Source organism: Talpa occidentalis, unplaced genomic scaffold (assembly GCF_014898055.3).
Source record: "Talpa occidentalis isolate TD23 unplaced genomic scaffold, MPIMG_talOcc4v2.1 talOcc4.9, whole genome shotgun sequence".
NCBI classification, from domain to species: Eukaryota; Metazoa; Chordata; class Mammalia; order Eulipotyphla; family Talpidae; genus Talpa; species Talpa occidentalis.
The window spans coordinates 33,514,643-33,657,622 of record NW_023605305.1 but is presented as its reverse complement, the minus strand read 5'-3'; the positions used below and the strand labels follow the sequence as shown (position 1 = coordinate 33,657,622).

Genomic DNA, 142,980 nt, shown 5'->3' with positions numbered 1-142,980 from the left:
TTCTAGATTAGGGGGGATGTGGTTCTAGCACATCTAGCCCTGAGCTGGTTATTGTGGGGTATAGGAAGGAGAGAGGAAACAGGCTAATGTGGGGGGTTTGGGGGAGAAGAACAGGTAAGAAACCTGCTCTCAGAGATGTGAAATGCACAACCTTAAAGGCTGAGTTGTTTTGGGGGTGATAGAGCCCTATATTATCAATCTAGCTCTCCAGTATGCGCAGCTAGAGACCTATGACACCTCATTCTCAGAAAGCAGGGTACCCAAGCTATTTTTATAATATGGTATTGAGCCTGGTATCAGGACTGAGTCTGGCATCCAGGTGCCTATGTGGGTCTGGGACAAGAATTTTGACATCCGAATGTGTTTCTTCTAGCAATTTCAGCTTCAGAGCTCATCAGCTTGTTGACTTAGTGTATACAAACATCTTCATCCTACAAAACCTTCTATCCTATAAAAATATCCTCTGCTATTAAGACAGGTTTCCAGCTTCCCATCCTTCTGCAAATTATTGTTTACAAAATTCTTCACTGAGCACTGTAGCAATAATGCAGAATTAAGAATGGGGTATGGGGCCTTCCCTGGTGGCGCAGCAGTTGAGCGCTGGGCTGCGAAGCTGCCCGCAGCCTCTGCAGCGCCAGTTCGATCCCCGGCCACCGGCGAGGGTCCCACATGGCACGACAAACCTCTCCTGACGCGCCCGCTGCTCCCCTCAGCAGTGCGTTCTGTTCCTGTTCTGTTCCCCGCTCTGGCTCTGGTGAATTCTCTTACCCTCCCGTGCTTCTGACTGTACCCAGTGCTTGTATAGATAGATAGATAGATAGATAGATAGATAGATAGATAGATAGATAGATAGATAGATAAATCTTTAAAAAAATTAAAAAATTAAAAAAAAAATAGTGTGTGTACTTCCACAAATCCATCCCCACAAGAAATCACGTCTCCCCTCCTCCTTGATCTTTCCACCTCTGTCCACACGCATTGTGTAAAAATAACTTCAACCATGGCATAGGTGATACTTCTACATTTTACTTTATAATGTCTCTTCATGAGCTACACCCTCTCAAAATAATGACCACGTAGGTGTGATTACCTGGACACGCCCTAATATCTGCAATTGTTCCTCTGCGGTTGGACCTTCACCTATTGAGTGGTCACACTCTCGTAAATAATAATTTGATGAACACCTCCATTTAACCAGGAACCATTCATCTTCTGCAGGCCTGGTGATGTGCTGTGTGCCAGCCTGTCGGGTCCACAGGACTGGGGTATATCTGGCTTTTTCTCCACGGTACCTCCTGCATCTAGCATGCAGCCTGGTACAGAGTAGATGCTCAGTAAATAGTTGTGAAATGAATGACTGGGAAGTTCTTGACCTAGTCTCTGTGCAGGTTTGGGAAGAATCAGGTCATCATTGAGTCTTATCTGGTAGAAGAAAATCTTCCCTCTCTCCCGTCCCCTCCACTCCCATCTTTCTTTTCTCCCTTTCTCCCATGTATTCCTTGCTAGGACCCCTGCTGGGTTCCTGCCCTGTATGCACAGGGGAGCTCTTGGGAGGGAGCAGGAGGTGGATCTGTTCGCACCCACCCCATTCCCCTGGATGCTCCCTCATAACCCCTGTCACCCTTCATTGTTCCTATGCTCACCCAAGCTCATCCAGGACAGGGGAGGACCTGCGCATGGGGCCAGGTACAGAAGATGTTTTCAAGCACCCTAGGTGAGCCAGTGAGAGGAGGCCCAGGGACATGGCTACCAAAGCCCTGAGCAAGGAGGGGCTGGTTGTTTTAGCTAACAGTTGTCTGGGACAGTGTCATGCCTCCCCTGACTTACTGGGTGACCTGGTACAGGTCACTGGTTCTCTGGTCTGTGCCACAGTTACCTCATTACAATGTGGGGCTCCTTGAGGGCTGTGAGGAGGGTCAAAGGACACAGTGGTTGTGGAAGCAGCACAGAAAATGTGGTGTGTTCCCTAGAGTGAGGAACCGGTTGTGAGGGGACTCAGATCTGATCCTGTCATCATATGTACGTATGTATGCATGTGTGTATCTGTGTGTGTGTGTGTGTATACACACACCATGCAGAGAGAGGGAGGCAGAGACTGACTTCATTATGCCTGCCTGTAACTTCTCAAACTGGCCCCAGACTAGTAGAGTGGGGGGTAGGGCTTGGTAAAGTGGTAAAGAAAGAGTGCCTGGGGGTACACACGATTATCTCTCCATCCAGGGGCTTGCCAGGCTCTGTGCCTCTCTGCGATGCTAGGCCAGGGTCTGGATTTTCAGGGCCACTGCACTGGGGTGGAGGAGGGGCAGGAGATGAGTTGGAGGGGAGGCAGTGGGATTTAGGGGCCCTAGGTCAGGGCATTTGGCCTGGCCCCTGCCTGGGTAGAGTGTCTGGCCCATGGGACCTGACCCCATCCTGGAAACTGTCAGTTGGGGTACAGGCACTGGAGTCACCGAGACCTGGGTCTGGACGCTGCTGACCTGTTGCTGACTTGAGCCCGTTTCCTCATCTCTGGGAGGTCGGGAAGCAACAGCCCACCTTAGCAGGTGTTGAGTGGTGTTTGTGAAGAGCTGGCCCAGGTTCAAAGCCTGGTCCACCACCTGCTGGGTGTACAGCCTGGGATGCCCTGGTTTGTCCTTTCTGTGTCTCTTTTGTTTTGTAGTTTTTAACTTGTGACTATGAGAAAAGTCATACTGACCTCCTAGGATTGTTGTGGGTATGAAGTGAATGAATCCCCTCCTTCTCTCTTCCTGCTTTCTGAAATCTACTCACTCAGACTCTCACTCCATCCGGAGGGACACCACAGTCAAGGTCTCAGTGCCCTCCACGTTGCCCCTCAGCAATATCTGAGGCCACTGCCCCCTCCCTCCACCATGGAGCACTTTCTTCATTTCACTCCAGGACACATTTTAGTCTTTTCCCGCCTCCTCTGTGCTCCCTCTCACTCATCTTTGCTGGTTCCTTCCCCTCCTCATATCTATATTCTTGTAGGTGTTAATTGACAGCAAACCAATGAGTGGGTCAAATAGTTCCTCGGGTGGTGATACCCAGGTCCTCCCTGCTGTCTCCATTCATTCTCTTTGATCATCATCTCCAAGTTCGTGGCTTTAATTATCATATTGTGGATTTCAAATTTATATTTCCAGCTTGGATCTCGCCTCTGAACTCCCTACTGCCCCATTTTTCAAATGGATTTCTAATAGCTTAAACTTAGCACATCCAGAGCTGAAACCTGGTAATAGCCCCCTCCCTGATCTCCTCTGTTTTCCTGCTTGTTCAGGCCAACAGCCTTGGAGTTCCCTCGTCTCTTCTCTCCCCCACACCCTACATGGAATCCATCCCCAAACTTGTAGGTTCTACCTTCACGCACAGGCAGAATGTGACCTCTTTTTATCATTTCTCTGCTGTCATCATTCTCATGTGGACTATTGTAGTAGCTTCCTCTCTGGCCTCCCTGCAGCCAGGGGCCTGTCCATACACAAGCTCCGTGGAATCACTTCTCTGCCCAGAACCCTCCAGTGGTGCCCATCTTACTAGGATAAGAAACCAAGTCCTTATAATCATCTGACAGCTTTTTGCACAGTCTGCCCCCAGTAGTCCCTGATTTCATTTTGTATTACCATCTCCTCCTGCTGTTTCTGACACACAGGACTCCTTGCTTGTCTTCAAACACACTGACCTCAGAGCCTTTGCACATGCCATTTGTGCCCTCTACCTGGAATGCTCTTCTCCAGATCACTTTCTGTATTGCTCCCTCTCTCTTTTGGTGTTTGCTCATGTGTCAGCTGACTGGGGTTGTCCCCGACTAGCTTGTTTAAATAGCACCCCCAGTGCGCCCTGTCTCCCTTTGTTTTTCTCAGTAGCACATCACCAACTGATGAACCACTTTACCCATTTACTGGCTTGCTGTCTGTATCACCTACTAGAATATCAGGTACATGATGGCAGAGATCTTGTCTGCTCTGCTTACTGCCCTATCTCCAGCACTCAAGATAGTGCTTAGCATATAATCGACACTAAGTCACTACTGCTTAGAACTTGGCCTCCCCAGAGAAAATACCAAATACATTGCAATTGTTTTTATTGTTATATGACATTGGAAACATGTTCTTTTCAAACTTTCCAAATTCAGAGAATCTGCTTGTTCATTTGATAATTAATGAACATGCCATGTACCAGGTGCTGGACAATCATCAGCAGCATGCCCCACTCTAATCTTGCCCCTGGTGTAGAAAGCATCAGGGAAGGCTTCCTGGAGGGGGTGGGGCTGGGAGGCAGGTTGCTCTAAGCTGGGGGCCTGTGCATAGAAGCAGTGTAGCTTTACGCCCACCAGAGTAGAGGGTGTGACTAGGTCCCTGGTGCAGGGAGGGTGGGGGTGCCATGGGGCTTGCATACCAGAATCTCTGCACGCTGGGCTCTCCCCCGGGAATGGACACTGTGTGGCCCCCATCAGGGTTTATTTCAGACGTGGGAGGGTGGTGGGGCTTGTTCCAGGTTATTCCTCTTTTTCTGAACCAGGTTCCCTATGCCCTTCCCAATAACTGGACAGGAAAAGGCAAAGGGAAGTGAGAAGGGAGGGCCACCCTGGGATGCCCCTCACTCCCACCCCTCAGTGTCATGCTGCACTCTGACTCCTTTAAGAGGTGTCTGGAGCCACATCAGAGGAGACCTTTCCCACAACGTGAGCCCATAAATCAGGATTCCTTATAAAGGCCAGTGCTTAAGGCCGCCAGGCTGCTGGCCCAGAGGGAGTCACAGCTCAGCCTCAGAATGGTTTGTTCCCGACCCCTGGCCCCAGCGCCTTCCCCTGAGAGGGACCTCCGTGGAGTGTGGACAGCCAGCGTTTCCCCAGCTCCACGTCTGTGTCCGCCAGGGCGGAGTCAGCAACTGATGCTCACTCTTCTGGCCCCAACTGGATATACCCCTCCCCCAGCACAGGTGGGGAAGCTGAGGCATGGACCAGTGAAGTGGGGGCACAGGACCGGAGGGGCCTTGTGTGGGAGAATGCATGGGAAGCGTGCAGACCTGGCACCAGGTGCCATCTATTTGCTGTCTGTGGCTCCCTGTGCAGTGGCCCAGCCCCAGCCTCGAGTGGGTTTGGTTTGGTTGGCTGTGCTCAGTGCTCACGGATGCCTGCCTGCTATATATAGGCCTAGCCCTGGGCCAGAGTTTAGATGCCTAGAAAAGAACAACACAGGACCAAGTGCAAGTGCTGGGGTGAAAGGTGCTGGTGGCATGGACAAGGGTGGTGGCAGTGGTCACAGAGCAGAGTGGGGAGATGTGAGAGACATGTAGGAGGTGGAAGAGGCAGCGGGTTGTCCAGATTCTAACACTGGCTCCAGTATTTACCAGCTGTGTGACACTGAACAGGTCACTTACCCTTCCTGTACCTCAGCTTCCTCATCTATAACATGGGGCTGTTCGCAGCGTTCTCTTTGTGGGCTAGGTGTGATAGCCTTGAGAAGCACAGAGTAGTTTTGAGGTGTGTATGACTATTAACTGCCATTATTGGTGACTGGGTGCATGGGGGATGGCAGAGGGAGGCATCTAGAATGGTGTCTTGGGTGTCTGGAAGTGGGGCAGGAGGAGCAGGTTTGGGGTGAGGTGGGAGAGACAGTAGCTGAATCCAGGGTACCTGGAAGTGTGGAGGACTTTCTGGGGTTGCCATGGCCTGTTGGAAACTACTTCCCAGTCACCTCCAGTCCAGGAAGCTGATGGCCCTGTGGGGGCAGGTCTGTTTACAGGATCTGCGGGTTGATTATATTTGGCCACCGGAGTCCCCAAGCAGGAGACAGGAGAACAGCAGTCGTCATCATCACCATCATGGTGATAATGGCAATGATAACAACTACCATTTGTGTGGGGATTTACAGTTTACGAAGTGCTTTCTCGTCCGTTACCTCACTGGGAACACATGGTTCCAATAGAAGGCAAAGGATGCGTTTATCTTGGGTTCTGTGGGGCCCACTCCCCTGAAGTCTGTTTCAAATGATGATAATGCCACACGTTTTTACAGTGCTTTGTAATTTGTCAGGTGCCCACACGTCTGTACTTGCATTTGGAGCTCACTTTGGCTCCTCACATCCTCCGGGAATGAACATTTTGTTAGACAAATTAAAATCTGAGTCCTGAGAATTCCAGTGACTGCTTGAGGTGGCTCATTCATGAGTGGTAGAATGGGGGCTTAGAGGGTCTTCATTTTAAATGTCACCTGCCACAATGGAGCAGGCATCCCTCTATAGTAGCAGCTGAGCCACTTGATTGCATACCTCCAGGGCTGGGAAGCTCACTACCTGAATTGAGCAGATGTCTGACCCCCAATCTGTGGCTATCTGTCCTTCCCACTGGCCCTGCTGTGTGGTCTGGTGAGGCACAACCTGAGCCCCCTCCCCCACCCCATGTACACCCCTGAGCTGGATGACCTTTCACGGGACCTCAGACAACTAGCTGGTGTTCAGCCCCTGCCGCCCCCATCCTGCAGAGTTCGCATCTTTGTGATATGCGTCTGTCCTACTGTCCCTGCTCCCTTCCCCCATTGGAGTCTAGTCTGCGGCTTCCTCGGTGAGGGGGCAGAATAGGTCTAGGGGAGGTAAAGGAACAGACATTTGGAGGATTTTCAGCCTTAGGGATTGTTTCTGATGAAAGCAAATTAGCCTTTTTTGAGAATTTTGTTCCAAGTGCATAGTTGAGCAATGGACCATCCAGGTGGGCCTGGCGTGCTTCTTAAACCCTTCTGTTCCCCCTCTCCCCTGCGGGCACTGCCCTTAGCCTCTTCACGCCCCACCCTTCTGCCCAGGTTAAATACTCCTTTCCCTGTCCTGGCTAGGGAAGGGTTCTTTTCTGGGCTCCTACAGTCCTCAGGCAGCTCTGTCACCACCATTTGCTTTCTGTTTCCCAATGGTCAGGGACTGCCCCTGATTCCCAAGAAGTGCTGGCATTGCTCACTTTGCACCTTCTCCTGATGGTGTTTGATGCGCCAGGCAGGGCTGAAATATACACACATACATATGTATCTCTGTGCCCCATCCTACCGAGTGGTGTAGGCATTGCCCAGGGCAGCTCAGTGCTTGTACAGCCACAATTCAAACACGGGTCTGCCAGTGCATATTCTACCCTCCCCAGCTGCCTCCTCAGTGAACCCCACTGTGACTGCCGAAGACCGTGGTCCACCCTGTCCAGCTGGGAGAGCAGGGCTTTGCTGGTGGACGGCGCTTTGAGTTGCAGTGACCCACTGCTTTCTTTGTAGTCTCTCCTCCTTTCTAGCCCTGGGGGGACACATTCCTGTAACCCTGAGCAGGCAGGGAGCCCCCACCACTCCCTTACAGCCAGATGAGAAGATGAGAGGGAGGAATGTCTAGCTGGGCTCTGCTCAGGGGTCTGAATCTACACGCAGCCTCTGGGCTGCTTTTTCCCTTCCCTTCCCACCCAAAGCTGGCCTAGTTGCTGTTCTTTTCCCCATCCCAGTGCAGCGGCGAGGTTCAGGGAGACCATGCTCCAAGATCTCTCCATTTCCCATTTATACTCAGCCCAGGGCCCCTGTGAAGGCCTGAGGGTGGAGGGGGGCGCTATCCTCTCTTTTCTTTTTAAAAAATTAATTATTTTTTATTTTTAAACAGCTTTTGTTTTGTCTTTTTTTGTTGTTAACAATGTATGAGGGCCTCCCTGGTGGCGCAGCGGTTGAGCGCTGGGTTGCGAAGCTGCCTGCAGCCTCTGCAGCGCTGATTCGATCCCCGGCTGCTCCCCGGCCACCAGAGGAGGGTCCCGCATGGCGCGCAGACCTCTCCTGCCGCCCGCTGCTCCCCTCAGCAGTGTACTTCGGTCCTTCTGCTTGTTCTGCTCCCCGCTCTGGCTCTGGTGAATTCTCTAGCCCTCCCGCGCTTCTGATTGTACCTAGTGCTTGTATAAATAAATAAATAAATAAATAAATGTTAAAAAAAAAAACAATGTATGAAAGCATTATTTTGCTTACATTATCACTAGTCATTAAGCATTTATTTCTTATCAGTATGATAGACTAAAAAGATATGTTTTGTTATTTATTTTTTTTACCATTAACATATTCTTTATTCTTTGTTTTTTTAATTTTTAATACATTTTATTTTATGTAATTCTTACATCATTTTTCATCTTTGCACAATGTATGCATTTTCATTTTGGTTATATTCCCCATACAGTTCCGCCCCCCTTATTTTGACCCTAATCCCTTCTCTCTTCCCCCCCACCCCATAGTGTGTCTTTAGTTTATAGTTGCTGGTTGATTTTGATTTACTCTCCTGCACTTCTGGGGGAAGTGCAAAATGGTCCAGCCACTATGGAAAGCTGTATGGAGTTTCCTCAACCTGCTAAAGATGGAGCTTCCATATGATTCAGCAATTCCACTCCTAGGTATTTACCCAAAGGACACAGAAACATGCACCCCTATGTTTATAGCAGCACTATTTACCCTCTTTTTTCTGCCACCAAGGGCGAATCACTTGCCTTCTCTGAGCTGGCTTCCTTGGTACAAGTGAGGTATATTCTGTTGCTGTGACTACTAGGTGAAAGCACATAGGGGAAGGGCCTGGTGCCCTGTCTGGTGCATAGTAGATGCTGAATAAATGTTAGCCACTCTTACTCCGTTCATGAAAAACCAGTCCCTTCCTTGCTGAAAAAGATTGCTGGGGCTGAGTGAGGGGTGAAATGAGCTATGAAAGGCCTCCCTAGAGGTCTGGAAGGTGGAAATAAGGCAGTGGATCCCTGGGATCCTCTAAGGAAGGCCCCAATGTTTTTAGCTGTTTCGCCACTGGAGGTCTCTGGAAAAGGGGTGAGGCTTCTTGTATACTAATAAGATGTCTCCCTAACTGGAGAATGTCTGGGAAACCCTAAAGTAATAGATGTGAGGAAATTTTGAGCTGACAAGGCCCTTTGTGGTCACTTACCCACATTGCTCGCTTTAGGAGGGGCAAAAGGACCAGAGAGGGAAAAAAGCCATCCCCAAGCCCTCCCAGCCAGAAGGGAGCGGAGCTGGGGTCTTGCTGCTCCACGGTTCTCAAATGGTTAAAAAAAAGTCAATGACTGACATTTACTAAGCTCTTTCAAAAAAATGGGTCTGCTTTTAATATTTTATTCTGTTAATCCTCACATAAACATTTTGAGATGGTACCTATTATTATTTCCATTTTACAGAAGAACCAACCGAGGCTCAAAGTAGCTGAACAACATTCCCAGGCTGACACAAGGGTTCAGCCTCACTGGGAGGGACTTTGGATACCTTGGACTAGAGTTCTCCATAGGCCCCCTCATAATCACCACTGGCTCTGGGTCAGCTGAGGACTTGCATGGAGTGGTGTCTTGCCTGGAAGTAGGGAGACAAGTGCAGCAATTTCTCTGCTATCAACTCAGCATGTAACCTTGAGCAAGTCCTTTCATTTCTCTGGGCCTCAGTTTCCCCATGTGTACAATGAGGAAGGTTGAAGCCACCAACCCCACCCTCAGACCTGACATTGTCTAGTCCAAGTTTGTGATGGTCAACTCACTACCTGTCTGGTGAGCACACCCCAGCGCTGGACAGCTCTCCTCCCAGGGAGCCAAACCAGCTGAGCGGTCAAGGTTTTTTCTGCCACCTGTTCCCCTGGCTCCCTCCTCCAGGGTTCTCTTCCTGAGCATGGCAGTCAAACCCAGGGCTGCTTTGGAAAGTTTCCTTCCCTTTCCTGGTCCACCCACTTCCAGAGACCTTCTCCAGGCTTGGCGTTCCAACAGGCCTACAGGGCCTGTGATCATCTCCCAGCACCCCCAGTATGTCCAGACTCTTGTTGAGATCAGTCTAGATTATCTGTGCCCCGCACTTACCACACTGTCCTGTCTCCATCCCTGCTCACAGGAGAGCTGTGGGGCGACTCGGCCAGGACAGCAGTGCTGCCAGTATACCAAAGTCCCTTGGTGCATTATTTGGGCCCCTCTGACCTTTCTCCTGCCGACAGGACCTCTCTAACCTCCCCCTCATTCATGTTGACAACCAGACACTTTGTGCCTGCTCAGGTTTGGACCCTGCATTGGTCCCTTTCTCTCAGCAGGAGGAGAGATAGCTAACCTGGTTATGCCGCCATGGTAGAGGTCAGCTTGTCCCTGGCTGGGCACTGTAGTGTCAGCAGTGGTAGGGGAAAGGAGCATATGAGCAGCGTTCGGTCAGGTGAGTGCAGACAGTAGGAACACAAAGGGAAGCCTCTGTACAGAGGATTTTCTAGGGCAGATATGGTCCTCCTCTTCCAGAAAGTCTTCCCTGACTACCCAGACCTTCCCTGGCTTTTCCCTTCTCTGATTGAAACCCATGATCACTGATGTGCTTATAGGAATTCTTTGTTAGAATTCAAGTTTTCAGGTTTTCCTTTCCTATGGGCAGCTTGGGGCTAGGACCAGCACTGAACTTCCTGTGTCATGTATTTGCTATTTTTTTAATGTATTCAATAAAACTCTATTCACTCTATGCCAGGTATCATGTTAGCACTGGGTAGACAAAGTCCCAAGAGCTTCTTCCTCTCCTCAAACTGCTTTTATAATAAGGGTCATTTCACAGAATGGTGAAAACTAAAAAAGTCCAAAAGAAGGAGCCAACAGGTGCTGTGGATTTGAGTTGGGCCCCGAAGGATCAGTAGGAGTTTGCTAAGCACGCAGCAGGGATCAGGGCTTTAGGCAGAGGGAATAGCATGTACAGCAGCACGGGGGCCTTTCAAGAGTGCTTTCCTTTTGGGGAGTGGTAAGCATGGGGCTGAGATAGGGGGTTCTGGGGGAGGTGCTCAAAACCCCACAAGGTTTTGAGGATTCGTGAGGTTTGGTATGACCAGGGCTTCAGCTTAGCAAGATCACTGGAGGCCAGGGGCAGTGTGGCTGGTAGGGGACCAGATGGGAAGCTGGGAATGAAGGCCAGGCTGAAGTGATGGGGCTGAAAGGGAGGGCACAGTGAGGCTGGGAAGGAAGGGGGCAAGAATGGAGGACTTACAGAAAACTACCCCAAAACCTGGTGACTTCAATCACCAAAACTTTCACTATGTCTCACAATTATGTTGGCCAGAAATTTGGGGCAAGGCTCTTCTGGGTGATTCTTCTGTTCTGTGTGACATCAACTGGGGTCACTTTAATGGCATTCATTTGGCAACTGGTATGATTGGAGGGTCCAGGAGAGATTGACTGTACGCTAGCACTTGAATGAGGGTGACTTGGAGGCGGGCTCAGCTGGGCTCTGCTCCCTCTTCATGTAGTCTCCATGGGGTATTTGTAGCGGGGTAGTCAGACTTCTTACGTGGAAGCTCAGGGCTACAGGAGAACAAGAGGGAGCTCCCGCCAGTGCTTAGAAGGGCCAACTCATGAACAAGTACAGCAGCACTGTATGTGCACCAATGGCTACTGTCAAGGTGGTCACAGACAGGCCCAGATTCAGGAAGAGGGCATGCAGACCCACCTCTTAAAGGGAGGAATGTCAACGAATTTGTGGCTATCTTGAATCCACATGCCTCCTCTCCCCCAACCCCATCTCCCTTGGAGAGATCTGATCCTCTTCGAAGTCCGGGAGCTGTAATCTTATAGATGCTGGGTGTCATCCACTTGGTAAAGAAACAACTCTCTAGCATAGATTTGAATCTGATCTGTTAGCACACACCTTAACTGCTGACCTGTTCTGTACACTCTTACTAGCTTGCATCAAGATCATCAGGAGTTTCATGCATGCCCATTTCCTTCAACATCCAAGCATACTGCTGGTGCTCCAGCTACCAACACACACCATGAGGCCCAGAGCTGGCAAACAGGTGCCCCCCCTCCTAGCCTAGCTTTGACCACTTGCTTAGTGCGGACTGGAGAATTGTGTTGAGGAATTTGAGCTTAGCAGGAAACAGATGGTGTGATCGATTAGTGATGTCTGCTGTGTCCAAGGCAGGGGACGAGGCAATGTCACCATCCCTCACCTCAGTAATTGTGGTGTCCTCTTTCCCTTTAGCATCTCCTGAGTCACTGACCTTACTAGGAAGGATCTCTCACAGCTCTCATCTAGTCACGTATACCCTGCAGAGGACCTGCAGATTTGCATATGCCTGTCCCTTCAGAAGCCTGTGAGCATGCCTCTGCCCCCAACCCATTGCCATAAACCGGACCTCCAATCCAGTGGTGTGTGCCTGGGTTTCACTGCATTAGTGCAGCCGGACTGTCTCCTATTAGCCAGTACCTGAGCCAGGCAGGCACCCAGCTCTGTGAATGGCTACATCAGCCTTTATCAGCCTCACATCACATTCCTTAACTTCACCATCTCCTTCTAGCCCCTCCGACCCCTTTCTCAACCACGGAAGGTTTAATTGTTGCAAATGGAATCCGTGTTCTACAGAAGTCCAATAAATCTGTAGTCTGTCTTCCTGGTAATCAATCACAGATTGCAAATCGCACGAGGAGCAGTCTATAAGATATGTTCTCCATGTCTAGTATGTTGGGTTATTTTCATGTCTTGTGGTTTGAATTTGGCCACTGTCATTTTAGAGGAATTTCCTGCCATCTGCGTTCAATTGAATTTTCTCACAGATTTGTGCTTGCTTGTAAATACTAGGGGCTGGCAGAAAGGGGAGCTTTGTTCTTGGTGACATTTCAGAAATCCATTAATGCAGCCTCGCAGGCCGATCTGCAGCTTGGCCAGGAGGGAGGTGTGAGGTGAAGGGAAGGTGTGGACTCTCAAATGGCAGTGATGCCACTCTGCCCAGGCAGGCTCTGCTCTGGGCTTGGAGTGAAGTGTGCTGGGATGCCAAGTGAGGGTCTCTGCCCTGTGGCCTTTCCTGCCTACACCCTGTTCTGTTTTCCTCTGCGCTTCTGGTAATTATGAGGTGTAGGTGTATTTGTCCAGCTAATCCTCCCTTCCTCTTCTGCCTGAGAGGTGGGAGGGGTAATCCAAGAACCACCTCCCACCCCCTTGAAGCGGCCACACCCTAACAATCTATCCTGGCTGCACCCCTGCTGGTGAGGAGGGGGCCACTAGCACAGGACTAGGCACCCAGTGTCCCCAGGGTATGCCACCTACTCTATGACCTTAGACAAATCACTTTACTCCTCTGCACCTCCATCTCTCCCTTGGTAAAATTGAGCATCAGTCCCACCTCAGTGGATCCTGCAAGGATTCAGTGATGTATGGCTCAAGAAATGGGGGTTCTCATTCCAGTGAAAGTTAATCGCCTGCTTGCCATGTGCCGGGGCCTCTGCTAGTTGTGAAATATAAGGATGGATAAGAAAGACATGGATTGTGATTTAAAACGCATCTGCTAGTGGGGTCTGCTCTGTGTGGACAGGGCTGCTATGGTGGGGGGTTATCTATGGTGGGGTGGGGAGAATATTAGGATGTGGTTAATGTTTATGTCACATCATTTTTGGTGAAGAACGATCAAAAGGATGATCCCACGTGTCGGGCGCTGTTCCAAGCTGCACATGGCTCAGCTCGTGTGGTCCTCACAATGACCCTATGAGGTGGGTGCTCTTTTATCTCCCATTTTATAGATGGGGAAACTGAGGCTCAGAGAGATTACTTGGGCAACTCCCTTTGATAATATATGAAAGAATATAGTAGTATATGTCTATGGTTAGTATATGAACACATTTTCTCCTGTTAGAGATCCAAAAGTTTGGAGACAGCAAATCTAGAGCAGTGGTTATCTGTGCATAAGGAACATTTAAAAAGCGGCTAACCACGCCTTGTGGGGTTAGCAAGCTTTAAGCAGGGGGGTAGGTGAGGAAGGGAAGGCAGGGAGGCTGTTGTAGAGGTCCAGGTTGGTCTCGGTATCCTCATCTGGGCTGAAGCCCACCAGCCTCTGGGGGGCAGACATGAGGGCCATGCACTTGAAGCCCCTCACCTGCACCAGGAGCCTAGTGTCTCCCTGTTCCTGGGCCTCAGTTTTTCTTCTCTGCTGAGTCATTCCTGTCCCGTGTAAGCAAATTGTTATTTCTACCATATTACAAAATAAAACAAACTTCTTGACCACTTCCTCTTCGATACCGCCTCACTTCTTTGCTTTCCTTTAGAGCAAAGGCCCTGGAAAGAGTCAACCGCGCTTTTGGCCCAGTTTCTCTCCTGGACCCACGCTGGGTGTTCATGTCCACAACCTCACGCCGCTGCCCTGTAGAGGTGCCAGCGCTGCCCAGGACACCGGCGTCCCGTGGTGCCTCTGCCCTTGAGCAGTTGCCCCTCCTGACTGACCCACAATCTTGGAGTGGGTGACCACTCTGCTTCCCCCCTTTCCTGGTCCCTCTCCTCTCACTGACCTTTCTCACACTCTGTGATTCATCCAGGCTGTGGCTTTGAAGACCCGCCATCTGTTGATGACTCCCAAATCTACATGCCCAGCCCAGCCGTTCCCCTGCAGCTCAGACGTGGCCAGGGAGCTGCCCTCCCTGACTTTCCACTGGATGTCTAGGCAGCACCCATAGTATCAGCAGCTCTGTCACACCCATCCTCCGAAGTCCCATGACGAATGTTGCTCATTGCCTGTCTCCTGCACTGGAATGTCAACTCCACATGGGCAGGGGCTTTTTTGTTTATCTTGTTCCTGGTCAGTCCCAGGACCAAGAGCTGTGCCTGGCACAGCGGAGTTTTTGCTCAGTCAGTACTGGCTGGATGGATAGAGGGGGGTCAGGACCTTGGAATTGGTACAGTGTGGGCCCACGTGTGCAGGTGACCTGCATCGCTCTTGTGTTGAGGTGTCCTGTGTCTCTTGGCCTCAGCCCCAAGCCAGGGGCAGTTTGGTGCTGCCCTTCACAGAGAGATCCTCCTGCGTCTGCTCCCTGGCAGGGTGGCAACATTTTGGTGGGGAACCCGTTAGTGCAGATTAAACCCTGTGGTCCCTTGACACCCGTTCATGAGGGTCTGGTCCAGGTGGGGACTCCCTTGGGTGCTCTCCTTTCTCATCACCCATGCTGGGCGCCAGGATGCTTGGTCAAGGGAGAGCCAGGATAGTGCGGAGGTGATAGAGGTGAGAGGGTGGGCATGGCAGGGACACAGGTCTCCCCCTGTCTGTGACCTGGGTCACATCTGGGCTTTGGGTCACTCCCCCTTTCAACAGGGATATCTGTCTCACCCTGTCCTCTCTCACTGCTTGCAAGCACTGTCTCCCTGGACAGAACACCTGCAGGCACACCTGTGCCGGCGGGGAGCGAGGCTCTCTCAGGGGAATTGGAAAGATAGATGGGTGAGGGGGTAAAGTAGAGAAGAAAGGGCAGGGGGGAAGGAAAAGAGGCCAAAAATAGAGGCAGAGACACCAAGAGAGATGGAGAATGATAGCCATCTGTTGAGAAACACAGTGATACACAGTAAGTGAGATATGCAGAGAAAGATGAAAAGAGAACAGAGGGACACCTGGGAAGAGACATAGAGACATCTGGGAGAACAGAGACTTGGACAGTCTGGTCTGGTGCATGCTGCTTCAGGCACTTTTATGGGGGTCTTGGGGAGAGTATGGGTCTTGAGGGGGGGTGGTTGTTTTGGGGACACTGTATAGCAAACTGCCTCCATTGGAGGAGGAACCAAAAACTAGAGGCTTGAGTTTTGCCCAGTTCTTCATTCGTTCATTGGTCTCCATCCCTGAGACTACCATCCAACTGTCTGTCAATCCATTTACAAAGCTCCCACCTAACCAGGCAAGTGTGGCCACAGCTGCCTTTTCTTTCCACTCTGACACTTTCACCCTTGGTGATGCTCAGAACTCCCATACTCACCTCCAGTCTGACCTCTAGCCTGGGCTCCTCCCCATGGACCCTGGGGCTTTGCACACAGTAGGTATGCAATCCAAAGCTGCTGAGAGATAGAGACAGAGACAGGAGAGATGGCACTTCTCAATCCCTTCCCTCCTGTCATCTCATTCTCTCGGCCACTCTAGGAGGCAGGTTGGTTTCATTGCTGTACTCAGAGGTCAAGAAGTAGAACCTCCGGCAGGCCGTGTGGCCAGGAGGTGGGCCAGGTTGTCACACTGCTCCTCCCTTCTGTGGCCTCAGCCTGTCCTCTTGCATCCTAGGACTGGCCCCAGAGTCTGGGTCCCTCCATGACTCAGTGTTAAGAGGGGTGATCTGGGAGGCTTGTACGACACAGGGATCCAGGCTTCCACCCAGGATGACCTCCCCCCACCGAACCACAGGAAACATGTGGAAGAGATCATTGAGGGCTCGTTTGTTTATCAGTACCCTTCACTGAGTTTTGGTCTGTTCCCTGCCTGGCTGGGCACTGGGAGTTAGAGATGAGTCAGACACTGCCCCTGCTTTCAGGGGGTTCATGGTCACCAGGCCTTGGGACGTGGACATAGAAATCATGCATCCCAGCATGGTCTGGGGCACCCAAAGAGACTTTGGCCATATTATCCCGGCCTGACCTCCTCAACTGGCCACCCCCATTGCTGGTTGGCTCTGGTCTGAGTGGCCAACGGCAGGGTTGGCACATGGGAGCTCGCCCCTGGGCCTCAGATATCGGCTTCCTTGTCCCCAGGCCCCCACAGCACGCCATGTCTCCTGCCAAATGAGCTGATTTCCATGGGGAGCAGCGGCTGGCTCTTGTCCACAGCACCAAGCTGGCACAGAGGGGGAGGCAAGGGGCAGGGATCAGAAGACCAGTCCAGCAAGTGCTGGATTCTTTACACACAACAGCACATCGAATGCATAGAACAGCCTCACTTTACAAGTGAAACACTGAGGCCACCGAGCTAGGAAGTGGCAGATTTGAGATTTAAGCCCATGTCTGTCTGACTTGGAATAAGTCCTGCAGTCTGACCAGCCCACAGGGGATGCACTGTCTAGCATGGTCCTCAGGGAGGCCACAGGAACTGGCATTTGTCCCACTGGCCCTGAGTCCCTCCCACTTCCCAGTCTTCAGGTGGAGCCCAGGCCTAGAGCACCTCAGCTGATAATTGGACTGAGGTACACAATAGCTCTTGGCACCCAGTGCCAGCCACCCCACTGTTGCCCACCGGAAGAGAGTGCCATGGGGATTTTGTCTCTGCTGAATTGACACGCTCGTGCTTAACGCTGGGAACATGTTCTTGGAAAGTATGTGGTTAATTTTGTGTTTTTGTTTGGGGAGGGCTGGGAGTGGGAGCCCTTATTAGTATCAGTTTGGAAAAAATACTGAGGCATTCACGGCCAACTGCTTAATAGTTTTCATTGAATTAATTTTAAAATGAGAACCTTGTTTCCCTTATTTAATAGTAGAAAACGACTTCCACATTCTGCCCGGGAACAGCCCCGGTTACGGGCTCTCCACAGACAATGTGCACTTTAAAGTCAGCGCTCGCCCATATGTGGGAGGAATAATTTTGTGCAAACTATTTATTATAAGCACACGATGCACTTAAACTTTTTTTTTAATTTTTATTTTTTACTGTCGTGGTGACAGATCCAACCCAGAACTGGACTGTTAAAAAAGACTCTGGCTCTTTCAGGCTGTGAAAAAATGGACTAACATTTGAGAAACGCCATAGGGCTGAAAGGAAATTGTTAACTCATTTGGCCCAACGTGCAGGCTCTCTGGGCCAGTGTGTGATGCCGGAGAGGATGGTGAGGGGTTTAATGGGGGCTGCACTAATTAGGCCAGTGCCAGGCAAAAGGAAACATGAGCCTGGGGGGACCCTGCTGGAGGATGGGAGGGTGTGACCAGCCTTAGGGGCACGTCTGGCTTCACCTATTTGTCCATCCACCTCTTCCCTCCCCCTCTCCCTCCCCCCAGTTTTATTGACATGTAATTGACATATATAATTATCATATAACATTGTATTGGTTTAAGGTGAACAGCGTACATACATTTGATATGTGCGTGTGTGTGTGTGTGTATATATATATATATATATATATCACAAAATGATTGCCACATAAGTTTTGTTAACATCCATCACATACTTTTGATTTTTTTCTTGTGAAAAGAACTTTTAAGATCTACTCTCTTAGCAACTTTCAAATACATAATACACTATTGTTAACTATAATCACCATGCTGTGCATTAGATCCCCGGGACTTATTTATCTTACAGCTGGAACACCCACCTCTTCATTTAGTATTTATTGTAAATCTGCTGTGTTCCAGACACTGAAAAAAATCAAGAAGTTATTCCAGTTTTGACTAAGCTCCGTACCACGTGTTTGTCTCATGCCTGTGTGGTGGATGGTGGAGGTCTGATTCCAGTGACTTTTTTCCCTGAAATGTGGCCCTTTTTATGTATAGTCAACCCTTCACCTCCCTGCATTTCTGCATCTTTGGATCTGCAACTGTGGATCGACAATGTGTATTTTGTAGCTACGTCTACGATGGCTGTGGGTGGAGTGAATGTGTAGACTTTTGTCTTTGTTATTATTCCCTAAACAATACAGTATAACAACGATTTGCATAATGTTAACCTTGTCTTAAGTATTATGATCTAGAAATGATTTGTATATGGGAGGCTGTGCTAGATCTTATGGAAATAATATGCCATTTTTTTTAAAATCAGGGACTTGAGCAGTCTCGGGTTTTGATAGGACGGTGTCCCAGAACTAGCCACTGCAATTAAATGTTTAATCTTAAATGCACAGGACTTGGATTAAGCACCACCATTAGTTTGTGTCACTGTCTTCTTTGATCCATTAATGTGCCCATGTCTCTCTCTCTCTCTCTCTCTCTCTGTGACTCTCTCTTTCTCTCTCTTCCTCCCTCTCCCTCTCTCTTTCTTTTGCCTTCTTCTCTCCCTCCCCATTTCTTTGACCGTTAATAAGAAAATACATTTACCTGTGTGTTCTATCCTACCTTGTCTCACCGCCTCCAGTCTGGACGTGATCACTTTGCAGAATTTCCCCCACACCATTCTATTTTAGTTATACTTGTTATTGAAGTAAATCTTACATACAAAAAAAAGTGCATGACCCATAAGTGTACAATTGATTGAAGAGCACAGTGAACCTAAATGTGAGATCAATAGATCAAGAAATGGAATATTACAATTCCTCCAAAAAGCCCTGCTCACACTTCTTCTCTAGTGCCCCTCCCCAAGGTAACCCCAGTCCTGTCTTCCTGCGCCATAGATTGGTTTTGGTTATTTTCAGGAACTTATTTTGTTAGGATCATTTCATACACACTGTCTGGTGTTTAGCTTCTTTGACTCAGCATCACATCTCTGAACTCCATTCATGCTGTGTAGCTATGGTTTATTCATCTTCATTGATGTCTATAGTATTGTTTGTTGATCTTCCCCACTGCTGGTGCACATCTGAATGGTCGCCAGGTTTTGACCTGTGAATAGCGTTATGTGAGTGCATCTGTCCATGTGGTAGGGTGCACATGTACTGTGCATCATTACTTTATGTCACTGTCTTCTTTGGTCCATTAATGTGCCCACTTCTACATGGGTGAGTATGTAGAATGGAAGTCCGAGCTACAGGGGCTGGGTAGGTTCATTTTTCGTGTGTAATGCCACGTTTCCCCAGGGGCTGCACCATTTTGGCACTCCCACCAGCAGAGTAGCACTGTTCCCCTTGCTCATCATCCTTGCCAACACTTGGTGTTGCTGGTCTTTGAAATTTTAAACATTCTGGTGCTGTCATTCTATTGTCATTTTTAATTGGCATTTTCAGATGACTAAATACACGGAACATCGTTTCATTAGTTTCTTAACCCAGTGAATGTGCTCTTTTATGAAGAGTCTATTCAGTCCTTTTAAAAATACTTTTTGAATTATTTCCTTTTTATGTATTGAATATCTTTTTTCTAGCTCTAAGCCTTCTGTTAGTCAGGTGTACTACAAGTAATATTTTTCCCACTCTCTGTGTAGTTCCCTTTGACAAGGAGAAGCTCTTAGTTTTAAAACAGTCTCATTTATTAATCTTGATTTTTGTGGTTAGTACTTCTGTGTCCCATTTAAGAAATGGTTGTCTACTTCGAATTGTGAAAATCATCTCCTGTTTTCTTCTTGAAGCTCGGCTATTTTACACTTCATATTTAGATCCATAATCCATCTGGATTTGGTTTGTGTGTATGGTGTGTGATAGGGGTCACATTTCTTTCTTTCTTTTTTTAATACAGAAATCCAAATGAGCCAGCAGCTTGTATTGAACACATTGTCCTTTCTTCACTCTCCTTTGTCATAAATCAGCTAAGTGAGTTTCTGAGTTCTCTATTATGTTCCACTGGTTGATTTGTTTGTCTTTGTGCCAAGTTTACCATCTTAATTACTGTCATTTTACAAGAAGGTTGATATCTGGTAGTGGAAGTTCTTTTACTTTGTTCTTCAATATTGTCCTGGTTGTTCTTGGCTCTGTGAATTTCAATATAAATTTTAGAATTATCTTGATAATTTCCACATGTGAAAAGAACCTGCTGGGATTTGAATTAGGTTTGCATTGAATTTTTAGACAATTTGGAAAGATACATTTGGAATTTTCAAATTCACATTTGGAATCTTTTGACCCATAAGTATGGTATATTACTTGATTCATTTAGGTCTTCTTTGATTTTTCTCAGTAATGTTTGTAATTTTCTGTGTGGCGGTCTTGCACATCATATATAGATCTACTCTTAGGTGTTTGATGTTTTTGATATTGTCATAAATGATATCCAAAAACTTCCTTTTTTGTTTCTTGCAGATTAATGTGCAGCTGAGTTTTGTGTATTCCCTCTATGTATACTGATCATGTCAATTTCACTCATTAATTTATTCATGTTTTTGGATTTTTGATTTTTGATTTCTGATTGTCATTTGTATATAATAACAATTTCTTTTTTTATTCTTATCTATTTCTTTCATCCTTGCCTATCTGTTAGAGGCAATTTTATGTTTGTCATTAAGCTTCTTTAATAGTTTTTATTTAAAAAAGTTCGATCATATATCTGTATGCTTAAACCATGTATGTTTTAGTTGATTTTGAACTTTTTTTCTGTATTCTGAGATCACTTACTAATTCAGCATCATGTTGCCAGTCATTGCTGGTACCTCTAGCTAGCACTCATTTTTCACCATTAACATTCCATTATAGGAATACAGTCACAAGCCACTTAATCACCTTTTGGTCACAGACAGACCGCATGATGATGGTGGTCACAGTAGGCCATGCCACCTAGCCTAGGTGTGTAATAGGCATTGCCACTTCATAATGTTTACATGATGATAAAATTGCTTAACAAAGCATTTCTCAAAACATATCCCCCTCCTTAAGCTACAGGGAACTGCAAACACAGTGACTGTCATCTGCTCCAGTTGGTGGGCAGATGGATTGTTTCCAGGTTTTTTCCTTTTACTGTTACAATGGTGCTGCTCTGCAAACTCTTGTACATATTTCCTGGTACACAGATGCCAGGCTTCTCTAGTGCAGCAGTTCTCAAACATTTTGATCTGAGAACCCCTTTATGCTCTGAAAGATTATTGAGGACTCCCAAAGACCTTTTGCTGATGTGGGGGATAGCCAGCAGTGTGCTAGTAAATGTTCACTGGTGGACTCTCCAGGGGAAAAGGCTTAGTTGCTAGTTTGCTGATTTCAGAGGTCTATGGACCTGGCTTTGGTAACCTCTGCTCCTAGGCATCCCTCAGATGTGGAGACCCTGGGCTGAAGGGCACATGACTTCTTTACAAGATTAAAGCCCAGCTAGTTTCCAGCTTGAAGGATAAAGGACGGAGCAGAGCAGAGCAGTGCATAGAAGATTCTGTTACTCACAGCCTCCTCTCCTACACTTGGGTCAGACAAATTTTTGCCTGTCATATGGGAATAAAATGGCACCTTGCTCTGGTCCTGTCAACTACTGTGTCTCAGAAGATAAGCCATGAACTGCCTCCAACCTCTTGCTTGAGCCGTTTCTTACAGGCCTCCATCCCGACCCAACCTCTCCCCTTCCAGCCTTTGCTCTTCCCTCTACAAAATACTTCTCCCCACTGCCTTGGCCTTCAGGCCTCTGTGCACTGCCACATTCCTCAGGCTCAACCACAGGGTCAGGCATGGCATGGCAGGCTGATGAACCTTTGATTGGATAAGAACTGGAAATCAAATATCTCAAGTTCAAATTCCAGCTCTGCTGCCTCCTGTATTCTATGACCTTGGGGACGCTGCTTAGTTTTTCTGAGCTTCAGTTGTTCCCCCAGTGAAATGATAACATGTTTGTGTGGTTACCATGAGATACGATTCCATGAAACAACTTACCAAGGATGATAGGGCCCTTCCTTCTGCTCTGGCTTCTGCCTCCAGAGCTGTGGTTTGCAAGGGTTCTGTGTTGGGCAGGAAATTCTCACCCATTGTCTGTTGTCCTGGCCTGCCATCCTGCTCACCAAGTTTGGACAAAAGAGCAGGCAGAAGGAGTCACTCACTAGTTTATTGGGTTCCTGCTATGTGTTAGCAACTTCCCTAGACCCTGGGGATTAATCAGGGAGTTTTCTAGTAGATGGATAGGAAGGAAAGCACAGAGTAGGTAATTTTGGAACAAGTGCAACAGAGAAAAAAAAAAAAAGCCAGGAAGAGAGATAGGAAATTTGGAGAGGGGTATTTATTTACCCTCTTAATTAATTAATTTATTTTCTTATATCGTTGTTCATTTTTGTAAAATATTTGATTTATCCTCTCAGGTGTAATCCCCATAAATCTCCCATTACCACCTCACCCATGAACCATCACCACAGTCCCTTGTGTTCTTCCCTACCCTGTTTTGACCTCCTCCCTCTCCCTCTTCTGTAGTATGACTCAGATCTATAATTTTCCTGCCAGTTTTGTCTTTTTTTCTCCTCTGACCCTTTGTTTTGTTTTCCTTTAGTCCTCCTATAAATGAAGCCATTCAATATTTATCTTTTTCCTTCTGACTTATTTCACTTAGCATGATCCCTTCCAGCTCCATCTGCAGATGGAGCTCATGCTGCAGATGGCACAGTTTATTTTTTTTCATTGCAGAGTAGTATTCCATTATGTATAACCACAACTTTTTGATCCATTTGTCTGTTTCTGGGCATTTGGGTTGTTTCCATATCTTGGCTATTGTAAATTGTGCTGCAGTAAACATAGAAGTGCAGATTTCCTTTTGAATTAGTGTTTTTGTGTTCTTTGGGCAGGTTCCCAGAAGTGGAATCATTGGATCATATGGTAGATCCATTTTTAGTGTTTTGAGGAACCTCCACACAGCTTTCCATAGTGGTTGCATCAGTTTACTTTCCCACCAGCAGTGTGAGAGGGTTCCTTCTTTGGAGAGGGGCATTTAACAGTTAAATAAGCTGTCTGGGAAAAACCTCAGTGTTCATGTGACATCTGAGTAAAGATCCAAAGTGTGGGAATAAATCATGAAGATATGTGGGGAAGAGCATTTTGGGCTAAGTACATATTAAGTACAAAGAACCTAAGGCCAGAGTGTGCTGTCAACTACTGTGTGAGGCATGTGTGAGGATTTGCTAGAAGGCCAGTGTGTCTGAAGTGCATTTGTTTGTTCAGTCAGTCAGTCATTTCACAAACATTTCCTGAGCACACACTGTGCCACTCTGTGCCAAGCCCTGTTCTAGGCACTGAACAGATAACAATCAACGCAGATCAAGTGTTATCCTCATGGATCTCATATTTTTATGGAGGAGACAAACAGTAAAGCAACCAGCTCTCCAGACAGTCTGTTCTCAACACAGCAGCCTGAGTGATCCCACCTACCACTTTTCTGCTATTAATACTTGCTATTGTAAAATGATACCCCATTTAATGCAGTGGGGGAGCCTAAGTCTTCATAGTGGCCCCCAGTGTGATCCTGGGCCTCAGGACCCCTCTGAGTCATTGTTTATTTCTCTCCTCCTTACTTTCTCCCCTCCGGCCAAACATGCTCCCTCCTCAGACGCTTGCACTGTCTGTTCCCTGTGCCTCGAATGCCCTTCCCTCTGATATCTGCTGGACTAACATCTTTCCCTTCTCTGTAGTACCCATTTTATTCACAAGTGCTGCCTTCTGTCCTGTCCTGGCACACTGGATCCATTACCCTGTTCAATCTTTTTGGAAAGAACTTTTCACTCTAACATACTATAGACTTTACTGTTCTTGTCATGTTTATTATTTATGATTTGTTTCTCCTTCTGGTATGTAAGCTACAAGAGAGCAGGGATTTTTGTCTTCTTTATTCACTGTCATTTCCTAAACATCTGCAACAGATTCTGGTACATAATAGGTGCTCAATGAATATTTATTTAATGGGAGAAAAATTAAATATTGTGTCTAGTGGTATGATGTATGCTATATGAGAGGCTATAGACTGATGGCCTGGAGTGGTTTTTTAGCTGGAGGGGCTCTCTGGTGGCATCTAAGCAGAAGAGTAAGTGGAGTGAGGAAGGAGCCCAGTGTTCGGGGGTGGGGATAGGCATCCAGGCAGCCTGACTACAATGGGCGTTAATGATTGGCATTGGGGTGGGACAGAGAGAAACCAAGGCAAATCTAAATGGGGTCTTTTAAACACATCTTCCAATATACTCAAGTTAACCATAAGATGGACTCCCACCATCCCTTACCACTTTGCCCCTTCTTTTCAAAACAGGTTGGCCTAGAACATTCTGTCAGGGAAAGAGTGCTGGGCTCCCACCTCTCTTGATTACAGGCCTCATTTCCCTCATCTCTAAGGTGGACATAACCTTATGTACCTCCTGTCTTGTCTGAGGGGTAAAGATGGACAATGGATTTGGAAGGGACCTGTTTCCACTTGTCAGTACCTGACAACTGAGGGCAGTGGAAAGAGACCCAGGTGAGCAGAGTGGAGAGGCTGCCCTGTGTGCTGGGTGATGGTTTACACACTCTCCATATTAACCCCTTAGAGCTCATAGTGGTCCTGGGACCTGTGCCTCCCGATATGTCTCCCCAGTTCAAGATGGGTAGAGTAAGGCAGCGAACCTTTCATTAAGTTGCCCAAGTCACATAATCTGTACGGCTGGAACCCACAGCCCCTGCATTGTGCTGCATCCCTGAATGAGCACTAGGTCTGTCTAAAGGGCATCCTTCTCCAGTGTCAGTGTTTGGGGAGACTGAGACCCAGATTGGGCCCAGGGAGTAGCTTGTCAGGGTCACACTCATGTCTGTGAACCAGATCCCAACTCTGTCTCTGGCTTCTTCCTTTGCAGCTTGTGCAGGTGACTCTACCTACAGGGTTACCTGGAGGACAGGGGCATCCCGGAGTCCCTCCCCATCCCCCAGTCATATAGATTTCCCTCTCCCTTCCCTAGTCATAATTGGCTCTGAAGGTTTGTTCCCAAGGCTTGCTGGGGCAAAGGTAAGACTTTACAGAACTTCTGGAAAGAAGAAACCTGAGCATAAATCAGGTTTATGGCCTGCGTAATAAAGTGTCTGCTCCAACTGATACTTTATTCCTCAGTCCTCTTGATTCCTTCCATATGAAATCCTTTGCGTTTGGGTCAGAGAAGTTCTGAGTGGTTTCATTAATTTGCTTGCTAGGAGTCAGGTCTTCTTGTCAGTTTGAGAAGACAGAATACCAGGACTCAGATCACAGTCTGGGCCTTGGCTTGCCCTGGCCCCTAGGCTGTTTGATAGCACGTTTCTTCAGGACGTGTTCTCCAAATGTGCACTGCATGCCAAGCTGGACTGGACACCCAGGACAGAGATCTTCTAGGTTAGGATAGGCCACAAAGGTGTAAGCTTGTGATTACAGTGCAAAGGACAGGCACAGGGAGCTAGGAGGGTGGCAGCCCTCATGGCAGCCTGGCAGCAGATCAGTGGGGCTTCCTGGAGGAGGTGACATCTCATCTGAGTCAATAAAGGTGACTTGGAGTTATAGTTGCAAAGGGAAGGCAGAGGGACTGGCATGTGCAAAAACATAAGGAAAAGGTGGAGCCTAGTTCTTGTGAAACTGGAGAGACAACCTTATAGCAGGGGTACAGAGGACCCTGGTTCCTCTGCCTATGATTTCCAGAACAATCTAAATTATGCTGTTCTGCCGCTCATCCCCCATCAAAGCAAGGCAGCTCTCCTGATCCCACATTGTCGAGTTGCTGATGTTTATAATTACAGCATCCCACCAAATCTTTGTTCATCAGACTTTGTAAGCCTGATTTATTTGACGGGGACTGGTCCTCGCTCGTAATGGGGAACAGAAGCAGGGCAGCATGCTGCCTGGGGATTCGTCAGGGTGGGTGGGGCTTGCTACAGGGGCCTGTGGGTCCCTGTTGTGTCCTGACTCTGGCTTGCTGGCCACAGGAGCAGCCATGCTGCCAGTACTGGGGTGGGTAGGTGAGGTAGACACTGTCAAGGACACTTTTAGTCTTAGGCTAGGGTGGGAGGTGTGGAAAAGCACGGCTCTGGGGTGGGACTGCCTGTAGCATGAAACCTGGGTGGAGCACCGCACGCCTTGGCATTCATGTCTCCCTTGCAGAAAAGAGGTGATGAGCACCCACCCCTAGTCCTTGGGGCTGGGGGATTGACCCAGGTCCTTACTGTTCCCAGTACAGATGGTCAGGCTGATTGTTCCTTCCTGAGGAGCTCAGGGACAGCTGGACACGTGTCTGGAGGATGTGTTGGGAGTATCACCTTCACTCCACCACCGAGGTTGCCCATTGCTAGCGCCCACCATCATCACTACTCCCCCCCCACCGTCGTTATTTATTTAAAGCTCCATGATTTGCAAGGTGCCTTCAGACCCTCAATCTCATCAATCTATGTGACAACCCCACAGAGCAGAGTTTGTCACCCGTATTTTTTCAGGTCAGAACCCAAGTCCCAAAGAGGGGACTTGAGTTCCCCAAGGGAACCCAGTGGCAAGTGATGGAGTGAGGGCGCACACCAGGGCTCTTCCCAGAGTGCAGGGGTGCCCAGCCTCTCCCCTCCTTCCGTAAACACTCGCTGCAACTCCGGAGGGCGGTCGCTGGGAGAGGGCGCTGGGACTTGTGAGGTTGTGAGGGGAGAGCTGCCCTTCCCCCTGGGAGGAACGCTCGGGCAGGGCGGGGAGCGTGTTCTGGAGGAGGTGAACTCTGGGCGCATTGCCTAGGAAGAGTGGGTGTTCTCCAAGGGGAAGGCTGTCCTGGAAGAGGAACCAGCATGTGCAGAAGCAGGGAGTCCAGACTTCACTGAGGGATGGGCCTTTTCTGTGATGAAGGGTCTGATGTTTCCTAGGACTGGTTCGCTGTCCATAGGTTCCTTTTGGGCAGTGGCTCGGGGAGGGCAATAAAGGCGCTTTGTCCAGATGATGGGCTGGCCCAGGGAGAGGGGACAGGGCTCCCAGTCTGCTGAGAGTTTAGACCCTACTAATGCCTGCGCTGACCATGTGTCCCTGGGCAAGTCCCTCTGCTCTCCCGGCCCCTGATTGAGACACAAGGTAGGAAGCCTCGTCTTGACAGGGGTGAGTAATCTACACTGCGATGTGGCGAGGCCCCTGGGTTTTCTCAGGGCTGTGTTTGTGTTGCTGGCGCTCTTGGACCTTTGGGTTAGGGTTTCTCCAAGTGCAAAGTGGGGGTCGGGGTATTTGTTTCTGAGCTGCTCCGCAGAGATGGCCAAATGCTCTGAGGTCAGGGGCGGAAGAGGCAGATGGGTTGATAGGGGTTGAGTTCGGAGGCTTTTTGGGTAGACCAACAGGAGGCATGAGCAGTTTCACTGGTTGAGTGGGAGGGACAGTGGTGGTGATGCAGCGGGCGCCTAACCCTGAAAGGATTTTCATTCTCAGAGCCCAGCCCCAAGGATGTTGGATCAGTTTGCTTCTCCTCTCAGAACTAGCCTCTTGGAGTCTTGTTCTTGAACCTGCTCTGGCTCCCTACTGCCCCAGCTAAACCACAAGCCCCTTGAGAGGCAGGTGGCAAGTGACAGATGACAGCACTATGGTCAGGCAGATCTGGGTTTGAATCCCAGGCTGGTTCCTTTCCATGGAAAGTACTTCACACTGGGTCCACCTCCAGGAGTTCATTTTGAGGATTCAGTGTCCCCATGTCTGTCCATCTGTCCATCTGTTCATCTGTCCAGAGCTCACACAACTAGGGCGACCCTCTGGAGCCAGGAGGCCAGGATACTGCTGGTTGTGGAGTCCCAGCTGGGCTGAAGATTGTTCAGAAGAGCTGGGGGTTCTTTCAAAGGAAACTGCAGTCAATTAGTGCAGAGTGGAATTTGAAAGGCCCAAATCCCTTTTTTCCCCCAAACTTCAAATCTGGTTTTCGTCAGTGGCTTTGAAAACAAATACCGAAAGAACCCTTTTTATTATTTTTTTTCCTTCTCCCCTTTTCCCTTCCCTCCCTTGTGTGCTCTTGTTTTCTTTTATCTCTTTACAGAGTCAGCTCTGACAGCCTGGCCCGGCCACACCACAGTGGCTGAGCAGGTGGCTGGCAGGTTGTCACAGGCCATATCCTTCCAGCGCTGGGGGTAGGTGGAGACCTAACTGTACACTTGTGCCTGAGATTTACCCAAGATTTGTCCTCCTGAGCCCCTTATGGTCCACCCCCTTGCTCCCTGGCTCAGAGAAGATGTTGGTACAGGTGCCCTGAAGGAGGCACATGAGGACATGGAAGGTGCAGGGAGGGCTTCACCCCGGGGAGGCACAGAGCCGGTCTTCAGTGAGGTTGTTCTGGCCATCCACGCCTGCCTCATCTATCTGTTGAATTACTGACTCATTCAGGCCACAAATGTTCACTGAACACCTGCTTTGGGCTGAGCCATGTGCTGGGACCCCAGGTGAACAGATGCAGTGTCAGCCCTGCAAGAGTTTGGTGGGGAAGAGTGTGCAGCTGCTGTGTCAACCCAGGTGTGCAGGGTGGGTCAGTGAGAGGCCAGGAAAGGGGAGAACCCAGAGACACTGCTGTAGCCTCTGGTAGTAAAAAAAAAAAAAAAAAAAAAAAAAAATTCCTGGAGGAGGGGCTATTGAATTGAGTCTTCGAGGATGAGTAGGAGTTTGCTGAGGAAAGGGGTGAGGAAGGACATTCCAGGCAGATGGGGTTCAGAGAGCAGAGACCCAGAAGCAACGAAGAGCCCAGACTACTTGTAGAAGGTTGAGTATGGCTGTACCCCAAGAGGAGATGATGGCGGGAGGTGGACAGAGGCTAGGAGGGGAGGCCCTCGAGGGCCTGACTGAGATCTGTGCTGTCTGTCTTATTCCCCGCACTTGGCTGCCCATTCACTCCTGTGGGCAGGTTCACCTCTGAGACTTGTGCCATCTGGTGTAGCTGAATCTCTGGGACAGCTCTACGAGGTAGCTGTAATTGCCACCATTTTACGGAGAGAGTGTTACGGTCCTGCCGTGAATCTCAGCTAAGTAAGCATGGACTCTGGGAGTTGCCCAGCAGAGGCGTGAGTGTAAGTGTGAGTGTGAGTCTGGAGAACAAGGAAGGGTTAGGGCAGCAGAGTGGCCTGGGGTCTAGACTGCCGGGTTTCCAATCCGGCCTTGACCTCTGATGACTTTGACCAGCCCCTCAGTACTTCTGTGCCGTCATTTCCTCCTGGAGAGTGGGCCAGCGATGTACCCTCTCCCTGGTGGGCTGTGGTGAAGGGCGAGTGCTGATCCCAGCAAGTGCTCAGCCTAGCGCCGCACACAGCACCCACTCACGACACGGCTGCACCCCTGGGTCTCACAGGCAACTTCAGATCAGGCTGAGCGCTACAGACCTCAAATCCTGGCAGCAGATGCAAAACGGAGACCAGGGAGCTGCAGGTCAGAGGGTGTGGAGTAATGGACCAGACTTCCAGCCTTTTATACTCCTCCTGCTTGATTAAACAAAAAGTACTCTCCAGTCACTTTTCTGGGTGCAGCCTCCCTCCAATATTTTTCTTGTTTTGGGGGGAATTGCTCATAAAGAAAGGGTTTGTGGGATCTTGCAAAAGTAAGTTGGTGTTTGTCCTGCCTGAAGCCTGGCTGCCTGGGGTGGTGCCAGGCACAGCTCCTCAACCCTGCCTTCTGAGGAACAGGGCCCAGCACACAGGCCCTCTCACCGGGGCGTATTTTCCTTTCCCATTGGTGACTGGTCACCAGGTGCCCCCATGTTGGGCGAGGCTGGTCAGTCCAGCGGGCTGCAGAGAAGGCTGAGAGCCACATGGACCCGAGCTTGCTGGCTCCGCTTCCCAGCTGGCTATGACCTTGGGCTACCTGTGGCCCTTCTCTCAGCACTCACGGAATCACTCATGTGAAGTGACAATTTATCAAATAACTTACACTGGGCCCCATGTAAGCAATTCAAGTGTTATTTTTAATTTACATCTTACCTCATTATGTTTTGAGTGTCCTATCTCTGTTTACAAAGCAAAAGTATAAACTGAGGCCCAATGAGGTGTGCGATCTGGGTTTGAACTCAGAGCCATCGGCAGCAAAGCCACAGCTATTTGACCACACCACACTCCAGTGGTTTCTCAGGCAGAGCCTCAGGAGCAGCTGCGAGGAAAATGGAGTCCTGTGGGAGAAGGCACTCGCTGGGAAGCCCCACCGCCGCGGTGGCTGCCCTTGTTACCAGCTTCCCCAACCCAGGGGTCTATAAATATGCACTGAGTAAACCAGGATAGAGGGCTGGAAAAACGCCCCACCCTGTCTCCAAGGTAAGTCAGGAAAGAAAATATTATTGTCACCCTCCGGTGGATCCAGGCCCAGGCCGTCAAACTGTGAATCACCTGAGAGAGTCTGGTTTCATGGCAACCACAGAAAAGGGCCCAGCTTCCAACCCAAACAACTTGTGCGCATCTGCTTGGAATTCATTGATTGATTTATAGGGCGCCTCCTGCCAACCCTGAGGAGATGGACAGGCCTTTCTCAGAGCTGCCATCCTGCGGGCGAAGGGGGAGGGGAAGAGGGCAACCCCTCGTGAGGGGGTGGGGGAAGCCAACTGCTGCCCAAGAGGTTGCTCTAGTAGGCTGGCGTGAAGGCACAGACTTGGTGCAGCTGGGAGGGCAGCTGAGGCCTGGTGGTACCCACTGGCACCCCCTCCTCCAGCTTCCCCAGGGCTCACTCAGTATCATGCTGGCCATTGGGTGGTTTCTCTGTGCCACTCTCTATAGTATAGTTTAACCTCCAGAACAATCCCATGAAGGCTGTGTTATTAACCCCATTTTGTAGATGAGCAGACTGAGGCTCAGATCAACAATAAGGACTTACTCAAAGTCACACACTTCCCACTGGCAGATCCTGGTTTCAGACCTTTGATGTTGAGGCTTGTGGTATCAGTGCAAAGCAGAAAGGCCTTGGGGCATCTCTTTTAACTCCTTCTCTCTACCCACCCCCCCCTTATTCCTTGTAGATAAGGAAGTCTAGCCCGAGGAGAGGTGGCTTGCCTGAGGACTTGTGTGAGTTGATGCACACCCGAGACCCCCACAGCCTTCTTCCCCCTGGTCTTGCTGCTATGTTCTAGCCTCCTGGGCATGCTCCACCTCTTCCACTGGCACACTGACTAGACCCCTATTCGGTCACGCCCTGTTTTATGTCTGTTGGCTCCTCCTGCCCCTTCTTTGGCTTCTGGGCGTGTGAAATTTCAGGGAGAATGGCTGATGGCCCAAGGTGGCTGTAAGGTAGCTGGCTGGGAACTCAGCAGGGACATAGATGCAGGACTCCTGCTCCCAAATCCCGGGGCTGAGCCATTGCTACTTGCTGCCTCAGTGGCCCTGAGGAGTGGACACCTCTGGGCTGGGGAAAGAGGGAGGAAAGACCAAGTTCAGGACTGGGATCGCTTCTTCTACACTCTGCAATGGCGCCTAGTGTGGGTCTTAAGCTTGTGTGGGTCTTGGTGTCATCTGTCCGCTGAGGGTGGGACCTGGGCTCCTTCCTGATCAGCTGAGTCCTTCTGTCCTTTTGGGCCAGTATCTGTTCTGCTCAGTCTTTCATTCCTGCAGCCAGTGTGTATTGCTGTTGCTGTGATGGTAATGACCTGGAGGAGACCCTTACCTTTGGGTCAAAATAGAAACAAAACATGGAAACCCCCCTCCCCAGATAGGCGCTGCCTGGTGGCCCTCCCATGTCCATTGCTTCTCTCAGGTCAGCCCCCCTGGGACCACTTTGGTTCTGTCTTCATGCCCACCCAGAGAGATCTCCAACCAGATTGGACCCTGGCTCTCTTCCAAGCTCTGGGGCCTGTGTCCTGGCATTGGATCTTCCAGTCAGGCCTGGAAAACCCAGGTCCTTTCACAGCCCTGTCCTCTGTGCCCAGGACCTCACAGGTGGGATGTGGCCTGCGGAGGGCTCTGTGTATGCAAGAATCAGAGAAACCTGCGTGGGGATGGGAACTCTATTCATACATCCTGTACTCTTTTCATTTCTTTTTCTTGCCAGTCCATGCTGGTTATGACCTCCAGTATAATGTTGTTGTTGTTTTTTTTTTTTAAAGATTTATTTATTTATGCATGCAAGAACTGGGGTACAGGCCAGAGGTGCCATGGGTGAGAGAGTTAACCAGAGACAGAGTGGGGAACAGAACAGGCGGATCTACTGAAACACACAGCTGAGGGGAGCAGCGGGTGAGTCAGGAGAGGTCTGCTGTGCCATGTGGGTAGCTCCCTGCCTGGGGATTGAACTTGTGCTGCAGTGGCTGCGAATAGCTCATAGTGCTGTGTCTTAACCTCTTGGACCACCAGGGAGGCCCCCTTCCAGTATAATGTTGAAGAGGAGTTGGGGGTGGAGGATGAAAGACAAGGATGGTGGGGACCCGTGTTTGTATCCAGTATCAAAGGGAAACTTTCAACATTCACCCCTAACTGAAATTTACAGTTACCCCTTTGTAGATACTCTATCATTTAAGGAAGCTCTTTCTTTTATGGGTTAACTAACAGTTTTCTTTTTGAATGATGAGTGAATATTGAATTTTTTCATGTTTTTTCCTGCAATTACGGAGATGCTCATATTATTTTCTTTTTAATTTACTAATGTGGTAAATAACATTAAATGATTTTCTAATGTTAAGCCAGCTTTGAATTCAGTATATCCAATTTGGTCATGATGTATTTTTCTCATTTACATACTGCTGGTTTCAATTTCATACTTTATTTAGAATTTTTGTATCTATATTAATGAATGAAATTAACTTATAAATTTTCCTGCTCATGCTGTCCTTTTTGAGATTTAATACCAACGTTTTCCTAGACTTACTACAATGAATTGGGAAATACCCCTTTTTCTTCTAGTCTCTAGAAAAGTGAATGTAAGATTAGAATTATTTCTTCCTTGTATGTTGGGTAGAAATCACTGAAAAGCCATCTGGGGCAGGAATTTTCTTTGTGGGTAGATTTTAGATCATTTGTTAAATTACTTTAATGCCTGTAAGACTGTTCAAGTTTTCTATTTCTCCTTTAATCAGTTTTGTAAATTTTATTTCCCTAGAAATTTGTCTATTTTGACTACATTTCAAAATTATTGGCATAAAGATGTTCATAATGTTCTCTAAACATCTTTTTATTGCCTGTGGCATCAAATGTCTTATTTTTCTTTCCTGTTATTAGTTAGTTATTAGTTATTATTTGTTATTAGTTATTATCCTGTTATTAGTTATTATTTGTTCCTTTTTCTTCTTGTGATCTGTCTTGTTAGTTGTTTGTCAATCTTACTCATTTTTTGAAGAACCAGCTTTAGAACAACTTATTGATCTTCTCTACTGTATGTGTGTACATGTTCTTTCGTGTCGTGACCCAGTGTATGGTCAGCTTTGTAAATGTGACAGTGGACGCCACTGCTCTGCCTCTTCTCCCCTCCCTTTCCTGCGTCAGTGTTTGTCTCTCCTCTGGATCATCAGCAAAAAGCCTGCTATTATTCTCAACATCTTACAAAAACAAACCAAAACGTCTCTTGACTCCCCATCTACCTGCAACCTCCTTCTTATTTCTCTCCTTCCCATTTGTCTTAGCTTGGCTTCCCCTGAAGGCAGAGAGTTTGTGGAACAGGTAGCTCCCCTGGGAGGTGATCCCAGGAAGCAGAAATGTGAGATTGGGGAATGAAACAGGGCAAGGGGGAGAGCCTATCAACAGTGCATTATTGAGCAGCTGCCCCTTCTAAGCAGCCTTTGAAATGCACCTTAGAGCATTGTCAAAGGGGAAAGTGCTGGGCACCCATTCCTGCTGGTCAGGGGTGCTCTGGAGGCACTAACTCCTACCCACCTCAGGGTTGGGTGTGCAAGGTTGTAGCACATGTGGTTGTTTTGTAGGTGACACTATCCCCTGTCTGTAGTCCGGGAAGCCCGCCTGCAACTGGCTGCTGTGGCTGTGACTACAGTAAGAGGTGGGTTGAGAGGAGGTCAAAGGAATGCAAGAGAAAATGAGAACCTATTACAGCAAAATAAAAGAACTATCTAAGCTCAGTGTTTCAAATTTCTTTCCTCCCACTTCCTCGTGACTTCCTGTCTGACCTTCACTCTACCCTCACCTCCAAATGGCTCCCATCAAAGTTTCTAGCAATTTCCATGTTGCCCAATCCAAGGACAACTCTTGAGTCTTCATTTTTGTTGTCCTGCCAGTAGCCTTGGATACGGTTGGTCATTTTCTACTCCTTGACTTAATCCCTCCTCACAGCTTCAGGATGCTTTCGTGCCTGGTTTTCCTTCTATTCCTCTGGCCACTGCTGGTCAGCTCCCTGACCTCTAACCTCTGGCACACCCAGGGCTTAGTCCTTGGATGGCTTTCTTTTCTGCTACATTCCCTCCCTTGGTATTCTCATCCTGCATCACTGCGTTCAACACCATCTATTCGCTATTGATCCAGTTATGTCTCTGGCCCTGGTCTGGCCCATAAACTCCAGACCTGTAAGTCCAGATACTATTCAGCATCTCCATTTGCATATCTAAATCCTGTCCCAAACTTATGTCTCCAGAATTGAGCTTATGTTGGTCTCCCCCAAATCCGTTCCTTCTCCTGTCTTCCCTACCTCAATAAATAGCAACTACATCTTTATAGAGCTTCAGGATAAAGACCTTGGTATCATCCTGACTCTTCTCTTTCTCTCAGTCCTTGCTGCTGATTGTTAATAAGTCCTGAGTTCTCTACACTCACAGTGGATCTAGGATCTAGCTACTTGTCACCACCCTGGCTGAAGCCACCATTAGTTCTCACTGATTGATTGCAGTAGCCTTTTAGCTGAAGTCTCTATCTCTGCCTTTGTGCCCATCAACACGGCAGCCAGAATGAACCCGGGAAAGCAGTGATTCTCAACTGGGGACACTTGGCAATGTCTGAATTCATTTTAATTGTCACAATTGTGTGTGTGTTGCATGTGTGTGTGCAGGAGTTCCTGGGGACACTGCTAAACATTCTACACTGCACAAGACAGCCTTCTAGAACAAAGAATTATCCAGCTCCAAATGGCAGTAGTGCTGGTTGGTTTGGCAAACCTTGTGATAAAACATCAGTAGTTTTGTTGTTCTACTTAAAATTCACCAAAACTCCTTGTCTCATGCAAATGTAGAGAAAAAGCTAGGTCTATAGGGAAGTCCTGCCTGATATAAGTCAGTCTCTCTCTCTGTCTCTTTTACACACACACACACACACACACACACACACCACCTCCCTGCCTGGCCTCAGACTTACTCCTCTAGTCATGCTGACTTCTTACTGATTCTGGAACATGTTAGGTCTCCTGCTGCCTCAGGGCCTTGGCACTGGTCATTTCCTCTCCTGGAATATCTCCCAGCTACACAGAGACATTCAGGTCGCTCATCACCTGTTTCAGATCTTTACCTAACTGGCACTTTTAAGTGAGGTCTTCCCTGAACATCTTATCTTGCATCCTTCCTCAAATATTTCCTATCCCTTTCCTGTTTTATTTTTCTCCATACCACTAACACTCTATGTAACTTACTTGTTTTGCTTATCTTCCACACCCCACTAGAAGGTGTACTCATGAGAGCAGAGATTATGATCTATATTATTCACTGCTATATTCCTCGCTCTTAGAATAGTCCCTAGTGCATCGCAGGAGCTCCACAAAAATGTGATGAATGAATGATGAATGAACAGTGTTTTGTAAAGTGTAAGTACATACATGTGATTTCTGTGATGATGATTACACTGGGAAGCTACTAAGGAGATGCTGGAAACCCTGCCATGAGGGGCTTGAAAAAAATAACACAGATGGGGACAATTGGGTAACTATTTGGGGGGAAAAATAAAGTTAAATCCTCACCTACATTATCCTGCAAAATACATTCCAGATGGATTAAGGAGTTAAGTGCGAGAAATGAAACCACACAAAAAAACAGAAGATATTATAGGGAAATATTTATCTTATGTCTGGTTGGAAAAGAATTAGCTTTATATGAAAGCCATAGAAGTGATCTCAACTAAAGGCTGTTGTATATGACTACTAGAAAATTTAGAACATTTTCACGTGTAAAAATTTAACAAAAGGCAATAAATAAATTGAGAGAAGTATTTGCTATAGACAGCAAGCCTGATATCCTTAATACCTCAAAGCCCTCCCACTCCCCCAAAAGGAGAAAAGATAAGAGGCAGTTGACAGAGGAACAGATAGCTAAAAAGTATTTTCAATAGCTACCCCCACTAGTTATAAAATCCAAATAAAAGTGAAGTATCTTTTCAGACTTTTACGTTAGCAAAGATAAAGGAAATCCTGTGCTCCTTGTTGCAGTGTGCAGTGAGGTTGGACCTCTCACCAGTCATTGGTGGGAGTGTCAATTGGGAGTCTTCCTGGAGGGCAATTTGTCAGTATGTTCCATAAGCCTGGAAAATATTCAATGCCCTTGACCCAGGAATTCCTCTTCTTGGAAGTTTCCTGAGGAAGCATGTGGAGATGCAGACAGTGATTTATGTTCCCGAGTGCTCATCACAGCATCATTTATAATAGTAAGAAACTGGAAACAACATAAATATCTAGCAATAAGGAATAACTAAATAAATTATGGTACAGTCTGATGATGGAATAGTATGCAGCCATTCAAAAGGTTTTTTTTAAAAAAGAATCCTTAGTGACTAGAAAAAAATGCTTATGATTTGATATTTAGTGTAGAAAATCATAAATAAGTATCAATATGATAGGATGCTAAATATTTGTATATGTGTATATACATTTGCACACACAGACACAACTACACACATAGATATAGTGGAAAAATGAACATATCAAAATCTGAGCAACCTGAGAGATAGGATTATGTAATTTGAAACAATTTTTGAAGACATTTCTCCCCAAATTGATCACAAATGAATGTGTATAGCCATCCATATATATATATATAAATATATACATATATATATATATACACACACACACAGAGCCATATATATACACACATATATATTATATATATATAATTGATTTATATCTGATATATAGATCAGAAAGGAAAGCCCAAGATTTACGGATTGAATGATCTAGGATGGTCTCCTCAAGGCCTGTGTGTGTGTCAGGAATGATTGAGAAGGTTCTCCAGGCTTTCCAGAGTCCATTTGATTTAGCAACTATTTATTGAGTCTAGAGAGACTTCCTGCCCTCATGGAGGTTATGGAGTTTGTGTTCAAGTGGAACAATGAGCAGGTAGAATAATATGTAGATAATGATATTGCTAAGAAGCAAAGTGAAGCAGATGATGCAATCTGTGGGGTCTGGGGGCAGTCAGGGAACGCCTGTATACAGCATGTGAGGGCTGAATGACAAGCCCATCCTTGAGCCACCTGGGCCAGAGCAAACAGGTGAGCATGCACACACACCGAGTCATAGTAACACAATCCAGACCTCTCAACTACTTACCCTGAATACACAAACCTCCCCACATTATCCCATGCTTTACACTGTTCTCTCTCCTAAAATGCCCTTCTACCCACTTCGACCTGGTCAGCTCAGCCTGACTTAGCCTTCAAGGCTCATGGTCCTAACCCTGGTGCTGGCACAGAGTGTGTGTTGAATCATTGAATTTCCTGGAAGCATTTGCTACCTCCCCTGTCTGCCCTCCTGCCTTTGGTGTGTGTGAGCATACTGGAGTGTCAAGGAGCTCAATTTAAACAGCACTAGGCATTTGCTGTGTGGCAATGAGAGGACATAGGGATGGATAAGGTCACATTTATTTGAGGCACACCCTCTGGGAATAAATAAATAAGACAAAGCCAGAATGTCATAATTCAGGGCATGCTCTTTAGGCCAGAGAGCCACGCCCGGTCCTGGCATGAGCATGAGCTGGGATGACCTCCAAAGGCACCCCAGGTAGCAGGGGCTGCAAGGCTAAACGACCAGCAGTGGGACAGTGCATAGGTCACTTGGGGGACTGGTCCCTCAGGCTGCTGGTGCTCATGTCCTCACTGTCTGTCTGTCTTTCTGTCTGTCTCAGGTCTTCTGTATTTTCACGTTGGGGGAGTGAGGGAGATCAGGCTATATATGACCCGGAACAAGTTATCATAGTCCATCTTAGAGTCTTCATCCATAAAATGGGGGCAATATCATCTTCTCCACATGGCTGCCACTGTGTTGTAAAACAAGTCATGCCAAGCCCAGTGCCCATCATGCAGCAGGTACATAATGGATGCTAGTTCGTCTGTTCCCTCCTCCCTTCCTGCCCACTTCCCTTGTTGAAAATCAGCTTGAGGGTTTCCAAGAGGATTTTCCAGCCAGGCAGTTTGCCCTTGCATTCTGTTATCTCTTCGAGATAATAAATACGAACAAAACCGAAATCCATTATTAGCTTCTTCTAGACTGTCTGCATGATTTATGGCTTCAAAGTGTCTCTAGTTAATCTGTCGAAAGGGATTTTAAATTTCATCCATCTTCCCTGCTGGCAGCCTCCTCTACCTTGAATTCAGCTATTTGACATGTCTGGTACCAGGGTCCCATTTTAAAAACATTTACAGTGGGCCGGCAGGGGAAAAAAATCAGAGGTGGAGCAGCAAGCGGGAGGCTCAATTTGGCACATCTGCTTTTAATTCTACACATCTCCAAAAGTGCAAATAACTTGAAAGTTCGCCCAGGGAAGAGGGCCGCTGTGCTCACGAGGGCTGCCTTAGGTGACTTTAAAAGAGAGAGGGATAATTACTGAAAATGAATTGTCACTGAAATAGAAACCTCCAGATCTGTGGGCTGACCATCTGCTGCTCACATGTGCAGGCAGCTCTCCACACTTCCCCCTTCCAGGATGGCCAGTGCTCAGCTCCGTGGTTTTCTTAACCTCTGCCTCCAGGCCGCTAAGGTAATGAGTTGTTCAAGACTCAGGCCAACTGTGGAAGGGACGGCCTATGGTTTCAATGCGTGGTTGTGGTTGTGGTGTGGGAACTGGAATGAGGACACAGGCAGATGCTGCCCACAATTTAGTTCAGCAGATGAGTGGTGTGACCCAGTGACTGTCAGGAGAGAGAGAGAGAGATACATGCCTGAACATACATGTGCATGAGCCTACAGCAGCATGCTACAATGTACAAAGCCTTGCCACATTTATCACAGGTGGGGAAGCTGAATCTCATTCATTTATTTAGTTGAATTGTGTCCAACCCCTGTGCTAGGTGCTGGTTTTGGAGTAAATCAGCTGTGGCTGTGCCGTCCTGCACTCCGGCGGGCGGGGGGGGGGGGGGGGAAATAAGGGAGGGGAGAGTGGGGTTTCTGCCACTGAAGGGGCTGCAGGGATGTTCAGGAAGGCCTCATGAGGAGGCGCCATTTCAGCTGGGCCTTGCAGGATTTATATTCATGTGACAGGTATTTGCTGAATTTTTATTATATACCAGATTACATTCTCTTACCTGGGGGGGTGAGCAAAACAGACAAAGTCCATGCCCTCAGGGAACAGAAAATAAAGATGTGAACAAAGAAACAAGATGCTTTTAAGTAATGAGTGCTTTACAGATGGTCCCACAGGATGGCATGCGGTGCGAGTCCCCGTCAGGGAAGGCTCTCGGTGAGGTGGCATCTGTGCTGAGACTTGAATGGCGACAAGGAGCCACACTGACCTGGGACAAGCGAGGACAGAGGGAATTAAAATATGCAAAGCTCCCCAGATGTGTTTGAGGACAAGGCAGATGTAGGTGCTGGTTTAGGCTTCTACAACAAAAAATACAACAAACATTTATTTCTCACAGTCCTGGAGGCTGGGAAGCCTGAGATTGAGCTGTACCAGGTCTGGTGAGGGCCAGCTTCCTGCTTCTTAGATACCCACCTTCTCATTCAGCTTTGCAGGAGAGAGCGCAGCGAAGCATGCTCTCATCCTGACTCTGCAAAGGGCCTCATCACCTTCACGGGGGCTCCACGGAGATCTCATTTCCCCCTAGTCACCTCCCAATGCCACCGCCATTGGGGGTAGTTTAACATGTGAACTGGGGGGACATAAGCATTCTGTTCTTAATAGTGAATGTGACTGGGACAGAGTAATGAGGGGACTGATAAGAAGACTTAGCTTATCCAGGACCATCAGTCCTCGGGGATGGGGTTCCCTGAGGAGGGGTGGATATGGGGGTTCCTAGGGCGAGATGGCAGTGTGTAAAGCTGTGACTGCTGAGCTCTTGAGGACAGATCCCAAAGAGTGGTGTGGGGAAGCTGCCTTGCTGGTGTGGGGAGGTGTGTATGTGTCTGTTTATTTGACTTGCCTCTAACTGGCTCAGTGACCCCACCAACTGCCGTGGTGGGAACTTCAGTATTTGGCCAGGGTCTGGTCAGGCTGAAGAGATGTAGACTTAGAACTGAGGAGGCTGGAACTTGCCCCTTGTCCTGCCCCATTTGCCATTTCTAAGAGCAGCCTGGGCCTGGTGGCTCCATGAGGAGGCAAAGGGACAGAGCAGCCACTGGGCTTAGTGGCTGGAAAAGGGAGTCAATGAGGTCAAGACAGTGACCCCCTACAGCTGCAAGGTCACTATAAGGGGTGGGGGCTCCACTTCTGATGGAGGAGGCAGTTGTGGTACAGGTGTTCCCATCCAAGGAAAGCATTTGCCTTTTTGCCATCAACCGTGATGTTAGTTATAGTTTATCATTGATGTATTTTATTATATTGAGAAAATTATTTTGTTTCTAGTATGCTAAGAATTTTTATCATGGCTAGGTATGCTCAACTGTGTCTGTTGAGCTGATCATATAACTTTTTTATCCTTCTGATTTAGTGAATTATATTGATTGAACTAGCACCTTGCATTCTGAAAATTTGGTCATGATGAATTATCCTTTTTATACATGGGTGTATTTGATTTGTTAATTTTTTAAAAGAGTAGCCATCAAGTTTGATACACTTTAATCATAAATATAAAATTGTAAAGACTAAAAAAACAACTTAATTGAAATCCATAACAAGTTCTAAAAGATAGGTAAAGTAACATACTAGGAATTAATGTACACAGCCATATCATGGTTTTATGTTAATAGGAAACTAAAGTTTCTTGAGAAATTAGCAAAAATTTTCTGAAAAAAGGGCAAGAGTTGGCAAAACATGAAATGGCTCAAAATAATGATCTTTAAAATGTATATATTTTTATTACACTGGAGGCCCTTATAATGAATTACCATAAACCTGGTGGCTTACAGACATCAGGAGTGTCTGATCTGGAGGTTCTGAAAGAGTCTGGCATCAGGTGCTGACTCTGGAAATTCTGGGGAGTCAGTTCTTTCCCTCTTGCAGCTCTGGTGGCCCTTGGTAATCCTTGACTCTTGGTCTGGTGGCTCCAGTGCCTTCCTCCGTGCTAATGTTATCTCCTCCCCTTGTGTCTTTCCTCTGTGTATCTCACAGGCAGGCTTCCCACTGGGTTTAGTGCCCTGGGTAATCCAGAAAGAGCACCTCATCTTAAGATCCTTAATCTCAGTACATCTGTAAAGACCCTTTTTCTACATAAAATCACACTCACAGTTTCCAGAGAGTTGACATGGACATACCTTTTCAGGGGCCACCATTCAACCTATTACCCAGTGTAATGTCAAGATTTCCTGTATGAAACATTGACACTTGATTACTGATGATGAACTACACCAAGTAATACTATTAAATAAGAAGACTAATCCAACTCATGATTCTTGATTTTGACCACTTTAATATTTTTTAATATATTGCTCTGAAGACAAAATGAAAACTTATTAACTCCAACTAAATCACCTCCTCCAAAACAAATTGTCATCTTTATAAATGGTTAAACTAAACAAGTTTGGGGTGACTGTTTGGGTAATTTGGGAATGCAGCCATTTGGCAAAGTAATTTGTGGCTAATTGGCTTTTGATGAATTGGTCATTTGACACATTGCTTTTTGGCCGACTGGCTCTCAGAGAATTGATGTTTGTCCTGTTGGACTGCCTCCCCTACAGGCCTGGGGCTTGATGTTGGGGCCAGGCTGGGAGGCCACATGGGCGCCTGGCAGGCTGAGCTCTTGGTCTGGGATCCAAAGACCATCTTAGACCAGGAGGGGAGATTCCCAGGAGACCTGGCCATCCTCAGTCTTGGCTACCCGCTTCATCCTGACAGCCTGCTCTCGGTGAGGCTGTGTGAGATTTGAGGATACAGTAATAACAGCATGACAGTGACCTTTTATTTACTGTGCATGGAGCCCTGAGCTGTGGCCTTCCTGGTGTGATTCTCCTTTGACCCCGTGGCAAACTGTGCAACAAGTATGGCCATCTTCATTTTACAGACAAGGGAAGGGAGACTTGCAGAGCTAAGACCACATCAGCCAGTGAATGGCAAAGTTCAGACTCCAGACCAGGTGGGTTTTATGTCCCCAAAGCCCATGCTATTAACTGCTGGGCCAACATGGAGCAGATGTAGTCTTTGCCTCAAGCAACGGCTTGCTGGTGCATCAGCTCATTCGTAAAGAATTTTTCTTTTTTTTTTTTCCTTTTTTTTGTTGCATAGAAGAACTGGGGTGTAGACCAGAGATGCAGGGGTTAGAGGATTCACCAGAGACAGAGTGGGGAGCAGAATAGGCAGATCTACTGAAATTTGCTGCTAAGGGGAGCAGCAGGTGAGATAGGAGAGGTCTGCTACTCCTCATTCATAAAGAATTTCTGAGGGCCTCCTTGCAGCCCAGAAGTGGAGCCCTTTCCTGCCTCTTCAGTGAGCAAACTGAGGTCTGGAGGAGGTGAGATTGTTGAAGATGATATGCACATGGACCTGGAACCAGGCTGGGCTGCATTCCTCCCACCTCAACTGCCTCCACCTCCAGCCTGCCTACTGGATTTCTGCTTCTTTGTGTTCTTGTCTCCTGAGTGGGACAAACCCCAGCACCCTCCCTGTCTTCCATCCCCCAGCCCTCCTTGTTTATGTCCATGTTAATGGGCCTTTGCAGGCTGGCCCAGCTGCCGAGCGTGAGCCAGCGAGCCACCTGGAGTTGCGTCTGCCACAGAATGTTTACGGTGTGCGGAGCCGAAACGAAACAACATCCATCTTGTTGACTGCTCCCAAACACTGCACTCATTCATGGGCAGCCTGGGGTTCCCTGCCTGGCAATGAACTGCCACAGCTTACCCGGCAAAACCTGGCATCAGGAAGGGTGAGAAGAGAGCAGGCGGACTTCGGGGAGTCACGCCCTGAGCCGGGGCGGCCCTTCAGTCCATTTTCTTTTCACCCTGTTCTCTAACCACATGCCTCTGAAAGATGGCACACTGTGATGTCAGAATTTCTCTGAAGAAAGATGCTGCGACACTGGACTGGTGGCAAAGGCCCCGGTCAGTGCTGGCCACAGACCTCGGTGGCCAGCCAGGAGGTCATCTGTGTAATGTGAAGTGTATGTCTTGGAGGATGGCAGCTGGTGTCCTGGAGATGGCCCGAATTTTACCCCAGACTCATCTGGCTTGAATCCTGGCATGGCCCTCATCACCCCCAGGCTCAGTTTCCTCATCACTCCAGCGGAACTTGTGATGACCTTGCAGAGCTGCTGGGAGAAACTTTGAGAAGCATGCATGGCTGCTGGCTGCATGACCTTGGATGAGCCCCTTGCTTTCAATGGGCCTCGGTTTCCCTTTTCTGGATAGCAGGAGCCTGAGATTAGATTATCTTGCAGGGTTATTGTAGCCCTGACACCTTATACCTCCTCAGGGTGTGGGTAGTTTTTCTATGAATGGCATCCTGGGGCTTGTGGGGAGCCTTGTGGGCAGGGTGTGGGATGCACCCTGTGGCCCTTGCTGAGAACTGTAGTCTGGAATCACAGGTCCTGGGGTTGAATCCTAGGTCTACTTCGTTCTAGGTGTTACTCAGAAGTCATTTTATCTCCGTGGGCCTTGATTTCCTCATCTACAAAATGGGTTAATTGGTCTGTTTAGCAAGACTATTGAGATGCTTAGATGTAACATTTAGCACATGCTCTGCCTTCCCAGGTACTTGTCTTCCCAGGTATGGACACAACACTTACATCACATGGTAAGGGCTGCAAGTGAGGGGGTCCCGGCGTGTTTGGGAGCAGTCAGCCACATGGGGAAAGGGTCACGGGATCAGGGAAGGTTTCATGGAGGTAGTAACCACACTGGAAGAAGAATGACGGAAAGCAGGTTTGCTCCCTCATCCTGGGGGTAATTTCAGTCCTGGCACTGATGCTTCCTGGTGTCCTTTTCACTCCAGGTGTGGCCTCCCAGGGGCAGCTCTGATGTCTGGCTCATCTCTGTGTCCCAGAGCCCAGGCCCAGCACACAGTAGGATCTGGGGGCGGGGAGCAGGGGTGCATAGGTAGGTGCTGTCACTGACCCATTGCAGAGGAAACCTCTTTTTGTGGAAAGTGGCTACCTAGGCCAGGCCAGGCAGGCCTGTTGGGCAGTAAGGAGTCCCAACAATAGGGCCTGTGGGAGGGAAGCTGAGGTCTGTCCCAGACCAGCCCCTCCTCCAGACCTGATGACTTTTGACAGAGGATCATGGTGGCTCCCTGGGGACTAGAAGAAAACACAAACATTCAGAGGCATGTCCAGTCCACTTCCTTTGTTTGATAGCAAGGAAACTGAGGCCCAGGGATGGGGATGCCCAGGACATGGAGTGAGTCTGCAGGGAATGCTGGACTCCACTTCCCAGCCAGAGAGAGGCCTTGCCCTAGACCCATGGCTGGAAGGGGTCAGGACTGAAGGCAGGGGCTGTTGGACCAAAACAGAGGAGATTTGATTCAATTATTTTGGGTGGGAAGCCAGATCTCTTCCCATGGAGACTAAACGTGACCTCCTGGGCAGGCTCTCTCCTCTGCTGCGCTTTCCCCTCATGAGCTGCAATCCCCAGAAGCCCTCCTTGCAGCCTCACAAGTCAGGGCAGTGCGGTCCGCTGGGCTGGTCCCGAGCAGAGACCGGGCTGGGCAGGGCCTGAACCTGCAGTCTCCCTCACAGAGGCCTGCTCCTCTGGAACGAAAATACAGATAAGTGCCACTTCGTGTTTAATACAGTTTTAGAAATGTGCATTATGTTTCTATCCCTCATCTCTCCAGGGAAATCAGTGTGGATTTGAGCCATAAAAGCTTTAATGGAGTGAGGTCTACCCCACTGGCCAACCCACCCCAGGGGCCTGCATGTCAGAGGAAAGGCTGCTTGTCTCTTGTCTTTCTGAGTCTGTCTTTCCTGGCAGCAGTGCATTGAGTGTCTTTTCAGCCTTGCTCAAAACTCACCTGATGCATTCATTTGTTCTTCCAACAGGTCTCTGGTGCATAAGCCATAGCACACAGTACAGGGAAGTTCTGGGGGGCACATGGGTTTGGGGTAGCAAAGAGTAAATAAAGAGGGCTTGCTTAGTGGGGAACAGCAAGGACAAGGGAGAATAAACAGGCCTGGGGGGCTCTTAGGGGTTGGGCACAGTTGCAGGGTGGGGAGCGTGCTGGGGCTGGAAGGAGGGCACTGGACAGAGGGAACAACAGAAGGTTCAGGTTGAAGCATTCAGAGGGTACTCGTGGGTAGTGGGAGCCATGGAGGGTTAGGAGCAGGGGCGACTGACCAGTCAGATTTTGTGGTTTGGAAAGATCAGCTGGCTGTGATGGGGTGGATGGAGGGCTTCATGGAGGAGAAGAAAAGGTGAGTGGTGTGTGAACAGAGCAGAGTGAGCACGGGGAGGCAGGCATGCACTGGGAGCTGTTAGGGGGACAGGGAAGGAAAGGAGAGAGTTGAGTCAGGGAACATAACAGGGGAAAGGGAAAATTTGGGGTGGGGGAGGAAGGCAGGGGGTAGGGGAGTTCCTTCTTGGATCTCAAGCCCCAGCAGCTGCTGATCTGGGTCTCCGCTGTGGGCCCACACCTGCCAGCCCCGTCTCTGCCAGCCCCTCTCCCACCCGGTGCATGCCCCCTGCATGGGCTGGGGCTGCCAGCTTCCCTTCCCTGGGGAGCCACACTGGGCGCATGCACCTGCCCTCTTGGGTGTCCTTCTGGGCTCAGGGCTTTCTGTGTGTCTCTGATCTGGAGCCAGACCCTGGGTGTTTCCCACATCACGATACGGGCCTGCCCTCGAGTCTCAGCGCCAGCGAGTCAGACACATGTGAGCAAATCCTGGCTCTCCCATACGCCCCTCGCCATGTGACTTTGGAGAAGAACCCACTTTCCCCATCTGAAAACCCAGGAGTTGGCCTGGGTCAGTGGTTCTCCATGCACTTCCTTTTCCTAACAGGGACCGTTTGTATGGCCTCCTTCCTCTCCTGAAGTGAAACTCATAGATAACGTAGCCAGCCTGCACCATAATTAAAAAATTCCATATAATGTTTCAATTGTATTATGAAGAAAAATGAAAGGGAAGTAGCTCATAAGCAACATGCGTTTCCCACCTACGTGCTTGGGCGTGCCAGTACCAGAGAGGGGTGGGGGGCAGGGCGTCAGTGGCTGCACCTGCCTGCCGCATCCCGAAGCTGAAGGCTGCTAGGGCACAAATCACAGGCAGTGACGGAGGGTGACGTGTTTTCTGAAATGGTGAACAACTCCTGGCTACATTCCAAACAAAACAGAGTACAGTCTTTCCTCAATTTACATGGTGGTTCCATTCCTGGAAAATTCAGTGTATGTTAAAATCATGAAAAAAGAACTTTGTGTTTATGTGTAAAATGGGGCTATGTTCTAGGTTTAGATGACCAGGTTGCTTGTTTATAGTTAGCTTGAATATCTGGCAAGATGTTCAAAAGTTAGTGGAGCAGTGCTCACCCACCCTTCAGCAGTGAGTCAGCCATCCTCCCCGCTAAAAGACAGTGGTTCCTGGTCATCATGACCACCAGAACCCCCAGTGATTTTCAGTGTCTCCTGGGGTGGGGGGGACTCCCATTCTGGAAAATCTCTGCTGTCATCATGCCCCTTGTGCCCTGGTGGGTGAGGGTGCAGACTGGAGCACTGGGTGTAAATCCTGGAAGAGGGGTGTGCAGTGGAGGAGAGCAGAATGCCCTGTGGGAGGGCTTCCTGGAGGAAGGGCCCTGAGCACTGGATGGTTGCAGATCTGGGGCCTGAGGCAAGGTGATTTTTCAGAAGTCAATACAACTTCTGCAACTTCCCTAATTGGCTTTGCCAGACTTTCCAGCCACACTGTGAACAAATTATCTTTCCCAGAGTCTAGAAACTCTGAACTTCTCTGAGGGATGAGGAGCTGCCCCCGCTGTCTGCTCTGTGCTCCGTCTCTGTATGTGTCCTCCCTGGAGGTGCAGGCATCTTCCTGCAGGATGGCAGCATTTTTCTCAGAACTACTGATCCTTCCCGGGGAGCCCTAGATGGACCGGGAGAGGATTTCAAGATGCTGGTGTTTCGTGTGCCTTCCCCACCAGCTGCCTGAAGCTGATTACCTCTCCCCTCCCCTCCCTTATGTCTTCTTTCTAGCTTTATATATTTTTTAGCAGTTTGGGGGAACATTTCATCAGTTAGAGGGAGAAAAACAACATGGGCATAGGCGTTAACTAATTAGCTTGATTTAGGGGAGGGAGTAAAAAAAAAGGCCATTCATGAAATAATAAATATATGCCTGACATAAACATTTATGGCCTTGTATTTACTGAAAAAACACAGATGGAATATGTTTGTCTTTGAGAAGTTTTTATGGATTTCAACAGCCATTTCCTCTGGACTTCTTGTCATCCCATTACTCTCCTGACTCTTTCAGGCTTAGACAAAAACAAAGGGGTTTTTAGTAATCGCCATTATCACTCTCTGATGATTTGAGCTGGGCGTGGGCTCACGTGGGGCTCAGGGTACTCTTGGAAGTGGCAGGGCTTCTCATCAGAGGTGCGTGGGATTTTACGATGTTTGGATCAGAGAATCTCCTTGTGTTTGATCCATGACATCACAGAGACTTAGAACCATAGTAATTTCAATGCTTTGCTTTATAAAATTACATCATCTCAGAATGAGAGAATCATAGAATTTTAGAAGCCCAGTGCATGGGAGTTTCTAATCTTACATGTTGGGTCATGATGGCTCAGTATGGCAATCTGAGCTTTTTAAGGGGTTTGGGAGTTAATTTACTGGGACCCCTCCCCTGCCTAGGAGATACTTCAGTGTGCACAGTGCTTTCTTCTGTCTGCCCGAGGGCCCTGCTTTGTGCTGCTCCCTTCCCATTCAACCTAGCGTCTCTGTCTCCTCACCCCACACCCCTACCCCAACTAGCCCTGAGATTTTTCAGGGAAGGAACTGGGAGGAGGGGGGAGATTACGGGGATAAAGGTGGGGGAGGGCAAAGGGGAAGGAGGAGAAGCTTGGCAGTTGTGAGTCTGCACTAGGAGGGAAAGAGATCAGAGCCCCAGACCCATCTTGAGGAGAGGAAGCTCTGGGTCCCATCAGCCACCTTATCTCATGTGAGCTCACCTGTCTCCTTAGGGCTGTCCAATGGGTTCCCTGGACCTTTTCTAGGATTGTCCACTCTTCTGCCCTGGAATTGCTGGTGGTGACCTGGGAAGGAGGGACTTGGTCACAGGCCAGCACCCTGGAATGTGGTCAGTGCGAGTGAGGGCAGAAGTCTAGCCCACCTTTGCTTTTGGTTGATTCTCAAGGATGGATTCTGGAACAGTTTTTTATTATTAAGATATCATTTTGAAATATGTAACCAGAGATTTAAAATTATTTAAAAATTTACATCCAGGAAAGTTCCCTTGGTGTGTGTGTATGAGCCCTTCTGTGAGTTTCGCTATATGAATGGTCATGATACTATCATTTCCCCCAGAAACCAGCCCACTCACCCAGAAAGAACAGAGATTTTAGAAAACACTCCTTTGGTCAACCACACTTTACTTCATTTACTCGTGCCCTTCTAAAGTCTTTTTTTCAGCACAAAACTCAAGACATCATTCTATACCATAATCGGATCTGGTGCTCTTTTGCTCACCTTTCAATGGCACATTGAGTATAAAACCTAGTCCTCAGCAGGACCCACAAGGCCAGGGACCGGTTCCGCTTCTTCTTAGGACCCATCACTGGCCTCCTTCACCCTGGCACATTAGGCTCCAGCCACACGGGCCTTCAGTGGTTCCACCCGGAAGCACATTCCTACCCAAGGCCTTTGCACGTGCTGCTCCCCTGTGTGGAATCCCCTCCCTTGGGTGTCCACACAGCTCCCTTCTTCCTGTCACTCAGGCCTCCGCACAGATGTCACCCTTGGAAAGCCCTCCTCCAGCTGTCCTCGTGTTTCTTTACTTTCTAATTTCTTCCCTTTGTTTTAATTCATATCATTTATCTCTACCTGATATTACAGTGTGTGTTTTTGTGTTCACTTTTTTTTTTTTAAGATTTATTTATTTATTTATCTATCTATCTATTTATTTATTTATTTATTTATTTATACAAGCACTGGGTACAGTCAGAAGTGCGGGAGGGTGAGAGAATTTGCCAGAGCCAGAGCGGGGAGCAGAGCAGGCAGACTGATGAAGTACACTGCTGAGGGGAGCAGCGGGTGGCAGGAGCCATGTGGGACCCTCGCCAGGCAGCCGGGGATCGAACCAGCACTGCAAAGGCTGCGACAGCTTCACAACCCAGCGCTCAACCACTGCGCCACCAAGGAGGCCCTGTGTTCACTTTTGATATCACCTCCTCTCTGATCAAAATGTCAACACCATGACTATAGAAACTTCCCTTCATTTTCCTCACTGCATTCCTGGTGCCTGATCCTAGCACGTAGTAGGCATCCAACATACACGTGAATGAATGAACAAATGATTTTCTTTAATATCTTGATTTTCCACTTTTTGATTATTTAGGTTATTTTCATGTATATGAAGTTTTAAATCCTGTTCTTCTCATGTAATATAATTCTTACTAATATCAGCCCTCGTAACTCAAATCTTTAGTAAATCCAGTCAAACATAGGATAAGGCAAATGCATACAAAACGGGATTGGCTATTAATAGTCACTCCTGACCTCCCTCTAGCCACTTCACAGATGGGGCAGTAAAATGTCATCTTTTCCTTGGGGACTAGAGGAAGGGGGTGATAGGTTTAGGATATGATGGCCCCATAACCATTCAACACGTTCTTGGTTCACTGTGTGGTGTGTACTTTGTGAGAGGGGCTATTCCCAGCATAACTAATAAATGAAAGCATCCCCACTACTACACCAACTAGAAAGGACACCAAAAATATCATTTTCAAGCTAACTGTGTAATAACACAACTCTGCATTTTTAAGTAATTGAAGTTTGGGGACTGTATTTACTGCATGATAGTGGAGCTTTGCTGCATCAGGTTTAATGACTACATAAAATTCTCCTGAGTAATTTTACTGTAGTTTACTTAATCATTCCATTATTGGATATACAGGCTGTCTCCTATTCTTTTTTTCTAAAGATTTCCTTTTTATTTATGCATGCAAGAACTGGGATGCAGACCAGAGGTGCAGGGGGTAAGAGGATTCACTAAAGACAGAGTGGGGAGCAGAACAGGCAGATTCACTGAAATACACTGCTGAAGAGAGCTGCTGGCGAGACAGCATCCTGTTTTTTTTAATTATAAATGATCCTGAACTGGTAAATTAATAATTTCTTTTTAACAAGAATACCAAGGAGAGACTTGCAGTGAGCCTGCAAAGATGCTGGTGCTTTCCTATACTGCTAGTGGTATAAATTGACATATTCCTTTTGGAGAGTAGTTTGAATGCCAGGTAACAAAATTCTAAATTTTGCATGTCCTTTAACTCAGCAGTCTCACATCTGGGAATTTATTCTAAGGCTATAAATATGTTTGGCTATAAAGATAGATTTACAAAGAAATTCATTACATGATTGTTTCTGGTTTTAAACTTTCCTAAACAATCATAGTCCCAACTATGGAGGGTAGATTAAAATATGTGTAACAATGTGTTGGAATATTATGCAGACATTAAAAAAATCATCTTGCAGAAGGAAAATGAAAGCAAGAGGAAGGGAAAAATATTTAAATAAATATTGATGATATAAAATGTTGATAATATCTGATGATGCTTAGACATATAGAGGGCTAATATTAAAATACCCAACAGTAATAACTAAGAGAGAGAGAGAGAGAGAATATAAAATTACAGTGAGGTTCTTTCATTTTTTAGGCAGTAGTAAGTTAACTAATCTATATTAGACTGCAATAAATCAAGGATGAATGCTGTACTTGCTAGGATAACCACTAATAATAAAGTGTATTAAACAAACTAATAGAGGGAGACAATGGAATAATAAAAAAATAAGCTAGGTGAATCTGAAAGACAAAAAAGGAGAGGAAAAAGAATATAGAATAAATGGGACAAATAAAAAACATAATAAAATTGTAGGTCTAATCCTAAATATGCATTAGTTACATTAATGGTATAAATGGACACACAAAAACAAAGATTGTCAGTGGATAAAATTATTTTATAGAAGAATATTATATTAATAAGGATGTTTTTGGCTCTAAGTAATAGAAAGCTCATCTGAGACAGGCTTCAAACATTATAGGAACTTTGTTCACACAGGTGGTTCTTCCTGGTTCCACCAGTGCCATGACTTAGTTTCTTTACTGTTTTTCTAGTTGAATACCTCAGTTTACTGAGGCATCTTTGTCCTCCAGCCACTTCCCTTGGGATTATAGGTGATTTCTGCTCACTCCTCGGACCACATGCATCCTCACTCCTAACGTGGGCAAGTGGGGGCTGCTCTTTCCTGGTCACCAAACAAAAGTCCCAGGCCTTTCATTAAACCAACACGCATTACATGCCTCCTATGAGCCAGTCACCTTGGGAATGTACTGGGGAGATGGGGCCATGCTGATCAATTAGCTTCTGGAACTCACCTTGGAGTGGGGCTAATAGGAACAACAATGAGAGCACACAGTGCCTGCTGTGTGTGGGGGCACTGTTCTAGGAACTTTATATATGGTACATGAACCCATTTCAACTTCATAAACTATGGTACAGAGGAGCTAAGTTGCTTGACTTCAAGAGGGCCACAGCTAGTAAATGGCAAAACCAGAAATCAAACATAGTCAGATGTGCCCCCAAATTGGCACTCTTGTTTGCTGTCTCATATTGTCCCTCCTTCTCAAGCCCCATAGAGATCATAAATATGGGAGTCTATTAGGAAGGGGGAAGGAGAGGATTGATATAAGTGGTGTGGACTGAATTTTTTTGTATCCCTTCCTCAATTCATACGTTGAAGCCCTAACCCTCAATGTGGCTGCTGTGTTTGGAGATGCGGCCTCTGCAGATGTAATTAACTTTAAATGAAGTTGTAACAGTGGTATCTGAGCTGAAGGATTAGTGTCCTTAGATGGAACAGAGAACTAGTTCTCTCTCTCTCCCCACCCCACCACCATTCCATACCTCCCCATATGCCCTAAGGAAAGGCCGTATGAGGAACACAGCAAGAAGGCGATCATCTGGAAGCTGAGAAGATAGTCTTAGCCAGAAACTAAATCATCAGAAACCTTAATCTTGATCTTAAACTTCTAGCCTCCAAAACTATGGGGAAATAAATCTCTGTCTTTGGTATTTTGTTATGGCAGCCTGAGCAGAATAAGACACCGAGAAAGTAATCAACTGTATCGACCCTAAATCCCTTAATGATAGGGGATAATCAAACAACTGTTGGAAGGCCAGCACTGCCTTCCAAGTCTGAGAGAGGAGGCCTTGACCCCACCATTTATTAACTGCATGACCTTGGGCAAGTCAGTTTTCTGCTGGAGAGCCATATGACCCTGGAAAGAGTCTAGTACCGTATCTGGCATATAATGGGTATTCTATAAACTTTAGTATTCCAAATAGTTACTAATGAAAATAGCAGAGTATGAGAAAATATGTATATTATCCTGGTTTTTTGGTAAAAAAAAATGTATATAGATATACAGGAAAACACTACAGAGGTTCTATGTGTCATGTCTGCTGTGGATCACTGTGGTTGGTGGTTTTATAGATGATATATATTTTCTAATTGTTGCCTAGGTACATTTTCTAATTTTCCAACAACATACATGCACTAACCTGGAGGGAAAACTTGGCTCATATGTGTTTCTATACATGTGTACCTGCACCTTCATGTGTTACCTGCCCTGAGCAGCTCACTTCCTGGCTCTGGACTGGGACAGAGCTGTGCACTCCCTCTGGTTTCTTTGCGGCGCCATCCCGAGGTGAGCCTGCTCAGGTTTTACTGGCCCAAGTCTCATAAATCTAGCTTAGTTTTAAAGGGGAATTTATGGAGTTTTTGTGATCTGGGATAAGAGCCGGCAGGCAGTCATAAGCCCGGCGTGAGGCCTCAAGCATCAGGCTCTGAAGTTTCAGAGGCCCTGCTGAGGTTATGGGCCTCCTGATGGCCATGAGCGCCCTAAGGCAGCCCCAGGGCCAGTGGGCCTCAGTTAGCTCATCCTGCAGACTGGAGACTGGAGAAGCCCTGCCGACTGTTTGCTTCTCTTTCAGAAGCCCCCACTTCTTGCTGGTCACCAAGCAAACCTGTGGGCTTGATGAGGAGGGAAAAGAGAAGAGAGACAGCCTGGTGAGGCAGAAGGGTTGGGGAGTATGAATGCAGCGTGGCCTTGACCTCTGCAGAGTTGCTCACCCTCCCTGGGCCTGAGAAGCAGGACCACATGTCTCCTGTTCTCCGGGGTCTGGAACCCCACTGGGCAGAAGGGAAAGCAAAGGCTCAGAGAGGGGGCCTCCACCCTGCTCTATACTGAGCCTGCAGGCACTGGGCTTAGACTCAAGGCCCCATTAACCTGAGCTGCCCTCTGGGGCCACTGCGACCCACTGCTTGGGAAAGTGGACTTCCTGGAGACAGGTCTCCCCAGTGCAGCTGTTGACTATCTCCTCTGCCTGGCAAGAAAGTAAACAGAGGGACCTTTACTAAAGTGGTGACATGCCCCTACATGTAGTATCTATTCACTTTTGACAGCCATGCTCTGTAGCTGAGATTGAACCTCCATTTTACTGATGGCTCAGAAACTGAGGCTCAGAAGAGTGAGGCAGCTCATCTATATCAGTCACAAAATTCATGGTAGCAAGTTTGCAACCCAGGTGTGTGTGACAAAACTTCTGCTTCCCTAAGTCCCAGTGTCTGCACATAGCAGGCATGAGAGTGAACTTGGGATGGTCCTTCCAGCCACCCACTTTTCAGGATTTCCTTGCACTCTGTGGTCCCAACTGTCTAGAGAATCTGCCTGCCGTGCCAGTAAGGCAAGTCTCTCCCTCATCTGGATCCCTGTTTTCTCTTCTTTGTGTGTCGCAAATTGGACAGAATCATGTCTTGACATGCACTGACTTCAGCACCTCTGGGACTCCAAGATCCTGTCCTGAAGGATTTAAAGACTTGTTGGGGAGGCAGGACTTTAATCACACTTAAAATCTCAGTGTGATAGTACAGAGGATTAGAATCTGACTCTGGTGATATGGTGGAGATTTAGGGATCAGAATCTGTTGAGTAGTTGGCATATGCGGGGTTAGCAGAAGCTGCTCACAGCAGCTATTTTCAGGGGCTGCTGTGAGCTGAGGTGGGAAGTTCAGGGAGGGTGGGAGAGATCAGAGAATATTCTGGAAGGAGATATACTTCCATCAGAGGACACAGAGGGTTTGGGAGGTGTCAGGCTGCCCATAACAGCAAAACACTGTGGGGGTGCAAGGTAACAACCAGGTAAATGGGTGAACCCATGTTCAACTCTGTTCAGGAGTTGACAGTGATTTTCCACATCATCAGCACTACCTTGTAACATTCTCCCCATTCTACAGATGCAGAATATATGATAGTTTCAGATTTTTAATCCCTGTCATTCTAGCTACAAAGTTCTTTTGAGCCACTGCACTAGATTAGGATTTGGCAAATTCTAGCCTAAGCACCAGTGAGCTGTTTTTCTAAATAAAGTTTTATTGAAACCGATCTATTTACCTATTTATGTATCATCTATGGCTGCATTTCACGGTACAATAATACAGAGTTGTGTAGTTGTGGCAAGGACTGCATCACCTGCAAAGCCTAAGATATTTACCGCCTTACCCATAACAGAAAAAGTTTGCTGACTAAATGTCTGAGCTATATACTTGCTGTGTGAGCTTGGGCAAATTGCTTGCCCCCTCTGAGCCTGTGCTGCCAGCTCCTGAGGGTTGCAGTAAAGCTCCAGAGCTGATGGTTGTAAAATATTTTGTAGGCTGTAAAGTGTGATTCCCTGTTGCCTGCCTGGTACCTGGTGGGCATGAAAGTCTGCTTTTCGGTGAATGAGGAGTAGTCATCAGGTAAGCCTTCCTACACCCTGGCTGCTGGCTGCTCCTGGGACTGCAAGGAGGCGGCATCTGGGCTCTGGATGCTGAATGCATCATTGTCCCTCATGCAGACTTGGCAGGTTTTAGCGTAAATTAAAATTCTTGTGGGGAGTCACCTTATATGTGGCACTGCTTTATAGGCAAGTCATTACGGTAATTTGCAAAGTTCTCTCGTGTGTAACTGGAGCCATTTGCTTCAGATTTGCTAGCTGTGACCTCATTCAGGCTTCCCAGTCCTGCATCATTTGGAGCATGTCCTTCTGAGTCTGGCCTCGCGGTCATCTAGACCTGACCTTTGTGGAGAGAGAATGTTTTTCATACAGGGCCTGCCTCCTGGCCCCAGCCTGAACTTGAGGAGAAGAAATCATTCGTCATTACTTCTCGAGTGCTTACTGTGAGCTAGGCATGTGCCAAATGCGTTATGTTCATAATCTCACTTCATTGTCACCACACTCCTGTGAGGTGGGTTTCAGCACCATTTTACAGATGAGAAAGCTGAGACTTGAAGGGGAAGCGTGAACCAGATTCTTACCTAGCCCCAGGTGCCTGCCAGGTTCTGCTGTGCATTTGTTGTGCAACCAAGGCAGGTGCTTTCCCTTGCTGACCCTCAGTTGCTTCACCTATTAATGAAATAGATGATCAGTCTGGCCCGGCCATGATACTTCAGGATTTCTCATCAATCTCTAAAAATGAACACAGCACTCCTCACCATCCAGAGCTCCAAAGGTGGTTCATTTATGTGGGGAAATCCAGGTCTGGGGACTGTTCTCAGCCCCCTGTAATAGAGGGGAACATGGCTGCTGGATGTCAGCTCCTACTGAGGACACCCCCAGTCTCAGGGCAGCACCTGATATGCCCCTCTGGCTCCCATATCTCCCCAGAGCATCTCCATGCTTGCTCCCTGGAGATGGAGAGCAAGTAGGGGCATGTCCTGTGATGCCCTTGGGGACAGAGTCAAGCTGCCAATAGGTAGCAGAGCAGTGGAGGGTCTTCTGCCCCACATGGCCCTGTGGAGGGCACCGTGGCGATACCCACACATTTACGGTGGTGGCAGCATCTCTGGGACACAAGAGACAGCTTCTGGTTGAGTTTCCATCCTTTGAGACCTGGGACAGGGTCTGGCTTGGGCTCTGGGGGACCTGTGTTTGGCCCTCAACTCTGCCAGCAGTAGCCATGTGACCTTGGACAACCACTTGCCAGCTTATGTCCCTGAGCGATGGGGAGGCCGATGCTTTTATCCAGAATGCTTGAGGACCACTCAGGACAGGGGCTAGAATAAGCTTGGACCCCCATCAGTGCCACACTGTGACCCTAGGGCCTCCTTCCTCCCACCCCCTCCCAAAGCCACTTGCTTATTTGTCGAGGAAAACCTCTAACTGTATCCATCAGAGAAGAAACCAACAGGCCCCTGTTGTTTGTCAAGTAATGACTGTTTCTTCCCACAGAGGTCGTGGGTTGTCCTCTCAGCTCAGCCTCTTACTCCCCGTGTGACCTTGGCTTAACCACTGAACTCCAAGGCTCTGTGTGCTCCACTATCATTGGAGTGGCTTTTCCCACCTGGCAGAGTGTCACAAAGATTGAGGGGTAGGACTCACTGTGATGGTGTATTAGGACTTCCCGAAGCCTCCCTAGCACAGACTTCAGTGGAGTTACGAGATGGGATGCCTGTTTGGCGGGATGGGGGTTTCCACTTACTCATCGGTTGGTTGAGAGGCAGCAGAGTTTGGGCGTTGAGGTCTGAGACCCTTGGGTTTGAATGGTGGTCCCTGGCCCATGAGCCCTAGTCAGAGGCACCTAACCTCCCAAACCTCAGCTTTTCTCATCTGGAAAGTGCTATATCATAGGCCTGCCTCGCAGGGATCAATGTGCCTGCGTGTATGGGAGGGTTGATAAATGCTGGGCTCCTTGGTGCCTTTCTGGGGATCCGCCATCCATCGCTCCATACATCCACCTAAGTGAAGAAGCCAGTAAGTAACCCAGAGGCTTGAGGCTCCCACCAAGCCTGGTGGGTCCTTGAAGGAAGCTTAAAACTGCCTCCCCAACCCAAGGATTCTGGGAGAAAGACCCTGGCAGAGCGTGTGATGATTAAGTGCTCTCTGCTCCAAATGCTATTAATGGTCATAAAATTATCCACAGTTTTCTGAGGCCTAGTCCCGGGATTTGCCTCAATGGGACAATAAAATCGCATGCAGAAACGATTTGGAAAAGCAAAGACCGCCAAGCAGAGACGGAGTTAAACGAGCGGCAGCCTGCTCTCATTAACTCAGGCCGTTCACATTTGTTACCAGGGATTTCTTTTTAATTAAAAAACAACCAAGTTATTAAAAAATAAGCGTGTGAGGGGCTGGTCCTGCAGCAGCCAAAGCCAGCAGGAGTGAGTGTTCTTCACAGCAGGATTCAGGCTGGCTTGGTCTGGGAAGGGGGCGCTGAAGGCCGAGTCTGAGCAAATCCTCACTGGAGCCTTGGCCAGCAGGCTGGCCTGCTCCTGGGAACCTGAGACTCTTCTGAACCCCTCACCTTCCCTGGCACCTCGAGAGTGTTGCATTCTCGTCTGCACACTGTAAAGTGTGCAGAGTCTGTGGTAGTTGGGCTTCCTGCATAGAGCCCTCAGACACGGCAGCTTAGCCTGAGTGGCTCTGGCATTGGATTGGGATAACCGGATAACCGTATGCTGAAGGTGCCGCCTGGGGGTGGGCTGGAATTGGGCCTGGGTGGCACCTCAAGAGTGGTTTGATTATGAAGAGGTCACTTTTGATTGCATTGTGACTTGGGGGCTTGGGTCTGACAGAACACAGACACTGCCCAGCTGTGTGATCTTGGGTGACTGGTTTAACCTTTCTGAGCCTCTGTTTTCTCCTCTGTACGGTGGGGATAATAATACTTGACTTACCCAGAGGGAAGTGGAGAGGCTCCCTTGAGATGGGGTGCAAAGCTCCAGCCTTCCCAGGGCCTGCTCTTGTTCTTGTCCTCACAGTAAGGGGCTGGTTGCTCTGGTACCACCTCTTTTCTCATCTTCATGGTTTGCCTTGCTCGGTGTGGACAGTACCTGGATAACACTTGAGCCGCTTATTAATGCTTTTTTGCATCTAGATGGCACCTTACCCTTTCCCAGTGAATGTTATTTTGCAATAAGAATAATTTCCACTTCTGGTGCACCTGCCGTGCTACGGGCTGCACGGTGGCACTCAACACCTCCCAACATCGCTGGGAAACTGGCGTGGCTATCTCCATTTTAGCAGGGGGCAGAGGGTCACCTCAGGGAAGGACACGTCCGAGTCATGGACTTGATTGGGGGCCATCGGGGCTCATACAGAGGCCCCAAGCCTGCGTCCTTTCCTCCTTAGCATAACTGTGCCAACTGACAGGGTGTAAGTTAATCTTCAATTAATCTTCAGAAAAACCCAGTCTCTGGACAGGACAGAGCCTGTGGTAGTCAGGCAGCATGGAGGATACAGAGTGTGAATGGCTGTTTCTGTGGTGTAACAGGACTTGGGAACTAGTGTAGATTGAGTTGGCAGTAACTGGGACTGATGCTGTTGAGTGAGCACCGACTTCTTGACACACACATGTCAGTGACGCCCCCCCTCGCCTGCCGGGCAGCTCAGCTCTAGCCCACCCACCTGAGCACATGCCTAGCATGTGTCAAAGGAGCACCAGGTGATTGACGTGGGGCTGATGGCCGGTGAGCTCCCAGAGACAGGAGCCCCTCTGTCTAGCTAGCAGAACCATGGGGGTGTCTGGTCCTCTGAGTGCTCAGCAAGTGCGTGATGGTCATTTGACCACTGAGCTCAGCGCCCACATCTCAGAATCGGGGTTATTACTGGGTCCGTGATGCTTAGGGGATTTAATGAGATATCTCCGGTACCTCAAATGCCACAGGGGTTTAGTTAGTGCTGGCTTGGGTGACTCTGTCCCACACTGGACCCAGACTGCCCTCTCCCTACACCCCTCTGCAGGCTGTTCCCACTCACTGTGTCTTCTGTGTTTCTCTGCCTAGTGAATGGGAGCTACGGCCATTGCACCTCCGGCTCAGAGAAGAGCCTGCTGGACCTGGACCTTGCTGAAGGCCCTGGTCCCACCTGCCGCCAAGGCCTGTTTCTCTCGTCAGGAACCCCACCGCCCCGGGGCCACCCCCCAGCCTGTGAGAGGCTGCTGCATTTCCCCCACCCTAGCAGGTATGTGCTTCATTCTCTCCCATGGGTGTCATCTGTGGACACTTCCTCCAGGCCAAAGCCTCGGGACCTCACCTCATGTGCTGGCTCATGGGACACACAGGAAGGCCCAGAGACTGCCAGAGCTCAGTAGTGCACCTTCTGCATGATGCTGCCTCATGGAAGACAAAGATGGTTTTATTGAGGTGCCTTTCCCCATTGCAGAAGTGGAGAATCAGTAAGTTCATGGAGAACAAGTGATTTCAGAAGAAGAGGATTCAGGGGTAGGATGGAGAAGGAAAACCCAGCTTAGAGTCCATAAGGTGTCAAACCCTGGACTCCTCATAGAGTGGCTTCCTCCACCCTGGGCCATCTCCTGCCCCAGGAAGCCAGCACCCCCACAACCCTGCCAGGTAGCCATTGTTCAGTGCTTGCACATTTCCAGTGATGACCACCTGAACAGAGGTCCAGTCAGATCTGCCTCCTGTTGCTTCTCCTGCAGTCCCAGCTGCGCCTTTGTGTCCTCTGGTTCTCCAACCACAAACAGTCCTCTGCGCCCACCCACTCTGCCCAGGTCTCTCAGCCCACTGCCTGGGATTGCTGACCTGAGGCCTATTCACAAGATCCTAAACACTGGCCCAGTTGCCTCTTGCAGTTCATTTTGTTACCAGCCATTAATCAAGTGCCTGCTGTGTGCCAAGCTCTGTGATTGGTGCTGGGTGCCTTTGTGAAGGTAGCAGAGATTTCTTGATGGAGTTTACGTTCCAATGGGAGCTCCGTGGTGGGAAATATTAGTGAAAAAAAAGGATGTGCATTCTTCCATGTGGAATCAGTTTTCTTGAGAATTTAGATACCTTGTGACCTTCTTTGATGTTAGCGAGACTTCTGATTTTTAGGAGTGTATTAGTCTTCTAGGGTTGCTATCACAAAATACCACTGGGTGGCTTAAACAAAAACATTTATTTTTTCACAGCTCTGGAGGCTGGAAGTCCAAGATCAAGGTGTCAGCAGAGTTGATTTCTACTGAGGCCTCTCTTCTTGGCTGGCAGACACGGCCTTCTTGCTGTGGGCTCACATGGTCTTCCCTCTGGGCACTGACCCTGATGTCTTTTCCTCTTCTGATAAGGATACTAGTCCTACTTGGTTAGGGCCTCACCTTTATGATCTCATTTAATTTTAATTACTTCCCTTGCTTCCCTAAGACCATCTCTCCAGATAAGGTCAATTGGAGCACAGGGCTTCACACGTGAGTTTTGTTTACACAGTTTTCACACTGTGTAATCAGGAGCAAGCATCTTTTAAACTTCTAGCTGTGCATTGTTTATTCACAGTCCCATGCATTTATCTGCTGGCTTATTCACTAGGCTTTCCCAGCACTATCAGCTTCTCCAGTGAAATTCTTTCCAGCTCAGGATGGAAGCTATGCTAACTTAGAGAAAGCTAGTAAACAAGTGGATGATAGATAGATAGATAGATAGATAGGTACATAGATAGATAGATAGATAGATACATAGATACATAGATAGATAGACCAGAAATCTCCTTTGTCATTTGGAGTGTCATGTTGACAATTTAGGCCATAGGAGAGCCTGTCCCCAGAACCCTACATTGGCATTAACCTGAGTTGCTGCTACCCCTGCTGCTGAGGTGTTTGATTTCATCTGACTTTCAGACACCCTAATTTTCCTAAAGAAAAAGAGGGCTCCCCAGCCCCTGTCCCACACCTAGCTGGCTCCTGTGCCCTCTCCCTCTCACCAGGTTGCCTTGTATCTTGGGTCCCTTCCCCAATCATGTATCTTCACATCTTAGCCTTTGCAGCAGCTATGCTTTTCTTTTTGTAAAAAATAAACTCCATAAAGTCACAGTTTTCATAGCAGATCTTTAAGATTCCCAGAGCCTTCTGGCAATGCTGGGGCTGGTGTTTCCAGCCCTGGGGAAGGGTAAATGTTTGCTGTCTGCCTTGGAATCCAGGCTCCTGATTGCACCCAGTGACTGAGGCTGGGCAGCAGCGTTCTAGGAGGTAAGAGAGGTGTGCGGTGAATGAAGTTGAAACCTGGCCAAGTGTAGTGGAGAAATGCACAGAGGACTCCCCCCGCCCCCCAGTCTTTATCCAGGAAGTTCTTTAGGTGGGTTCCACACACCCAGGACAAGGGAGCCTGGGTTCTTCCCCTGAACCTTAGCTGGCTTGCAGCTCGTGAGTGTGGCCTTGTGCCCTCCTGGCTTCCCCTTATGTATAGGGATGGGGTTGGGGCTGTGCTCCTGGCCTTTATTCTTCCCTGCCCATTCTTCTCCCCTGCACTCATGCCACAGCTGCAGGAAGCCAGAGGGGAGGGCTGGGGCTGCCGGGCCCCATGATGACCTCACAGCCCTGGCCCCAAAGAGCCGAGGATGGTGGCAGTAATGATGGCAGTAATGATGGCACCAGTGGCTCTGCCATCCTCTGCCCATCTGTCATCTCACTTGATCCTGGCAGCCCCTCTGAAGTAGAGAGCATTTATCCTTTCTACCTCACCAGTGAGGAGACTGAGGCTCAGATAGGGGTAGGTCTGAGGACACCTCGGGCATCCTACTCTGACTGTGGACACACAAGCAGCCTTCCTGTTCTCTTCTGAACTCCTGCTTCCTCCCAGCTCCCCACCTCTTCTTCTTCCTCCCCCACTTTCTCCATACTTTTCCTCAATAGCCAGACCAGTGTCTCGTCTCACTCTTTCTTTGCTTCCAGCCCTCGTCCTTCTTCTCTTGCTATGAATTTCTCCATCTCTTGGTCCTGAGATCCCCGGTTCCCCTGCCTGGCCCCCCTCACTGTGGAGCACCCACCCTCTCATGGTCTCTCTGGTCACTGTCTTCCAGGTCGCCCAGATCCCAGGCCTCCTATGTGAACGGTGGCCTCCCGACCTCACAGCACATCAAGCAGGAGTCCCTGCCTGACTACCGGGCTATGACAGAAGCTCGCACGCCCCTGTCTGCCCACTGCCGGGCCCCGCCAGCTACCGGCTTGCACACAGACCTGGACCTCCCCAGCCGAGGCCTCGCCAACCCTGCACTTTCCTGCTACCTTCTGGGTGGTGAACCCAGCTCCAGCCTGGGCCCCCCGCCTGAGGCCCACCTTCCTGAGGGCAGCCTGAAGCGCTGCTGCCTCCTGGGCCTGCCCCCCACCTCCTCCACTGCCTCTTCACCCTGTGCCTCTGACGTCACATCCATCGTCCGTTCCTCCCAGGCAGCTCTGGTCACCTGCGTAAATGGACTCCGGAGCCCCCCTCTGCCGGGAGACTTGGGAGGCCCTCCCAAGCGGACCCAGCCTGGCCCTTCATCCACTGAGAGCCATGAGGGCAGTTTGCAACTTGAAACCTGCCGTAAGGTGGGCTACCTGAAGCAGGAGCCGGCAGACGAGTTCTCAGAGCTCTTTGGGCCTCACCAGCAGGGCCTGCCGCCCCCATACCCCCTGTCTCAGTTGCCGGCTGGCCCAGGCCTTGGAGGCCTGGGACTGGGACTAGGCCTGGCAGGCAGGGTGGTGGCTGGGCGGCAGGCCTGCCGTTGGGTGGATTGCTGTGCAGCCTATGAGCAGCAGGAGGAGCTGGTGCGGCACATCGAGAAGAGCCACATTGACCAGCGCAAGGGTGAGGACTTCACCTGCTTCTGGGCAGGCTGCGTGCGCCGCTATAAGCCCTTCAACGCCCGCTACAAGCTGCTCATCCACATGAGGGTGCACTCGGGTGAGAAGCCCAACAAGTGCATGGTGAGTTCCTATGGCCGCCAGGCCAGCCCACCCAGCCCGACTGACCTGCAGAGGAACCCACCTCTCTGCCCCAGGAGAGGTCTACCTGGGACTTCTTACCTGGGGATTGGCTGAGATCCCCTGAGGTCGAGGGGGAGGGAATAGTGCTATGGTTGTTAAGATGGTCAGAGCCTCTGTCACAGGGAACCTTGGCAGAGGGCTCTTCATACTTGCCAGGTGCCCTGTCCCCCACCCCAAGGTCTACCCCATGACTTAGTGTTACACATACTCAATCAGGTAGTAACATGTGCTCTGAGGTCAAAGCAGGCTTGGGCAGATTTTTCTCTTATATGCAGATGCTCAGTGTCCCAACTGCTGATAGCCGAGTGAGTTGTAGGTCAACGTTGTCCTCCAGAGCTGGGCCTTCACCTGGCATCCTTCCCAGGGATGCTCCGTGCACCTCCTGGAGCAGCTTCAACCCACAATCCTCCAAGAACTGGTCCTTAGAGGCACCTGGCCTGAGAGCTGTGGGTCCCCAGGGCAGTCTTTGGGGCAAGGCAAAGGGATAGGAGACAAGGCCCTGACTAGCACCTGTGGTGTTCTAGCAGGGGTTGAGACTAAGGTTTCCCAGGACACAAACACACACACACACACACACACACACACACACACACACACACCCAAGTTAAATGTAGGCATGAAGGGCTTCGTGCTTCTGACTGCTCACGTCTATGTTCTGTTGACTATGGTGGAAATCAGTATCAGAGGCTGGGAAAATAGTCTTTGTCTCTGCTATCCTCAGCCAAGCCACATGCCTGCTCCCCACAGCCCAGCCAGCCCACCAGGACAGGCACCTTGCCTGGGAGTGGACAGGCTGGTAGAACCACCAAGGCCCAACTGTTGGCCCCACTGTTGGCTTTAGTGAGGCAGAGGAAGGAAGCAGTGTGTCTGGTCTGTAGGGCTGGTGTCAGAGCCAAGGTTGAGGCCCTCTACACCCGTGTGCCGTCGCTGTCCTGGGCCCACCTGGTGGCATGCTCAGTTGGGGAAGCAGTCGGAAGGGTGGGGGGCAGGCCGGAAACTTCAGCAGCCAGCAGTGTGAGTTCCAGCCTTCCTGCACCTGATGCTTGTCCCTGGAGCCTCATCTGCTTGAGGACCTGTGGGCTGGGCATCCAACTGGACCAGTTTCAAGGGTCTTGAGAATGATATGGACTTCATTTTATAGACCAGTGAGGGGCAGTAAACAATGTTTGAAAAGAATGGATGTGGTTTATGTGCTGGTGTGGAGGGGTGCGGCTGGACTGAGCAGGCTGAGAATTTGACTTTGTCATGTCTTTGGGCTGAAAGTATACTGGAGGGAAAGCTGGTGACTGGGCCAGTCCTGGGGACACCCGAGTTCACTCGGGGCTTCATGACATGCAGCTTGCTGAAAGGCATGCTCCTGCCTGGAGGGGGTCTGCCAACAGACATCGCAGGCATCGCAGGCCACTGCCTCTGTCTTTCTCTGATATGCTGTTGCTGATAGCTGCTGTGCCGTGGTTCTCCTCCAGGTCTGCTATCCTGGGGGTGAGCCCCCTTGTGTTTCGGGGGCCTATGGTGGAGGTTACATGGCCTTCTGTGTGGGATCACACAATCCCAGAGTCTGTGTTGGAGATTAGGGACCTTGAAGATGGTCTAGGCCTCCCCTGACCATTTTCCAGCTTGAGAAATAGAGGTCCAGTGAGTAGGGTATGATTAGCCCCCTCATTTTACACATGAGGAAACTGAGGTTCAGAGATTTTTATCATTTGCCCCAGGTCAGGTCACACAGCTAGTTAGAGCAACAACAATAATAGAATGTAATAAGCATAGAAATGATAACTATAAAAATAACTTGCCCAACCATCAGAGAAGAAGTTGAACCTACATTTTTCTAAATAGTGATGCTCTTGTTCTTATAGATGTTCTTCTGTTAAACTGGCTTTTCCCAGGTCTTAGGGCCAACCCTACTAATGCCATCATCTGGAGATGGTAGCAGAGATTTCCTCTGAGCCCCTCCCTACCTGCCAGGGGAGTGCTCCCCCTGCCCGTGATACTGGCCCAGTAGGTAACCCAGGGGAAGGGGTGAGCCCAAGTTTGCACCCAGAGAAATAAAATCTCCCTTCCCTGTAAAATTATTAATTTCTCATGACATGCCTCTGCTACCATGTGCTGTAATAGACAAAAGAATTTTGGACCCAGAGCCTCTGGAGAACAGGAAATAGATGAGACATTTTGATTGAAGAGTAAATGGCCCACTAAAATAGCAGTTAATCCTTTTATTATCTTTCCAGCAGCCCTTTCTATGGTTCTTTCATGAGGTAAGCCTTCCCCGGCCCAGCCAGCTCTCACACTCTGGTCCTCGCAGCTGGTTTACATTTAGCCAAGCTTCTGCATCAGGCAGGCCTCAAGGTGCCTTGAGGAGTCCACGGCCCTGTGTCCGGCTTCAGTTTCCAGACCAGGCTCAGGCCCGGGACTTGCCTGGACCAGGCAGACTGCACTGTTCATCCCCCACCCTCTCCTCTGCCCAGCTGCACCATTCAGAGGAAGCTCCCTAATCTCTGTGCAATGTCCTGTTTTGTTTCTTACATTGTCTGAGTTGCCTTAGCCTTATTAAATTTGGGGCTTCATCTGCATTATGATAGCAAGGTCACATCCAACCCAAATACTGCCGCCCTGCCTCGAACGCCTTCCCTTTGAGAAGGTTCAGGTCTCACTTTCTTCGGCTTGCTCTCCCAGATGGTTGGATTTTTGATTGTCTGAGTCTACAGAAAAGAGCACACTGTGTAGTTCTCTTTTCTGCACATCAAGAAAAAGAGGCAGAGTGCAAAGGGAAAAGCTCTCATGACCTGAGGTTTTTGTAAAATCCCGCTTTGGTGAAGAGCTTTCCCGAAGCCGTGAGCACAGTGTGAAAGATGTATGTGAACAGGCACAGAGCCCGCGTCTGGAGCCACTTAGGCTTTCTGGACCGTCACACACCGAGTTGTGAAGGGGGTGAGAAGAGTACCCGACTTTTGGAATCGTTAAAAGAGATGACAAAGGGCAGTGCTTCTTAATTCTCTTCTTCCCTCCTCACCTCCTTCATATTGATGATCCCAGAAGATTTATACAAGCCCCAGGAGTTAGGACTGGAGCACTTACGGCTAGTTGAGGAAATGAGGAAACTGAGGTGCAGATGAGCCTGGCAGTGGTGCAGCCTGGACGTGAGGTCACCTAGATCCTGCGGTCTCCACTGTTGGTGAGGTAGGCAGGGCGGCCGCACACGCTGCTGGCCCGGTGGTCACGTGTCTGCCAGCGTTGCAGAGTTCCTGTCCTGTGCCAGTGTCCGTGGGCTGAGGGGGAGCTGGCGTGCAGGCCACAGGGAGGAGCTCTAGTGCACATTCCGGCGATCCTGGTGGGAAGCCGGAGCCTCGAGCCTGGGCTTCCATCTGCCCAGTTTGCTCTGGCAGCTGCAGCCGTGCTGGCTACCTGTCCCCATCCCTTATGTCCCCGGTGCTATTTACCAATCTGTCTCTGGTGCCGCTGGACCTGGGACCGGGGAAATCTTTCCAACTGAAAGCTGGGCATTATTGACTTATGTACCAGCCCAGGAACTCAGAACACCAGCCACGGGGCTGGGTCGCCTGGCAGGGCCTGGCCCATCTTCCACATGGCCAGCCCCACCCAGATTTACTCCCATAAGCTGGGGACTCTGGCCTCCACTTTTTGCTTTACCCCAGGCCCCGCCCCCCTGAGAAACACAAACCTGGGTGCGCAGAGGGATGGAGAGGTAAATGGAGATTCTGTTTATTGAGATGCAGAGATTATATATCCTGGCTCAGGGCTAGCCATTTCCTGTTCTGTCTTCAGGACACAACTTGAAGTCCCAGAGAAGCTAAGTCACTTCCCAAGGTCTCACAGTCTACCACATAACAGAGGACAGTTACAGCTGGGCTGTGAGTTGAGTCAGATCCTATGACTGGGGAGCTGGGATCATGCAAAGTCCTGAGGGTGACAAGAACTAACACATTCTGAGACTTGCTATGCTCAGCAGTGAATTACTTACCCACTTTACATAAGGTCCTGACATTCATGGACATGATGGCTTGCTCTGCACCACCTGGACAGCCTGCTGGGCCATTCTGCAGGCCATGCTGCCCGCCTTTGTGTCCGGTGTCCTCTTGAGCAGAGACCCCTGTGCTTCTCAAATTAGTGGGAGGAGTCCCTGGGCATCTGCTATCCTAACCCCACCCACACCCCATCATGTCCTGAAAATAGCCTGTAAGTTGGGCATGTTTCTAAGCCAGCAGACGCCCCAACTCATCTCAACATCTCTGACTCATCCCTGGGAATTATCCCGGAGCCTGCAGGGTCTGAGCAAGTGGGTCTACCAGTTCATCCTCCTCATGTACTGAGAGGGGTTGGGAAAGACTGGCCCAGAATGGCGAGGGGTCCCGAACTGGAGAGGAGCAGCTTCCGTGGCCATGGAGTTTCCTGAAGGGGCTGGTAATTAAGAGATGGCGAAGGTTAGGCTTTCAAATGGAGAAAGACCCTCACCCAGGTGCAGGCTTGCCTGAATTCCTTGTGCTGGGAATGAGGGTGCTAGAGACAAAGATGGGACACTTTCTGGTTCAGTGGGAAGTACATATCAGTGTTTCCTGGGGTGTCTGGGGGGCGTATACCCTTTGATGCTTGGCCTGGCCTTGGAGGCAGAGGAGCTGAGCCTGCTCTCTAGTCCAGACACTCTGCCTAGTGGCCATCTGACCTCCCTCCTCCCGGGCTCTCTGGGGTATCTGGACACTGTCCTCCAGGGCAGTTTCCTGTGAAAGCACTAGATTGGCGGGACCTGAAAAATGGCCGTGTCTGCCCCCTAGTTGGGTGGTTAATGTCTTCCTGCATGAGAGCCTTAACTTGAAACCTGATGTTGCTACCTATCAGGCTGTGATTATGTACAAGTGACGTCTGTAAGCCTGTTTTCATACCTGTAAAGTAGAGGGAACATACTGTTGTGACTTCGATGAGGTTCTGTACGTGAGGTGCTTCTGCAGTGCCCTGCACATAGTAGGTGTTCAACAAACAATTCTGACTTTTCTGTATGGTTCACACTAGGGAAAGATAAAAAGGAAAATCCAAACGGACAGTGGCCATGTAATAGTGAATGTTCCCAAAGGAACAGAAAGGGCTGTTGTGAGTCCCAGCTCAGTGTGGACAGGCTCTCTGACCTTGGAGTACCGAGCCTCAGCTTCCTGAGTGTGAAATGGGATCATACCAGGAGCTCTGTGTTCAGTGGGGACTCAGTGGATGCTAATGCCCTTTCCCATCTGGAGTCTTGGGTTCTAGCCCCACAAATCTTGCTGGGACTGGGATGCCTTCCTCTCTTCTCGAGTTTCAAAAAGTCGTCATCGGGGTTCATAAGGAGAGGCTTCTAGGAAGCGCTGGTCTTGCCCCCTGCAGTCACTGTGCCAAGGGGAAAACTGAGACCCAGGGTAGAAGTGATTCGCTGGGCAAGGGCAGAGGACTGAAGACAGGTGCAGTTGGAGATTCACCCCAGCTGTGCTGCTCATTATCTGTGCCCCCTTGAACAAGTCACTTCTCTCCTGAGTCTCAGTTTATGCATCTGTAAAATGGGCGCTCTGCTGTTCACCCCAGAAGAGTCTCTATTGGGACATTCTGCAAACTACAGTGCTCGGCAGAGGTGATCAGGTTGAGTGCCCTACCCCCAGAGCGGTGCTCCTGCTTGTAGCCGTGACTCCGAGTCCACGGCCACCCTCACAGGTATGTCCCTCCTAGGTAGGGTTTCCATCGGGGTTGTAATTGTTAGCCACATACTCTCCATATGCGCTTCCTGGCCTTTGGGCCTCTCTCCTTATAGCTCTCCTGAGCTGCCTCCTTCCCTGCTCCCAGGGAACCCCCTCACTCTCCAACCTCCTCACTCCACCCCTCCCATCCTACTCCCACACTTCCTCAGCCCCACCCCTCATCTCATCCCTGACACCCTGTCTTCCCATCTTCTTTAACTTCCAAGCCAGGGACTGGTGGCCCAGAATGGACCCGTGACTAAGCACGAAGGGTAACCACGAGGGTTCAGATCCTGCTCTGACCTTTTACTAGCTGCAAGACCTCTGGCAAGTCACGTGGCCTCTCAACCTCAGTCTCCTGTCTGTAAAGGGGAGAGTGTGTGAGAATTCGGTGAGATCATGTATACGGAGCACTTACCTCATGCCTGGTGAATGAATGCTCTGGGTTCTTGAAAGCAATGCTTTTAGGGGGCGAGTCATAAAACCCAAGCTCTCGCACAGATGAGAATTCCTGGGAGCACCAAACTTGAGGGTACAGGAATGCTGGCCAAGTTTTGTGAACTCAACACTGCTTTATGGAATATGAAAAAAATTAAGGAGGAAAAAAAACCCTTCTGAATCGAATTTAAAATAATAAAAGAAAAAAAAAGCCTTTGAATTTAATGTAAGTGGAATTGAAATGATTCTCTTATTGGAATGAGACAGTCAGATAAAATCAACAGCGACTCTAAGAAAGTGTCCAGACCGTGTCTTTTTAAGAGGGACATCATGGAAATGGAAACATCACCACTGAGTGTTAATGGGCTCTGTCTCTGCAGGATGCAGACGGGCGGGCTCAGCTCCCTTCCTGGAGGGCTGCAGTGACAGATCTCAGCGCCCTGTTCTCATCCACTAATTGAGTGATGGGCCACACAACTCCTGTGGCCTTGGTCACCTCGGACACTCCCAGATACGAGGGAGTCTCTGCTTATGCCTCTCCCTTAGGAGGGAGTCTTGACTCCCCTGCATCCTGCCAACTTTTCAGGGGCTTTAATTGATGCCCACGCTGTACCAGGTTTGATGCTAGAAGCAGGGGCTGCAGTGTTAAATGAGGAGTGGCTGATGGTAAGAAAATTCACCAAGTGCCGCCCTTGCAGGGGGAGAAGGCTTCCTCCAGGAGGTGATGAGAGTTGGGTTTTGATGCATGGGTAGGAGCTTTCCAGGTGCAGACCACCAGGAAAGTCATTTCAGGGAAAGGAACAGCATGTGCAAGATTTTTGAGATGTGATGATCTAGACCTCAGGGTGAGCATTGGTATCCTCTTGTGTGTGGAATGATTGTGCAGGGGGGCTGACAGCAGAAATGGCAGTGGGACCTTACTGTGCCTCCAGGTCCTATATGGGGAACTTGGTAGACTCTACCCTGAAGGCAGTGGAGAGAGGCGTGGAAGAGTTCTGAGCGGGAGAGTGACAGTCTCAGCATTAACGTTTTGAATGTCGGTTGGATGGTGGGTGGAATGGCAGTAGGCAGAAGAGGACACAATGGTCCAGGAGGGAGTCTCCTTCCCCAGGGCCACAGAGCAGCTGGGTCAGCTGTGCCCCAGGCCCCACAGCTTGGTAGTTAGCCAGGCTTAGGCACCTCGGGCTGGAGCAGCTCGGCCCAGCGAGCCACGCGGGGCACAGGGTCTGCGTGAGGTTGGGTAACAGAGCTCAGTCCCCCTTGGAAACGGCATCCAGCGCATTTACCAGTGGGAAATGGGAAAGGCATTTCCCATAATGTGGCTCCGTAAAGTTTGCACAACTGTTCTTTGTTTTCCGTCCATCCCCACAATAAATCTTCCTCCACTGCCAGGACTGGGGCCTCCGAGGTCTGTAAGTGATTAAGGCACCGACTCGCACAGTGCTGCCTCCTCACGATGCATTCTTCTGACGTGGGTAATGATAAAATGAAAGTCCTTCGCCGAGACTCTGTGGTCTTGCAAGTGGCAATTTCCAAATGGCTGGGAAGGAGCTGCCTGGAGGAGGGCAGCCTGCTCCTGCTCCTCTGTGTTCCCCTTAGTCTGTCCACTGGGGGCATGGAATACTGGGCTATGCATTTCTTGGGGATGGGATGATGGAATTGGAGGTTTCTGCAGGACTGTGCATTTGTGGAGGCAAGACTGGGAGGTGTCTGCCGGTCATGGGGTAAGGAGTGTATGTTCAACCCGTGTACCACCTATCATCACCCCTCACCCCTTTCTTTAAAAATCGGATCTAAAAAGCATAGGGTTTTCCAGCTGTAAGTGACATCTGCACTTTTCTGCACAATTTTAATGGTATTTCCTGTGCTCAGGGAAAGCACTGGACAGCGGCAGGGTCTCTGTTTTAGGGTGGGGTCACAGGAATCCACAGAACAGAAGCAACCTGGTCAGATGTCACTTCTGGGACTCCATTCCACCTTCTGTCCCTGGCTCCCTGCCACACCCCCATGAGTCTGTGTTCCAGAATCTGCTGAACCCCAAGTTTTGGAAGTCAGTTTGGCCTATGGCATGTTTCTAAGCAGGTTTAGTTGCCAGTGAACATGTTGTGATGGGAAGTGCAGAGTTTGACCCCAGAAGAAAACTGAGTTGCTATGGCTCAGATACTTTCTTCTGGAGGATACCGCTGCCATCCCCCGACTCCTTGCTCCCATTCTCCTTCCCAGGTATGCAGAACAAGAGAAGGTGGCTTCTTAACACCACCAGTCCTGACGATGATTGATTGCTTTGTGTGTTAGGTGCAGAGGAAGCTGGCTCATGCCAAGGGGCACACACACACAGGCCAACACTGCCTTCACTCTCTGCCACCCCACCCCCTTACTCCCTTCATGCACACAGGGCCACTGGGTGTTGGGGCCTCCAAACCTTCGTGTGTGAGGAGGACTTTGATTGTCCCTTAGGTCTCATGGTCCTGTTTCAGTCTAAGTAGAGACCGTGTGAGCCAGGGTTCTGAGCTCAGGTCCATACTCACACTACCTTGTGACTCTGGGAAAGTCACCAGATCCCTTGGGGGCCTTCGTTTTCTCATCTATAAAAGGGAAGAACTGTACTCCAGGATTCCTAAGATCTTTTGAACTCAGACATGTGTAGGTCTTTTTCTCTGCTCCTGATATGGCTCCAGGGAAGAGGAGAGAGATGGAGGACAGGAAGGAGCAGGTGTTGGCCCCATGTTGAGTTCTCTGAAACTCTGCTCCTTCCACACACACTCCCTCCACACGCCTTTCTCACTGTGCTCCAGCCAGCTGACTCCTGGCTGTTCCTCAAACAAGCTAAGTTTGTTCCCGCCTTGGGCCTTTTGCATGGCTGTTCCTTTGACCACAATGCTCCTGTCTCAGGCCCAGCTCCATTCATTCAGACCTCCTCCAAGAGTGCTTCCCTGACTTCCTGTCTAACATACCACCTTCAGCCACTCTCTGCTCCTATGCCACCGCACAGTATGTGCTTGTTGGTGATCTGTTCCTTCCACTCAAACATAAGCTCTATGGAGCCTAGATCATTTGATATTTTCTTCCCTCTAGCAGGTTCTAATGCCTGGAACCATCCCTGGCACATCGTGATCCCTGGCACATACCATGATCAACATCCATTTGCTAAATGAGTATGATTGAATGTAAAAAGGGTACGTCTGGCTCAGTGGGGTAAAAGATCTTAGAAATCCAAGCTCAATCTCATTTTCCATTTTATAGATGAGAAAACTGAGGCCCCAAAGGGCTCTGATGACTTTCCCTGAACCATACTCAGTGATGCAAAAGCTGGGAGGGCCCGGGTTGAGAATCAGGAGTCTTGTCCTATAAAATAAGGATTTTGCAACAACCCCAGAGTTGTGGTGAGGCTTGCATGGGCTCCTGCCCAAGAGACATTTCTGGGTCAGGCTAGATGGTAGTGCCGGTACACAGTAGGTCTCAGCATGCCAGTTTGTGCCTCTCCCTCCACCCCTCAGCCGGATTTCCTTCCCTCCTTAATCTGCACCTCCTTAATCTGCACTATTGGGGTAAAGGAGAGGCTGCAGCACAGTTTACAAGCTCATGGAATGCCAGATCCAGACAAGAGCCTGGAGATCTCTGGCTCAGTCCTGTTTACGAGTCTGGAAACTGAGGCCCAGAGAAGAGTTGTTCTTGTTCAGGTTCCCACGCTGTTTCTGGGATTTGGAAAGGAATTCACAATCAAGTCCTCACATAGTAGATGTGGGTGATTTGCTGTTGCTGCTGCAGCTGTTTATCATTAATTCAGCCTTCACAGGTCCTCTCTTTATGACCATGGGCCCAGAGATAGGGCAAGAGTACAATTTTGCGTTAATTGATGGCAAAAAGCTAATACAGCCAAAAATGCAGTGAGGGAAATGATTATCCAAAAACAGCTACTCTAAAGTGTGAGGAAGACAAGTGGTATTTGTGAGGCATGTGCTCTTTTCCAGATACCAGATGAAGCCCTTTGTCCACGTTTTCTCAGTGAATCTTTTGATGTTGGCATTGCTATCCCATTTTATGGGTAAAGAGACCGAGGTTCAGAAAAGTAAAGTGCTGGGCTTCCAGCCTCTGGCCTCCCACTGCGCCAGGACACCCTCTTGGTTAATGTGGATTTTCTGTGATCCAGCATGAGCTAATACCTCCCTGTTTCCATTGAGCACATGCCAGAGGACCGCTGACAAGGCATCTTAGTTACTGCCACTCCTCAAAAGCAGTCATATTATTTGGGCATTTCATGGATTTGGAGCTGATCCCTCCACTCAACCTGCACCAGGGAGGTTTTGCTATTTCAAGAATAGGCACCATGAGTGACCATGTCCTTGAACTCCTTCCTGGGCTCCTGTGTGCTTGAAGATAGTGGGCCTCACAGGTTAGTGGGGTCAGTTGCTGCTTGAAGGGCCGCACCGAGCTGCCTGGAGCTTGGCCCTGAGAAAGAGTGAGGGAACCAGGTCAGAATGGTTGTGGTCAGGTCATGACCACATCCATGGCAGAGAGAGAGAGGCAGAGAGAGAATGTGGGGAGGCCCCAAAGCCAGTGAGAGGAAAGGCAGCTCAGCCTACAGTAACCACTCCTCAGGAAGATCTGGACCCTGCCTTCAAGGCTCCTACGATCCAATTCTGGAATCCAGGTTCTGTGTCCAAGGTCTTGCCTGATTCCTCATTCACCGTGACCTTGACTGGATAAGCTACTTCTTGTTCAGTTTCCTTTATCTGTTTAGTGAGGATAATAATGCTGCTTTATCTCCCTGGAGTTGCTTACTGCCCTGTTCCCCTTGTCATCCTTATGACAACCCCATGTCTTTGGGGCCATCTTCCCAGTGAGGACCTTAGAGAGGCAAGGTCACACAGCAGGTCGACACTGACGTCTGGGGTCACTCAGGGGGTCAGCACTGGCGCCCAGACCAGGCTGTCCCCTGGCTGCACCCGTCCTCAGTTCTGATGCCGCTTGTGCCGGCTACGATGGTGTTTCTCAGCCTAGGCCTGCTCCTGCTGCTGCCTCATGAGCCGGGAGAAGATGAGGTGTGGTCCTGAGGTGTGAGGACCTTAGGGCCTGCTGCCCACAGTCAACACCTCCGTCAGGGAGTTCACGGCTCGTGCCTTCAAAGTGCCAGCCCTTTAATTGTCTCCACATTGTGAACCCAAGAAGATTTGTCCTGACAACGGGATGGTGAAATCAGCCAGTGGATCCCCTCCCACGGGCGGGCAGTGTTTCAACCTTCCAGGAGCTGTCTGAGGGGCTTGCTGCAGGGTATAAATTAATTTCACCTGGCAAGGCCCTACTTCCCCCTGGAACGTTCTTGAAAGTGTTCCGTTTGGATCCTATCCGAGGGGGAAGCTTGTAGTGGGCCCAGTCCCCTGGAAGCTGTGCAGGTGGGAAGTAAGGGTGCCTTGTACTCACTGTTAAGATGAGAGTAAAGTGATCAGGGCCTAATCGTGACGTTTGCTTACCCTATCACTTAGCCTTCTTCCCCTTTCTGCATAAAAAATATTAAAGCTTGTGTTTTAATGGCATTGGTGGGAAGACATATTAATTTTATGTATTAAGACATTTTCTTTGGCCTGAAAGTTCCTCTTTAAATTAAATTAAATTTAAATGTTTTCTTGGGTCCCTAAAAGAATTGTGGACTCTAAGCCCTTGTGCCTGCTGGGCCTGGTGGAAAAGGCAGCCCCAAAGTGAGGTCCGCGGAGGCAGGGCATGCTCAAGGTACAGTCCATGGCTGGCCTCGTCCCTTCCCTTTCCTAGACTTCAGTTTTGTCCTCTGTGTGTAGGGATAAATGAAGGAAACACCAGAAAAGCCTGAGATGTTCTAGTCTGTACTTTACTGCTCTAGTCCATTTTATTTATCTTTGAATTTCTTACATTCCATTAAGAATCCCTGGATATTTACAATAAAAGATCTATATGTAATTAAATGTATAGATTAGAGAAAAAAATGACATAAATACATGCAAAAAAACCTAGGCTTGTTTAGTTACTGACATTGAACCCTGTGTTTTCCTGGAGCTTCCTGGAAGCCAAGGCAAAGAAGGCAGCTTGTTGAATAGCAGGATTCTTACTGTTAGGAGAGGAAGCAGAGCAGTCGGCTTACGAGTTGGGCCAGTTTTGTCTGGATGTCAAATCCTTATGAGGGTCACATGAGCTGATGGTTGGAGAGAGACTGTACAAATGACCAATGCTAATATGTGGTCACTAACAAGATAACAGACCTTGTTTTCACAAATAAGTCTTAATGTTCCTTGAGAAAAGCCAAGGGCAGGTAAATACTAGCCTGAGTCCTGTGGTGTGTGGTGTGCTTTCTGTCCACCCAGACTCAGAGCTAGCCATCATTATCCCCATTTAGCAGGTGCGGAAACTAAAACTCAGAAGTTGAGTAACTGGCCCTGGTCACCCAGTGGGACCTGAAGTCTATGGCAAGTGGCCTCTCTCTGCAGACTTCACAGTTCATGCTATTACTTGCAGCAGATTCAGTTCCTTCCTCGAGGAGCTAATTGAATCCTAGTGGACGCAATGCGTTTTAAAATGAAGAGGCCAACACAGTGTAGTTGGATTTTGAGGGATCTTCATGGCAGTGGGAGCCTAGGAGCAGGAGCAGCTGTAACCCTAGGCCTAGGATGGGGAGAGATGGAAGATCATCATGGAGGAAGAGAGGGGACATCCCAGAAGGAAGCACTGGCATGAGCATGGAGGTGAACTAGCTAGTGAAGCTTGATCGGGTGGCGCGAAGGAGAGAAATGACTGCCTGCCAGGTTTGTCACCTACAAGCTGCAGAAACCAGCCCTGGCCATAATGAACCCTGCATCCCCCTCCCTCCTCCATCCCACAGGATTTATTGGCAGGTCCTTATGATCACAAACCATCTGTCTAAAGAAAGAGGAGCCAACTTTGAAGACAGGCAGGATCCTGGGTTCCCTAGGAGCCCAGAAGTAGGGAGCCTGTACCCCTCCAGAGACAGACAGCTCTCTGGACACCATGGTGTGATACTCAGCCTCTGTGGTCTTGCTCCAGGACCAAAGCTGTAGCAGGGCAGCCCCACAGGCCAGACCTGTCTCAGATCCTCCCTGATGGAGGGAAAGAGGTCCTCCCCAGCCACACCTTCACTTCCCACGCTGAGGGATTCTTTAATATGGAGGAAACTGAATAGCCAATAAAACCAGCACATCGGTCAGCTACAGAAACGATTGGACCTGAGAGAGACTCAAGAGGAATAGTGAGCAGAAGGGATGGGGAAACTGTTAACTTGTGGGGGGAGAAGAGGAGCCCAAGTTGGCACTCTGCTCTCCAGCCTGGGGTCATTGAGGATGGGGAAGAAGGATGAGTTGGTTTGGGGCATATTGAGTAAGGAGGTGCCAGCCAAGAAGACCTAATCAATGGGAGGCCTCCTTGTTCTGCCAGGATAAAGGCAGGTTATTACAAAGTCCTGTGCACCTGTGGCATGCCCAGTACCCCGGGCTGGTGCCTGAGCAGCTCTTGTGTGTTGTGGGTGACACTCACTCATTGCATGTGCTGCTTTTGTGCCTTGCTTTGTGCCGAGGATTGGTCATGTGAGGAGTCCTGCCCTGGAGGATAAGATGGGGCACAGACTTGTGACCCAGGTTACAAAATATGTGATGAAAATAAATGGAAACCCAGAGGAACAGGTAGTGGGGGGCGGGGGTTGCTTCTGGTGGAAGTTAGGGAGGAGTTCCCCAGGAGCGAGAGGATGAAAAGGATGTCTGAAGAAGAGAGAACCACATAAGAAGCAGCCTGGAGTGAGTGACTGAACAGAGAGAGATGGAGAAGTGACGAAGAAGTGAGCAGGACTGGAGTGGAGCACCTTGGGTGTCAGACGGGGGGACTCAAGCTTTGTCTGCAGAGCTGGGAAGACCTTCAGAGGGGCTGAAGTCGAGGGGTGTGCGATAGGTGTGAGCGCAGATGAGTATGTGCCCCTGTGCCTTGTGAGGACCAGTGTGCACACAGGCACGACAGGGCATTAACTAAAACCTTTGTCCTGCTCTCGTAAACTCACAGGTAATAAGTTAATTCTAGGGCCTTTTCCAGGAACATAGTTAGTGTTAGTGTCTTTGGTTGCACTTTCCCAGGGTTTAATAAGCTTTTTCTCCGGATTTATACAGGCTGCTGGAGAGTACTGCACTCAAAAGCACTTTTCCAACTTGGCCTAAGAATCCTCTGTGCTGGGCCAGGGTGTCCCGTGAGGGCCCCGACGAGATGTCAAGTCCAGACAGGGCTGCCTGCTCTGCCCCCATGTGATTGCATTGTTTGTTTAGAGGCTCCCTCCGAAGGAGCCTGAGTTTTAAGCCAGGTGGGTGTCCCTCTTCCAACAGGCCTGTGGGCAGACCCTAGCTGAACTCAGCCCTCCTCCCCAACTCTTAAGCCCATTTCCGTGCAGACACCGTGGCTAGACCAGGATCACAGTGCCTCCCGTTCATTGTACAGCTGGAACCAGGAATGTGTCTTGGACTCGAGGGCCAAGTGGGGTGCTTCTTTACCCCTCCCGGGGACCGGAAAACATCAGGGTCTCATGAATCTCCATCAGATGGAGGGTGGGAGAGTTTCCTCCCCCAGAACTCTTTCCCCAGGGCGGACTGTGCTGTGTGATGTTGGGAAAGTTCCTTTGCTTCTTTGGAGGCTCCGTTTCCTCATCTGTGCAATGCTGTTTTGGGGTGTTCCACAATGAACAGACCCGGGGAGGAAGAAATGTGTTCAGGTGGTCGCTCAGGGGAGACTGGGAGGGAGGGTCTGCTTCCAGGGCAGGAACAGAGCCTGCCTTCCAGGGTGGGAAAGAGCTCATTTGGGGATTCAGCATCCTTCACTGAGGACTGCGCGTCCCGCAGTGTGTGAAGTGCTGGAGCAGAAGTGACTGGGACCTGGAAGGAAGACAGCCTGACTGGGGAGGTTACAGGGGAAGCTGACCAAAGGCCGGTGACATAGGGGGAAACTGAGGCTCAGGGCTATGCTTGACCAGGGCCTCATGGAGAATGACCTCGAAGGAACTCAGAGCCAGGACCCCAGAGGTAGAGGTCAGAAATGGGATTGGTGAGTGGGAGAGGCCTGTCCCCAGTCACAGAGTCCTGCTGTCTGGAGCGCCTGGAGTGGACTGGGGAGGAGGGGCAGGAGAGGGTAACTGACAGGCCCTTGTTAGCACAAGCTAACTGGCCTGCAGCAGTTGCTGCTCTTAATTGTCATTGTCTTGCAATTTGTGCAACAATTTCTATGGCATGAAATGGAGCCGAGATTATGCCTTGAATATCTGTTTACACTGTTTGTGAAAAAGGCCCTCAGATGCCAGGCTGGCTGAGCGACCAAGGGGAGACCTGTGGTGTCCGGCTTTAGACTGAGCTGCCTGCAAGGCGTGCATTTAGAGTAATCCAGGCCATCTTCTAGGAAAGCGCAGAGCGCTCCTCTCCTGAAGGTCTCTGACTCTGGTTGCCTGATTCCTGGAGCTCCCAAGTGCTTCTGACAGCCTGTGTTTTTATGTGTTTGCACATCTTTGGGTGCCCATCATCCTGTCTGTGTCTGCGTGGTGGCGTGTGTGCATGCCTGTTAGTTTCTGGGGGCACATTTGTATGGCCCAGGTGTCATGTGTGCTTCTGTGGGTGTGTAGGTTTGTGAGTGTGACTGTGTTCATCTGACTGTTCCCATATCTCTTTGTGTGTTCATACAACACATGTCTGGGGTGTGGGCTCCGAGGTAGGCATCTTCCCTGCAGGCCAGGATGGCCGGAGGATGTACCAGTGAGAAGGGCAGGCTGGACTGGGTCCTGGAGAGTGGGTACTCATGAGAGCAAAGAGGGTTTCTATTCCCCACAGTCCTTCCCCATTCTCAAAACTCAGAGGAAGGAAGCTGTCAGGAAGCATCTTCTGCTCAGCACCATGAAGAACCTTCCTAATGAAGGGGTGAGGTTCCCATCCTCCAAGTGTGGAAGCAGAGGCTAGCCTGTTACTTAGCAATTTAGTTCAGCAAACATTCCCTGAAGCTTCTGGACCCCGGGACACAGATATTATTCAGGCTACATTATAGGACCCACCAACTATTGATGATAACCCTTGAGACTGGGTCCGCAGGAATAATAGCTAAAAGTGACATAGCCATTACTGCGCTAGGCACTGTTCTAAGCACTTATGCATTTGAGCTGAGTGTTACTGAGCTGGGGTCCCTGCAACAAAGAGCAGCACAGCTCAGAGTGGACACTGCAGCTCCTGGTTAGGGGGACTTGAGCTTCCAGCCCTCCCCTCTTGCCCCAGCTCCAGGCATAGGTGCCAGTGAGGGCCAGGAAGAGGCTCAATTCTGTCCCCAGAGCTCACATGAATCCAAGAGGTGCCGATGCCATCCCTCCTGTTCCCTGCCAGCTGTCCTCTGAGAGCCCTTAGCACCAGGCCAGGTTATTAATCACTAGGGCCTGAGGCCTCTGCAGTGCTGGCTGAGGACTTTAATCCACTATGCTTGTAAATGTCTGCTTGGCCTCATGGGGCTCTTGGCCATGGTACTACCTGGTGCAGTTGTTCCTCTGCAAGGCTGGAGAGGGTCACCCTGCTGCATCTTACTGGGGCCACCAGATGGAGCGGGCAGCTGGCATCAGAGAAGGAGCACTGGACTGAAGGTGGGGTGACCTGGGTGCCTGTCCTGCCACTATGTTTATCATTATTAGTTGTAATATTAATAATAAAAAGTCAAACATTTGCCTAATGTCACATCCATGCCAGATACTGTGCTAAGTTAGGATTGGCTTCCACTATGAAACTTAAGGAAGAGAAGAGACATGGTACAAGCAACCCCTAAGGAAGGGGCGACACTAGGATCTGAACCAGCTCTGTTTAGCCCCTGGAACCCTTTCATGTTTCATTAAGAAAAATTATATTTAGCACATTCAAAACAATACATGCAGATATCTGTAAAGAATAAAGCGTAGCAAAATGAACATCCATGAATTTCTGGAACTACTGTTCATTTTCTGTTAAGCATTCTCTGCTTTGTGCATACATACATCCTGAAACAATGGATTGTTTAGTCTTGCTTGGTTTAAAATTTATAAAAATCGTATCCTATTGAATATGGCCATTGAAATTTGCGTGTAGCTAAACTCATTCATTTTCATTACTATATAATATTACATTATGTGAATAATCCAAACAGTAATCGTTCTCTTGATGGACATTTGGGTGGTTTCCATTTTTAGCTAGTTCACAGTGTGGCTATGAATATTCTCTGTGTCTCTTTTTGGACGTGGGAAAGACTTTTACTAGAATGTGCACTTAGAAACAGATCTGCTAGGTCAGGGAATGAAAGAGAAGTGTCACATTGTCTTCAAAGGTGGTGATGCCAAGGTGCTCTTCTACCTGTAGTCTAAGGAAGTTCTTTTGTTCCACATCCTCACACATCACGTAGCTTTGTCAGAGATGGGAGATGGCATCTCGTTGTGTCTTTAGCTGATGACTAAGGAGGTTGAGTATCGTTTCTTAGTTTCTAGGCCATTCGTGATTCCTCTTTTGTGAAATATCCTTTCATGTTCTTTTGCCCTTTTTTTTTTTTAAAGATTTATTTATTTATACAAGAACTGGGGTACCGGCCAGATGCGCACGAGGGTGAGGATTCACCAGATACAGAGTAGGGAACAGAACAGGCAGACTGATGAAATACACTGCTGAGGGGAGCAGTGGGCAAGACAGGAGAGGTCTGCTTCGCCATGTGGGAATCTCCCTGGCCGGCTGGGATTGAACCGGTGCTGCAGAGGCTGCGGACAGCTTCATAGCACGGCGCTCAACCGCTGCGCCACCAGGGAGGCCCACTTTTGCCCATTTTTCTATTGGTTTGTTGTCTTTTCTGACTGGCTTATAGAAAATTTAGATGTTTTCTGCCATTTCCTCTTTCTTAGTGGTAGTGTGCTTGAATAGAAGCTCTTAGTTTCAATGAGTTGAACTTACCAGTCTTTCTTTTCCTTGTATTTTTTTCTGTCTAAGAAATCTGCCTCTACCTTGATATCATAAATAAATCCCCTTGTATCGTGAGGACTTATTTTAGTTTTTTTTTTAAGTTTTATTTATTTTTACAAGCACTGGGTACAGTCAGAAGCACGGACGGGTGAGAGGATGCACCAGAGCCAGAGCGGGGAACAGAACAGGTAGACCTACAAAATACACTGCTGAGGGGAGCAGCAGGCGTGGCAGGAGAGGTCTGCGCGCCATGTGGGACCCTCGCCGGCTGCCGGGGATCGAACCAGTGCTGTAGAGTCTGCAGGCAGCTTTGCAGCCCAGCACTCAACCGCTGCGCCACCAGGGGAGGCCCTTATTTTAGTTTTTAAGGTTTTACTCCCATGTACATTTTTAATCCATTGGTATTAGTTGGAGTGAATGAAGTGGAATGGGGGCCTAATTTAAACTTTTTTCTATCTCTATCACCAGGACCAGGACCATTCACTGAATTGTCTATTCTTTTCCCAGTGACCAGCAGCCCACCTGATCATATATCAGGTATCTGTAGGAGTCTATTTCCAGATGTTTCTGTTCCATAAGTCAATGCACCAGTATCATGCTGCCTTAATTTCAAGCATTTTATGAGAAGTCATTGCTAATATCTAATAGGAAAGTCTACACCCCTACTCCCTCCCCAGTCTTTTTAAGTGTCCCTTGGGACTTTGCTCTTCATATATATTTTAGAACCAACTTAAAATTTTCATGAAAAGCTCTTGAGATTTTTATTGTAATTTTATTTACTCTATAGGTCAATTTGGAGAAATAGGTCTTTTTTTGACACATTAATTCTTCCTGTCTATAAATGAGGTCTTCATTAGTGATTTTCTACAAGATTTTGTTTCTCCATGTATTACATATGTTTCTTTTAGAGATTTACTCATAGATTTCTTTTGGGTTTTGTTGCTAATGTGAATTATATCACTTTTTAAATTACCTTTTTTGTTTATTCCTGGTGAATAGAAATTATTTTCTTTGTAGTTATTTTATATCCAGACATCTCAACAAATAAATACCTTGTTGTTCCTATGAGTTTTAATGTAGATTTTTGAGATTTCTATATAGACTCATATATGTGGACAATGGCTTTATTTCTTCCTTCTCAATCTTTATACTTTTTCTTTTACTTTGAAAATAAACAATGACAATGTATATCCCATCTTGCTCCTCATTTAAATGCTTCTGACTTTTCACTATTTAATAATGCTTCCTGTAGAATTTTTGTAGATGCCTTCTATCAGATGAAAGGCATTCCCATTTTAGAAACCAAATTTTATTTTTTGAGTAGGTTAGGGTCATGCAAATTTGAGTGGGAAGTACAGAATTCTCAGATATTCTCTGCCCCCACACATATACAACATCCTCCACTATCAACATCCTGGACTAGGGTGATGGATTTGTTACTATCAGTGAACTCACACTGACACATTGTTATCACTGATTCCATAGTCTACAGTAGGGTTTCCTCTTGGTGGTGTTCTTCTGGGGTTTTGACAAATGTGTAATGACATGCATCTACTACCATACAGAATCATCTCACTACCTTGGAAATTCTGTGCTCTGCCAATTCATCTCTCTCCCACTTCCAACTCCAGGCAACCACTGTTCTTCATTTCTTCCTTTTCCACAAGGCCATACAGTTAGAATCATGATGTGTAACTATTTCACTTAGTAATATGCATTTAAGATTCCTCCATGTTTTTCGTGGCTTAGTAGCTCATTTCTTTTAAGAACTGAATAATATTCATGTCTAGATATACCACAGTTTATCCATTTATCCCCCGAAGGACATCTTGGTTGCTTCCAAGTTTGGACAATTATAAATAAAGTTTCTATAAACATCCATGTGTACATTTTTGTGTGGACAAAAGTTTTCACTGGGTAAGTACCAAGGAGCACAATTGCTGGATCGTGTAGTGAGAGGATGTTTAGTTTTATAAGAAATTGCCAAGCTGACTTTCAAAGTAGGCTGTACCATTCTGCATTCCTACCAGCAATGAATCAGAATTCCTATCGCTCCCCTCCTCTCCAGCATTTTGTATTGTTAGTGTTTTGGATTTTGATCTTTCTAATGGATATGTAGTGGCACCTAGTTTTCATTGTAACTGCCTAATGACATAAGATGTGGAGCATCTTTTCATATGCTTATTGCCACCTACATCTCTTCCTTGGTGAGGTGTCTACTCAGATCTTTTGCCCATTTTTAAATTGATTTGTTTGTTTTCTTATTGCTGAGTTCTAAGAATTCTTTGTATATTTTGGATAGCAATTCTTTATCAGATATGTCTTCTGCAAATATTTTCTCCCAGTCTGTGGCTTGTCTTCTTATCCTCCTGACAATGTCTTTCACAGAGAGGAATTTTTTATTTTAATGAAGTCCAGTTTGTCAATTATTTCTTTCATGGATTGTACCTTTGGTATTTTATCTAAAGAATCATCGCCAAATTCAAGGTCCCCACGATTTCTTCTTTTGTTTATTCTATAGTTTTGCATTTTACACTAAAGTCTATGGTCCATTTAGAGTTAAGTTTTGAGAAGGTTGTAAGGTCTTTGTCTAGATCCTTGATTTTTCTTTTTTGTATGTGAATGTCCAATTGTTCCAGCACCATTTTTTGAAGAGTATCTTTTCATGATTGTGTTACCTTCTCTTCTTTGTTAAAGATTATTTGACTATTTGTATCAATCTCTTTCTGGATTCTTTATTCTGTTTCACTGATTTATTTGTCTAATCCTCTGCCAATTCCACACTGTCTTGATTATTGAACATTGTAGTAAGTCTTGAAGTATCAGCCCTCACACTTTGCTCACCTTCAATATAGTATTGACTATTCTGGGCATTTTGCCTCCTTATATATAAACCTTAGAATCAGTTTATTAATATCTACAAAATGGAAGTTTAGAATTGCACTGAATCTATGGCTTGAGTTGGGAAAAACTGGTTTCTTGACAATATTAAGTCTTCCTATCCATGAACATGGACTAGCTCATCATTGTTTACTTAATGCCTTGATTTCTTTCATCACATTTTTATAATTTTCCTCATGTAGATCTTGTACATATTTAGATTTATACCAAAGTATTTAATTTTGAAGGGGTTGCTAGTGTAAATAGTATCATGTTTTCAATTTCAATTTCATTTGTTTGTTGCTGGCACATAGGAAAGTAAATGACTTTTGTATGTTAACCTTGGCATCCTGCAACCTTGCTACGCAAGCACAACTCGGAGATATTGCAGGTTTGGTTCCAGACCACTGCAATAAAGCAAATATCACAGTAAAACCAGTCACATGAATTTTTTGATTTCCCAGTGCATATAACACTGTTTAGACTATGATGTAGTCTATTAAGTGTATAATAGCATAACGTCAAAAAACAGTGTGCATACCTTAATTAAAAATAGTTTATTGCTAAAAAATACTAACAGTTATCTGAATCTTTAGCCAGCCATAATCTTTTTTGCTGATGGAGGGTCTTGCCTTGATGCTGATGGTTGCTGAGTGGTGGTTGCTGAAGGTTGGGGTGACTGACAATTTCTTAAAATAAGACAAGGAAGTTTGCCACATCAATTGACTCTTCCTTTCACTGAAGACCTCTCTGTAGCATGTCATACTTTTTGATAGCGTTTATATACATGGTAGAACTTCTTTTAAAACTGGAGTCAATCCTCTCAAACCCTGCCATTGTTTTATCAATCAAGCTTATAGCATATTCTAAATGCTTTATTAAGATTTCAACAATGTTCACAGCATCTTCACCAGGAGTAGATTCCACCTCGAAAAACCACTTTCTCTGCTCATCTATGAAAAGCAACTATTCATCTATAGAAGTTCTATCACAAGATGGCCTCAATTCAGTCACCTTTCATGCTCCACTTCTAATTCTAGTCCTTTTGCTATTTCTACCACCTCCGTAGTTACTGCCTGCACTGAGGCCTGGAACCCATCAAAGTAATTTCTAATGTTGGAATTGACTTCTTCCAAGCTTCTGTTAATGTTGATATTTTGATCTCCCATGAATCAAAATATTCTTAATGGCATCTAGAATGGTGAATCCTTTCTAGAGGGTTTTCCATTTACTTTGCCCAAATCCATCAAAGGAATCACTGTCAATGGCAGCCTTGCAAAATGTATTTATTAAATAATAAGAATTGAAAATTGAAGTGACTCCTTAGTCCATGGGCTGGAGAATGGATGTTGTGTGAGCAGGTATGAAGTATGAAAAAAAATTGATATATTGCAAGAATTACCAAAATATGACACAGAGACATGAAGTGAACACATGTTATTGGGAAAATGGTGCAGATAGACTTGCTTGATGCTGGGTTGCCACAAATCTTCAATTAGTAAAGAATGAAATATCTGTGAAGTGCAATAAAATGAGGTATGCCTGTAATTGTTAGTTCCAAGGGTTTTTTTTTGTCAATTCTTTTGGATTTTCTACATTGACAGTTGTGCCAACTACCAAAAACCACTGTTTTATTCATTCCTTCTTGAGATATATTCTTTTTTTTTTTTGTCTTAGTATATTTTCTCAGACTTCCAGTATGTTATTGTAAAGGATTAGTGAAAGGTGACATTCTTGTTTTGGTCAACTATTCCTTTTTCTAATTTGCTAAGAATTTGAGAATATATGAGTATTGGATTTTATTAAATGGTCTTTCTGAACCTATTGAGTTTATCTCATATATACACACATACATACACACACTGTGTGTGTGTGTGTGTATAGTTTAACTCCACCCAACTTGACTACGATGACCTATTCTATATATCACTAAATTCAGGCTTTTTATATCCTTATTCATAAATGATATTTACCTCTAGTTCTTCTTTCACATACTTTCCTCATTTGATTTTGATATCAGGGTTTCATTAGTCTCACAAAATGATTTGAAGAGTATTCCTCTGTTTTCTGTTCCTTGAAGAGTTTGTCTAAAATTGGAATGATATGTTCTTTAAATGTTTGGTAAAACTTGTCTATAAAACAGTCTGAGTCTAGTATTTGTGGTAAGATTTAAAACTACTGTTCCAGTTAATTGGCATAGAACTATTAAGGCTTTCTATTTCTTCTGAAGTCAGTCTAGGAATTTGTCCATTTTGTACGTTTTCAAATTTATTGGCATAAAATTGGTCATGCTGTTCTCTGTTATTTCTTAAATCTTTGCTGGATCTGTAGTTATGTCCCTTTTGTTATTTCTAATAGTATTCTCTTTTGTGCCATCTCTCTTTTTGTCTTAATTCATTTCCCAGAGGTTTATCTCTCATTAGTCTTTCCAAGAAATAATTCCTGACTTTCTTGTTTCTCTCTATTGTATCTTTGTTTTCTAACACATTAATTTCTGCTTTTATATTTATTTTCTTCTTCCTTTTGTATTTTTAAATGTATTTTCTTGTCCCTTTTGTAATTTCTGAAAGGAGTTGCCTAGCATATTTATTTTCAGACTTTCTCTTTTTATCATTCAATCATTTGCAAAATACATTTCTCTTTTAGTGCTTTTACTGCATCTCAGAATTTTTAATATGTAGTGTTGGCATTATTACTCAGTTTTAAGTATTTTCAATATTCGTTATGATGCTTTCATTGAACCAATGAGCTCTTTAATTTTCCAAATGTAGGGAAATGTTTTCCCTTGGCATTATTGACTTCTAATTTAATTTCACTGTAGTTAGAGAACATTATTTATGTGATAAATGTTACAATTTGCTTGAGAAGAATATGTATAGTCTACTTTTGTTTAAAAGATCAAAAGCCTTGTTATAGTATTTGAAATTTCTATAGCATTAGCAATTTCTTCATCGTTGGACCAATTAGTAATTGAAATCTCCCATCAAGATGGCAGGCTTTGCATTTCTGTCATTGTAGCATCATTTGGTTTCTAGAAGTTTAAAACTTTTATCATTAAATGATAATTCTATCCTTAATAATTCTAGTTGTTTAAATTCTACATTATCTAGTATCAACATGGCTTACCAGTTTTGTTTTAGATAGCATTTGGGTCATATCTTTTTTCTGTGCTTTAATTTTCAACTTGTTCATCTCCTTATTCTTTCGGGATGCTTATTATAATTAGCAAAGACTGACTTTGTTATTTTATTTTGCTTTACTTTGTTTCTTCAGTTCATTCTGACGTATTCTCTTTGTTAGAGTTTAGACCATTTTCAACTGTTGTGATTACAAATGTGTTTAGACATGTTTCTGATCTTACATTTTGCTGTCTATTTCTGCTTTTTATATGCGTCCTTTTTATTTATATTAACTTAGTTTTTGTTGTTTTATTTTGCTTTTTTGATAGAGTACAAGAGATTTTTTTTTTGCCTTCCCTCTCCCCCTCCCCCACTAGCTTGAAAGTTTTATATTCTAATTCTTTTGGTGATTACCCTTTGAATTTATATCATGCATTCTTAACATAAAGAAGCCTAAAGTTAATAACTTCCCCTTCCCCAGTAATACAGGGGCTTTAGAACATTGTCTCTAAATACCCCATGCAAGGGGGCCTCCCTGGTGGCGCAGGCAGTTGAGCACAGTGCTGTGAAGCTGTCCACAGCCTCTGCAGTGCCGGTTCGATCCCCGCCGGCCTCGGAGCAACCCACATGGCGAGGCAGACCTCTCCTACCTCTCCCGCTGCTCCCCTCAGCGGTGTATTTCAGTCAATCTGCCTGTTCTGTTCCCCGCTCTGTCTCTGGTGAATCCTCTCAACCCCCGCGCATCTGGACTGTACCCCGGCTCTTGTATAAATAAAAAATAAATATTAAACAAAAATACCCCATGCAAAATTATATTTTACTATTGCACCATATTCTAGTTCTGCCCTTGGTTCAGTCCTACAATTAGAGAGTTTTATTGTGTTCTAACACAATGCTTAACTCTAGCTTCATATATACAAATTTATTTGCACATCATTAATTCTTACATGCTTTAGAACTTGCTTATAGGGTCATTTTCCTTCTTTCTGAAGTTTGTTTTTTAGAAGTTCCATTAGAAAGACTCTCCCTTTTTCTGTCTCCTTTCTTTATCTGAAAATATCTTTCCCTTTCATTTTGAAAGATAGTTTTGGGGATATCCAGGTCTAGATTGACCGTTACTGTCAGTACTTTGAAAATATTCTATTGCCTCTGGCTTCTATTTTGTTATAGAGAAATCGCTTGATGTAATTGTCATTCTTTTGTGAGTCATCTGTATTTTCTTTCTATTACTTTTAAGATCTGCTTCTTTATTCTGAATTTTCACCAGTGTGAGTGGGTGTGGATTTTTTTTTATTGTTTCCTCCTTGCAGCTCTGGAAAATTCTCTCTTCAAGTATTGCCCTTTTCCATTCTTTGTCCTTTGGTCTAGAGGCTTGGGTTAGCTCTGTATTATACCTCTTTATTCTGGTCTCCATAGCTCTGATAGTCTAGCTGCCTGTCACTCAAATCTGAATTCTATAAAATTTCTTCAGCTCTTCCAGTTCAGCCATGTGTAATCTACCATTGACTCATTTCATTTTTAGAAACATTTCAGCAATTCTGTTTTTCACTTCCAGTAATTCTGTTTGATCTTTTCAATATCTCACTGGTTGCTTTTGCAGTCTCTTGTTACTTGCTCATATGTGGGGATTCCATCCTTTATTTCTTGAATTTTACATCCATGTTAGTTTATATTCTAAGTCTGATAGTTTTAAAATTTGAAATCCTTAGGCAGGAGTGTCTAGTTTTATGGTTCCTCGTCTTCTCTCATTCTCCCTCCTCTTGTCTCCTTGTGTTCTGGGTAATCTTTGCATGTGCCATCATGTGTCTGGACTTTGTTCTGGACACATAGCAGGCCTGGGTCAAACATGTTTTACTCCCTAGAGGATTAGTATTTCCTTCTACTAAAGCCGGGAAACACTCAGAACCAGTTCACCCTAAGCCCTGGCCAGGCCGCCAAGCTCAGAGCTGTAGCTGCAGATCCGCCCCCCACACCTTGCTCTACCCTGATGCCAATTCCTGCCCTTGGTGGACCCCTCGCCAGCCTAGATTTAGTCCATGGCTTTCTTTCCTCGTTTTTCCCCTATTCTCTGAGATTTCCCTTACCTTCTAGGATATAAGCAACTCAACAAACACCATGTTTTATGCAAAATGTGGTTATTTTGCAGCAAAAGAGCTCAGAAGCAAAACATCAGTTTCTTCATCTGTAAAGTGGTCACTAATAACAGGATAACAGTAAAACAATTACTCCACAAGTCATTGTAAGAATCATAAGAAGTCATATAGGGCAAGGCATCATCAAAGTATTATTTTAAGAATAACTACTATGTGTTGATCATTTATGGTGTTGAGTGCTTTACACGTATTATTTTCTTTTGTCCTGCCACAAATCTGGTTCTACCATCACCTCCATTTTACAAATGAGGGAATGGAGATGGCAAGTGGTTAAGGTTCACCTGCATCGAGTTGTCATCATTATTGTTGGGATGTTGTTGGAGGAGGAAATGAGGACACCTGTGGGGAGTGAGGTGGGGTGCCTACCTATTGGTTGGGGGGTAGTGAAGGGTGCAGTGGGGAATGCTGGTCAATGTCAGGAGGAAAGCTAGGCTTATGGCTCCGACAAGTGCTTGCTGGGTGATGTTGAACTAGCTGGACTCCCGGCTGCAGGAATCTCAGTGGCTGATGGGTGAGCTGTAGGCATGGGAGTGTGTTTCTGTACATCGTGAGTCACTACTAGGGTACAGCCCCAAGTTTCCTAGGGTTACATGCCTCAGAGGTCCCCAGATTCCTTCTGTGTCTCAATCTGTGTGCAGTAGAATTCTTGGGCACTGTTTTCCCACTCCGCTCCTTGGGTGGCAGGATCCCTTGAGGCAGGTGCTGATTGTTCTTGGTTCTCTGTCCCCTGGGACAGACCCGGCCCACTGCCGTTGTTGACCAGATGCATGGTGCAGCCAGTCTCCCGGGCTAGGGGAGAGATGTGCTCGCTGAATGGTCCTGGTGAGGGTGAGTTCCCTCTGGTTTCCCTGACTGGCCTCTGGACCTGCCCTGTTTGCTGGAGTGTTTGGCCCAACCAGAGCACCCTGTGCTCCCGTGGGCCTGCACGCCCTTGATTCCACACCTTCGGATGACAACTCCATGGACTGCTGGCCCACTGGCTCCCTTCAACCTCTGCCAAGCCCCTCATGTTCTGAGGATTCCCAGGTATGGACCAACCCCCCCATCCCAGTCCATTGCTCTAGTTCTTGATTGGCATGGAGGCAGCTGCCAACCAACTGTTTACCTTGGGAGCAAGGTCTCCTCTCCAGCAGTGCTTGCCAGCTATGGAGCGAGGGCAGATTTATGAACTCAGTCACACAGAAACTATTTAAAGCCCTTCTTGGCCAACAATAATGTAAAGACATACAGTGCCTGTTTGGAAAAAGATTGCATTTAGGTGCCCACACTTTGGTCTGATTTACAGCATAGGCTGAGGATCCAATTAGCAGTCACAGCCATCTTTTAGTTGAAACCCGGCACTTTCCAGGATGATGCAGACTTTCCAGGTCCTGGGCTCTGATGAAATTATAGCTGGAGGCTTGTAAAGTCATGCACGTTTATAAATACAGTGTATTCTTAGCTGCTCTGTTGCTCGGCTTACCTGCAAGGCCTGGGCCCCTTGCGGTCTGGGTGCTCGTGAAAGTGACCGTTGGAGATTATTATTAAGAGGGACCTGGTTTCAATCCTGTTTTTCTACTACTTGCTGTGTGACCTTGGGCAAGTGGTTTAGCCTCTCTGAGCCTGTTTCTTAATCTATAGCTTGGTGAATGGGGTAGAATGGAACTTGGGAAAAGTAGTAGACACTCTGGGGGAATCAAACAAGCTAGGTAACAGCTGTAGGAACCCAGCAGAGTTCCTGGCTTGTGGTAGGTGCTCGGTAATGGAAGTATGTTAGAATTTCTGGAAAGAACAAAAATCCAGTATGGAGATAGCCTCCTCTCTGGTGCTCTGCTGGCTGTCTGGTAGGGGTAGGCGACATGGCAGAAGCAGGGCAGGCAACAAAGTGTGGTTTATTGTCCATGGTCCTTCAGGCAGTAGGGCTTGGGGGCTAGCGTGGTGCATCACCCTCAAATGAGTCCAAAGATTCATTCCACCACCGGGGGCTACTTCTGAGCAGCCCACTGAGCAGGCATGCTCAAGGCCTTCAGAAAGCATCTACTATATACACGATGCCCCAGTTGCTGATGCAGTCCCCAGACGCATAGCAGGCCTGCAGATATTGCGAAAGGCATGGTAAAGTCAGTCATGCTGATGTGCCCTTAGGCCAACCAGACATTGCCCCACCCCAGCCTCCCCACTGCAGCTTCTGCACTCACCTGTGGAGGAGGGGGTGCCCTCTGGTGGGCTTTGGAAGGAGATTCACTTCAGATCAGTGTGTGGACAGCTTTCTTCTGATAAGAACTGCTCACCAGTGGAAACTGCCCCACAAACAGAAAGTGAGCTCCCGTCACTCGGTGGATTGGATGCCACCAGGGGATTCAGTGGCTGGGCAGGAAGAGGCCTGGTTACCTCTGGGGTCCTTCTAGCCCCAGTGCTGGACCATAGCTGCTGCCCTAATACTTGGCAGAGCTAGCTATCCTTTATCTGGCTTTGCTGGTGAGTTATGAGCTTTTCTAGTTTTCATGTTAGATTTTCTATATGTCTATCGAGGAGGTGGTCCCTGCCCACAGCAAAATCCCAGTTAAAAATTCTTTATATTGCTAGTGCTTTATGACAGCCTAATGCATGTCTGTTCAGTGACCTGCTCAGAAGCAGCCCATGGTGGTAGTAATAAGTCTTTGGACTCACTTTATATATATGTAAAATTCTTTATATTGCTAGGAATATAGCTGTAGGAGTTATGAAAGGGCACTTAACCAGGCCTAATATGTCAGGGAGGGCTTCCTAGAGGAGGAAGCACTTGGGTTGGACCTTGAAGGGTGAGGAGTTAGCTAAAGAAGAAAGTAAGCTGTTCCAGGAGAGGGAATAGTATGAGCAGAGGTGTGAGGGGTGTGTGTGTGTGTGTGTGTGTGTGTGTGTGTGTGTGTATGATGTTGGATGAGTGTGTGAGAGTCTGAGCATGTGTGAGCGTATGACAAAGACTGAACGCTGTAATGTTTCTGTCAGGGCAACTAGCTGCAAGGGGCTGAGCTGGGCACTCCATGGGAAGATGGGAAAAAGGAGAGACTCACGAGGGGGCTCATGGCCAGGCCCTCATGCACATTTCAGCAGCCAACCTTGATTCTGAGGACATGGGGAACCATATAGTGAGAGAATGGAGGGGGGAGGTAAGGCTTGGCAACTGGACACCACTGGGCGCCTGCTGGTGTCCAACACCAGCAGAGCTGAGAAGATGGAGGGATGTTCAGACAGTGATCATGACCAAGGGGGTGATAAGCATTTAGCACATTGGATGGAGGTGAGGGCAGAATTCCAGAGCCCTTTTAACTCAGAGACTCCAAAATCCTGGGGCCAGTTCTGGGGTTGGACACATGGCAAGGCTGGGTTGGGACTTGGTGGACTCTGGGGTCTATGTCTTCTGTCTAGTCAGCAGACCCCAGTGCCTGTTCACTGTGTCACTCCTGGCCTCTCAGGAGCTTGGGCACAGCCAAGAGAGACTAGTCTGCCCCCTCAGAGAAGCCAATGTCTGAAAAGGCAGGGTCGATAGAAAATGGCAGCCGCCAGCAAAGCCCACCACATTGCATGTCACTGTTTCTGAGAAGTCCCAGGGTTCTAGAACCTGGAAAATGTTGCAGGCCCTTCTAGCACGAGGTCTGTTTCTTAGCTCTGCTATGGCAACTGTTAGCAGTTTGAGATGTCTCCCATTTTTCGGTTTCTGGGGCAGAGCAGACACGTCTAGGGCTGCCCAAGACCACCTGCTTGCTGGACATACAGAAAATCCAACATGAAGCTAGAAAAGCTCACAGCTTACCAGCAAAGCCAGACAAAGGAAAGCTAACTCTGCTGAGTCGAGCAAGTCCAGGGTTGTTGTCTACCTTCAGCCGTTATTTCGGGCCACCTCTGAACAGATTCTTGATGACCCAGGCAAGAGCAAGAAAGTACCACTAAGGCTAGCCACTGGTACAAGGTTCTGAGTCAAGCCAGGTCAGTGGCTCATTGAGGGGAAGGTGGGCTTTCATCCATCCACTCACTCAGCCTTAATTGAGCGCTCCAGGCCCTGGGCCAGGCACCACGACACACAAGTAGGATACCTTCTTGACCTCACCGCCCATCTGGTGGGGAAGTCAAGACAACGGAGTGAGGGAGTAAAACCTGTGGTTGACCCTCAGAGGAGGAATAGGAGATTTTTAGAAAGAAAAGTGGAGACAATGTGAGCAAAGGAAGGTTCATGTTTCAGAAATGACTAGGAGTCTGCTGAGGCCAGTATGGGGCCTGGATGGAGACTAGAAAGGTCAGCCAGAGCTTGGTCCTGCAGAGCCTGGAATGCACACAGAGGAACTGGGACATTCATTATCTTGGAGAGCCACGAAGAGGTGAGGGCTCCATATTCATCACTGGCTAAAAAGATCATTTTGATAGTCAGTGACAGAGCCCATTTGAACCCCAGATCAACTCAGCAGGACCCTGAACCTGCCTCCATGGTCATGAAGCCACCCTCCCTGCACTCTGCCTCACGCCCACCCCTGTGCTGCTGCAGCTCCCCAGCCCAGGGTCCTGGCATGTTGTTTGCAGGTTATGTGGGTTGACAGCGAGTCCTCCAGCCTGAGGAACAGTGTGCCCGCTGCAGGGCCTGGCAGCCCCCAGTCCCCATTCCTCATCATCCACAGCCCCATTCCCTGGTTCCCCATCTAATTAGTGGCTCCTTCCTGCTTTGATTTGGGGCTCTCCTCAGACGTTTGATTGGCAGTAACTGGAGTCAACTGTAAGCTCATGCAAAAGGGCAGATTATTTATGTGTTTTCTGCTGCTCTGTTAACAATGACTTCAGAGGGACATATGGAACGGATAAGTGATTATTTAGAAATCAGAAATTTGCAAGAGACTGGAAAGAACTTGATAAAAACCATTTAGGTACTATAACGTGCTTCATTTAAAAAAAGATATATATTTACCTAATCTGTCTGATGTTACAGGAAGTGAATTAGGAGAGGTCTTTGGAAATGTAATTGAAGTGACAAGATATTTCACGGCAGCCACTTGATGGCACCGAGTGCCCATGGGATCTGCTCTGTGGCTGTTTGAAGGCACCCCTGGTGGGGTCTGGGGGTTGGTCCTCCCCAGCTGCCTCAGTCATGGGGTATAGTTTCTCTGCATCTGGATACCTGCTGGCACCCCACCCCATTCCTCCAGAATCCCAAGAGGCTTCTGGACTCTTCCTCCTTTTCTTATATCTAGCTGGCCACCAAGAGCTGGTGGCACAGCCCCCCAAACCACTCTTGAAACAGACCGCTTTCTCTCTGAGTGAACATGGGGTGTGTGCTTTGGTTTCTTCACCTGAAAAGTGGGGATCGTGAGGATAACACCCACCCCTGGGGCTGTTCTGGGGATGATGATGTATACATTACATCTAGTGTCCAGGGTGACCAACAAATAAGGCCCAAGCAGAGCTGAGAGATTTTTGTGTGAGTTGCAGCCCTGGCCTCTGGGATCACTGTGGGTCAGGGTCTGTGTTTCCCGGTGCCACTCCTGTCCGGGCACATGCTGTGCTAAGCCCAGGCTGCCTTCTCGAGGGTGGTCGCACCAGCTGTGAGTGGTGGGCAGGCATGGGTCTGCAGCTGTCCTCCGAAGCCTGGAAGGGAATGCTTCCCCAGTCTTGATGGAGTGCTGTTTACCCACATGCCTGGTTTCAGAATATAGCCACAGCTCCATGGAGTGGGGCGTATCTGTGCCCCACACACATGTGCCTGCAATACACCTCTCTGTGCACCTTCACCTGCACAACCTCTCTGCTTCCCTTTAGTCCAGGCTCTGCTGTGGCCAGGGTGGCAGTGCTCTGCACTTTCAACAGCCTTCAGGGCTACAAACAAGGTTTAAGTTAGAGGATTTATGAGTCAGTGACCCAGAAGACCATCTTAGCCCAACACTGTTTTGTCGTTACTTCAGAGGTAAAGGGGAGTGGAGGGAGGCCGGTTTTTCTATCTGAGAATCCCTGTGGAACTTTCTGGAATATGGTAGCCTGTGAGTCACTAATCCTAGAGAAGCTACCCTGTGGACAGTAGAGACAACTTAAGAGAGCTGCTAGTCCCTCTTGGATCCTCAAGTCCCCTGCCCTCCGTGTGAGGCCTGCCCCATTCTGCACCCCAGAGTGTCTCCATCAAGCCTCGATAGCTCTGATGGGAGCTTGGAGGAGAGTGATCTTTGGGAGGTAGTTTTGGCAGAATTAGAGGAGATGTCAAGGATGGGGAGCCCTCCAAACCTCCCAAGGTGGTGGTTCTCAGGGCAGGCCCCCAGCCTCTCAGGGCTGTGTTGGGGCCAGATGACAGACCAAGTTTGGTGGGACCTGTACTGCTGCCTCCCTATGGGACCCTGCCCCGCTGTTCCTGTCACTCATGTGCTCAAACCTGAATCCAAATGGGGAGCAGGAGAGGAAACGGGACTAAACTAATGAGCTGGTTGATTAGTCTTATGGTGCCAGACTTGATTCAAGTCCTGGCTCCTCCTTGGAGTTGCTGTGTGACTTTGGACAGGTGACTTCCCCACTCTGAACTTTGGTTCTCTAATTATATAAACTAGCCTATGTGAATAACATGGCACTATGCCTGGCCCCTTCTGCCTGACTCTAGCCAGTTATCCAGACATTATCCCACAGGGCTGATGGGGTTGGCGGGGCCTCTGGACGCCCCAAAGAAAGAGCTTGGATTCAAATTCCTCTCATACCATTGCTCTGCCTCTTTGTACTTCTGTTTTTTCATTCGTTAAAATAAACTTGTCACTTCTGCCCTCCTTTTCTTGTTTGGGAGACATTCAGATGGGGTGTAGAATGTGAGTCCCACAAGGAAAGGGAATGGAAGGGGCTGTGATCGGGTGAGATGTGTGTCCAGGAATGCAAGGTGGAGTCTTATGGCCGTGAGGGTGCGAGTGGCATCTCCCCCCAGCCCTGCCCTGGGCACGACCCTAGCAGGCAGTCCTGAAGCCAGGCTTAGGGTGGTGGTCCAGTGCCCACTTTTATGTTTAGGGACACCCAGGGAAGCTGTGGAAGATGAGACTACCCTATCCTAAGGAGCCCTGTCTCCCAGGGTACTCTGGCCAACAAGGCAGGCCCACCTTTCTAGGCCATCCTCCCCTTTACCAGCTCTGCTCAGTCACGCTGACCTCCTTGCTTGCCTCACGCCCTTTGCTGTGCTTGTTCCCCCTACCTGGGAGTCTGTCCCTCAAGTCCAGCATGCCTGGCTCCTTCTCATCCGTGATATCTCGGCTCAAATGCCACCTCTTCAGAGAGGCCTCCCCCGCAGCACTTTCCCTCCCTTCAATATTCCTGGCACGTCACCAGGTCAAGTATTTTTTCCTATAGTACTGACAAGGCCTGACACTAACTTATTTATTCGCTTACTTATTGGTGTCTATGTTGCCCTAGTGATGTGTGAGCTGCACAGGGCAGAGGCCATCTTGTCCAGTTCACCACTTTGTCACCAGCAGCTGGAATGGTACCCGGTGTCCAGGAGGCACCGCTGGGTGCATGAAGGATGGGTGGGTGCGTAGATGCACAGCTCATGATTGGAGGGCAAGGTGGTGGGTGGATGGGAAGAGGCAGCCTCATGAGGGAAGCATCAAGTCAGCAGTTGTCTAAACCAGGAAGAATGGTCCCTGGCAGGGGGCCTGGGTAGAATCAAACATGAGGTAGGCCTGTATGAGGAACCCCACAAGTTCCTCCAGCTCTGGTTGTACTTTCCCAGTGGACCCTTGATCCAAAGCACAACCTGTGTTCACCGAGACTCCCAGGGGTGCAGCTGCCAGAGCCAGTGGGCCAGGGGGATGAGGGCATGCCTTAAGAGAGGCAGTGACAGACAGTTGTAGGTCCTGCCTCTGGGGCTGTGGATGGGCCTGAATACCAGTTGTATTGGCTCAGTTGGGTCCTGCGACCTGTTGAGGCCTGGAGCAGTGGCTTATTATCTCTAAGCACATCTTCTTCATCTGTAAAATGGAGATAGCTAGTATCTACCCTCAGGGTCATTAAATGTTTAAAAAAGCCTGATTCAGTGAGTCTCCCTTTCTGTCATTGAGTTAGTTCGTCTCTGCTTGCCCAGCTCCCTCCTCCAGGGTTGATGATAAAAATAAAAACAGAAAAACTCATAAAGACACTTTCACGTGGGGCTGGAGCCCACGGTCCAGCCAGACCCTCCTTCGGCCTCTTGGCCTCCAAGCAGGACAGAGGAGGGCTGGGCGCCCTCCCTGGGAATGAGCTGAGCGGGCTGCGGGGACAGTTGGTGGAGGGGAATGTTTCTATTAGGCCACGGGAATGTTTGCTTTTCTTCAAGAACTGGTTGTGGTCATGTAAATCACCCTGGAGGAAAATCAGAGGTCCCCAAACGCATCTGTTGGTTTTTATAAAAAAAAAAGAAAGACAAAGACAACAATCTTTGTGGTCGACTTAAAAGTATTTTAATCATCAATGAACAAGGGAAGAATAAACCCTCGGAGCAGGCAGGAATGTGGCCAGGGGACCCGAAGAGGAAGGCCTGGTGGGGGCTGCCCATCCGCCTGTCACCTGGGCACCAGCCTGCAGAGCCTGCCTAAGAGGATGGAGCAGGGATGGGGTGGGGGGGCCTGCACGAGAGTGCACAGGAACCTGCCTGTCCCTCTCCCGTGGCACACCTTCCCCACCCATAGAAGTTTAAGGTTGAGGTGTGTGGTATGGTCTGGAGAGCTGGTAGTGGAGAGTCCAAGAGGGTTACACCTTTGGGTGTGAGCAGGGGGAGTATGTGTGTGGATGCCTGTGCCTGGGTGTGTGTAGCTTTGGGGGCTCTCAGGAGAGGGTGGGTATGTGGATTTGAGTGATTGGATCTGGGTGGCTGTGTCTGGGAGTTGTTTGGCGGATTGTGATTGGGTAGTGGGTGGGGTTTGTTTGGGATGGGGTGTTTATGTAGTTAGTATATGTGTATTGGGGAACAGTCACACTTCCCAAGGTGCTGCCCCAAAATATCCTGAGTCGTCACTGCATGATGTGATTGAGAGAATAGATGGTGGAGATAGGCATATGCTCACTGCACCTCCCCATGTACCCCTGAATATCAACCCCCAAGCATATCTAAACACCCCCACACCATTCCCAGACACATCTCCAACACCTAGACACATCCCCACACCCAGTGTGCAGTCCCATAATACTTTCAAACACTTCCAATGTATGTGCATATGTGCGTGTGGCTGCACTGAGTGGGCGTGTGCATATTGGGATTGCGTTTGAGTTTGGGGAGGTGTGTGACACGTGCTTATATTGGGTGAGGGTGCCTTGAGAATACTGATGTGTATTTAGGGGTATGTTTTGTGCATAATGAGTATGGGGTGTTAGGTGCTGCGTTGGGTGTTGGTCATAAGTGTGTATGTTGGGTGTTTATGCGTGGTCAAGGCCTATATTTGTTTGGGGAGATGTGTTTGAGAATCTGGTTTCTGTGTGTGCATGTTGTGTTGGTCTTGGGCTTATGTTTGTGTTTAGATGTGTGGTGGGAGGTTTGGATGTGTGCTGTGTGTGTGCTGGGTGTAGGAGTGTTGGGGTAGAGCTGACTCAACAGGGGAAGACATGAGTCTTCCGGCTCCACCCAGACTGTGATTTGAACCTGTAGCCCACACTCCCTTCTGTGTAACTTGAGGACTGTGTAGAGTACTGGCGGGGACATCTGGGGAAATTTCTTGGAGGAAATGAGATTGAGCAGGACCTGGACAGCACTGGTGTCAATGGGCATCCCAGCCTGAGAGCCCTAGAGGCGGGAGATGACCCAGCTCATCCAGGGAAAGCAGTGGGCAAGGGGTGTGGAGCACAGGGTGAGGGAGAGCTTGGGCCACAACTTGGGGACTTTGTCAGGCCCAGGCTCAGAGGTTTGACTCTGCAGGCGGTGGGAGATGGGATGGACTGGACTAGAGAGTTGACAAGTAGAAGAGGCCCTGGCATGGGCATATTGCCAGCAGTGCTCGGGCAGTGAAAGGCAGCCCTTCCCGTGGCTTCACATGGGTCCCCAGGGCCCTGAGCTGCCGATGGCAGAGCAACTGTAGACCTGTGTCCTTCCAGCACCCAGGAAGGTGATAGGGCAGAGATTTGACAAATGAAATTTGATAAATGAAAATCTGGGACAAGAGGGAGAAAACAGCCCGAGGCCTAGGCCTCCTTGGAGGTTGAGGAACTCCTCCTCCTCAACCAGGGTGTCTCCCCTACCTGCCAGAGGTCTTCATCCTAGGCATGGGGTGCTGAGTGTGGGTGGGCCACCTTATCACACCCCTGGGCTTCACTGCAATCCCAAGAGGTGGGTGTTTCAAATTTCTTGTGTGAATGTGACACAATAATATGCTTGAAAATTTGTGAAACCAAAAAAAGAAATCAGACGACTCCAAACCACCGAGGTGGAATGTTTTCTTTGGGCCTATTCCTGTCCCGTGGGACACCGCCCTTCGCACCATGTCTGGCACACAGGGGGTGCGCTCTCCAAGGGGTGGCTTCAACTTCAGTGCTGTGGCTTTAGAGTGAGAAGAGTCCAAATCCCAGTCCATCCCTCATCTCAAATGAGGTATTTTCCTTCTCTGTGCCCCACGTTCCCAATGGAGCTGCTGAGAAGATTATTAACAGTGATTACAACTGATCATTTTAGCGTCATGACTTAGAAATTTCCCATGATTCAGTGGCACATCACTGCCTTGTTTTTCTTAGCAGTCTGTTGTGCAGATTGTGGTCCTTTATCCCACTGTTGGATATCTCAATTCTTCCCGATCTTCCACTGTTCCTGCTTCATAAGAAGACTATCTCATTAATTATCTTCTTGCATAAATCTTGTCTGATCTCCAGCTTGAATGGTGCCAAGGACCAAGATGCCAAAGGCAATTGGAACCTGGATCTGTGTGAATGTGTGTCTGCTCTATGCAGACACTCCTAACCCTCCAACTCCTTGGTGAGAACTTCCTCTCCTCTGGGCCTCATGTTCCTTCCAGCAACCCCTCCTTCTGGCCCAGGCCTACTGCAGAGAAGGGCCAAGCACCCTGGCTTGCTAATGTGTTAATGGGCTGCGCTTCCTCTGGTGCTGACGGCTGAAAACATCCTCATCCGTGATTTGCAGTGGGTCCGTCCCTTAGCCAGAGTGTGGACTCTCCTGGGAGCAAATTCCTTTTCCACCCAATTTGGGCATGCATGGCTGGGAGGAAACAAAATGCTTTCTGAGTCAAATTGAACCCAGATACCCTGTGGTTAACAAAGGAAACAGAAAACCTCCTGAGGTAGGCTCAACCAGGTGACCCTGACTCCTTTCTGGAGGGTCACGTCTCCTTTGAGGGGGTCTCTTGCCCAGTATCAGTGCTAGGAAGCACCACTTGCCATTGGTGCTATGGCTCAAAGGCCTTGGCCTCCTCTTTAATACCCCAGAGCTTCCAGCTCACCATTTAGATGGGTGATCTGAGCAGGGCACTGCACTGTGACTCTGTTTACACATTTGTAATATGAAGGTGATAACAACAACAACGATAGCAATAATAATACTACCTTGTGGAGTTGTAGTGGGGATTAAAACACTTTACAAGTAAAGCACTTGAGACAGGGTTCAGCACAAAAATGTTTTCACCCAAAAATGACTTTACATTTGCAGTCACATTTCTAATAAGGGGCTTGTACCCAGAATGTATTAAGAACTCTTAACAACTCAGTAATAAAAAAAAAAAAAATAGCCCAATTGAAAAATGGGTAAAGGACTTAGACATTTTTTTAAAGAAGATAGACAGATGATCAAAAGTATAGGAAAAGATGTGCAACATAATTGGCCATAAAGAAAATGCAAGTCTGAACCATAAGAAGATACTGCTTCACACCCACAGCATGGCCATGATCCAAAAGATGCATAATAACAAGTATTGGCAATGACATGCAGAAATTAGAACCCTCATACACTGGTGATGGGGATATAAAATGGTGCCACTGTTATGGGAAATAGTCTGGAAGTTTTATAAACAATTAAATGTAGAGTTACCATATGCTCTAGCAATTCCACTCCTAGTGTAGACCCCAAACAAAGGAAAACATGTCTACACAAAATCATGTTCCCAGCAGCATTATTCATGATAGCCAAAGAGAGGAAATAAACCTAATGCCCAGTTACTGATGAATGGGTAAATTAAATATGGTAATCCCATATAGTGGAATATTATTTAGCCATAAAAAAGAATAAAATGCTAATGCATGCTACTACACGGATGAACCTTGAAAGAATTTTGCTATGTGAAAGAAATTAGTCGCAAAAGACCATATATTACATGATTTCTCTACAGAAATATCCAGAATAGGCAAGTCTCTAGAAATAGAGTGTACATTAGTGGTTGTCAGGGTTTAGAGAGAAGAAGGAATGGGAAGTGACTGGTAATGAGTGTGGAGTTCTTTTCAAAGTGATGGAGGTGTTCAAAATTTGATTATGATGGTTTCAAAAATTTGTGAATATATTCAAGCCCACTAAATTGTATCCTTTAATTGTGTGGATTTTAATATTACATGGATTATATCTAAACAGAGCTATAAAAAAAAGAACAACAACAATACAGGACCATACTAAAGACTCATGGAAGACTAGGGGGAAATAGACACAAAACAGGACATGGACCAAAAACTTTGGCGCACCCTTGGCCTTCCTCCTGGCTTGCCTTCCCAGGTTGGGGGCTGTCTGTACCCTCACCCTGCCAGAGCATATATCAGCAACTCCTGAGCTCATGCAGGCCTGTCTACAGAAGCCAGGCCCAGAGCTGTGAACAGTGAAAGGCACTGTGGTCAAGTGGTCAGGGCCTGAGTTGGGATGACAATATCACAACAGTGTTGTCACAGGTTGAGTGGAAGTCATGGGCATATTGTGTGACCTGGAGCAGGTGTTGCCTCTTACAGCCATAACAGCCCCCCTTCATGTTGGACATAAGCAGTGCCAGGGTGACAGCCTGGAAGATAAACACTCACTCAGTGCTGCATGCAGACCCCATCCTCCATTTAGAGAAATACCCAGAGGGGGACCTTTTGTTGGAAAGGTCAAGATTCATTATTGGTGAGTAGGGGTGCCTGCATCACACATTCCCCTGAGCCTCACCTCAAGGTGTCCCGGGGCACCCGCTAGGTATGGCACACCAAAGCCAGGCGAGACCTGTGAGATTATCTTCAACCCCCTCCCTTTTATTTTACAGTTGGGGAAATTGAGGCCCAGACTGGGGAGATGGTCTAGTGGAAAAGAGAAAATGCACTGGAGTCAGGCACCTTGTAGCCAGGGACTCCCCAGGGTAGCCTTGGGCAAGAGTGTTCTTCAAAACATGGGGTAGTTGAGAGGGTAAAGGGAGCAGGCCCAGGCCCCACTTGGAGCCTGGCAGCCAAAAGGGAGAGCTTCAACCCGTGTTCTACAGGGGACACTCCCGTGCAGACAAGGAGGAAGGCAGGCCAGCAGGCAGGAGTCGGAGAAGCAAAGGGATTCTGCCCTTGAGTTTTCAAAAATAAATATTTGTAAAAGTTATAAGCTTATTGCCGAAAGCATGGAAAATACAATAAGCATAGATTTATAAGAAAATAAACGTCCTCAGTGCTGCCCCCTCACAAAGAAAGCCTCGAGTTGGACCTCGCGGCTGCTCCTGGCTCCTTGAGTAAAATGCAAAGGGACTTTGGAAGCATATTTCTAATGAGAAATTAGCGTCATCCTGCTCTGGTGATCCTTGGCAGCCCCGCTTGGCTCGTCACGAACAGGAGGCAGGGAAATAGAATTTGTCAGACCCAGTCTGAGCCCGGTTCACCAAGTTTGTGTTCCAGAATGTACAGAATGTGTTTCATCCAGTGATGAAAACCCACAGGGGAGCATGCAGCGAGCATCTGTGTTTCAGAACATGGTTCCTCTCTAGCGGGCCTGTGGGAACACTTCGCTGTTGCGAAGCTCTGGGGCCTGGGTGTGTTGGGGAGATTTTGCCTGGGCCAAAGGCAAGAGCAGGCAGTGAAAAATGAAGGGGCGCTCAGGAGCCAGGAGTCGAAACAAGTTCTCTGCTGTGAGGCGGAGTGGCCCTGCCTCCCTCTCTCTGGATGTGAGGAGAGTGCCTGGACGCCAGAGTCAGGAAACACCGCACTGGGAGTCTGGAGAATGGCACCAATGACTTGCTGGGCAGCCTTGAGCTAGTCTCTCCTTCCCTACTCCCAGTCTTCCCACCTGCAAATTGGGCAGATTTCCTCTAACATCCTTTACAAAAACTCGGACCTTCTGTGATTTAAAGAGAGCCTTTCTCCTTATCTAAGGGTGGCATGGGGCACCGATTGAACTGACTGAAACATGCCTTGTACTCCAACAGTGTGTCCAGTCCACTGCTGGGCCCTGGAGTGAGGTACCAGTTGGCGGGACCAGCACCATCCTCTGTCTGATTTATGCTCCCGACCTGCAGGAAAGAGGGACCAGAGCTGACAGTTACCATCCTGAGTCCCAGGGGCTGTGGTAAGGAATGGACAGGGCTGTGGGTCCCCAAGGGACCCTAGCCCTAAAAGTAGGAGAATCTAGGAGGGCTCCCTGGAAGAAGAGGCAGGCATAGATGCTGAAGGGTTGAGCAGGATTTTGTTGGGTGAAGTGGCCGGAGAAGGGCACATTAGGTTGAAAGTGATGGGAGGCTGCGTGGAGTGTGGCACCATCGCTGACACATTGTGGAGCCACAGCAGTGATGACATGGTGGAGCCCTGTCTCAGGCCCAGAGGAAGTGGATCCTGCCATTTTCAATCTCTCTTGACCCTTAAAATAAACTACCAGGAAGGAGTGTTGGGTCTATTTATAGAAGGCAACTCTGGACCAGAGAAGCTTAGTAACATGCCTAAGCACCCAACCCAGTTAGCAGCAGAGCTGGAACTTGAACCCAGGTCTGCCTGATCCAATGCCCATACCCCATCCAGCTGGCTCACAGCCCAGACACCGAGCTAAGCCTGCAGAGATGGGTGTTGAAGGAGCATTTGCTCCCCCCGTGACTTGTGGCTACTACTGGGCCATGAAATCGAGCCTTGTCGTCCCCTCTCTAGGCTTGTGGTTCAGATCTGCCTGTGCATCCTCTGCCCTGGGAGTTAGCCATCTGTCACCACTATTTACTTCAACTCACGCGCTGTCTCTTGAGACTCTTCTGTCATCTCTAGTCACTGTGTATGAAACAGCTCATTGACTTCACCTTATGAGGAGGAATCTGTGACCCCCAGTGCATCCAGGGCAGGCCTGGGCTCCCTGATGCAGGCACACAGCTGTCACCACCATTTTAGAAGTTCGTCATCATCTGTCTTCCTTGAACTTCAGGTTGCCTGTGGAGGTCACCTTGTTGCCCCCATATTTATGCAGAAACTGAGTACAGAAGGAGTCCCCTGCCTGTGTCACATGGGGTGGAACATGTATCAGGCACAGACCTGCCCCAGATCTTTCTGTTTGCACATTGAGGAGGCAAGTGTCCCTAGGCCCGTTTATGCAGGACGGCTCCTCCACAGCCACTTCAAACTAAGAAGGAATCTCGTTCTGCCACCTGGATCTGTCTGTGAAAGTACACTGCCCACCCTGATTTTCTTTGAATGTCAACAAAACAGAAAAGTAAAAAATATAAAGCAAAAAGTATAATGTATCAAGAAGTGGAAAGGAAACAGTGAAGTATGAAGGAGAAAGAACAAGTCAGTGGTCAGCAATGACCACTGTTTAACATCTTTGATATTTTTTCAGACTTTCCTCTGTGTTTATGTGTGATAATTATTATCTTTACTGGATTGGAGTCATAACTACTATTTGGTAGCTTGCTTTTTTTTTTTTTTGCTAACAGTGTGTTTTGGCCATTTGGCTATGTGCACTGAGCTGAGTGAATGAGTGGGGGAGTGAATGAATGGCTGGTGAATGACTGATGTATTACTGGACAACTGAGGTGATAGCTGCCCAGACTGGTTTCCTGGAGCCAGGAGCTGCTATTTCTATCCTGTCACTGATTCTGTCCTCTATAGCCTTGGACTCAGTTTCTCCATCTGCTTAGGGGTTGCAGGTGGTGACGGGGAATGTTCCACTAACATCTGGAAACTAGTGTTATCAAGTGGTTTGCTCTGTGACTGAGTTCGAGAGGAGATGGGATTTAAATTTAGGATTGAGTGATCCCAGAGTACCCTGTATCCCAGAATGACCACACAGGAAGAGCCTGCCCTAAGAATGGGGGGGGGGTGCAAAACTAGGGGTACAGGGGAAGATCTGGTAAACCCTGCCCCCTCTGGGCTCCCTGATGTCCTCACCTGTACCATGAGGGCCTCCAGGAAGCCAGCCAGTCCTGCAATGGGTGAGTCTCAAGTCCCTGCTCAGCATGACACAGCCACCCTGTTTCTACCCAGGGCCAGGGTGGATCCAGAGAGGAGTCTGACCCAAGACCTACCCCAAAGCCCAGAATCTCTGCAGAAGAGCCACCACTGAATCTACGCCCTGATGCCCAAGGGAATTCTAGGCAGGAGACAGCGTATGCAAATGCCCAGGAAGTTCTGAGAACCCAGGGAGTCAGTGTTACTGGCACCTAGAGAGGGAAAGGGAGCTTGGGGACCAGCCTCAGCCGGTAGGTCTGCAGAATCATTTTGGAGGGGAGGCTGGAAACACCAGGCTGAGGGCCCCAGTTGTATCCTTGAAGGCAGTAGGAAGCCATCGATGGATTTTGGGTTTTGAGCCTTGACCTAGACAGCCTTGCCATTTAAGAATCTCTGTGGCTGCCCGTTAGACAATGGATTTGGGGGAAGTGGCCAAGATGGAGACAGGGAGGCCAACGGGGAGAGCAGGGGATGGGTGTGTGCTTTGAGGAGTCCCATCTTGCTTCCTCCAGAACAGAGCTCACCACTCAGCCCTCGGCCCCTGCTGACCGCCTGAGCAAGGGCCCTAGCTGGGCCTAAGTACAAGGCAGCAATTTATTTTCTGTAAATTTTAATGGGTGCTCAAGTTATAGCTGAATGGCTCAGCACAATGGCATCCTTCTTCTTCTTCTTTTTTTTTTTTTGTCCTCCTTATATTTAGAAGCCAATGCTAAATGTTTTAATTTTACGTTTTACGTTATTCCTGACATAATGCTAATTAGTTCCAGGCATTCCCCTGAGTCCAGGGACAGAACAGTTCTGCCTGCCCGGGCAGCTGGGCAGGCAGGCCCTGCTCTCCATACACCCTCTTAATACTCAGGGAAATGCCTTGAAATGTATTTCTCCTGAAGGATCCCTTCCCACTTTATCATAGGGTGATCTTTTTTTTTTTTTTTTTTTTTGGTGTACCTGGTCATTCTTGTGACCCCGGGGTGGAAGCCTTCCAAAGAGAGCCGCGCAGTCTTGCTGGCATCCCAGGCACAGGTGATGGGTGGCATGCCTCTCCCAGTCCTTCCAGAGTTTTCCACACTCTGTGCGGCTAAATAGCTGGAGGATTTGGGTTTTAAAGGAAAAAGTACTCTTGGGGAATCTGAAAAATGAGGAGATGGCTCTTATTGCTAGTGTTGTTCTGTTGGATGAAAATTTAATTCTTCATTTTCAGTCACTCATTCCATGGCCACTCAGCTTGTCTCTGAAGGGGATGTAGGGGCGAGCCAAAGCTTCTGCAGCAAATAGCCCTGGGCCACTCCTAACCGCTGCCCCCTGCTCCTTGGGTGCCCTGAACCCAGGTTCTGGGAGCCTCTATTTCCTCCTCTATGAAAGAGGGTGATCCAGCACCTTCATCCAGGGTATCCTGAGGATTAAGAGGCCACGCAAGGAAAGGACCGACTCGTGTGTGCCCCTCCATGCCAGTTTCCCTCCTTTCTCATTTCCCAGGTCCCCAGGAAGGGGCCAGTGATGGTCTCTATTTTATTGGTCAGGTCTGAACCTGAGGTCCCCAAACCTGTGTGAGAGAGGGGAAAAAAAAGTAACTTTAACATTTCCTTAAACTCCCTATTCTGAGTGTCATGTGCCGGGTAGCAAAGCTCAATGCACAAAACGCTGCCCATCCTTTCCCCTATTTGCCTCTACATTCTGGCATATGGGGGAACCAAGAGGGCCTCCGAGTCCATTTTCCTGCTGCCACTGAGCCGTCCAGCATCCTGCTCAGTCTTTGGCCAGAGCACACCTGTCTCCATCCATCTGAAAGGCTCCCTGGGGCAGCTGGGACATGCCATCTCCCCCGTGTGCCGGGAGTGGGCCCTCCAGGGGACCTCCCTGAGACCTCCAGAGCTCTGCCCACAAGGAGCCTGGGTCCCCTGCCTGGGGGGAGCCCCACTTCAGGCCCACAACCTAGCTGAGGTGCTGTCGGCACATCTGGGACTGGGGCCTGGAGAAAGGACAGAGCTCAGAGCGTCACCACTTTTACAAGCCCTTGCAAGCTGACGCTGCCCTCCCGTGTACCTACTCCAGTGGAAGCATAGTGTCAGGGCTGGGGCACAGAACTTTGCTCTTCCTCTTCATGAGGCCTCCACTAATTTGGGGTTGAGGCGGTGCCTGCCCTGCCTCATACTTCCCTCAAAGCTCATTTATTTGTTGCTTGATTCTTTCATTCATTAATAGATATTCATGAAATTCCGCTCTCTGCCAGATCCTGTGTTGGGCAACTCAGGATTTATGGCAGAAAAATCATTTGAAATATTAACTGTGGGTGACTCATATTTGTCTCCAGAGTTCTTTCCACACGACCCTGAGGTTTGGGATTTTGAAACCCTGAAGTCATTCACTCTTGTCTGCTCTGCTTTCTGCTGGGGGTGGGGGGGGATTGTCTCTCCCATCTATGAGAATTAGATGAAGAAAGTGTTGGCACACAGTAGGTCTGCAATATATAACACATCATATTGATGGTGGCTGGGTGATCCACTGGAGGAAGGGGGTATCCACAGGCTCAGAGGCCTCACTCTGGGGTTTCTCAAGGTTGGGAGCTGCTGCCAACTGCTCCTCTGTGCACAGCGACATCCAGCAATAAACCAGGCCCTTTGCTGGGCCAGGCATGGGGGAGCCCCTGGGCCAAGCGTCCTGGAAAGGTCTTTTACTGCTGGGCCTCAGTTCTCCTCTGCTGAATGGGTATGTGTGGAATGACATTGTGCCTCTACCCAAGTGCCCAAGGGAGGAGACAATTTGCGCCTGAGGCTCGGGATTTTGAAACCCTGAAGTCATTCACTCTTGTCTGCTCTGCTTTCTGCTAGTTGGGGGAATTGTCTCTCCCATCTACGAGGGTCAAACCTCCACCACTCAGTGCCTCAGTTACCCATATTAGAGAGGTCCTGCCTCTCTCAGTGTCGCTGAGATGCAGGTGGGACCAGGAAAGAAAGGTGTCCTGTGGACTGCGGCAGTTGGCCCTTGTCTTTCCCCGGCTCCTCATCACTCCATGAGTGGAACTTCATAGGTGTGTGTGTAGTTGGTTCCTATGTAACTGACCTTCTTCTAGCAGCTTGAGTGTGAGTGGCTGTCACCACTCTTCTGTCCACCCGTTGCTAAGCATCGCCAGCAACCTGATGGCAGGGATCCAGTGGCAGCAGGATGCCATGTGGGACCCTTCTTGGGGTATGGCCCTAAGTTGCTGGCACAGGGTCAGCCCATCTGGGGCCCCTCAGTCAACCTGTGGTGGATGGGTGGAGAGATGACAGTGCTGAGGCAGGCCAGTCCTACCTGTTTGTCCTCTGGGCCCCAGTAGGCTGTTCGACCCAATTTAGAGCTGTGGGCAGTCCCTCAAGGTAGCTTTCATGGTACCCTCCAAGAGTCCCCGATGAACAGTTCTATCCCTTGCACCTAGGAAGGTTCCCTCCTCCCATGTAGAGTTCCTCCTGACTGAGTGCAGCGCTCTGTGAAGGCCACCCACCATTGACTCCATGGCTCCCTGCTATCTCTGTAGCTGCACATACCTCACAGGCCTGGTTCTAAATGCTGCCCCCTCACAAGGTGGAGGCCCAGAGCCTCAGGGGCCATTCCTGAGTTGGGGGTTCCCACCTGAAAGTGCACTGGGCAGTTTGCTCCCACCCGCCCCCAACCCCAGATGGACCCTCTGCAGCTTGTACATTTGTAATGAATCCCAGTGACCCACATGAGGCTTTCTTTCAGGAGAGGTGTGGAATGTCTCAGCCTTCCCTCCCCAGGCAGCCCCAGGATGCTGTGGGTTGGTTATGCAAGTTGGACATGAATGAGGCTCCCAGCTGTGCACCTTCACCCCACTGCCCGTCCTGGGCAGGTGTAACTAAACCCAGGGGAGGCAGGTGACTGGCCTGAGGTCACAAAGCACCCTGTGGCAGCCAGGGCTGAAACTAGGCCTCAGCTCCCCCTGAGGGTTCTGACATCATGGATCCATCTTGGATTGGATTTCTTCTTGGAATCTGTGCCCATGCCAGGCACTTGAGTCAGGAATGTCTCCCCATTTTGTCATGAGTACCCCTGTTCGTAGATACCAGGAAAAGTAGGAACTGGATGGAGCCCTGGCCGTGTTCCTGGGGGAGACCCCAGAGGAGTGAGCTTTGGAGGGAGGGTGGAGGCTGGAGAGGATGCTATTTTCCCTCATGGTCCCTCACCCTCCTCCTGAGACACGCTCCCAGCCTCACCCTGGCTGCCATGTCTGATGCTACACCCATTTGGGGAGGTAGCTCCTCAGAAATGACTGGAGATGGGGTGGGCTACAGTATGGCACCCCCACCTATGCTACTTCCCACTGCCTCCCCCCACAGGGGCTAACTCCTAAAGGCTGAATTGCCACCAGGCATGGTCCGGGGAGTTAGTGGTTTCTGCACGTGGGTGAGAGACACGCAGTCTTGAACTCAGCTCCAGGTGCTGGCAAGGCAGAATGAGCTTCGGGCACCCAGGAAAGGGAGGAACAGGGAGGACTGAGGAAGACATGGGAGCGGGGGTGTGAAAAGTCTAGAAGGACAGGCTAATAGTGGGGCCTTGTGAGCAGAGGATGATAGGCAGGTGTGGCCTATTGTTGGAGCATGCGGGGAGGGAGTGGGCGCTGTGCTAGTGAGGTCAGTGGGGCCAAAAGGTGGCCTGAAGCCTTGTCTTGGGGTTCTCTGTGGCCATGTAATGCCCTCCACAAAGCCAAATCAGTATGGCCACCAAGTGAAAGTCAGGGTACAGTGAGCCCAACCCCACCCATCTCAGGGCTGCTGGGAGCCATGTGTGGGAGTGGGCCTGTGCAGGGCCTGCCATGCTGGGTATTGAGATGTCTTTATCTACTGACTTTTTGGAAGCCTTTTTTGGGTGTTGGGTCTGTCTTGTGTTTTTTTTCTCTGTGCGCACAAACCACAAGACCATCATTGTTCTGAAGTATGGGTCAGTTTCTGCCAGTGCTGGGCCATGTGTGGTATGTGAGATATTGTGTCTATGTGTTTGGGGTCTGGGAAGTGTGTATGTTTGTGCCTGTGGTGCACAAGCATGGGTGTTCTTGAATATATGTGTGTGCTGGCTTATGTGTCTCTGTGACAAGAGTCTGCGTGTGTGTGTGTGTGTGTGTGTGAGAGTGTTGTGTGTTGGTGCACTGGGGTTCTGGGAGGAGAGGTGTCAGAGTATGTGTGAGTCTGCATTTCTGGGTTCGTGGCTGATGCATGAGTCATTCTGTGCAGCCTACTTTCTGCTAGGCCTGGCCCCTTGCTCTGTCTCTCTCCACACCTCAGTTCATGTGCAGACACAGAGAGCTCCTCAGATCCCACTTGTCTACCTGATGAGCAGACTCAGCCCCCACTTTGCACCTCTTACTTGGGGAGCTCCACACAGCCCTGGAAGTGTGGCTTAGGCCTCTTGGCCCTAACCTGCTTGAAACAGGAACCTGTTTCTTGCCCAGACAGGGATTTTCTGCTGCAGAGGAACTAGCCTAGAGCCTTCACTGAAGTCTTGGTGAGGAAGTAGTGAAGGGTTTACAGCCGAGCGCATCTTGAAACCTCCTCCCAAGAGGAAGAACAGACTGATTGGTTCTGAGAGGGAGGCCTGAGGCTCCTCTGGCCCATTCTCCTTTTGCCCTTTGTGTGCATTGCCCTTTCCTTGGCCTGCCAGCCTCTCTAGATGGTGGTAAAGATGGAGAGAGCTGAGCAGGTAGGGAGACCGCTGGCCTGGGGACAAGCCCTGGTCAGGGCACCTAGCATGGGAGTGTGGCCCAGGTGCAGCTCAGACAGAGGAGGCAAACGCAGGCCCCATCCCTCATGTGCTCCAGGACTCTCACACAGGCTCCCTGGGCCTCACTTTCTGCCTCTGTAACAGTGGGGATTGTTCTGTGCATCTAATGGGACTGAGGATATGGTGTTCAGGGAGTATGACCCAGTCCCAGGTCCAATATTAATGTGATCGCTGCTTGATTGTCCCTCCTGCACACATCTGGCTGTTCATTCACTTATTCACACAGCACTGTGCACCCAACCTAGATCCGACCCTCAAAGACCTGGACAGAGCAGAGTCCAGGCTGATGCCCCTCCAACCTCACTCAGGGCTTCCCTTCCCTTCTTGCCTTGACCGCCCCCCAAGGAGCAATGAATCACAAGGCTCTGGGGAGACCCCCATGGAAACCCCATGGGGGCTCAGAGGACAGTAACCTCAGGGCCAGAGTGTCCTTCCCAGAGTGCAGGGGTGAGGAGCGGACCTCGGCTCCTGGCTGGCTGGCCTTTAAAGCTGGCCAACCAGAGAATTATTTGACATCTTGGAGAAGGATCTGGAACCTCGCAGTTCTCCCATCCAAATCATTGTTGTAAAGTAAGTTAAAAGTTTGTACAAAAATGAGAAGTTGATCCCTGAATGGCCTGCCAGACTGTTGTAACCCAATATATTTTACCCTTAAACCAGAAATGTGTTTGTTTAGAAGCAAGTCACTGGCAAATGCCAAAACTGAAGGCATTTCCCTCCTGCCCCCACCCGTGCCCCGTTCCCCCAAACCTCCTTACCCTTGTGTCCAGATTCTTAGCCAGACCATGAGAAACCAGGCCCTCCCTCTTCTATGAGCCATGTCAGCCGCAGGGAGGAAACTTGACATTCATTAGGCTCCACTGTGTGCCAGTTCCTACTCTGGGCACATCCGGTTATTTACTTCTAACAGTCCTCTGCGGTGGCCCCATTTTAGAGAGGAGAAAAATGAGGACAGACAGGGCTTGTGATGTGCCCAAGCTTGTGGCTGTCTGAGGCGGAGCCTGGCACACGCCTCCGTCTGCCAGACGTCGTGGCCATGGGCTCGGCGTGGTGTGCCACACCTCACCTGTGAAACAGGCCCTCTGTTCTGCCCGGGGACAGTCACGCCCAGCACCAAATATGTGTGTGCCCCGTGCTGGGGCTTCCCGAATGACCTCCCTTAGCCCTGTACAGACGAGGGTGAGGCTCAGAGGGGCAACCTCCTGAGAGAGGTAAGCCCAGCCCTGTCGGTTCTGAAGACTGACCTAGTGCCCAGTGGCTCCAGCCCCCCAGCCAGAGCTTGCTGGGTCCTCGGGCTTGGCTGGGAGGGGAAAGTGGTACCCCCTCTCCGGCTCCCGGGATGGCTCCCCTCTTTCATCTCCTTCCCTTGGTTGTGCGCGCTGCACGCAGTGGTAATGGATTGCAGTGGACTTTTTTCAATTAGGTTCTGATTTTCCCCTGCCTGTTACTATAAAACTCCAGATGGTCTAGGGCTTCACGGTTCCCGGGGTATTTTCCCCCGTTATTTTAATCTTCTTTTGTAACACGCCCCACATGTGGGAACTGGGCCTTTCAAGACTGCTCTGTGCCTGGGCTGGGCTCTTTCTTCTCCGCGATGCCGCCTTGTTTTTCCTTTTTGCGTGGTGGCATCTCCTCTCAGCGGGGCCGTGAGGAAGGAGGCAGCCACCCTGCCGGCATCGGCTGTGCGTTCGCTGCTGGGCAGGGCCTCTGCCTGGGAGTGGAACACAGGATGTGGGCCCACTTGGAAATCAGGCTCCTGAGTGTCTGCCCCATTGGGGTACCCTATGGTGGGGCCCCTGAGGCAATGGGTCAGGGTGGTTAGGGGAGCTGGCAGGCAGACTTGCCTATCAGCTTGGAGGTCAGGTGCTGGCTCCGCCACTTACTGAGGTCCTCATCCGCAGTGGGGCAAGGAAGGCACCTCCCCAGCAGGGCATGTTGTCCTGAGGAAATGAAAGAGCACGTGAAACACATACCACTGGCCACAGTAGGTGTCCGAGAGGGTGTCACCCAGTCACTTAACGTCTTCCTGAATTTGCCTCAATTTTGCCTGAAGATAGAATTTAATGTTTGTGCATTTTAAGTAAGAAAAAGTGACGCCCACCTTCCACCCATCTGTCCAGCCTGATAGATGCCTCTTTTGTTCCTTCTCCCCACTCTGCATGCCCCGTGCCCACAGGAGCCACCCTGTCTGTTGCCCATGGCAATGAGCCTTTGCTTCTGGTCAGATAAATCATTGTGTGTTTGGTCATTTGAATCAATGTATTTCAATTTCACCTTTTATAAAAGGGGCCCTGGTAATTCCCTGGGGGGATACAAATGGCATAGCCTTGGCCACAGGATGTTACCTGCACCCTGTGGTTCCTGGAGGGCACCCACCCATGTGTGCCCTTTTATAGATGAAGAATCTGGGCTCTGACAAGTGAAATGAACTTGCCCAGGCTCATCAGTGGTGAAGTGTGGAAGCCAGATTTGCAACCAGGCTGCTCCGATGCTGAAATGCAAGATGTGGGTGGGAGATGGAGATGTTGACGCCATCAAGCCATCACCAGGGCCAGCCCGCACTAGCCAGAATGCCGGGGCGAGGGTTCCTACCAGGGAGCCATGCAGCGTTTAATCAGGGACTCGGACAGACCTATAGGCTTAAGTTTTTGTTCTAGATACCAGATACCATGTGGGAATGAGTTGGGAGGGAAGGTGCAAAGTGGAAGGCAGGACTGTGACTGGTGAGCAATGCTGGGGGGGTTGGCATGGAAGTGGACCAGGGCAGGAGGGCGGCAGGGAACAGAAGGGGAGTAAACATGAAAGAAGTTTAAGAGGTGGCATTTCCCTGGTTTAGTGACTACTTGGATTCAGGAGCTGGGGAGGAGGGAACAGGTTCCTGGCTGAGGTGGGAGATCATGGGCTGAGTATCCCAGCACCAGAGTCCCCCAAGAGAATGCCCTGTGCCACCCCAGTTACTGGGCCACATCAGTGATTGCAGAGTGGTTTAGTGGAGTCATTTAGGATCAAAATACTCCCAAACTCTCCTGATCTGGAATCACCATCCTATGGATTTGAATGAAGAAAACCTTCAAAATTCACATTTCTACTTCTACCTCTCCTTTCCCTGCCCCTCTCATGCTGGGTCAACAGATCATTAGCTCTTTCCAGAACATACACCATCCCTTCTGGTCTCCATTCCCATTGTTTGTCCAACCTCTTAGCATGAAGGCCCAGTTCCTCTAGAAGCTTTTAGCAACCCCCAGCCTCCTGCTTGGCAGCCCTGAGACCAGCCCCTTCTTAAGGCTGAAAACATTCTGGATTTTGGGGGGGGTATGGGTCTTTTGTGGCCTGTTGCCCTAAAGTCCAAGCTCCCTGTACACTGCCAGCTACATAAGGGCAGCCAACAAGGCAAAAAGATATACATTGGTGAATAAGAAGTGAGCTGGTGGAAGGGGGATGGGTGCATAGTGAGTGATGGGGGTGCATTTTAAGGGAGTGGATGAATAGGGGTGCATGAGTGCCTTTTGGAATCATGTTTTTTTTTCTGGCATTGTTACCTGTGTCAAAGATTGTTGGGTCACTTCTTTCTAAAAGAAATGGCAGTTCTGACTGTGGCTTAGTCCAGCTCAGTGCCCTCTAGCATGGTAGGAGCAATTCCCCGTCAGTGCCCCCCTTACAGGTACCCAACCATTGCAGTGGTGTGTGTTGGGGGCAGTATCTCTGGAGGTCTACTCTGTGGACATTGAGCACAGGGAAGAAAACCAAGCGTCTGTCCAGGAAGAATGTCAGATATCCCCACCCCAGTGTGTCCCCCTAGATACAGATGCCATGGACGAATCATTACACCCTGAATCACAGTGGCATTGCCTGAGGGCTCATCCTCCACCCCTTGGGGCACGTTCTGAGTGCCATGCAGGTATGCTCATTGCCCCACCACACCTGTAACCTTCATTTTATAGAGAAAAAAATGGAAGCACAGAGAGAGCACTGACTGGCCAAGGTCATAGGACTGTCTGATCTGCAAGTCTGGTCCTTGTACACCAAGATCTGGCAGCAGACAATGGAGGACCTTAATTAAATGCCAGACTCGGGATTGAGGGGTCATGACAGGATGTCAGAAGCAACTGTGAACCCTGGAGGGTCATGAACAGGGATGGTGGTCAGGTTTACAGTTTAGAAACAGACACATCAAATATTCAAGTTGGAGGGTATTGGAGCTGCCAGCTGTAAGGCAACAGGGAGGCCTCACAAGAAACTCAGAGGCATGTGCTCAGCCTTGGAACTCAGACCAGCTCCTCTTACTACTGTGTGAGCCCTGCCTGTGGCTTAGTCCTAGATCCCCAGGGTATAAATGGGGGTGTCCCATCTGTGCAGGGTGCCTGCTCATCAGAGGTGGACCCTGGACAGTCCTGGGCTAACTCCCTCATTGTAGGAGGCTCTGGGGCCTCTGCCTCTCAGCCTATTCCCTAATCCAGGCCCCATGTCTTAAGCTGACAACCCCAATATAATGAGCCTAGGGCTTCAGAGTCCTGGGGGTGATGGAAGGTTAACCCAGGTATCAGACTGGGTGGGGAGGAGATGTGGGGAGTGAGATGAGGGTTAAAAAGAGTGAGAGGTGGAAATAGGACATGGGGGGGATGTAGAAGGCCCTATGTCCAGAGAGGCAGCAGGCTCAGAGTGGCCACCCCAAGAGAAAACCACTCCAGTACTTACCTTACAGTCACAACGGGGGAGGGGGAATTGGTGCCAGGATAAGCACCTACTAGGCATTATTTCATTTCATCCTCACAACAACCCTCCATTGTTACCCACCTGTAAAACTCACCCATTTTACAGATGAGGACACTGAGGTTTAAAGAGTCAAAGGTGCTCACCTCTAGTTGCTCAGTAAGTGAAACAGGCAAGATAAGCCTTCTAACTTATTTTGTAACTCCTGTTCTGGTTCCCCTGGAGCCTCAGCTCCTGACAGTGGAAGAGAAATATTTGCCTGGGGGATATGGAGAAGATACAAGACCATACCCACGAGAGCCCCAGGGCTAGCAGGGCAAGCACACCTAGGAGCAGCGCCCTCCTCTCTCTGCCTGTTAGTCCCTCTGCACTGTCATTGAATGGGGTGGACCACGGGCACCTTGGCTGGCAGCTGCAAGCAGAGCCTCACGCCCTCCAGGCCCTGCTTCTGGGGTACTACAGCATCATCCTTTCAGTTCTGAGAGTTACCGTTCTACCTAGCAGGACACACTCCCCCAATCTGGGTGCCCTGGCCAGCTATTTATTACACCTCATTTGGCCAGTCAGCTCTGGAAAGTTCCAGGTTGGGGGAGAGGAGATTTGGACAGGACAAAACTAGGCCCATACATAGATGCAGGTATCCAGGTACTTTTATGAACACTGGAGAGAAAGGGAGCTCTCACAGGGGCACAAGCTCTCACAGGGCGCTCTCACAGGGGCACCAGGCCTGGGAGCTCCTGTCTTACTTCTATTGAGTCATATTTGTAGTCCAACCTTTGCCCCATAAGTTAGATGCCAGTCCTGCCCTCAGGAACTCCCAAACCTTCAGTCTTGCCCTCAGGAACTCCCAAACCTTCGGTCTGGAGGCATGGAGAGAAGGCAGTGAGTGTGCAGGGAAACCTGCTAACCCACAGCTTGGGTGTGACCTGGGGAGGCTGGGAAGGCTTCTCAGAGGAGGTGGTACTTGTGCATCACAAGCAGATGTCTGCTAAATGAGCCAAGGTGGGAAAGGCATTCCACGCCGAGGGAACAGCTCAAGCAAAGGTCTGGAGACACGAGCATTCCTGACATATTCAGCTAGTCCTTCACTCCCTGCATGCGGCCAAAGTCTGACACATGGGGTGTCGGCAGAGGGAGGATCTTGGGCCCTCTTGGAAGACTCTGAACACCAAGCTGCAGATCCCAGACTTATGAAAAATGTATGAATTCAATTGTCAGTGAGTTGGAGGGGAAGGTGTCCCAGGAGGGCACAGCCTGAACAAAGGCCTGGGGGCAGGAGCAACTGCACTGGGACAGGAGGTCGGCCCAGGCAGGCCCACAGACCCTCGTGAGGAGATGATATACCGATCTCCGGAGTCCTGCAGACTCTCCCTATGTCAGGAAAATCACGCAGCACGTGAGGAGTTATTGCCTCGCCACCCCAGAGGTCCACCCTCCGGCTCTGACCCGAGAGGAGCAGCAGGGTGTGCTGAGTGCCGGGAGGAAGCCCGCTCTCCAGCCCTGGCTCCTCCATCCCACTTTGGGGAGAACTTGGCACAAGGCCACTGCAGGAGAGCAAGGGGGGTGGGCGGCTCATGGCCTGTTTACTCCCCCAAACAGGATTTCCTTCTGGTTTTGATGCGTGCAGAAGGCACAACATCTGGAAGTAGGGAGCGGGGCCGCCTCTAAAGCCCAGCTGTGGCGGCTTGCCTTGGACCAGCCCCAGCAGAGTGCAGGCCGCAGTGGCCGGGCCCTTGAGGGAGAGGTGCAGGGGACACACCCAGACCTGCTGTTATCTCTGCGTCCTTGTCCATCTCTGTGTCCTTGTCCTCGCTCCTGGGAGTGAAACCAATGGCCTCCTCTGGTCTTCTCCTCCTCCCCCGCCCACCTGCTCTGGGAAGGCAGTGGGCAGCACCACCTGGCTGAGGTGTCACACATGACCTGCGTCCTTTGCCAAGTCTCAGCCCCCATTGTCGCCATGAGAAGCCCCTATCCTTGGGGCAGGGACGTTGAGGCCACACACTTCCTGGCTGGCTGTGTGGTTAAGTACCTGGCACCACACCTGCTGGACAGAGCAGCTGTGGGTCAGTGGTGGTTCCTCCTGGCCTCTCCTCCAGGGCACGCCGGCCACGTGGGAGGAGCAAGGAGAGAGAACAGCCAGTCACTCTAGAAATCAGGGCTCTCTGCCTCGACTGGGCAGCGTTCAACCTGGACTTGAAGGCCCAGGGGGGTTGGATAGGCAATTACAAGAGAATGGACTTGAGTGAACAAAGGCTTGAAGTTGACCAGTGGGATCCTGCGGCTGTTGCTGGACAGGGAATGGGAGTTGGAGGGGCAGGGAGGTGTGGAGGGCACAGGGGCTGCAGCCGGCAGAGCTTTAAGTGTAGAGTGACAGGGACGTTTCTGCCTCTCGCCCTTCTAGATTGCTGTGTGGAGAGTAATAAGGAGGGAGGGTTAGAAGTTAGAAGATTCCAGAGAGAGGCCAGAGCTGGACAGAGGTTGTGGGGTGGGGGCGGGCGCAGGAGGAAGGCACTGTTTGTATTGATCTGTCCCCCCCCACCCCTGATCCATGCCCACTGTCCAGCATGGGCCTTGGGCAGGGCTGGCATTGGCCAGCTAAATGGCTCAGGGAGAGACCGGAGAGCCTGAGTGTAGGAATGCTGTGGCTGTTCTGACAGCGGTCAGCATTGCTGCTGGGCTCCAGATGGACAGAGTCCTCCCTTGGGGGCTTCATGTCACCCCTGAGTGGAGCCCCACAGTGTCAAGCTTATAGGCAAGGACATAAGACCCAGGGAGATCAAGGACACTGTCAAAGACTCATTGGGACAGCCTGACTCAAATCCAGGTCTTGGTCCCAAATCTAGGGCTGTCCACATGTGCCTCCTGTCACGGCAAGATGTCACTTCCAAATGCATCAGAGGGGCCCTCCCAGGTCTAGAAATGGCAACACCATTCTCTTCACTCCCAGAGGCCATTCTAAGGCAGGGCTGCATTTTATTCCAGGACCCACCAGGGCTTCTCAGATAAGAGTCTGTCCCTGTGCACTTCATGGGGAATGAAACCGGGGTACCTGGAGATCTTGGCAGGATGGGTGTAGAGGGCCAGGGGATGCTAGGACCATATCTGGGCTGGGTGGTAGGCTATCCGGGGCTGCGGAACACCCCTCACCAGCCTCTCCTGCAGTTTGAAGGCTGCAGCAAGGCCTTCTCACGGCTGGAGAACCTCAAGATCCACCTGCGGAGCCACACAGGCGAGAAGCCGTACCTGTGCCAGCACCCAGGCTGCCAGAAGGCCTTCAGCAACTCCAGCGACCGTGCCAAGCACCAGCGCACCCACCTTGACACGGTAGGCTTGGAGGGCAGCGGCCAAGGCGGAAAGGATGTGTGCGCTGCCCTCGGTGGTCTCATGCGGGGTGGGGGCGGGGCAGCATGCAGAAACCCTTCCTCATCCTTGAGCCCTGTTGACATTTAGGGCAGGATTATTGTTTGTGGGAGAGGAAAGTCCTGTCCTTACAGATTTAGTGGTATCCCTGACCTTTAGCCACTGGAGAGACAGAAGGTTGTTTCCCATCTCCCGGTTGTGACAACCAAAAATATCTCTGCACATTGCCCCATGTCCTGGGAGGAGTCGTGACTGCCCCTGTTGAGAATCAGTGCCCTGGCCCATGGGCACCCATAACCTCACATGTCCCCAGAGGACAGGCTCACCATCTAGCATCTGCTCCCCTGGACCAGGCAGCCACCCCCAGGACAGAGCACTCCCCCCTCTTCCCACTGCACCCCTCCTTGGAGGCAGGCCAGAGCTGAAGTGGCCAGTGGCCGTGCATAAGGCTCCAGGGTCCTGGAACAGTGATCTGGGCCTCCTGCCTGTGTGTCGTATCCCTTGGCCCCAGTTTGTGCCTGATAGTGTAATTACTTGCAGCTCTATCTCAGAATCAGCCAAGCATTTTCTCTTGTGCATAAGAGCTTGTGTTTAAAAGCACTTGTCCTAAAATACCATCTCATATTCTCACACTGACCCTGCCAGCCTGAGCGTCACTAACCTGTTAGACAAATAAGGGAGGCAGGGCTCCGGGAAGGTTAGTGCCTGCTGAAATGAAGGCCTCAGGCCTGTCCCACCTGCCCCGTGTGTGTGTAGGGGGATGTGGTCGAGGGGACCCCAGCCCCCGTGTACAGCAGGACATGTGTCTGGGTACCTGGCCTGCATCTCTGCTTTTCCTGCCAACGTTTGGGAAACTCTTCCAAGGGGGACTAGGAGACCTGAGTGTCTGTCTAGTCCTGCCCATTCCACACATCCACAGATGAGGAAACAGAGGCCCAAGAGATGACTGACCTGCCTAGGTTAAGTCGGAGGCCACCAAACAATAGCCTCAGTGCTGAAGGCCCTCTGGTCAAGTTGTTTATTTTATAGTTGGGAAAACCAAGACCCCCAAAGATGGGGGCACGACAGAAAATAATAGGGAAATTGTATTTCAGGTCCAGACCAGGCCCTGGGTGGAATTTTCTATACATCTGCCCCTCATGTTACACAGACCCTTCCCCAGTTTAATCCTGGTGACCACGCACAAGAAAGGGGTTGTCACCCTCACTTTGCAAAGAAATTGAGATCCAGAGAGATCAAGCCCTTGAGGTTGTCACAGTTGGTAAGTGGTAGAGCTGGGAGGCAAGCCCTGGTCTGTCTGACTCAGATCCAGCGCCCCTTTCTGGAAAATCAGGTGTGTCTGCTCCCTGGAGAGGTGGTGCTGAGCAGAGGGATCAAGGGTAGGAGTGATGAACCCCACCCTCCCTCCTCCCTCCCCTCTTAGGCTTCATTGTCACAGGCTGTGTTGGGGACATGAAGTGAGGAAGCGATCTAACAAATCCCCCTGCCTTCCCTGCTTTCTCATATGCCCGGTCCTCAGGGCCCTTGGCAGCAGGCCCAAGCCTGAGAGGCAGGTTTATGCCCCAGCATGCCTGGTTGTGTCTTCCAGAGACCATGAGGCAGCACCAAAAGCACCAGGCCTCTCTGCACCACCACCCCCTGGGCTCTTGGGGTCACCTACCCTGACTTCACCCTTCCTCCCTCCCCTCTGCATTTCCTGGACCCAGCCCCAAAGCAACAGGCCTCTGGCCTCACTTAGTGTGTGAACAGAGCTCCGAGGGCTAGGTCAGGTCAGGCCCAGAATGAGCCTACAGGGTTATCTCAGGCCTTCATCTTCCCAGAAGGTCCCCTCGAAGCCCGGGAGGTGCAGCGCCAAGCCCAGCCCCTTCTGTGCCCTTCCCCATGTAAATACCACAGGCAGCTCCGTGCTCCTATGTTGCTCTCCCAGCACCCACGGCTCCAAGGCCCAGCACATCAGGCCCTGTGCAGGCGGGACCCAACCATGCCTGCAGCTCCCCTCTGGCTCCAGCAAATGTGGGATTTCCTACCCCTCTCCATGAGCAAGAAAGCGTGGCTGAACAGACTCGAGAGCCAGGCCTAGGTTCTAACTCTGGCCTTCCACCTGGCCCTGGAGGTCTGAGGAAAGTCACTTGCCTCTCTGGGCCCCAGTTTCTTCCAACAGCTACCTCACTAGAGAAAGAAGGGGGGATCCAGTAAAGTGATGGGTGGTCAGGTCTGACGCATGATCTGCACAGTGAATGAGCCCCCCCCCCCCCGCCACCAGCCCCTGACAGCGCTGACCAATCCTGCCACGTCCCAGGGACTCTAACGTGGGGCTGAGCCACTGTCCCACTTTGGCCTCAGTATCCCCAGGGGCGAGGTGGAGGTGATAATCTCCCTTTGCCTACTCCAGGGAGTCTTTCAGGACTGCAGATGAAGAAAGCACCCCAGCAGAGTGTGACTGTGAGATCTTGGTTCCTGCACCAGCCAAATGGGGTGCTTCTTGCGGGGTGCATGTGGGACTGAAAGAACATGTGGGATGGCAGTTGCTCAGTGCAGCGCTGCACACAGAGAGCCCATAGGGTGCACATAGGGCGCATTCAGCAACCGAGTGCAGATCCGGAGGATGTTGTGAGCCTCCCCCATGCTCCCAACACTGTGGAACTTGTCCTCATTATTAACAAGGCTGGAGCCTGTACGGTGACTCCAGGCCCGGGTCTTGGCTGCTATTTGGGACAGCCACAGGGTTTCCTGAGGGCTCACGGGGGAGCCGGGCTGGAGGAATGTTCTGCACACGTCAGGCCCTGGAAAAACAAACAGAGTTGGGCCTTGCTGCCCTCTTTCCAGGCGAGTGTGCCTGCACACACGGAGCTCTGTTTGTTTGCTTTTTTGACAAAAGTGTGTGGATTTGTATCAGCATTCCCAAGGGGCAGGGCATGGGGCAGGCAGAGCAGTGCCATGGGGGGAGGTGGAGGGAAAAGAGGGTGAGAGAGAGTGCGGGTGCATGCAAGGGACGGGTGTCAGGATGAGAGGGGCTGTGTGTGCGGCTGTGACCCTGTGTGGTTGATGGGGGCACCTTTGAGACATGCCTCACCCCTCGCCCCCATACATACTTTCCTTTCAGCAAAGCCAGCTTCTCACTGCGCTGTCTCTCTCTTTTTGCTCTCCTCCATTTCTTTAACCTGGCAACCCTCCGTGGCAGCACCAAGGTATGGTCATCTTTCCACTTCCCCACCCTACGAGGTCCCTGGGTGTGAGGTCGGACCAGCCTCTCCTCCGTCCATCAGGGGCAGAGTTGCCTTGAGGTCTGGGAGCCAGTCCCTGTGGGCATACCTGACACAGCAGTCCCTAAGAGGTGACGCGGCCTCCAGATATCCTCCTGCTCCGGTAGTTCCTGGGGACTAGAGGATCCTGGAGAAGCAGAACCACTAGATGCATTCAGAAGGGAACCTATGGTAGCAGCTGGAGTCCCCAAGCAGGGTTTTGGGGAAGCCCCTCTGAGAGGGGTGAGATTTCAGTTAGTGCTACAGACCCCCTCTCCCCCGCCTTCGATCTGTCCCTGGGACCTGGATGAACCAGCTGGGACCCTCCTGAGAACGCAGAGAAGGGCGCAGAGCCAACCCAGCATCCAGGTGGACAGTGGGAGGCTCAGGAGGTAGGGGCGAGAGGAAGATTCAGGATCCTGGGCTTGAAGAGGGGGTGATGTGGGCAGGGGCAGGAGCACAGGTGAGGACTCAGCAAGGCCCAAGTCACAAAAGACCTTCAAGATAGGTTGTATCCACGGGCACCAGGGAGCCATGGAGGGATCTGAGGTGAGAGCATGGCTAGATCTGTGAGAAAGGCCATGTGGCTGTGAGTGTGAGGAACACCTAAAGCAGGGGAGGGCCTAGGCACTTGGAAGCAGGGGGAGGCGGTAGATGTGGGTTTGTCATAAGCAGTGGCGCCCCACAGGGAAGGGACACAAAAGGCACAGATCCCCACTTCCCAGGCCTGTGCTGTCAGAGTCAGTGCCCTCCTGGACTTCCATGGCTGTCAGCATGAAGACTTGGGTTTCTTGAAGCACAGACAGCAGTCTGGGGACTCTGGACCCACAAGGTGTGGTCTGTCTCTCCCAACCTGGGGCACCAGCTTGGCTCTATATTTGTTCCCTCTCTGCCCCTTGTTGTACCCCCTTTTTCCCCCTCTACTCCTCTCTAAGACAACCACCTCACTTTACTCCTTGTCACTCACTGGTCTCAGGCTACAAGGGGTGCACTTTTCTTAGAGCACGTCAGCTGGAAGAGCCCATTTTGCAGAGGAGAAAGTGAGACTCAGAGAGGGGGACGTGACTTACCTGAAGGCCTGTGTGGGGTAGAGTGGAGACACAAGCCCCCTCCTTCACCTGTGGTGGGGCCGGCTGAGTCAGGCCCTTCCTGGCCGGGACATGGAGGGAGGGACAGTCATGAGCCCGCAGCCTGCCTTCTTCCCGTCATCCTCGCTATTGCAAAGCAGCAGGGCCTTGGGCCTGGCAGGTGGCCCCACACTCACCCTGCCTGCCCCTCTGCTGTTACAGAAGCCCTACGCCTGTCAGATCCCCGGCTGCTCCAAGCGCTACACGGACCCCAGCTCCCTCCGCAAGCACGTGAAGGCTCATTCAGCCAAGGAGCAGCAGGTGCGGAAGAAGGTAAGAGCCCTCTGTGTCAGGCCCGCCTCTGCAGATCCCCCCCAGCATGAAGCCAGGTTCCCCCACTCCCGAGTGCATTCACCGCTCACACGTTCATCACCCTCTGCCTCCCACATGGCCCCTGACCTGTGCTTGGCATCAAGGATGCGAAAATGGAAAACCTCGCGCCTGCCCTCAGTGGGGACCTGGCGGGGCACGAGCGTGCAGAGACACGCAGTGTAACAATGGAGGTACGCAGCCACAGTCCAGGGCGCCGGAGGGCCCTTTGCCTGGTAGGGTGGGAGTAGAAGGGTCTGTGAAAGGAACGGCCCTGGGCGCCAGGCACAGTGGTTGGGGGGTGCTCAGGAGCCATCCCAGCCTGCGCCGAGCCCCTCCACTGCTAACCCTTAGGCCTTGGGTGAGTTTCTTAGAGTGTTTGTGCTTCATGGTTCTCAACTGTCAGCTGGGGGCCACGGAGGGCTTGCTTTCAAAGGCTGTTGTGAGGATTAAACGGGCAAGTATGTGTTCAAGGTTTACAACGGTACTTGGCCCAACATAAACACTCAGAATGAAAGTCGGGGGATGCTTTCACTAAATCTCAGAAAGGAATAGGCACTGGGCAGGTGAGGACAGTAGAACAGTGGACTCCAGAGTAACTGTGTGAGGACCAGATGTCTGAGGCTGAGCAGGGAGGCAGGAGTGTGTGTGTGTGTGTGTGTGTGTGTGTGTGTGTGTTGGGGGACAGGGGTGCTACAGTTAGAAGCCCTGCTGAGGAGTTGGAGCTTTGTCCCAGAACAGTGGGTGCCACTGAGAGGTCTTAAGCAGATAAGGGACATGTCACCCTGAAAGATGGCTCTGGGGACCCAGTGGGGAGTGGGATTGGAATGGTTGGAGAGAAGTCCAAGGCAGGGGGACCACTGCCTTGGTGGTGGTGGGGGCGAACCAGGGGCAGACGTGGGGCAGAGTGGGAAGGGAAAGAAAGGGCGAGGCTAGGCAGCTACTGAGCTGGGCAGGAGGTGCGGCAGGGGTCCCCATGTCAGTCGGGGGCAGGACAGATGTCACTGCACCAGGACGGATCTAAGAAAGAAGGGATTTGCAGAACAGTATGTTTAAAGCACATCTCCAGAGAACCGCTGGGGCCACGGAGATACTGCTTGTGTGGCAGGAAGGGCACGGGGCTGAAGAGAATCACCAGGGTTCAATCTGGGGATGCAGGCATAGCAGAGGGGGAAGAGCCCATTCATTCATTCAGCAGGATATATGACATACCCACTGTAGATTCAGCAGTGAATACAGCAGAGAAAAGCTTAGAGCCTGGAAAAAGCTGACTGCTTTCATCCCATAGGATGGGGTTTACAGAAATTGGGGTGCAGGCGCAAGCAGGCCTTGGTGGGAGAGACCATGGGAGGGGACACCAGGCTCCAGACTTCAGACTTTATCGGAGTCTCGGGGAGTCACTAGAAGGAACAGAGCAGAGAAGGGACAAGGCAAAGATGCTCCACGAACTCCCCGCAATCACCCCTAAAGGGGAGGCCTGGTGCTTCACAGACTCTCATTTAGTCCTCACTATCACCCCAGGAAGTGGCACTACTTTCATTCTCATTAGAGATGTGGAAACTGAGGCTCAGAGAGTTCACAGACTGCCCAGAGTCACGCAGCTCCGAAGTGACAGAACTGGGGAGGGTCCCTTCTCAGACCCTCTCTCCTCTGAGCAGTCTCTCTCCTCCGCTCTCTGGGTGAGGGGCCTGAGCTGGGACAGGGAAGGGCCCAGGCTCCGAGGCTGGAGGCTGCTGTCCTGAGCCGACTGGTGCCCGAGGACCAGAATCCTGCCCTGGTTTTCCCAGGCCCCGTGCTTGGCTCGCGCTGAGCCCCAGGGACCCGGGGCGGCAGATCTGCAAACTTCCCAACAATAAGCATTCATTAAGAGCCATCGGAGATGATGTATCTTTCTGGGTAAAGTGACCCTTGTATTATGACAACTCCTTGGCAGCCCTGCTGTGTTTCAGAGAGAATTAGAAATGCTTTTCTTCCTTAATTCTCCTCTCCTGCTGCTCCTAATCCGATCGACATTGTGGTCTGCGAGAACATGCCTTGGCCTTCTTTTGCCAGAAACTTAATTTACATGGAAAACAGCTGCTGGGTCAGGTTGCTGAGAGCCCATCGGGAGCCTGGGCAGGCCTCCCCCAAGCCTGGGTGCTGACCCATTGGCCTGGGGTGCTGGAAGAACCCGCGGGGCTGCCACTCAGCAGCTGTGTGACACGGGGAAGACCATTCTCTGGGTCTGTTTTGTCCTGGGGAAGATGAATAGACCTGTCAATCTTCAGGGCTCTGATAATCAAGGTTAGGGTTTTCCTTGAGAGAAGGGGCCCTTCTTATCCGGGTGCATGCTCCCCCCATTGCCTGCTGTCCTGCTGTCCCACCCTGCGCTTCCCTGGCGCCCTCTGGAGAGGTGGAGACTTCTGCGGTGTTCAGCTTGTCTGCCTTTGAGTGTTATCCAAAGATTTGGTTGGGTCACTGTGCTTGTCCCAGCGCAGGCTTGCTCGTAGCCAGTGACCTCAAGTCCATTTATTGATCACATGCCATGTGACCGCGTGGCACTCAGCCAGATGGAGCCAGCCAGCCCTTCACACAGCGCATTCACCAAGCACATGCATCCCTTTCATCTCGCTGCTCCAGAGCAGAGGGGCGTGTGGGTGGTTATTGTTGCTTCTTACAGGTGGGAATGGGAGACCAGAGAGGTTATTTTTCCAGCATCACACAGGGAATAAGAAAAGGTGAAGTGGGATTTGACCCCAGGCTTTCTTTCCCTATACCCACTGTACCTTGTACCAGGAAGAAAAAAAGCCTTGGGGGAAGGGAGGAGGAACCGAAGCGGGAAGACCCTGCGGGCCCATCCAGCCACACTCTTAGAGCCTCTGGTCCTGAGTCCCTGCAGTATTTATTCCCACCACGCCGGCTCACCTCTGTGGCATTCCACAGAAAGGGGGAGATGACATATGCCTTGCAGCCCTCCAGCTACCTGGGAGGGAGGCAGCTGTTCTTTGATCCCCTGTCTTCCCCACCTCCCTTGGCAGCTCTCTGTCCATGACTGAGTATGCCAGGCCCAGCAGGGATGCCACAGGAGACCCCCTTCCTAGAGGACAGGCAGGACCCCCCACACACACACAACCTGCAGGAGACTTTGGCTTTCTCAGGACTCCCAGCTCCCTAAACTCCCAGTCTAGGACACTCCCACTGGCCTTCCTCCTGGTCAGCTTTGTGACTCGGATGGCTCTCCCAGCCTCTCCAGCCTACCCGGCTGTCTCCTTATTTCTCTCGCACAGACATGCTCCCTATTAAAAATCTGACATGTTCAATCTCTTCTTGGCCTTTGCTTCTCAGATCTGAACTACCACCACCACAATGTACACATTCAGCTTCATTTTATAGCTGAGGACACTCTGGCTCAGGGAGGTCAAGGGTCTCCGCCCCAAGACCACTGTCCTTCCCATCCTATGTGAGGGTTGCTGGTGGTCGAACACTGAACCCCCTCTCCCTCTGCTTACTCCCCAGCTGCACACGGGCCCTGATACTGAGGCCGACATCCTGACCGAGTGTCTGGCCCTGCAGCAGCTCCATGCGTCCACACAGCTGGCTGCTGGCGACGGGAAGGGTGGCCGCGCCCTGGGCCAGGAGCTACTCCCAGGTATGGATGAGGGGAGGCAGGGCCCTTTCACTGGTGCCACCCAGCCCTTCAGGAAGACAACAGTGCCTTGTGAGCCACCAGGGGCCACATGGGTATGACTTATGAAGGGCACCCACTCCTCTGGAGTTAATTGCCTCTCTGCCCTGGCTCCCCACCTTCAGTCCAGTGGGAGTCTGTGGCTCCCCACTGCCCATGGATGAAACCCAGGCTCCTCTCAGCCTGACCTCTGAGGCCCCCGGGGGCTGGACACCCTCGTGGCCTCCTGCCCCAACTTAGCACATTGGACACAGCCTCAGAACACCCCACGCTCTCTCTTGTCTCTGAGCCACTGTGACACCTTGCAGTCTTCCTCCCCAGCTTCACCAAGGCAGCGCCCGTGCTTCCTTCAGAACCTGCCTTAGGATTCGGGTGTCACCTCCACCTGAAGCCCCATGTATTCCTACCACAAATCCTTGCCTCAGAGAAGAAAGATGCCTCTGAAGGAATGGACAACTTGGCTGTAATCACTTCCAGTTCATCACTAAATTCCAGAGATGAGACAACCCCCCACCCACCCACACACAAACACACAACCGCTAGGACCTTACAGGCCCACCAGCTGGGTGCTCAGAGCCCCAGGTCCAGCCGAGGCAGCTGTCTGCTCCTCCCAGCAGTTTCAGGCCCGGGGCATGTCCAGGCACCAGCAGGAATGCTCGGCCAGATAAGGGCAGTGTGACCTTCGGATCCAGCTGGCAATACCCACCCTCCACTCTCCCCAAAGAAACCTCCCACAGTATCAGAGCAGAAAGCTCTTCCCGCTCTCTGGGATTTCTTGAATTACTCCAACCATATTTAACATTTTTATTTTCTATCCTTTCTCCTCCTTGTTGAAGTAGCAGCAGATGTAAGAATGTGTCAGAGCACTTACCAAACAGCCTCAAGACAGCCAAGGGGTTGATCCTTTCCCGGGGCCCACCTGCGCAGGGCTCAGGTCTGCGAGGGCAAGGGTACCCCACTAGGATGGGTCCATGGAGGAGGGCTGCTTCTCACGGGGCCAGAAGGGACTACAGAGTTGCCCAGGCCAGGGATGAAGGTTGCACCCAATGTGCCATCTCCTATGGTGGTGATGACCATGTGGAGCTCTGTGTTGGGAAGGGTTCTGAGACTTCTAGCAGGATAAGGCCTGTTACTGCTTAGCCCTTGTAGCCCAGGGACCCAGGTCCCACGGCCCTTTCATTTTTCTCCTGGGAGAGCTCGGACCTGGGCAAGACTTACCTAAGGTCATCTGGTGAACTCAACAGTAGCTGAGCCAGGTTAGCAGACTGTTACCCCAGATACCAGCACAGTGCTTGTCCCCAAGAGAGGGACCAGGGCCGGCAGTCACCGTCCAGAGCACCAGCTTGGGCAGGCCATGTCATAGTCATCATCTTATTCAATCCACCCTGAGGGTGGGGTGAGGAGCCCCTCCTACAGCTGAGAAAGAGAATCCATTGAGGCAACATCACAAACTGGGGAGCATCAGGTAATGTCACCTGCCTAGGCCTGGTCTGTGACACTGAGTGAGTGGTGACCTCCCTGCCTTCAGCCTGTTTCTCCCCAAGACCTGCACTGAAAACCAGTGTGCAGGTGGACGTGATCCTTACACAAACTCTGTGACCAATAATTTTATCATTATTCCTGTTGCTTTGGTGAATGAGAAGAGTAACTATCCACTCATCCATCTCCTAATAATGCAGCAGCCGATACATATTATGTGCCAGGAACCGATCCAGAGACTGTATATGTATGTTGCGTATCATAACCTGTAACATCAGCCTCATAAAGCACATGATTTAGACTCTTTCTTTTCCAGATGAGGAAACTGAGGCCTTGGGAGGTTAAGTAACTATTTGCCTGAGGTTCCACAGTCAGTAAATGGCAGAGGCAGGACTTGAACCCAGGTCATCTGACTGCCGGCATGCTGCATTCCCACTACTAATGCTAGGCCTATGCCACACTGAGCATCTACTGTGTGCCAGGCCCTGTGCTGGTCCCTGTCCTACAGCTGCTCTTAGCACCTCTAGGAGCGAATGACCAGCCAGGCAAATCCAGGGGTCCTGGATCCGGCCCAAGCTCCCCTTCCTTCCCCCAGCTCTGGCTCCAGCTCTGGCCACCAGCTTCCCCTGCAGGCTGCACCACCAGCGGATGCCGGAGGCACAGTGAGGAACAGATGTTAGGGCCAGAGGTTAAGCTCACAGCTGATGATTGATGACCCTGATTTATAGCCTGAAATGGTATGTTTTGGGGAGAGGCCTGCCTGGTGGCCCCCACTTCTGCTGGTTTTCCCAATATGGTGCTTCCTTCGTCCTCATTCTCTGTCAAGTGTCCAGCATGCCTAGACGACACACTAGGTCTCCCGTGTAGGTGCATCCTCGGGAGACTGCACAGGACCAGAGCAGGGGAAGCAGCGGATGGAGTCAGGGAGCTTTAGGACAGATAAGTCCAGAACAGAGGGCTGAGGGCGAGAAAGGGGCTGGTGAGGGCGAACTTTCATTGTCTGACTACAGCTAGCTCCCTCGAGCTTGTCTCTCATCAGTAAGGTCCAGCTCTCTTCCTAGGAAACCCTTGGGAATGTACCTGGCAGGCCTCCTGTGGGGTAACATGCAGACCCATGGTGACGTGATGGGCAGTAAGGACGTGAGAAGCATGAGGTCAGCATAGCTGAGGGAGAGGCAGCAGGATTTATCAGGATTCCAGGCCTTCATAGCTGTCACGTTCCCAAATTGGTTCAAGATGGCAGGTAAGGTGGTTCTAGAGAGAGTGGTGAGCAGAACAAGCCAGGAACAGCACTGAGCCAGGCTCCATTCACAGAAATCCCCTCTGGTGACTTCCTTACCATGTTGAAGGTGACATCAGATGGATGGGCACACTGCCCATGGGAGCAGGGGTTCCCAAGACAGGGAAGAGTAAGGAATGCAGCCCAGAGGCAGAGGGCCCTGGGGATCTGGTTCAGAGACCTGGGTGTCATAGCCAGCCCACAGGGAAGCCTGGGCCAGAGCCGGAGTCAGAACCCTGTGCCTTTTCCTGGGCTTGACTTCAAGTGGACTGTCTCTTGGCATCACTTGGGAGGCAGACCTGCTTTATGGCTTCCACTGTATAATTTGGGACAAATCACTGATGTTCTTTAAGACTCAAGTGTCTTCATGTTAAAATGGGATCATCTCCTCTACTGACAGTTGTCGAGATGGTAAAACTAGACAATGTGGAGAGAGTTTGACCTCTAGTATATTCTTAATAGTAACTTTTTGAGGAACACCTTCTAGAAGTCAAAATTCGACAAAGTGAAATTCAGAGAAGTAGATGAAGCGGTGTTGAAGAATGACGCAGCACAGAGATATCTGTGACCCAGTAACACTGAGAGGTGTCCCATCTGAGTAGGCAACAGTCTGTCGGAAGAACATGGGGAACACTGCAAATGCTGGGGGCAGGGGCGGAGGGACGCAGGGCTGGAAATATCCAGCACATAGAACAGTTCAAAATATTTTCTAGATTCCATTGTTATTTCTTCAAGGATCCCTGAATTATTTTAAAAGCATAATTATTTAAAAGCATGATACACTGGGTATTTTTAAATTATTTTCATGATTTCTGGCCCAGTTCTACTTGACTGATATGCTCATTTTTAAATCTATTTAACCTTTCCCCTGCCCACCCTTCTTGACAACCCCCTGTCAAGCATATCACCTGCTAGTAGACCATAGTGCTTTACAGCCATAAACAGAGTTAGAAAACAGTAACTATTGTTAATAATATACATTTATTATAAAAGTAGGATTTTGCCTAATATCTGAGGCTCTAGCTCCAGGCCAGAGTTATAAAATCTTTGATCTCATAAGCCATGTTTAGTTTTTTAACAGTTTCAAAGGCCTTTCATGGGCACGTTCTCTCCACTTTACCACAGTCCCCACTGCTCCCTGTTGTTGACCTCTACAGTTTTACCTGTTTTGCTCTCTGCCATGCTGCCTAAGACATGGACCCTACACTCCCTCTCTGTCACAGCCCTGCTCAATTCCTTGTAGTAGCTCCTTGAATTGTAGATTTGGGCCAGAGGGGCCAATCTGGAATGGGTTAGCCTTAGAACCCCAACCACCTGAGACGATAAAATGTCCCCCTTTACTTCAACCATGATGGAGTATCTTGTGTTTTCAGGTGGGTCATGAGATAACAAAGGGCATTGGATCTGGATCTAGGAAGACCAGAGTCATATTCAAAGTGTACCAGCTAGTGGACTCCGATCGATCGGGTGGATACTTTCTCAGTGTGGCCCTGGGGATGGGCCCCTGGTCTCAGTGTCCTCCCAAATCATCGACTTAATGGAGTGGCTTCAGGGGCAATCATGCCAATTTCTATTAAAATGGAAATAAACATAGGTAGATTGAAGGGGGATGCATAATTGACTCCATTTTTTTTTTTTTCAGATACAAAAGGGAATGTTAATCATGCAGCCCTTGCTTTGGGCCCCACCCCACCCCTTGCTCCAGTCTCACAGTAGGGAGTTAACTCTCCCCTCTAAGTGGGGTTCCTTGGTGAAGGCATTTGGGAAACACTGACCTCAGTTTGGCCCTGGAGCAACAGCTGACTGTGACCTAGTGCCACCAGTTGATTCATTAGCCCACCTGTCTTCTCAACAAGGGTAATAAGACCCTAAGGAGTAAAGGGCGATACGACCCTGCTGGCATCGTCTAGGTCTAGAACGTGGGATTAGAGCACAGCTGCATCTCCCCTCATTCAGGGCCCTTGTGCAGTGTACAGACTGTACAACCATCCATGGCAGCCCTCTTAAAGATGTCCCAGGCCAGCCCATATGCAGCTAGCATAGCCATCCTCTCTTTGGGACCCTCACAGTGGATATCAGCGTCTGCTTGCACATCTCTGGGGGTTTATTTTCTCCAAAGGCCACCGGTACCCAACAATAACTCTTGCCTGTTAAGAAGTATGGCTGAGTCCTAAGCTATAGCCTACTTCAAGCTTCTCTCCATTCTGGATCCTGATCTGCTACTGAGTCTACCCACTCACATGCCCCACCATCACCACCGTTAAGCCCATACTTCTGACAGTCCCTTGTCACTCCAGCTCTGCTGCCTGGTTAGACCTCAGCCCTGCACACAGCCCTTCAGACAGGGCGTCAGCAGAGCAGAGTGGGCACATCATGCCCTCATTTAGGCCTCTGACCTTCTGCTAATAGGACCTTGGTTTCCCTTCTTGCCTTTCTCTCTATAAGCAGGCCCACAGCTCCTGAGCCACCCCCAGCCATGCCTAGGGAGTGGCTGAGGCCCAGTGATGCTTGTTTGCTTCCCTGCAGGTGTGTATCCTGGCTCCATCACACCCCACAATGGGCTTGCCTCAGGCATCGTGCCCCCCACGCATGACGTGCCATCCAGGCACCACCCACTGGATGCCACCACCAGTTCCCACCACCATCTGTCACCTCTGCCTACAACAGACAGCACCAGGGAGGGGTAGGTACAGCAAGCCAGTGGTCCTCTGGGGACAGCAGAGGGCACCTGCAGGGAGGCAGGCGTTGTGCGCGCTTAATCGTTGCTGGTAATGAAAACACCGAGTTGACCAAACAGTCTGCACCAAACAGTCCTGTGCACAATTTCATTGATTCCTCAGAGTAACCCTACCAGGCGGGTGGTGTTGGACCTGGCTCCTTGACACTACATTTTTTGCACCCTCTGCTCCTCGAAGGACGGCCCTGGGAGATGCTATACCACCTTGACCCCTGCTTTCTGACTGCTGCACCCAGGCCTCCTCGGGACACTCTGGGGCTCTGCCTCAACTCACATCTTGAATTTGGTGAACAGACTGCCCGTTGCCCACTCCAGAGATGCCGGCCTGGATCTGGCCCCCACTTGTGGCCACCGCAGATGTGACCATTGCCTAGACTGCCAGGGCTGTCTCAGGAGCCCTTATGCAGCATCACTGCAGGGAACCCTGGCCTCTTCCTGTGTTCAATGTGGTTCTCATTGTGGCCACTTAATTGGCTGGGAATGGTGAATGTGCTAATTGCTGGCCCCTAATGCTGCTGAAATCTGTTTCCTTGCAAATGGGCAGAGGGAGGCCTCTTAGCCCCACTGCCTGCCCTCCCTGCCACTTTCACTTATCACCAGCAGCAGCTTAATCAGACTTGTCCCCCAAGGCCTGATACCAGAGCCTTCCTGCCCTGCCCTTCCTCACCATGGCTGCAGCCTCGACCTTGGCTTGCCTGTGCCTGGAGCCATCCTGGCTTCATCACCAGATTTGTGACCCAGAGCTCCTAACTGATTTCCTCCCACCATTCATTCATCTATTCATTCGGTGTCCAGTTACTGAGTCCCTGGTGTGGACACTGGGTCCAGTGCTGGGGCCATCGTTGATCCCAGGAACACGTTGAGGACGGAGAGTTGGACAGCCCGCAGGGAGTGACCATACGGGACAGTCCTTTGAGAAAGGAAGGCAGAGGGGGCTGTGGAGAACCCAGGGGAGTGGTTGGGGCTGTCAGGCTTCCTGGAGGTGATGCTATGCCCACCTCCAAGGTTAAATAGGAATTGGTTGAGTGGAGAAGTTGGGAAGAAGGAACAGCAAGGGTGAAAGCAGGTGTAGTGAGAGCTTGGTGAGTTCTGGGAATCATGAACCATTGTGGAGGGTGACAAACTCAGAAGAAGGTCACTGGGGCCAGGTCACAAGCCCCATGACAGGACTCTGGCCCAAGGATCCCGAGCGATGATAATGTTGAGTTTAAGGATGAGAACACACCCAGCCTACAGTGTGGGGCTGGTTTTCCAGGGGTAGCAGCGAATAAGGGGTTCAGGATGGCAGTCTGAACTAAGGCCAGTGGGGTGGAGGAGGAACACTGGCAGACATTAGTGATGTTCAATAAACAGGACTCAAGGAAAGCCAGAGGGCGGGGACCATCAGGGATGAGCCCCTGGGTGGGCAGGAGCAGGGGAAGAAGAAGATGGCTGTGAGTCAGTAGAGAGCCAGGGAGAGGCATCCTGATGGGGTGCAAATGGAGGACCCATCCTGAGCCTCATTTTCCTCCTCTGTAAAATGGGCATTAAAATACCATCCTCTAGAAGGTGGTGAGGATCAGCCACACATGCCTGACACTGTGCTTGTCACCTGGTACAGGGGCCCCCGAACACTAGTCCCCTGCCCCCCATTCACCCACTGGCTCAGGCCACCTGCTCACCCAACCAGCCTAAAAACATTTCCTGCCAAAGAAAAACAAACAGAGAGGCCTTTCCCCGCTCAGGGCTGTGCACTCGGTGTGCCTCATTCATCACCTGCCTGCCGCCTGCGTAAGTGTCCATCAAGAACTCCTACGGCGAGCGGCAGAGTGATGACAAGAGCAAGACGGGACCCCCATCTGGCCAGCACCCCCTTGCCTGTGAGAACTGGGGCTGTCATCCCAACCAGCGGGGCACCCTGGCTCCTCCGGGCTGCAGGAGAGAAAGGCCCTCGAGCCTGACACCAGACCCAGGCCCGGCTTGAATGGGTTCCTTTTTTCAGCCTCTGAGAAGGGGGGTGGCGGGGAGAAGGCCTTCAGCCTCCCCTCCTGGCCAAAGTCAACAGGGAAGGCCACTCATGGCTCCCCAGTGGTTTGCTGGGACGTTTAAATAGCTTGACAGAATTATCTGATTCACTCAAAAATATGCTAAGAGGGCCTGACTTCATGACCAAATTTATTTACCCTGGCTCAGAGAAGACACCGAATAGGGTGGGGTTTTTTTTCCCCCAGCCTTGTGCGAGGTATGAAGCCCTCAGTGTGCCAGGCCAGTGAGGTTTTATATTAATTTTTATAGGTTCCAATTGAAGCAAAAATATTTGATTTAGGAATCATTTGCATGACTCAGAGGAGGCGCTCCAGATGATCTTTTTTTCCTTTTAAAGAGTTCAGGTAGAGCGGCGTAACCTCAGCCGGCATGTCTGCTACGGAGAGTCGTGTTCTGTTTAATTTCACTGGCTGTGAAGGTGGCAAATGTGAATTTATGGCAGATTTGAGACAGGAAAAACAAACTTTGAAAAATGCATGTTTTCCCCCCTTCAGATCTGGTGCTCCTTCATTCTGCAGGGCTGTTCTCTGGGCTGTGTAGCGGGCGATTCTGAAAGCATTTGTTAGTGTTTATTAGCCTTTTGCTGTGTGCCCGGCCCAGTGCTGAACAGTGGGGGACCCAGAGGGTGGAGACCTGGTTCCCCTGAAGGAGCCCCCCAGGGAAAGGAACGCCAGGAAGTTGGGGAAGAGCTGGGGGTGGCTGCCAGGCTGGGCGGGCACCGCACACCGCCCGGAGCAGCGGCTCTCCACACCTGCCTCTGCCCAGAGACTGGCTATGCGGATACCCCTCGGGGCTCCAGCGGGGCGTCTGGCGTTAGCACTCGGTGACGGGGAATTGCTGGGAGAGTTTCCGGTGTCGGTGGAGAACACAGCACCTCTGCAAGGAAACCAGGCTCCAGGACACCAAGTTCCTTGCTGATCGTCCGTCCTAAATACCAGAGGGAAACATTTCCTTACTGATTCCCTTGCACTCCAGAGCTTGCTGAATTTGAAAGTTGACTTCCAGTTTGAACATAATCTGAAATACAACTTCTGTTGTCCTTTAGAGCAGGTCAGCTGTGAGCTCGCCGTCGCTGGAGGGGAGCAAGCAGCGGCACCTAGGCCGCAGGCGCCCACCTCACCCCCCGAGCCCTTCTGTCTGTTCTCTCCAGGTTGGGACCCGGCCTCCTCCCGCCCATGGTCAGCCCCCTGAAGGGGCTCGGGCCACCGCCGCTCCTGCCATCCTCCCAGGGCCATTCTCCGGCGAGCCAGTCTTTCCCCACGCTCCCCAGCAAGTCACCCTACCCGCCCTTCCAGAGCCCTCCGCCCCCACCTCTGCCCAGCCCACAAGGTAAGCTCCTTGAGGGGTGCTCTCCACCCGCCTGCTGATGCGGGGTGCGCTGGACAAACGACACTGAGCTGGGGCAGGCAGGCGGTGGTCAGAGAGTAAGGGCGGGCCCAGAAGGCCACACCTGGAGAAGCCTGGAGACAGGGGACCCGGCACTCCTAGTCTGGGGAAGCTTCCTGGAGGAAATTTGTTTTAAGGGGTGATGAAGGGTCCATACGATCAAGGGCTCTCCCTGAAGAGGGAACAGCATGGGCAGTGGTGGGAGGGGGCTGGGAAAGGCCTGCTCCTTGGAGGGACTGAGTGACTGGCTAGCTCCGAGTGGAGGGGAGAGAGGACTGGCAGCCCCTTCCCTCAGGTACTCGCATCAGCCGCAAATGCTTGGAGACAAGCACAGCCCATGAGCTCACCCCCAAGCCCCTCCCCCTCCCCTGCTGACCAGAGCCCGGGAAGGCCCCAACTTCTGGCTGCTTCTCTCGGGGCTCTCTTCTCTCTTTCACACCGTGATGCCTGGGCAGGACAATATAAGAGGCCAAGCAGTACAGCAGGCAGAGTCCTCTCCTTGCCCTGGCATTTCTCCCTCTGTTAATACAGCCCCTGCCACCTCCCTCTGCAGGGTACCAGGGCAGTTTCCACTCCATCCAGAATTGCTTCCCCTATGGTGACTGCTACCGGACAGCTGAGCCAACAGGCAGTGGGGATGGACTGACGGGGGACACCCACAGTTTCAACCCCCTGAGGCCCAATGGCTACCACAGCCTCAGTGCAAATTTACCTGCCACAGGTAAGCCCCACCTGCACACCTCCCTTCCCTCAGTACCTCCCAAGGCCCAACCCAGTGCTGGGCGCTTCACGCACATTTCCCTGTCAGCCTTGGGACATCCCCATGAGGTAGGGCCACCCCCACTTTGCAGATGCCCCAGGATCCCGCAGAACTGGCCTTCCTCTTTGAGCCCATTTCCTCAGCTGTAAAATGGGGTTGCTCAGAACACACTTTGCAGGATTATTGTGCAGCTCAGTGAGGTAAGACAAGAGGAGCACTTGGCACATGCCCAGTGAGAAACCCTTCTCTGGGTTTCTGGGTCTGGCAGGCAGGGCAAGGGAACCTGAAAGTATGAGAGCGGGTTGGGGCCACGAAGGGCCAGCCCCTTGAGAAGACCCATGATGTCCCATTCCTGATTCTGCCCCATAGGCAGCACCAGGTAATAAGGATCACGCCAAGCCAGCGTGCCTATCTCCCCAGCCACCCTGGGCCCTTTGGAAGGCAAGACCTAGGTGGCTTCTCCCAGGCTCCTTCCCCACCCACCTGCCTGAAAGAGTAGGCCCTGCTGAGGACAAGGGATCCTAGGCAGGTAGTGTGGGTGCTGGGAACCAGAGAAAGACCCTATAGCACAGCCCTGAGGCGTCTGGTCCTCACGCTCTCCCCCCACAGGCTACGAGGCCTTGGCCGAGGCCCCGTGCCCCCCGGCGCTGCCGCCACAACCTTCTGAAGATGTCGTGTCTAGTGGCCCCGAAGACTGTAGCTTCTTCCCCAATGGGGCCTTCGACCACTGCCTGAGTCACATCCCCTCGATCTACACGGACACCTGAAGAAGGCTCCATCCACACCTGCCTGCCCACCACTGCAGACACTACCTTGCCCACCCACCATCTGTCCCCACCCTCCACGCACATGGGGTGCTACGTCTTCAGCAGCCGCCCAGCACTGGCCGGGGAGTGATGGTCCCAGCCCAGTCCGGGCACTCAGAGGTGCCCGACGGGATCCATGACCATGACGTGCCCTTGACTGAGTCATCCATTCCCTCCACTGCCACCACCACCAACACGGTTTTGAAATCACAGACCTCGTGTATATAAAATGTACAGAACTTGTTTTCCATCCCCCTGCCAGTTTTATATTTTTGGTTTTACAAGAAAAACATTAAAAACTGGAAACGAGATTTGGAACCTGGTTTGTGCTTTGTGCGTGAGGCTGAGATGGGAGGGCGGTGGAGGAGTGTGTGATAAGGAGGCTTGGAGGCCACGCAGAAGCCTGCTCCCCCAGGGAGAAGGGGGCCTGAAGCTCCTGGTCCCTACCATGTGCGATGGGCTCGGCAGACACCAGCGTGGGCCCCAGGATCACGTCCAAGGCAGGCTTATCCCACGGCAGGCAGGCGAGCAACAAGGCTGGAAGGAGCCGGAAGACAGACTGAAACCAGAACCCAGATCTATCTGACCCCAGTCTCTGCTCTCTGCACTGACTTCTCAGTGGGGAAAGCACTTCAGTTCTGGTGCTGGCTTTGGGCAACAGGGAGGCCCTGGGAGTGCAGGCAGGTCTTCCAGTGATATCCACACAGCCTCCAGAAAGCACAGGCCCTGCAGGAGGGCGAGGGACAGACAGCATCCTTCCTATGCTGCCGTACCCCAAGTGGCCCAGAAAGGAGGTCAGTTCTGAGGGCCTCACGCTCCCCTGCTGTCTCCCTCCCTAGCGTCCAGCACCGGGAACAGACCCTCCTTCCAAGCCTAGATGATATCCTGAATCTCACCATGTCACCTTAAAGCTCTCCTGGTAAAATGTCCTCAAGGAAAATTCCTGTCATCACTGCTCAACTGAAACACCGCTAGAAGGCCCTCCGGTGGCCCAACCCCATGGGAGCCATCGGTATTCAAGCCCAGGAATCTCTTTGTTCCCCAGGGCTGGTTAGATGGGCAAAGTGAGGGGAAGAGCTAGTCAACCCCTTCTTTCTACAGAGGAACTGAGGTTCCCAGAGGCCACCCCATCAAGTGGTGACAGAATCCCGATTGCAACCCACGCTGCGAACCTGCTCCCTCCCATCAGCAGGGGGCGCTGCTCTCCACGCTACAATTGGCGCCGCTCTGTGCCAGGCCTGCAGGTGCTTCCTGGGGCTCAGCTTGAGGTTCCTCTTGTTTGCCCCCCAGGGCCACACACCACCGCACTGTGCCCAGGCCCCCCCTGTGGGGAGTACTGCCAGGGCTCTCTTCCCTCCAGCCCTGAGCCATGGAGGAGCCAGGCATGGCAGGGAGAGGGGAGGGAGTCTCTCAGCCTCTGAGTTTTCTACTCAAGGTCCCGGCTCCAGTCAAGCAACCCTTTCCATACTTTCCACCCTCTGGATTGTCCTCCCACTTTGGGTATGGGTGATAAAGGGGAATTGCTCCCACTCTTAGAAAAATCAGGCTCTGTACTGTCCCTTCTCTGCCTGACACCCTGCCCGGCCTGGGCAGGCCCTTCACCAGCCCTCCTCAACTGCCCCGGCCTGTGGGGACCATCCGTTCCCTGCCAGAACTATTGCTCCCACTGCACAGATGCAAGTTATGACCTGTCCAGGTGGTGCAGCCAGCGGGTGGTGCAGCAGGATTCAAACCAGGACCTCACACTTGCACCCCTTGAAGTCTGGGGCACCCTGGCTCCCACCTCTCCCAGCCCCGGCCCTCCACAGCAGTCCCACTCAAGCCCCCATTGAGGAGACTCTGAACCAACATCACTCAGTAGACTGGGCATGTGGGCTGAGGATCCAAGTCTCCCGACCCCTACTCTGGCGCCCCTTGTCCCCTCAGCCACCCCCCACCAGTGCACACACACACACACACACACACACACACATACACACTGGGGTTTTATGGAACTAATTAGGTCGTGGCAAAATTCCTTTAACAGGGATGCTCAGGAATCAATACTGCATGTCATTGTAAGCACTTAATCCAGTCCAGATAAGCAGAATTAAGCTGTACAATGAGGACATATTTCTATTAATAATGAAAAGGGCTGAGCTGTGAGCAGGAGAACACACAGGGAGCTGGCAGTTGGATCCCATTTAATTTCAGAGAGAGGGAGAAAAGGAGACAAAGACTAAGAGAAACAAAGAGACTGAGAAAGAGAAAAGACAAGTGAGCTGAAGACCAAGGCAGATGCCCGGGGTCCTGCACGCAGTAGGGGCTCGATGAGTCTTAGCTTTTGGGAACCTGAACAGCATATGTGATTGAGCCCCTCCCCTCTCCTCTGAGCCTCCCCTCCTCCTTGAGCACTCTGGGGGCCCTCCCCCCTGCCCCCCCCATGCCCTCAGGGTGTTCCTCCTGGTCTTCAGTGAGCACAGCAGGTGGGTGGGGCCCTGAGCTCAGACCCAGGGTACTTGGAGCTGAGCTCCCTTCCGCACTCAGTGCTTTTTTTAGAGTCTTTTAGAGCACCCAGAACCTCGCCCCTTCTGAGTCCTGCCTGCCTGCATGATGGGATCTCTGCAAAGGAGTCTGGGGGTGAATTGGTCTTAGGACCTTCCCTTCTACCCATCATAGCCAGGTCCAGGGTTCCCTTGATGGGGGGCAAGGGGGTGATTGGGAGTGTCACACCAGATTTATTCCTCAAGTCGTCCCCTCTGGCTGCTGCTGTGGGCGGGGCACAGACCTAGAATGTAGACCTCCTGAGGCCACACTCCCCAGCTCCTGAAACAGCACAGATGCAAACAACCACAGAGGAGTACCTGCGGTTACACACGTGAAGGGAGCAGGAGGGGCGGAAGGAAACAGGAGTGTCTGTGAGCCTCATGTAGAGCAGGGCCGCGCCAAGATTTACAAACAAGGTCTCCTGTCTAGCATCCCCTCCCCCGTTTTCAGAATGAGGAGACAGGGCCAGAGGGGAGGTGACCTGTACAAAGTGATGGAGCAGGCTGGTAGCTGGCAGTGGAGCAGCAAGGCCCCTTGCGCCCTGTCCTGCGCTCTGTCTACTACACCCTATCAGTGTCCCAGAAAACTATGGCATCCCAGGCTTGCTGGCCCTGCAGAACTGATGTGACTTGTTACGGCTCTGCAAGCAGAATATGATGCCCCCAGAGGAATGAATCGAGGCCCCAAGAGAAGACTCATGTCCAAGAGAGTCAGGGGAGAGCTAAAATTCCAGAGCCCCAATGATCTGCCTTCCCCAAGGCTTGGGCCACTGGAGGGGGGGGGGGTGGCTGAGGAGCTTTGGCATGCGCTCTCTTGCTGTCCGGAGGGGACCATTATGCTTTTACAAGTCCCGATTTATATACTTGCCTAGGCCTCAGTCCTGCCAGGGATTTATAGGTTTCTAAGTGATCGTTTCTCTGGGGGGAAATGCAAATGGAACATGAGCTGGGAAGGAATCGCCAACCTTGTGGCTGCAAAGCCAAAGCTCTTCAATGTATTCCCTGGGGCCCTGGGTCTGCAGTGCAATGGACCCTGCAGAAAAACCAGCAAGAGACTGCAAGGAAAGAGCCCCCAGGCAGTCCTGGTCTGGCCTTTGCCACCAAGGAGATGTGCCCTGTCTGTGCGGGTGAGGCTGCCTGTGCTGCTCAGGGCCAGGGAGCACAGACCCATGTGGGTGTAGGGTCGGGTTTGGTGGAGGATTTGGGGGCAAAGCAAAGAACTGGAGCACCAGGCATCAAGGGACTGGGGGATGGAAACAGGCCTGGTCCCAAGCCCAAGATGCTGAAGCTAGAGGATGGGCCTGCTCGACTATTTATTCTATGGGGTTTATTATAGTAGTCTCTGTACTTTTCTGTATGGTTGAATTCCAGAAAAGAACCAAAGCAGCCCCACTGCTGAGACTTTCTCTCTTGCCTGGCAGCCTGGATGGTACTGGAGGCAAGTCCAGGCTAGGGCTCTCCTGGGGGAGGGTCTGACGCCCCATCTTCACTGTGACTGTTCTACCACACATGCCAGTGGCCCTGTGTCTTTGAGTTAACTTGCCAAGGACAAATAACATCCGTGCAGATCAAGGGCCAGGACAAGCAGGAGCGAGCAAAAAACTATGAAGCAGATCTGTCACTGGGTCAAGGGCTGGACTGCACAACCGTAAAGGCCTCTCAGGCCCAACTGGGACTCTAGACATCAACTGTCTCACACCCATACAGGTAGCAGTGGGGCTGGCCACCCCAGCTTCATTCCTGAGACTGGACATAGGACAGAGCACGTTCAGGTGATGAACTGCAAGGAAGGCAGGTGACTGAGGCTGGGGTTACTGCCTAAACATTTCCTCAGAGAAAATGCCCAGGCAGCCCAGGACCGCAGGACAGGGACCTCCGCTCTCCCCCACCTCACGTTTCCTGACAAGAGCCCGTGCACTAGGAAATGAAGCCTGGACTGGAGGCTGAAGGGAAAGAGCT

The 142,980-nt window shown here is 49.9% G+C and overlaps 1 protein-coding gene across 1 annotated transcript; it reads left to right on the top strand.

Annotated features, from left to right (window-relative positions):
* The first annotated feature begins 59,355 nt into the window (after window positions 1-59,355).
* On the top strand, window positions 59,356-138,800 carry GLIS1 (GLIS family zinc finger 1). Its single transcript, XM_037500449.2, has 9 exons — window positions 59,356-59,535; window positions 62,362-63,247; window positions 119,485-119,646; window positions 124,214-124,324; window positions 127,856-127,988; window positions 133,309-133,465; window positions 136,695-136,873; window positions 137,484-137,651; window positions 138,300-138,800. The coding sequence occupies exons 2-9, from the start codon at window positions 62,450-62,452 to the stop codon at window positions 138,455-138,457; spliced, it is 1,866 nt and encodes a 621-aa protein (XP_037356346.2). The 5' UTR covers window positions 59,356-59,535; window positions 62,362-62,449; the 3' UTR covers window positions 138,458-138,800.
* Window positions 138,801-142,980: the final 4,180 nt, after the last annotated feature.

Excerpts from the sequence above, each read along its gene's own strand:
- GLIS1 (XM_037500449.2), top strand. The coding sequence starts at position 62,450 with ATGACAGAAGCTCGCACGCCCCTGTCTGCCCACTGCCGGGCCCCGCCA. Across the intron at positions 133,466-136,694 it reads ACAGACAGCACCAGGGAGGG|GTTGGGACCCGGCCTCCTCC; the intron begins GTAGGTACAGCA and ends TGTTCTCTCCAG. Across the intron at positions 137,652-138,299 it reads TGCAAATTTACCTGCCACAG|GCTACGAGGCCTTGGCCGAG; the intron begins GTAAGCCCCACC and ends CTCCCCCCACAG.